Genomic DNA, 135063 nt, shown 5'->3' with positions numbered 1-135063 from the left:
GACTATAGACTAGACTATAGACTATACTAAAGACTAGACTAAAGACTAGACTAAAGACTAGACTATAGACTAGACTATAGACTAGACTATAGACTAGACTATAGACTATGCTATAGACTAGACTATAGACTAGACTGTAGACTAGACTATAGACTAGATAATAGACTAGATTATAGACTAGATTATAGACTAGACTATAGACTAGACTATAGACTAGACTATAGACTAGACTATAGACTAGACTATAGACTAGACTATAGACTAGACTATAGACTAGACTATAGACTAGACTATAGACTAGACTATAGACTAGACTATAGACTAGACTATAGACTAGACTATAGACTAGACTATAGACTAGACTATAGACTAGACTGTAGACTATAGATATAGACTAGATATAGACTAGACTATAGACTAGACTATAGACTATAGACTAGACTATAGACTAGACTATAGACTACACTATAGACTAGACTATAGACTAAATTATAGACTAGACTATAGACTAGACTATAGACTATAGACTAGACTATACTAGACTATAGACTAGACTATAGACTAGACTATAGACTAGACTATAGACTAGACTATATACTAGACTATAGACTAGACTATAGACTAGACTATAGACTAGACTATAGACTAGACTATAGACTAGACTATAGACTAGACTATAGACTAGACTATAGACTAGACTATAGACTAGACTATAGACTAGACTATAAACTAGACTATAGACTAGACTATAGACTAGACTATAAACTAGACTATATACTAGACTATAGACTAGACTATAGACTAGATTATAGACTAGACTATAGACTAGACTATAGACTAGACTATAGACTAGACTATAGACTAGACTATAGACTAGACTATAGACTAGACTATAGACTAGACTATAGACTAGACTATAGACTAGACTATAGACTAGACTATAGACTAGACTATAGACTAGACTATAGACTAGACTATAGACTAGACTATAGACTAGACTATAGTCTAGTCTATAGTCTGGACCGAAGAGTTTAAATGACTAGGTCATTTAATAGAATTAATCGAAAAGATACTTTTTTTAAATTATTAACTACATTTTTATATAGATGTTAAAAACTTAAACACACTGAAGTAGGGTGCAATGATACATTTAAATAAATTTCCCCAAATCAATGTATTTATATAAAATATACACATACATGAACACTTAAGTATTTTAGACATAAAATTATATGTGTTTAAAAATAAATACACATCCGAACATATATATTACATACATATTAACTTAAAGCGTCGTCCTTTTATAAATGATTATATGTTCGTAAAAATGTGTGAACTTTAACACATATGTATGTAGTGAATTAGGATGCCCAACTAGAATTATAGTTGAATTCATTCTAAGATACCATTTCTCAAAATTTTTGTTCTGACGTCAATATTTGCTGAGCTGGATCAAAGGATAAAAGGTACTTTTTTGAGGTTTTTATGAATTCATGTCTTTTTTTTTTGGAAGAAATATGATAAATAACATTAAAAAGGACCTTCATATCCTTAGATCCGGCTCACTAAGTATTGACGTCAGGACAAGGATTTTCAGAAATGAACTAAATTTTCATTTTCGATGGGAACATCAGCAACTTCCATTTTGGGGCCACCCTAATGTTTATACAAAATTATACATTTACGAAAATTTGTAACCAGCAGTTTTACGAGTAGTCAAAGTATCCCGTTTAGATTGTATTATTTTCCAAATGTCTATGAAATTAGATTTGATTAGAGGGCAGCAATTTTTCATAAATATTTTCTTACTTTTTGGTATTGAAAATGGGCAAAATCCGTTCCCATGAATCTGACTGAATGACAGAGAAGAGACAGTTACATATTATTGTGTTTAACCCTTAACTCTAGCAGTATTAGTAATATACATATACTACAAAATCACATCCCAGCAGTTTGTTAAAGGGCCAATGCATACAAAATTTATAGTCATTTCCACTAATGTCTAACCAACGGGTTGCAACTAATTAGTGTTCACTGTAGTGTCGCTTTTGTAAGCGAGAATGCAGACAGTCTCCATTTTTGCTATCCCCAATTAATCTAGAGAATAGACACTCAAAACAAATAACTTACTGAAGGTCCTTCTTTGGACTAGCTTTCTAACTGTCTCTTTGTAGTCTATGAACCGATGATTGACTTTCTCTTAGGACAAGCACATGTTAAATTACAAAATTACTTCTCAGCAGTTGAACAAAAGGTTAAGGCAATCGAAAATGACAGTAATTTCCACTGACGTCTAATCACTTGATTGGAGCTAATTAGTCTTTGGTCTCGAGTATACTCTTTATAAACGATAGTGAAGACAATCGACAGTTTTGTGTCCCTTTTGTAAGCGAGTGCGGATATGGTTGTCACTTTACTGTTCCTAATTAACCGAGAGAGCAAAATTGTTCTTTGCCCTGTATTGACTTCATTGGACTAGCTCTCTGACTGTCTCTTTGTAGTCTATAGAGTGATGATTGACTTCCACCAATCTCATGTTAAAGTAGCTTGCCACCTAAGTGATAGTTTACATAGCTAATTCGGGACTACCTCACCGAACTACTGGAATGCTAATCATATTTTGCTGATTGTATAATTTAAATGTTATTTCAACGAAAAGCACAACATGTCGCCATTTTTGATCAGATTAAATATTTATAATGTGAAATACAAATAAATATTTTTAATGAGAAAAACAAAATTTAAATCAAGATTAAATATCTAACAAAATTAGAATAATGGTGTTAATAATAGTTTTTAGGGAATCGTATAACTAAAGATATTAATTTAAACAAATAATTTTACATTATATTCGGTTAAACCTGACGGACACATTCGTCACAATGAATCAGTTATATAAATAATCAATAGAGGTCAAATGGTCAGGTCAAGTCCCTATTTGCAATATCAAAGCCAAGGTTTTCGGAAATTCTCAGCCTCTTATTTAGATGTTGTTGCATCATTTACTAAACGAGCAATTTTGAATATCCTTGATTATTAAAAAAATGTATGACGTATGTATTATTGAAATGTGTTCGTAATATCAAAATTATACTAATTATTCCTTTAGCTTATCTTTATTAAAGATTAGCTAATAACAAATGTTTGAAGACTCTCATAAACTGAACAATCTTTTAGAATTATGATAAAAAAATTAAAATGACAAAAAAGTCATCAATTGTCAAATCAAACATTTACATAAAAAAATCACTTGTTTGTACTTAGTTTTGCCATTTTTTTCTGTTTTTTCTGCACACTATGCAAATTTGATATAAAATGAAATTCAAATTAAAACAATAATAACTACAGCAACAACAACAACAACGACAAATGTGAATACAAATTGTTATTGTCTGATTAAAAACACTTACTTTAATGTTTAGACAATAATAACAAGTGTCATTAGTGTCCATTATCGCATTTTCAATTTGAAAAAAAAACAACAACATGAATTGGTAGTATAAAAAATTGCAATAACAATGTGCAGAAAAAAAAAATGACAACAGCAACAACATTATTAATACAGATATCAAACACAATGAAGCCCACAAAATGTTATAGAATCATTATAGTTGAGAGAATCCTTTTATACTCGTGTATTACTTAAAGTGTTCAATGTTAAAGAAAATATCCAAAGAACATCATGGACATAAGAAGCCGGATGACATACATACAAATTTATACGCATTAAGTACAATTTAATACAACACCCTACAGTAGGCATGGAAAATTGAAATCTTGAAATATGTAGTACTAAGTTAGACTATAGACTAGAATATCGCCTCGCCACGCCTATAGACTAGACTAAAGACTAGACTAAAGACAGACTAAAGACAGACTAAAGACTACACTAAAGACTAGACTTTAGACTAAACTAGACTATAGACTAGACTATAGACTAGACTATAGACTAGACTATAGACTAGACTATAGACAAGACTATAGACTAGACTATAGACTAGACTATAGACTAGACTATAGACTAGACTATAGACTAGACTATAGACTAGACTATAGACTAGACTATACAAGACTATACACTAGACTATAGACTAGACTATAGACTCGACTATAGACTAGACTATACACTAGACTATACACTAGACTATAGACTAGACTATAGACTAGACTATACACTAGACTATAGACTAGACTATAGACTAGACTATAGACTAGACTATAGACTAGACTATAGACTAGACTATAGACTAGACTATAGACTAGACTATAGACTAGACTATAGACTAGACTATAGACTAGACTATAGACTAGACTATAGACTAGACTATAGACTAGACTATAGACTAGACTATAGACTAGACTATAGACTAGACTATAGACTAGACTATAGACTAGACTATAGACTAGACTATAAACTAGACTATAGACTAGACTATAGACTAGACTAGACTAGACTATAGACTAGACTATAGACTAGACTATAGACTAGACTATAGACTAGACTATAGACTAGACTATAGACTAGATTATAGACTAGACTATAGACTAGACTATAGACTAGACTATAGACTAGACTATAGACTAGACTATAGACTAGACTATAGACTAGACTATAGACTAGACTATAGACTAGACTATAGACTAGACTATAGACTAGACTATAGACTAGACTATAGACTAGACTATAGACTAGACTATAGACTAGACTATAGACTAGACTATAGACTAGACTATAGACTAGACTATAGACTAGACTATAGACTAGACTATAGACTAGACTATAGACTAGACTATAGACTAGACTATAGACTAGACTATAGACTAGACTATAGACTAGACTATAGACTAGACTATAGACTAGACTATAGACTAGACTATAGACTAGACTATAGACTAGACTATAGACTAGACTATAGACTAGACTATAGACTAGACTATAGACTAGACTATAGACTAGACTATAGACTAGACTATAGACTAGACTATAGACTAGACTATAGACTAGACTATAGACTAGACTATAGACTAGACTATAGACTAGACTATAGACTAGACTATAGACTAGACTATAGACTAGACTATAGACTAGACTATAGACTAGACTATAGACTAGACTATAGACTTAGACTATGAGACTAGACTATAGACTAGACTATAGACTAGACTATAGACTAGACTATAGACTAGACTATAGACCTAGACTATAGACTAGACTATAGACTAGACTATAGACTAGACTATAGACTAGACTATAGACTAGACTATAGACTAGACTATAGACTAGACTATAGACTAGACTATAGACTAGACTATAGACTAGACTATAGACTAGACTATAGACTAGACTATAGACTAGACTATAGACTAGACTATAGACTAGACTATAGACTAGACTATAGACTAGACTATAGACTAGACTATAGACTAGACTATAGACTAGACTATGACTAGACTATAGACTAGACTATAGACTAGACTATAGACTAGACTTTTGTGCAAGACTGAGCCTACTAAAACTGGTTAAAATCGTTCCATATTTCGTCTAGCCCCATATTAGTATTTTTTCTCGAAAATTTCACATTAATAACAAAAGTTATTTGTAGAAAATTTTGGGATTATGTTTGTATGGGAGATATCACGCCCCAATTACAAGGTTATTTTTGTCCTAAGTATTCATTTGCCGGTGTATGACTAAGTGGACCTCATCTAAGATACCTCAATGTTAAAGGGAGCATGCCTGTTTCAAATATTTGGTTTATTTGTTCAATTTTCCTTAACTTGAGCACACAGGTCTGTCGACTTTGATCTTTTATGATATTTTAATATTTCCTAAATCATTTTAAACTAATCATGGAACTTAGGGAGGACAAAAAGTTTTAAGACCAGAACTACTCAAGCAGTAATTTTCTAGCAGTAGGATTCATCCACTAGTACCATACGAACTGACGACTTGAGGCGATCTTTTAGTTCTGAATCCTGTTTATTAAGATCTGCTGATATCTGGCCAAAACATTACATGAAACCTCTGCCGAAATCAGCCTTTGAAGTGAGCATTTACCGAAAAAAATGCTTAGAATAAACGAACAAATATAAAAGCGTAACATTCCATTATGGTAATACAAGTTAAAAACTATTTAGAAAGAAGTGCTTGAAAAGTTTTGCCTCACCTGACTTATATGTAGTTCAGGCATTATCTCGTCCGACTACTATTTGTTTCGATCGTTGCAGAACGGTCTCTCTCTCTCTCTCTCTGGAATAAGCATCACTTCTCATATAAACTATGGCAAAGGAGTCTATGCACTTTAAAGAATATTTTAGCTTAGGTTTTTAAAAGTTTCTACTCGGTAGATTACTTGGGGACAGTAAAGTGACAAAGTCTTTACTCTCGTTTACAAAGAGTACATTCATGACGAATGATAAAATAGAGCCAATTAATCATTTTCGAAGTGCCTAATATGTCACATATTTCTACAAACGTCTTACCACCTGGTTCGCTCTTTCTACGTGAGAGTGAAGATAGTCGTGATTTTAGGGTCCCTTTTGTAAGCTAGAGCGTAGACAATTGTCAGTTTAACGTCCTCAAGTTATGAAGAGAGTAGACACAAACTTAAGCGACAATGTTCATTTCCTTTTAACTACTCCTTCAGACAAACTTTCCGACCGACAGTCTGTAATCTATAAAGTGATGATTGATTTTCTTATAGGAATATAGCAAGTCACCTGGACAGTCGCTGGCTAGGGGTAAGTTTTAATTGATAGTTCAGAACTATTCTCCAAACTGCTGCAATATTTACAAAGGGACAACAGAAATAACAAAAACATAATAATGTAAACAAGTAAGAGTTCTATATTCGGCTGTGCCGAATCTTATATACCCTTCACCATGATTTTATTACAAAAAATCAAAAAATACCAATTGTAAAACGGTAAGGTACCAAAAAGTCGCCTTTTATGGGTTCTCACTTAATCCGGGCTCTACATGCATAATTTAATATTTCTAGGTTCAATTCAAAAAGTATAACGAAAAGTACCAAACGAAAAAGTACCAAAAAGTACCCTTGTGTAAGTTCTCACATAATTCAGGATTTACATGCAATTTTATGTTTCTGGGTTCAATATTATAGAAATTTCAAAAAGCACCTTTTGTAAAACGGTTTTATAGGTTCTAACCTAGTCAAGGCCCTACATGCTAAATTTCATGTTTCTTATATGTGTTCTGACCTAATCCGGGCTCTACATGCTAAATTTCATGTTTCTAGGTTCAATATTATAGAAAATTCAGAAAGTATCTTTTGTAGAACGAAAAAGTACCTAAAAGTCCCTTTTTATAGGTTCTTACCTAGTCAAGGCCCTACATGCTAAATTTCTAGATTCAATAATATAGAAATTCAAAAAGTACCTTTTGTAGAGCGAAAAAGTACCAAAAAGTCCCCTTTTATGTGCTCTGGCCTAATCCGGGCTCTACATACTTAATTTCATGTTTCTAGGTTCAATATTATAGAAAATTCAAAAAGAACCTTTTGTTGAACGAAAAAGTACCAAAAAGTCACTTTTTATAGGTTCTTACCTAGTCAAGGCCCTACATGCTAAATTTCATGTTTCTAGGTTCAATATTATAGAAAATTCAAAAAGTACCTTTTGTAGAACGGTTTTATAGGTTCTAACCTAGTCAAGGCCCTACATGCTAAATTTCATGTCTCTAGGTTCAATATTATAGGAAATTCAAAAAGTACCTTTTGTAGAACGAAGAAGTACCAAAAAGTCCCTTATATGTGCTCTGACCTAATCCGGGCTCTACATACATAATTTCATGTTTCTAGGTTCAATATTATAGAAAATTCAGAAAGTATCTTTTGTAGAACGAAAAAGTACCTAAAAGTCCCTTTTTATAGGTTATTACCTAGTCAAGTCCCAACATGCTAAATTTTATGTTTCTAGATTCGATATTATAGAAAATTCAAAAAGTACCTTTTGTAGAGCGAAAAAGTACCAAAAAGTCCCCTTTTATGTGCTCTGGCCTAATCCGGGCTCTACATACTTAATTTCATGTTTCTAGGTTCAATATTATAGAAAATTCAAAAAGAACCTTTTGTTGAACGAAAAAGTACCAAAAAGTCCCCTTTTATAGGTTCTTACCTAGTCAAGGCCGTACATGCTAAATTTCATGTGTCTAGGTTCAATATTAAGAAAATTAAAAAAGTGCCTTTTGTAGAACGAAAAAGTACCAAAAAGTCCCCTTTAATCATGTTTCTAGCCAATAACAACACAGATATCTGGGTCTTCTGAAAACTGATTTCAACATACACACAGACAGACAGACATGGCTAAATCGACTCCGCTATCTATAAGGTTCAAGAATATATATACTTTATAGGAACGGAAAATTATATTATAGAAATTACAAACGGAATGACAAACTTATATATACCCTTCTCACGAAGGTGAAGGGTATAAAAAAGTTACGTGCAACATGTCGCGTGCGAAAATAATTTAAATTAAATTTAAAAAAGTGTAAACAAATGTTGGTGTAAAGTTGAAACTATTGCAAAGAGACTTCAATTAACGACAATTTTATGGTTTCCTGGGAACTCGTCATCACGTGTCTCTGTAATCGTAATGTAATAGCATCTACTTTTGTCCCGTGCGAATGCTAAAAGTAAAACCTATTGCAAGAACAAAAATTGGTTTTATTATCACATTTTGATCACTTTAAGTGTATGTATTTGAAATGCCCAAGGTATTTATATTTTGTCACAAAACTCCTATCTGGATTTTAAATTATAAACAAGCACCCCAGTGAATACATATGTCTGAGTATATATGGATTAAAAAAAAATATAAAAAAATGCATACAAATAGACACGCACACTTTGCACATATTTACATTTTATTTTTAAATAAATGATTTTCTTTTTATTAGTAGGCCAAGAGTAATTTTCTATGACGTACGAATCTAAACGTATTGACCCAGTCAGTACTGACTAGAACGACCTTACAAATAATTTTATGGTTTTGTTACTTTTACTATGGTACAAGTATATATTTGTTTTATATGTATTTTTTTTAGTTAATTGAATTCTTAATTACAGTTATATTTAGTAACTAATTTTATATACATATGTGTTAAATACAATGACAGGACGTGTGATAGAAATGTGTTCGGAAAAATAGTTTGCAGGATGTTTTTAATGATCATTTAACAAATGGTCAAAGCTACAATATAGACAACTTTCGATCATTATATATACATATGTCGGGTTTGACCGATGATATTTTATTACTGCTTTTCAATGGATTCTTATCTTAATTTATAAATGTTGTGGGCGTGTAAAGGCCAAAATCAAATCTTTAAATATCCTTCAAAATAACAACGAAAACAAGACTATAGGAGTAATCAAAGATCAATAATTTTAAAAAATATTAAATAGTTGAGTATTGTATGTATACTTATACATACATATGTATATGTATATGTAAGAAATAATTGTACAAATGTTAAATTTTTATTGTTAAAAGTGTTTATGACATAATTCCATTGTATTCGAACAAATAAAAACTGTCATACTGATAAACAGACAAAAAAGAAAAACATTTATTGAACATGTGGAGAGCACTGTTGGTTTTATTATTATTATTTCTTTATTTCTATATACACTTAAATATATATGTATATCAATTATATTGTATGAACATTAGACGTGCTCTTAAAAAAATGGGTTTTCTTCAGACCCAACTTTTTTGCAAAACTAAAAGTTTATATAGAGGCCAATCAATTTTTAACCCAAAAAGTAAATTTCTCTATCAAACCAAGTTTTCGAGATATCATGTCATAAATATTGAAACCGCCTATTTTGGCCATGACACGATATCTCGAAAACTTGATGTTATAGAAAAATTCTGAAATTTATAGGTCAGTTCTAGAACATTTAGAAAAGAAAACTAACTAATGCTTTGTAATTCTCAACTTGTTTATATTAAAATGTAAGAAGTCACAGTTTTGTGATAAGAGCCAGATACTAAGGTACCGACCGAATCTAACCCAATACAGTCAATCCAGCCCATAATGTCGCCGCAGACATACAACTACACCGTTCAACAATCGTCTCCCGAATATCATCAGCACTCTGCACGGAAACCCTACGTTCGACAATATGTATCCCGATTAACATCGTAAATTAGTTTAAGGCTTTTCTTACATACAACTTTGTTCCGAATTCCACATCACTTTTAAAATACTTGTGTGTTTTCATTAAGATTAAACCTAGGCAGGCTAAGCCATACCTCAGTTGAAAAAACTGCATTGCAAGCAATATTTTGGACGCAAGAGTATCGGAATTTCACATCTTTTCAGATCATCGGTACATAAGGTTCAACACAAACAAATCTAAGGCTAACTGCTTAACTCTTTAGACTCTTCTGTGAACAGCTAGAAAGCGTGAATAACCATAAGCAATGGAAGATATGAAAAATATAAATGAGACCATTAATGGATTCTCATTTTCAGCTGTAAGACACTTGTTCAAAATAATCTATATGATCAGATGGTTTATTGAAACCACCTGTCTAACTTCGAGGTTAACTTGGCCTCTATATGATGCCCCTAAGTCTAGCATATTGTTAAGCTTTCGTGGCTATTGGCAATCATGCCAGAATAGGCCTCCAATACAATAACTACTGCAGAAGTTGTCACAATGAGGAGGAGACTACATCTCATTTCCTCTGTTATTGTCCGAGATTTACTGGGAACAGAGAACCCTATTTTGGATCTGCTGTTCTTTCTTGTGTGGAGAATATATCTGGGATAAATCTTAAAAATATCCATCTTAAATCGAACCGGTTAGTTTAACTCTGGAAGTAGTGAGTAGAGTTTTTATAGACAAATAGGGCATCACAACGGGACCGAAATCATAGGTGGTGGTGCTGCGCGATGTACCCTTTTCTTAATGAACCCTTATTATGAAAAGGTTAATGCGTGGTATACCTCATGCGCCCTAACCTAAGAACTTGTTGTTGTTGTAACAGTTCGACTGTGGCCGATAGTTCTTTCCTGGGGAAAAAACTTTCGGTTGATACAGCTGTCGCTGGGTTGACAATCTTTAGCCGAGTATGACTCGGGTCGTTCCGGAGTGAAGATCCAATTGTCGTGGGAACGCCTAACCAACCTAAGAACTTAGACCTGTCTGCTATACAGATGATATCGTCATACTTCCGAGGGGTACGGAACCAAATTATTTATGTAGAAGATCCGGGAAAGCAGAACACGTCTTAAGCTGGGGTTCAAAGGAGAGAGAGCTGAATGTTAACCGGTTAAAACTAAACTCTGATTATCACAAGATATCCAGAGCATATTGAAACCTAGGCAGAAGGATACTGATGACAGAGTAAATAGAATTTAAAAGGTTTGAAATATGATCAATATCAACTTACGGTACTATAATCAAGTGGATTTTTTGTACAAAAAGTGTTCTCCCCAGGGGCATGTTACCTTAATGATCTTCCCCATTTTGGTGTTATTGCATTCTTGGCGAAAAAGGGGCGCTACCAATGCCTCTAGTCTGACGGAACTGTAAACAGGTGATGATCAAATGTATCCGCGGCGTTTTATTGGATTGATTTCGTCTAGGGTTCGAACTAGGGAGCCTTATAATCTGGTACCACGGGAACCAGTAGAGCACAGGGCAGAGCTTCGGACTTTGTTTTGTGTCGGTTATTGGAGAAGTCCCTTCCGCGTGAACATGATGGCTGTGGTTAAAACCCAAACTCATGGGAAGAGAATGTTGGTTAAAATATAGGTTCACGGTCAATTCTGCAATTCGAAATAAGTTCGGTGCTGTTGTCGAGACAACAGATAACCCGCAGAGGAGTTACTGTGGGACTATGCGTTGGAAATGAGTCAAGAGTATATTATACAAGATGGATGTAGGGGTATACGTAGAGTGAGTGTATCGGGTGTTTTTCTGAATGATTCGAAATGTTTTTCAAATAATTCGAAATAATTTCGGTGCTGTTGCCGAGACAACAGATAACCCGCAGAGGAGTGACTGTGGAACTAAGCGTTGGAAATGAGTCAAGAGTATATGATACGAAATAGATGTAGGGGTATACGTAGAGTGTATCGGATGTTTTTCTCAATGAGTGTGTCGGATGAAGAAGAAGTGTGCATGATGGAATGGTGATGTATGTAAGGTATCTTATACAAGTGACACCATTGAATTTTCCTTCCTTGTATGTTCAGGATTTACTCTGTTCATACCGACTTCGTCTCTAGGTGTTGTTGCCGAATCAACAGAGGCTGTCCAATCTTCATAGTTATAAGCAGAAGGGGTGTTTTTGCATAGCGGAAGCAAAGTGCTTGTACATGGACCAACAGATCCATGTACAAAAGAAAAGTACAAAAGGGCGATGGTGAGTCATCTATCACACTGGAAAATACAGCAACCAAAGCCCTAAAATGTTTGCCGGATACTACTCCAATCGAAACATATAAAAGGTACGAGGGGCATTCAGAATACTCGGAGATAATAGTATATAAAAGATCGACTGGTACCTACTATAAAGAGTAGAGAACTCGAGTGAGTCAAAGGGAGCAATACCATAGAACCCAATGGAGGCTGAGTGAAAAAGATGAGAGAGTGCATCTAAGGCGGCCACTTGAAAAGGCGATTAGAAGCAGAAAGGTCTCATGGAGTGATCCAAATGAAAGGAGTTCTATGAGGATACTTTTTCTGATAGGACAAAGGATTATGGGTGAGACAAGTGTAAAGCATACATAGAGAACAGTGAAACACTGAAGCACTTCCACTATCATTTTCATACTTTTGCCAAAACTAGATTGAAATATCTTGGAAGCAATGTTATACCAGGTTCTAAAGGAACTACGCCTGGAAACTAAATTTCTAAACATCAGATGATAAATTTCTTTTATAGTTTACCGTTAAGATAATCCAATTTCAAACCAAATTTTATTAGTTACATAATACAAAAAACTCAACTGATCTCCGCACATTGTAAACATTCCAGATAAATTAAAATCTTAACGGAAACATTGTTCTTTGTATTTTAAATATCCGCAGTTCATGTTATTTAAACAATATTAAAATTCTAGGAAATTTAAACTTTTTTTTTTCATTTTAATTTTATTTTATGTCAGCAAAATGTATATGCACTTTTCTGATACTACGCCGCAATATGCAGTACTCGCCTGTCATTGAAGATGGAAATGAATATAAAAATATAAAAAATAATAAATACATTTTTCCAGTAACGATTCAAGACACCATTTGCTGTGACATGTACTTTAAATATTGATTTTAAGCCATGATGATGGAATAACCGACGACCATTCTAGATATTTTTTAGAATGACTTCATTTTGCTGAAAACTATGAGAGCTAAATACAACGACAAGGAAGTAAATAATTTTAAATTTAATTTTAAAAACAAAACTTTATTAAAATTTGTTGTATAAGATTATTTTTTTTCTTAAAAGTTCAAGCACTTTGTAAGTTATAGCAACAATTTCGTGGTTTAAGTTTTTTTCTTTAAATTTGTAATAAATTTGAAAAGGTGTGTGTGTATTTTTATTGTCCCGTTGTGTAAAGATAATTTATAACAAAATTAACCTGTGCGTTAAAGTCCCATATAAGCTGCTTAATAGAAACTTGTTTATGTTTAACGTACTTTTCCTCTAGGGACAAAATCGGTTTACTTTACTCTTTTTTAAGTGGTCATATAAAAGTTGGTGGTAAGTAAAGAGTGAAAAGGGGACGTATGAGTAATATTTGTTATAACAAATTCATAAATATTGCTCATACGATACGAGCACTAATATGAAAGTATATCGAGGGACTATATTCAATAGTCGCTATCTGTCATTTTTATGAAAATGAGATTTTGATGGCAAAATATTCAGCAAACTATCGCGCATCAGTGATATAAATTTCAAAGAAAAAAAAATATTTTTTGGCAATTTTATAGCATTTTTTAAATTTCTCTATCTTAAAAAAGGAAAAATTCTGAATGCAAAACTCTCTATCTTATCCAAAAATTGCTTCAAACTCGATCCCTTTGGATAATTTTCTGTTGCAAAACAAGTCTTCTTAATAATTTGGACATGCTGAACACAAATCCGTCAAAATATTTAAAATCGGTCTAATAGTTTTTGAGATATCGCTCATTATGATACTAATTAAATCAATTTTATTGTCGTGTTTAACCATATAACATTGATTTTGGACCAAAACATTATAATCTGTTGCTTTTTCAACAATTTGGTTTCTTTTCCTCCATTAAATTGTACAAAATATAATATTTATTGATTTTAATTCAAATAAAAATTTTATGTTTCCATGAAAAACTCTCTATCTGTTGGTTGAATGAACATTTTCGTAGAAAAATAAGCTCTATCTGATATAAATTTGTGAATAATTTTGTAAATAATGCAAAAATTAAAATTCTTTTTATATAATGGTTTAGAATATGGTCGTAAAAATATATTGTAAAAGAAAAAATTAAAAAATCTTCACGAACTAGCGAAATAAACAGTTTTTTTGCTCTCCTGAAAACTTGTATTATTTTAGACAGAGACTATTGAATATAGTCCCTCGATATCGATTTAAGGAATACGGCATTTACTGAGGAATTAGGTTTTCAGAACTTAAAAGAGTGATTGTTTTTTTTTTTTTAATAAATATTTTTTGGAAAATTTAAAGTGGATCCAGTATGGAAACTGGAAATATAGATTATAGTTTATGCCGAATTTCATTGTTATTTTTGTATTTTGAAGCCAATTATGGGCTTTCAAATCATTTTCTGAAGGGTACCTTATATAAAAGAACGATTCTCATATAGTTTAATACAAATCATCAGAACAACAGGCCCGATTGCTGCCAGATTGTCCACCTGGCAGCAATCGGGCCCTTTGTGCGCCCCTTTGGATAAAGTTAGTGGATAACCATTATATATAAATCTATAGAAAAATGTATCCCTTGTTTCAAAAACTCAGTAGATCCTTAGAATTCTCCAATTAGTGTTCCTGGGGGATGTAATATCTGGAATAACATCGCCTTAAGATTATAGTGAAATTTCGACAAAAGCTTGGCATGACAAAGCGACTGTTACAGCGTTTCCGCCCGTCTAATTTTGTATAGTTGTGCTCGTAAAAAGTGTTCTAGCATTTCATTATACTCTCCGCATGCTCTACTTTCTTCTGAATCTGATCGTCCAGGTTTGTATAGTTGTGTCCGTAATACTTTGTATCCAGTCACAAAACCTACTTTTACACTAAACTCGAACGTACTTTTTCGAGATCTCTTAACGTTTGGGATACTACATGACACCTTTGTGGTTTTTCAGCTTTACACTCTTCCAAGTGGCTGCAATTCCCCAAATGCTTTGCATTTCTCTGAATCTGATAGTCCAGTTTTGTATACGTAATACTGTGTATCCAGTCACCTACCATTACACTTAACTCGAACGTACTTCTTCGAGATCTCTTTACGTTTTGGATACTCCGTGAGACCTTTGTAGTTTTCCAGCTTTTCACTCTTCCAAGTGGCTGAATTTTTCTGAATCTGATCGTCCAGTTTTGTATCCGTAATACTGTGTATGCAGTCACGAAACCTACCATTACACTAAACTTGGACTTACTTCTTCAAGATCTCTTTTCGTTTGGTATACTCCATGGGACCTTTGCGGTTTTTCCCATTTCAAATGACTACCATTCTCTCGTCTAAGTTTTAAATTTGGCTCTCGTTGCGTCGAACGATTTTGCGTTCATCAGGTTAACTTCCTCAAGTTCATTTCCCTCTATAGCAAAAATAAATTTTCTCTATAATTTCGAATTCCGAGTTGCCTGGTATCCAAATAAAGCAGAGTTTACCGCTGGAAGAGTATTCGGTTATAACTCTCTTACAGTCCAATACGGTCATAGATTTAACCTTATCAGCTGATATCGTCCTAATTTCCCTCTGGCAGTTAGAAAATAGGTTAACACATACTTCAGTTTATTGGTTTTCAATATATTTCCAGACAAGTTTAGAGCCATTTTTATAACAATAGATACCATCAGGATACCATCCTAATGGTCCTCTTAACCGCAATTTCCAATGTGTAATAGTTAATGAAAATACAACATTTTCACCATTCAGTTATGGTCATGTCGGTTATGATTAATTCATATAAAGATATGAACCACTCAATTGTGAATGCCGCCTCATATCTTACATGTGTTTCGATCGAATTAATTCTTCTAAAGCTTTAGTTGGCGCAGTGATCATGACCCCACGTATACACAAGACAATACCCTTCGGGGTATGTTAACATGATGATCTTTCCCTATCTTGATGTTATTGCAATCCGAGGGAAAAGAGGTGCTACCAATAACTAACTCCAATGTTTCGTGACAATGGTATCATTGGCTATTTTATGGAATGATTTGACCTGGACCTTGAACCAGAGAGTCTTATATCTGGTACCACAGCAACCTCTCGCCCACAGGGCAAAGTTTCGAACTTTGTCTTGTTGTGGTTGTAGTTTAAACTGAAATTCGCGGGAGGATATTGTCATTTAAACGACAGATACCCCATGAGCATGTTTCCTTGATGAAAAACCCTTATCTTGGTGTATTGCAGTCTCAAGGTAAAGAGGTGCTACCAGTACCTCTAGTCTACCAGGACTATAAACTGGTGATGTCACTTTACTCCCCGGTTAGTCCTTGGTATGATTTGACATGGGGTCGAACCAAAGCAACACATAATCTGGTACTACTGGTTGCCAGTTGCTCGCAGAACTTGTCTGTCTGGTCAGTTGATTGAGGTTCCTTCGGGATCCACGTAGTGGCTGTGGTTTAAACCCAAATTCGCGGGAAGAGGATTCTTGGTTAAAAGATTGATACACGGTGAAATATAAGTTTATGGGATAAGTTTCTGTTACCGCTCCTAATTTCTTAGAGCGGTACAAACCACAGGGCAAGGCTGTGCATTAATAAAATGTTGGAATTGAGCTGATAATGCAAGGTTATATGATGAAGTGGCATGTAGCATTCGGATACTTGTATCTGGTGGACGAGAGGAAGTTGTATCTGTGGAGATGTCGAAATGACAGAAGGAGTGACGGTTGAAATGTTGGTGAAATTGGTTGAGACGTTGTGGAGCTGTAATACCTTAATCTTTAATTTATCGGCGATTTTCCTTCATGGTTGAGTGTCTTGGAGGTCCTTGTGGCCACTGAAATAAGTCTGGTTAATGAAATATAGATCAGTATTTTCGAACCTCCAATTACATCCTCTAGGTGTTGTTGCCGAATCAACAGAAGCCATCATAGTAGTGTGGTTGGGCGATTTTATGAGGTCCAGGAATGCACTGGGGTGAGTCTTTAGATGATGAGAATGTTTGTGGGGACAATGGCATTCCTCATAGCAATAATATCTATCGACTCTAACCAGTGATTTCCCCTTTCTTTGTCGGGTTTAGATTGAGCTTGATTCATGCCACCTATCATTCCCCAACGGGACTACTATGGCAAGAGATTAGATAGTTGAAGTACTTGAGCAACGTGCACATATACTGGACCGAAAATTTCATATACGTAAATTGCCATCTGAATGTAAGAAGCACAATGGGGCGGTAGTGAGTTGTTGCATAAGCTCATCTAGTGGTTGAAAAAGAGCACCGTAAAATAGGCAAATACTGTAGGTTAAAGCACTTCGACATTAACCCCACAGAGGAATGAATGTGGAACTATGCGTTGAAAATGAGTTGGTGTCAAGTATATATGATGCGGGTTGGATGTAGGCCTCAGCCATTCGTATATCTAGAGTGAGTGTGTTGGATGTCAAGTGTATGTGATATGCGGGATGGATGTAGGCTACAGCCATTCATAAATCTAGAGTGAGTGTGTCAAATGAATGAGATGTATGCTGGGTTGAATGGTAATGGATGTAAGGTATCTTATACAAGTGATACCATTAAATTTTCCTTACTTGCATGGCTATGTTTCAGGATTTACTCTGTTCATACCAGATGTACCACAATGTGTTCTTTAAGAGTAAGAACACTTTCTCGGCTTATTTGATGGATTCCTGTTTCGGTCATCGGCCATCGCATCTGCGTGATTGTTAACTGAAGTGATGTTCTTGCATCGCGGAATTTGAGCAACGAGGCAGTAATGGTCAGAGATTAGTCGATCAGTCGAGTACTTGAGCAAAGTGCCTGTACATGGAACGCCAAAACCATGTACAAAAATTGCCACCAGCGTTTAAGGTGGTGAGTCGTCTAATCAGCTCACCCTATGGTTGGAAAAGTACCACCGTCAAATAAGGCCAACACTTCGACTTCTTGTCTCTTTATCTAAGTAGGTGCTCTTCAATAGACAGATATCGTTTAAGTAATCAATATCGTTCAGGTGATCACTGCAATTCCCAGAATAACCCCTTGTCGTTATCAAGGGCTCTACCAATGACCGTGGACACATTTCTGTTGGACACCTGTTGCGACTCTTACCGTCCCACTCAGTGATTCGCCATGTTTTATCCAACAAAAGATATTACGTTGTAGGTTCTTAATATGGATGTAAGGATAAATAGAGTTTTGAGCGTTACTCTACATATTGTAACACATCGATCACTGGTATATCTTCTTGCCCAGGAATTAGGATATAATGAGACTGAAATCTTAGCCGGGTTAACCTTTCTCGCCTTCCTAAGATCGTTCTAAGGACCTTCTTGTCCATTCAACTTATGTAATTTGAATCCTTGCTCCATTAAACGTGTTACACACAGTTCTAGATAATTTTTCGATCAAGAAGCTATTAATCGTGATTGTCCAGAGTTAAAGGGATAAAATCCTACCCTGAGGTGTACCAAGTAAACCCACTTTTAACTTATATTTCACATGTGTATTATCCATCTGTTCCTTAGCATGTGGTTGATCCAAACACGGAGCATACATATGCTCCTTATTCTCACTGTCTACAAGAATATTGTAACTTTTGAATTTATGATTTCGACGATAATAATAACGTCAATGACAAAAATGTTTGATTTGGCCATTTTACTTACTCTTTATAATCTTGTCTAACCATTTCAATGGAGTGAGCAAAAAAACTAAGTAAAATAACCTTGCCCTTGTGAATATTAAAATTGAATTAAAAGCCTTTTTTTTCATTACATACAAACAGAAAATTGAACGAAAACTGTAATGTTAAAGTATTTTTAGTTTGTCTTTGCAAACATGTATTTATCCAACTTTATACTATTCTGCGGTTTAAGGTTTCAATGAAAGTTCGTTTGTTTTTTTTGTATTCCATTTGCTACAGATGTGGCATTCTTTACAATAGTACTACTACTATTACAAACAGACAAAGTTGTTAGTATTTAAAAGTTTAGGCTGGTGGAATATATATAAATTCTGTTATTTATTTTTTTTTTTTTTTTTCTTATAACCAAAATAGCCATATTATAAATTTCAACAATTCCTTTGCTTGACTATACTAGACAACAGAAAACATTCTGTAGAAATCATTTTAAAGAAAAGACCTTGATTTCACACCATGTTGTTTTTTTGAGAATGACGTCTAAAGAAAAACGTATACACAGTATCAATGTATACACACGTACACATGTCTCAAATTTGATCTCTTAAGCCGTTGAGGCAAATTAAATTATGAACATTATGAAAAAATACATTCTTCCGGCAGTTACTCAAATATATGTATGTGTGAGTGTATAGATAAGCGGAAACTTTTTACCAATATATGTTTGCAATTACATACTTTTCTTTTTGGAGAAATTCGATGCCATCGAACATATTGAATGATAGAAAAAAAAGTTGGGTGTTTTAAAACAATATATTTAGTTAGTACGACAGACTCATCCGTAGCTATTCTTTATATTAATAAAAGTAGAATCATGTTCACGAAATGGGGTCTTAGTTTTAGTATGAAATAGTCATCTGTTGGACTAGTTTCGCCAAAAAGTGCAATGATACAACTAAAAGGATTATACACAAGTGAGAAGAGCCACTTAAAAACTCTATTTAAAATTCTTCTACTCTAATTAAATATATGGTAAATGATTTTTTTTTTTTTTTAAAGAAATGTATCGCTGCGTAAAAATGCTAGTAGATAAACTGCGAAAGTGTGCTTAAATTTACGACCAAGTGAAAAGAGTGCTCAAATACAACTGAATGAGCAACATATTTGCAATTTATCTTAGTTTTGTAACAGTTTTTTTTCAAACATTTAAAAAAGCTTGTTTAAAAATTTTTACCACATATGGACACATAGAATTAATAAAAGTTAAATAACTGTTAAAAACTATTTTAACTAAATTTCTGTTTGTCTGCACACGACTTAAATTGTTCGCCATTTAGCAGATTGCTATAAAACAAGTAAAAGTTCTGTGTTGAATCTTAGTTTGAACATAAAACATTAAAAAAGTACCAGAAAGTCCCTTTTTATACATTTTCATTCAATCAGAGTACTGCGTATATTCATCAAAGTCAAAAAGTACCAGTCAAAAAGTACCAGAAATTCCATTTTTATACATTTTCATTCGATCAGAGTACTGCGTATGTTCATAAAAGTCAAAAAGTACCAGTCATAAAGCGAAAATGTGCCAAAAATACTTTCCTACAAAATTTTCATTAACTTAGGTCTTTTAAATTTTAATTTTATGTTTTTTGGTTCAATTTTATAAACAAATTCAAAAAGTACTTTTCGAGGAACGAAATAGTACCAAGATATCCCCTTTTATATGTTCTCACTTACTCCCTATTCTATATGCTTAATCTTATGTTACTAAGTTAAATATTAAAGAAAATTCAATAAAGTACCTTTTGAAAAAGGAAAAAATACCAAAAAGTCCCTTTTTATAAGTTCTCATTTACTTCGGACTTTCCATATTTAATTTTATGTTTCTAGGTTCAATATTATAGAATATTCTAAAAAAGTACTTTTTTACAAACAAAAAAATACAAAAAAGTCCCATTTTATAGGTTTTCATTTACTCGGACTCTATATGCTTAAGGCTTATCTTTCTCGGTTCAATATTATAGAAAATTCAAAAAGTACCAGTTAATAAATGAAAAAGTACCGAAAAGTCACCTTTTTATAGGTTCTTAATTACTCCGGGCTGTACATGCTTATTTGCTTGTTTCTAAGTTCAACAAGGTATATCGGTGCTGGACGATATGTAGATGAGCTATAGGCATGAAATGGGGTCTTAGTCCTACTATGACCCATTTGGCTTTATAAAAGTGCCATTAGACTAATCCTAAGTTATGCTTCAATAATCTGGTGGGGTCCTTAGACAGAAAAGTTTAATATCAAACTACTGCAGGGAGTTCATCGTACATGCTGCTTGAGTATAAGTGGTGCCATGTGTACTAATTCAATCAAGGCTCTGAAAACATTGCTAGATATTCCACCCATTAAAACACATTTAAGATATCAGGCGGCACTTACAGCCGAACGGTTCATAACATTAGGCGAACTGGCCATAAGTGGTTATATTACACGTCATCAATGTATACTGGAAGCCTATACACGATCACCAGACGTGCCTGAACATAAATGTCGGAAACTTTAAAAGGCTTATCCCAGATAGAATGTCTTGGTCAAGTGGGACATTAGAGCGAATACCCGTTGTTGTTGCTATACGGATGGCTCTAAATTAAGGGACAAAGTAGGCCTGGGGTTCTGAATATATACAAAAATATACTACTATTTACCTAATCACAACACAAGCTTCCATCCAGATGATAAACTTAAATCTAAAACCGTATTGAATTGTAAAATAGCTCTAATCAAATACTCTCCCAGTGGTAAGGTTTACATCATATGGGTACCAGTCCAATCGGAAGTAGTCGTCAATGAAAGGGCGAATGTAATAGCTTTAAAGTGAAGGGAGCTAGAGGTAGTTAACCTGATGAACTCAAAACCATTTGACGCAACGAGGGCAGAATTAAAAATATGGATGAGATAAACCCATAAGGCCTTTTGGAATAATGAAAGGGTAGATAAAACCAAAATGATTCTATAAAATGACCTTAACAAGAGCAGAACGAGAGGCCTGCTGAAAATAAGCATGTCTGAGGTTAGTATGATGTTACGTATTCCGAATGGACACCCAGGATTACAGGCACAGCAATACAAAATTAGATATGCGGATTCGGACGAATATAGAGCATATAGAGAGTACAGTGAAACTCTGATGCATTTTCTTTGCCATTGTGAGGCTTCCATCGAAATAAGATCCAAATATCTTGGGAGTGAAACTATTCAAGATACATATAATATCCCTCACGAACACTGATTGGAAAATTCTTAGGAATTATGTGCATGTCTATACATTCAATATGTAATATCTATGGTTTTTGATTTTAATAGTAAACATGAAAAGGAGAGGACAGGCCTGATAGTGGCCTAAATATACTTATTCAAAAATGAAGAACAAAAAAGTCCCTTTTATAGGTTCTCAATTACATAGGGCTCTACTTGCTAAATTTCATGTTTCTAGGTTCAATATTAAAGTAATCTCAAAAAGTAACTGTTAACTATTTCACGTATACGGAACACCGGTGTCCCAAGATTTTTAAATTTTTTCTTGATTTAGAGCGTAATTTTGAGTTCACAGCTACAGTAAATGATTATTTCTAATAAAAATGAAGTCATTTTTTAGAATTTGATGTCACTACATGCTAAAAATCCTGGGGTATCCTTCGAAAACACATTTTTCATCAAAAATTATCAATATATGTCAAAATAAAGTGTGTAGAAAAGTCATAAAAAGTCCAGTGGTTTAGTTTTGTGCGAGCAAGGGTTAAAGATCAAAAAAGTACCAAAAGTTACAATTGACACCCCATTAGCTTTGTAATTTTTCATATTTTTATATTATTTTCCATCCCTGCTTAATTTCCCACGTAAAATTTTCCATGCCTGATTTTGTCGTAATTCCACTATGGGGCAAGATTTAAATTATTTATGCCACAGAGAGCTAAGGAGTCCTTTCATTTGGATTTCGGGTGGACTAAACATTAATACAAATAACATTTAAATCTGTTTTTTTACAAGAAAGATGAACATTCCTGCATATATTTATTCCTGTTTCTTGAACATGACAATTGGCCATGTGTGAGGTCATAAGTGGTAACCAAAACTTTAGAAACATTACTGTATGCATGCAATGTAATTCGGCAATCACAGCCGAGCGTCTCTTGTCTTAAGGCGCATTAACAAATGTCGGTTATACGGACGGTTAAACATAAACAATAGATGTGCCTAATCGTATACAGGAAATAGGCATTATAGAGAACTACGAATCAATGGCCCGAGATTGATGATCGTGATCAATCACAACATTAGACGTTTCCACGACAATTGAATCTTTGCTCCGAAATGATCGGAGTCATACTCGGTCAAAGATTGTCAACTCAGCAACAGCTATATCAACCGAAAATTGTTTTCCCAGGAAATAACCATCAGCCAGAGTCTAACTATTACAACAACAACTGAACAACCGCAATATGTTGTTATACAAAAGGCTCTAAACTGAAAATCCGAAAATAGAAATATACTACCTCCTTCCCGCTTTCAGGCGGGGGGTCTTGAATAGTTCTTGCTATCATGGAATATATAAGATGGCTTCGATTGAATATGGCGCAATTAGAGGTAAACATGTTTTGCAACAGCCAAAAAGCAATTACAGCGATATCAGATGATAAGATAATATCTAAGACCGTCTTGGACTGTAAGAGAGCAATAAACGAATACTCTTCCAGGGATCAGCTCTGCTTCATTTAGGTACCAAGCTGTACGAACATAATTACAATGAAAGAGCGAATATACTTGTAATAAAGTGAAGAGAGCTGGAGAAATCTACTACTGTTACTTTCAGTAATGGAAGAATGGGTAAGACCATTAAAATCGTATTTGACGATACCAACAAGACCTGGACGAAAAGTCTTCTTACAATGAATAAGCACGAGTTTAGTATTAAAAAAAAGGTTACTCCCAAACAAAAATTGGATAAACGGATTTAGAAAAATGTTAAGTATGAGGAAAGGACAGTGAAATGCTGGAACACTTACTCTATCAGTGCCAAACTTGCAACGAAATTAGATTCAACTAACTGGCCAGCAAATGTCATTTCATATGACATCTCTCAGGAACACTCATTAAAGACGAATGTAGAGCATGAAAAGAGGACATTGAAACTCTGGAGCACTCTGTTTGCCATTGTCAGGCTTTAGCCGAAATTAGATCCAAATATCTTAGAAGTGATATTATTCCGAATATAATATCCCACACAAACACTGATTGGATAATTCTTAGGAATTATGTCCAAAAAACTGAGTTTCTGAACATCGAACGATAATACATTTAGTGAATACTATATAAGGGTTTTTTGTTTTTACCAACAAACATTTTCCATTAAAAGGAGCGCACAATAGGCCCGATGGTGGCCTAGGTGTATTACTTCGGATTTGATGTAGATACGTCCTCCTATCAACCTAACCCTAAGTAACCCAAGTAACTTCATCCAAGAAACTGAGTTTCTAACCACTTAAAGTTTCACCAACATTTCCCCTTAAAAGTATTACCTGCTAGACCCAATAAGGGCCTAAGTGTATTTAGTTTGTGTATCTGGTGTGATATTTATACTCCTTTCAAACCTAACCTAACTATTTATAAAGAAACAATAAAGATATAAAAAAGCGTTTGCAAAAAAACACAGATTCTTGTGACCTTTGACCTCTAATATTTTGCCTAACGCTTACACCATTTATGGCATTCTTTAATTACTTACTGATAAAGTTAAATGTGGGATTTGTGATGATTTGTGTCAATTTGTATTTAGCTGTCTAACGTGTTATAACAAAACCCTGGACTATGAACAAATATTTAGATTTTAGTTTATATAAAATTTTCCCAATGAAAATTATGACACTTTCAATTAAAAAACTATAAACAAATGTACAATATTTGATAAACGATTTTGAATATAAAGCAAAATTTAGTTTAAATTTATCTTTTAACTAAATAAAAGTATTCCATGGACATTATGACATGCCATCAACATAAATGAATGTAACAGATATACAAACTCTCTTTTTATACACACACTTACATATAGCTACTACTCGTGCATAATTGTATGTATGTTTTAAATATTAGAGAAAGTTACAAAAAAAAGAAACGAGTGAGTAAATGAAAAGAGTGTGTAAAAGAGAGAGAGAGAAAGTTGTTGTTTTTATTAGTTCATTTATTGCTTTTGACCAAATCAAAAAAAAAACAAAATTGAAAATTTATAACACAAACACACGTTTGCCAAATACACAGCTATACAAAAAAATGTGACCCCCTAGGCGTATGAGCACGATGTTAAGGAAATATATTACACATACGCCTAAGTGTTATACAAATACTTTATGTTGTGTTTATTTCAAATCAAGTAAATTTGTATCTAAATGTTGTTATTAAAAGGTTAAAAGACACATACATATATACATATGTAAATACAAAATTTATAATTTATTTTATATATTTTAAACTAATTACTACTAATTGGTCTTCTGTTTTTTTTTTTTTTTAAATTTTGCTGCAGCTTGCAACTGCCACTTTACATTAAGGGTTTTTTTGTTCTTCTTTTATACAACTACTTATATTTGTATTAAAGTATATACTACAACGTTTAAATGTTTGTTTGTTTGTATGTATGTATATATTATATTTTAGAATTGTATTTAAGTATTATTTTATATGCCAAGTGGTGTGGGTGTGTGCATTTTATATTATTGTTGTTGCTATTAGTAGTTTATACTATAATACCTATACATGCACGTACGACCATACGTACGTAGTAGCTACATACGTATATAGAGTATATGTATGCATGTATGTATGTATGTATGTATGTATGTATGTATGTATGTTAGTATAAGTAAGTTTTGATATGTATAAGCTTAAGTTAAAGAGTGTATATTGCTGATAAAAAAACAACAACAACATTTACCTTATTTTTTCGCAAAAAAAAAAGAAAAAATGTGGGTTACAGCAAATACATAGAGTTTTCTGCTTTTCTTTTTTTTTGCTGTGCAAACTTTTTCTTTTGCTAATACCAAAAGTTGATTAGAAAATTGCCTGAATAACGGTTGTTATAAAAACACAAAAAAACTAAAAATCACTGTATTTGCAAGTTTAAACTTATTACACAATAAATTTCATTTAATATTTTAACTAATAACTCTTAAGATTATTTAAATTTTCAAAGCATTCGGCTTAATTTTTTTCACTTTAACTATAAATTTTGCACAGTTATACACACATTTTTCAAATTCTTTTTTTTTTTTTGCTTTTCTTTATATTAGTTATACTAAGTTATATTTTTTTAAACATTTAACAAAATTTTCTTTGTATTTGACTTTTTTATTCCTTTTTTTAATTTTTAAATTAAATTTTTCCTTTTTTTCAGTTAATTTTTTTTTTTAATCTAAATAAATAATTTTTTTAACCGTTTTATTTTACTGAAAGTTCATTTGTTAACGTTGTTTGTAGTTTCATTTTCAATTTTATACTGTAACACTAGTTTCGCAATTTGTATGCAATTGTCGCAGGTTCATTTGAATTCTCTTTGTCTTAACATTTACCTCTCTCTCTCTCTCCTTCTCTTTTGTTTGTTTTACGCTTCCTTTATTAATTTATCTTCATTTATTGTATACTACATACATACATGCGCATTGTTAGATTCGTTATTTGGCCATAGTTGTTAGTTGACAAGTGGAAAGCTCTTTCGTTTTCGTTTTTATTCAAATAATAGAAAACCGTTATTGAACGGAAGCTGTATTTATTGATGTATGCCTAAAAATAGGCAATTGTTTTAAAGTAAATATTTTGCTATACAGTGGTTAAAGTGTAGAAAAATTGCTATTTAGCTAAACAAATGTAACAAACTTTAAATTTTTTTGCCATAAAGCTGATTAAATTTTTGGGAAAATATAGAATTCAGCTATTCAGCTAAACAAATTTAATAAAATAAAGAAAATTATGCAATTCAGCTGTGAATTTTTGTATTCAGCTAACATTTGTTTCAATTCAGCTGGTTAAATTTCAACATAAACAAATTAATTTTGAAAATTTTACAATTCAGCTAAAATTTTTCTTAATTCAGCTAACTAAAAAGCCTTAAAGACAACAAAATTTTAAATAAATTCCTTAAAAATTAAAGAAAATTACATTTAAAAACAATTCAGCTAATAATTTATTCAATTCAGCTCAATTCAGCTAATGATTTAAGCTATTCAGCTAAACAAACTTAACAAAATATTGAAAATTGTGCAATTCAGCTATAGATTTTTATTTGAAACTGAACATTTTTCCAATTCAGCTAAAATTTTTCTTAATTCAGCTAGCTGAAAAGCCTTAAAGATAACAAAATTTTAAATAAATTCTTTAAAAATTAAAGAAATTTACTTTTAAAACAAATTCAGCTAAGAATTTATGCAATTCAGCTCAATTCAACTAATGATTTAAACTATTCAGCTTAACAAATTCAACAAAATATTAAAAATTGTGCAATTCAGCTATATATTTTTATTTAAAACTTAACATTTTTTCAATTCAGCTACAATATTTCTTAATTCAGCTGGCTGCAAAGCCTTGAAGACAAAAAAATTTAAAATAAATTCCCTAAAACTTAAAGAAATTTAAATTTAAAACCAATTCAGCTAAGAATTTATGCAATTCAGCCGACAATATTATAAGAAAATAGAATTCAACTAAATATTTAAGCTATTCAGCTATAGATTTTGTTTACAACTGAACATTTTTAAAATTCTGCTATTAAAATTTTAAGCTACACACAAAATAAACAAATTAGTTTGGAAAAATCACTATTCAGCTAAATTTTTTTTAATTCAGCTAGCTGAAACTCTTAAAAAACACCAAAATATAAAATGAATTCTTTCAAAATTAAAGAAATTTACATTTAAGATCAATTCAGCTAAGAATTTTTGCAATTCAGCTCATTCATTTTTTAGCAAAACTTTAAGAATAGGCTTTTGCTATAAGAAAATGAAATTCAGCTAGTGATTTCAGCTATTCATCTAAACAAATATAACGAAGTATTTTAAATTTTGTAATTCAGCTATAGATTATTATTTACTTTTGAAAATGTTTCACATCAGCTATTTCAATTTTAAGCTAAACAGAAAATAAACAAATAATTTTTGAAAATTTCACAATTCAGCTAAAATTTTTCTTAATTCAGCTAACTGAAATTCTTTAAAAAACACATTTAAACCCAATTCAGCAAAACATTTTTGCAATTCAGCTCATTAATTCTTGAAAAAAAACTTTAGGAATAGGCTTTTTCTATAAGAAAATGGAATTTAGCTAATGATTTAAGCTATTCAGCTAATGATCTAAGCTATTCAGCTCAACAAATTTAACAAAATATTAAACATTTTGCAATCAGCTAATAATTTAGGCTATTTAGCTAAACAAATTTAATAAAATATTAAAAATTTTGTTATTCAGCTGTAGATTTTCATTTAAGGCTGCACATTTTTACAATTCAGCTGTTTAAATTTTTTCTGAACATTTTTTTCTAATTCTGCTATCCGAAAATCTTTAAAAACGAGAAGCTTTTAAAACAAATTGGTTCAAATTAAAGACATTTATATTTAAATTCTATTCAGCTAACAATTTTTGCAATTCAGCTATCAAAATTTCATGAAGAACTTGAAATATTATTATTATTAAAGAATTGCGTTAACTAAATCCTTATTCAGCTAACATTTCTTATAATTCAGCTAACAAATTTTTATGAAGAACCTATTTTCTTTCAATTTAGTTAATAAAATTATTATTCAGCTAACAATTTTCGCAATTCAGGAGTCAAAATTTCTTGACAAATTTGAAACACTAACATTTTCTATAGTTTTAGTTAATAAAATCCTTATTCAGCTAAGTTTTAATGCTATTCAGCTAACAAATTTTTAAACTAAATTTGCAAAAAAAAACTTTTATATGACAATACAAACACAAATTATATTCTAAATTAATTAACTAATCAGGGTGACGATTGTATTAAAATAGATCACAGTTTCTGTGTTGAATCGAACCCATACCCACCAGATAGAACTTGCATACTAATAATCATCCCACGGAGTGTCTGGTTATTTTGAACTGAAAAACATTAAACTGATATTAACCATTAAAAATACATTTTAGTTAATTGCAAGGGGTCCTATAAATGAACCACTTGCAACCATTTTCAGTAGGCTTCGTCCTTGGGTCAAAAGATATGTATGTGCCAAATTCATAAAATTATCTTTAACATTGAATACACAGATGGACAGACAGGCAGATAGTCATAGCGACTCAGAAAGCTATTCTAAGCCGATTGATATACTTTAAGGTGGCTGTATAACCAGTACATTAGGGTGTTACAAATATCTGCACAAATTTAAAAAAAAACTCGATTTTGGAGACGCTATAACAGTGCCAAGATAACTTTATTTGTGAAATGTTATATGCCATCTAAAAGTCCATTCTATCAACCTTAAAATTAAGGCATAACATCTTCCTTTGGTATATTCGTGGTATTTATACTCTCTTCTACTATAATGCGAGCAAAAATATAGGATCCACACCTATCTGATTGACTCAAAATCAAATGTCTGTCGGTCAACTTCAACGGATGATATTTCTGCAACAATTATTGTTATATCAAGCTTTAGGAGAAGATATCTCGAAGAGGAAAGAAGATATGTATGACAGATGTTAAGCCTTTATTTTAAAGCTGGCAGAATGCCCTTTTAGATGGCTTACAACTTTACAAATAAAGTTGCCTTCGAGCAGTTATAAAGTCTCCAAAAGAACACTATATCTCAAATTCCAGATGTGATGAAGAAATTCGGAGGCCAGATTCGGATTCAGCGCAGCACATAGATCCTTTAGAAAAATATACTATGGTCTCTGGGTTAAAAATTTGTCGGCCTGTGTTTTCTTTAGACTCCAAATAAAACAATGCAAGTTAAATTTTGTATTTAAAATCAATCCGCATTAGATCATTGTTAAAAATATCCAACTATAAATTCCATAGCTAAGCACACAATATAGACTTAATACTTCCCATAAAGACCTTGATATGAATACATTTTTGCGGTAAAGTACCGTTTGTTTGTGTGTGTGTGTTTTATTTTTTTTTTTTTTTTTCTTCGTAACAGAGATGATAAATTATAATTTAATTTAAATAAGTTAGAGTGCTATATTCGGCTGAGCCGAATCTTAAATACCCTCCACCAGCTACTTTTATATTAATACTTTTCTAATTGATCAAATATTTGTAGAAATAAGTTTTCTCATATCTTAAATAGAAAAAATCCCTAGATTCAAACAGCTCAAATCTATTACAATTCCAAAATTTATTGAACATTACCAACGCTTGGCGATTTTTATTAATTTGCATGTATGCATGTGTTTGAAAGATTTAAGGATTTTCAAAATACATATATATAATTTTGTTCTACACAAATTGATAATGCAACTAGTTAAATACGGTTTTAGGGGCAGGACTTAGTATGGGAAATATGACCAATTATAGACCGATCGTAAAAAATTCTTTAAGCAAAACTTCTGGACATGAAAGCTATATTTCAGTAAAATTTTGTATCTATATCGTAATTTAGTAATAAGTAATGTGTGTTATGAACCGATCGTGCAAAAAATCTTGAAATAGAATTTGTGTATCAATAGCTTTATTTGGTAATGAGTAATGTGCATTTAAGGGATTTTCGAAAGAGGACCTTGTATGGGAGCTATGACCAATTGTGTATATAAAATCAAAATTTCAAAATTTTGTATCTGTATCATTATTTGGTAATGAATATTGTACATTTAAGTAATTTCTGGAGGGGGCCTAGTATGAGAGCTATGACCAAGTATGTACCGATCGTAAAACAATTTTATAGTGTAATTTATGTATATAAGAGCAATATTTGTGCTAAATGTATGGATATCAATATTTTGTAATGAGTTATGTGCGTTTATGTGATTTTCGGGAGGGAACCTTGCATGGGAGCTATGACCAAGGATGGACCGATAGGAAAAAAAATTTACAGTAATATTTTTGTGCATATGAACAATACTTGTACCAAATTTTATATAGATATCTTAATTTGTTAATGAGTTATGTGCGTTAAAGTGATTTTCTGGAAGGGACCTTGTATGGGAGCTATGACCAATTATGGACCGATCGGAAAAAAATTTCACAGTAATATTTCTGTTCATTTGAGCAATACTTGTACCAAATTCTATATGGATATTTTAATTTAGTAATGAGTTATGCGCGTTTAAGTGATTTTCTGGAAGGGACCTTGTATGGAAGCTATGACCATTTATGGACCGATCGGAAAAAAATTCCACAGTAATATTTCTGTATATGTGAGCAATACCTGTACCAAATTTTATATAGATATCTTAATTTGTTAATGAGTTATGTACGTTTAAGTGATTTTCGGGAGAGGACTGTGTATGGGAGCTATGACCAATTATGGACCGATCAGAAAAAAATTGCACAGTAATATTTCTGTATGTAAGAGTAATACATGTACCAAATTTTATATGGATATCTTAATTTTGTAATGAGTTATGCGCGTTTAAGTGATTTTAGGGATGGGACCTTGTATGGGAGCTATGACCAATAATGGACCGATCGGAAAAAAATTTCACAATAATATTTCTGTGCACATGAGTAATACTTGTACCAAATTTTATGGATGTCTTATGTTAGTAATGAGTTATGCGCGTTTAAGTGATTTTCGGGAGGGGACCTTGTATGGGAGCTATGACCAATTATGGACCGATGGAAAAAAAATTTCACAGTAATACTTCTGTATGTGAGGGCAATACTTGTACCAAATTTTATATAGATAACTTGATTTAGAAATGAATTATTTGCGTTTAAGTTATTTTCGGGAGGGGACCTTGTATGGGAGCTATGTCCAATTATGGACCGATCCAGAAAATTTTTTCTCTGAATGAACTCTATTGACATAAGATTTTAATTTGTAAAATTTTGTAAAGATTTCGACATTGTGTTGGAAGTTATTAACAAAAAACCTATTTTCCGGGAATATGTACTTTTGTATGGGAGGTATATGAAATTGTGGACCGTTTCTGCCAATTTTCAGCAGGACTCAAGCTCTTGTGTAGAAACGAATGTGTGCTGATTTTCATGGAATTATCTTTCATAGTTTTCGAGAAAATTACATCAGAATGTGTAAAAAATGCTTATTTTTTTCGAGGTTGTTTCAAATTTTGATTCATAACTTTTCCCGGTGTAAACCGATTTTGCTCATTTTCAATACCAAACTGCCTAGGACAATAATAAATATTTTGGATGAATTTCGTTAATTTTTATTGCTTCGTGTTAACGTGAGAATCTTTTATACAGACAGACAGACAGACGGACGGACGGACGGACGGACAGACGGACATAGCTAAATCGACTCAGAATTTCATAAGGTCCAAGAATATATATACTTTGTTGGGTCTCAGATGAATATTTCTTGGTGTTACACACGGAATGACAAAGTTATATATACCCTCTATCACCACTGATGGTGGTGCAGGGTATAAAAAGAAATGGTACTTTTCAAACACAAATTAAAAATGGGGCGATTTTAGATACAATCATCTCTGTTAAGTATTCGTTGAGAAATTTCTCTTATCAAAAGCAGGGAAATCAATGTGTTCATTCAGTATTCAAGAAATTTTTGTTTTAAAAGCTAGTCTTTCAATTTATTCGCTTTAATATAGTGTGATTTGTTATAATAATTGTATTTTGAACCCAATTGATCTAAATTTAGAACTCCATTACTTAGTGGATTGCATTCCCATATCAGTCTCAAAATTAAATATGTAGGTAAAATGAATTAATACCTTTTAATATCATTCCGCAGTAAGTATTTATATTCCTATTTTTTTCATTCAACATTCCAGTTGCATTTTAAAGTTCAATCTAAAATGATAATTTCGAAATTAATTAAAATATTTTTACTACTGCTTCTGATGGCAACAGCATCTAATTGTCGTCGTTTCCACCAAACGAGAGTCAGTAGAACAAAGTTTAATTGTGGAAAATATGGTTGTGGGAAAAGAATGGCGTAAAACAGCAGAAGCATACACCGTTAGAAAAGTTCTTGCGAAAAAAAGGAAAAATGTAATTCCAAAGATTTACAAAGATCAAAATTTATTGTTTTATTTGAAAAACATTTTTAATAAAAATTTTGTCTAAACGTATTGTATGTTTTGCTTAATTGTTTTTAATGGTTTGTAACTAAGTATTTAATTATTTTTTAGGCTAAATAAGAAAATATAGTATGCTAAATAAGAAAATGGGTAGTTAGTTAGTTAGTTAATTAGTTAGTTAGTTAGATAGATAGATAGATAGATAGATAGATAGATAGATAGATAGATAGATAGATAGATAGATAGATAGATAGATAGATAGATAGATAGATAGATAGATAGATAGATAGATAGATAGATAGATAGATAGATAGATAGATAGATAGATAGATAGATAGCTATATATATAGATAGATAGATAGATAGATAGATAGATCGATAGATATATATAATGATAGAATCGCTCGCTCGCTCGCTCGCTCTGCTCGCTCTCTCGCTCGCTCGCTCGCTCGCTCGCTCGCTCGCTCTCTCGCTCGTCTCGCTCGCTCGCTCCTCGCTCGCTCGCTCGCTCGCTCGCTCGCTCCTCGCTCGCTCGCTCGCTCGCTCGCTCGCTCGCTCGCTCGCTCGCTCGCTCGCTCGCTCGCTCGCTCGCTCGCTCGCTCGCTACGCTCTCGCTCGCTCTCTCGCTCGCTCGCTCGCTCGCTCGCTCTCGCTCGCTCGCTCGCTCGCTCGCTCGCTCTCGCTCTCTCGCTCGCTCGCTCGCTCGCTCGCTCGCTCGCTCGCTCTCGCTCGCTCGCTCGCTCGCTCGCTCTCTCTCTCGCTCGCTCGCTCGCTCGCTCGCTCGCTCGCTCGCTCGCTCTCGCGCTCGCTCGTCGCTCTCTCGCTCGCTCGCTCGCTCGCTCCTCGCTCGCTCCTCGCTCGCTCGCTCGCTCGCTCGCTCCTCGCTCGCTCGCTCGCTCGCTCGCTCTCTCGCTCGCTCTCTCGCTCGCTCGCTCGCTCGCTCGCTCGCTCGCTGCTCGCTCGCTCGCTCGCCGCTCGCTCGCTCGCTCGCTCGCTGCTCGCTCGCTCGCTCGCTCGCTCGCTCGCTCGCTCGCTCGCTCGCTCGCTCCTCGCTCGTCCGCTCGCTCGCTCGCTCTGCTCGCTCTTCGCTCGCTCGCTCGCTCGCTCGCTCGCTCTCTCGCTCGCTCGCTCGCTCGCTCGCTCTCGCTCTTCGCTCGCTCGCTCGCTCGCTCGCTCGCTCGCTCGCTCGCTCGCTCCGCTCGCTCGCTCGCTCGCTCGCTCGCTCGCTCGCTCGCTCGCTCGCTGCTCGCTCTCGCTCGCTCGCTCGCTCGCTCGCTCGCTCGCTCGCTCTCTCGCTCGCTGCTCGCTCGCTCGCTCGCTCGCTCGCTCGCTCGCTGCTCGCTCGCTCGCTCGCTCGCTCGCTCGCTCGCTCGCTCGCTCGCTCTCGCTCGCTCGCTCGCTCGCTCGCTCGTCGCTCGCTCGCTCGCTCGCTCGCGCTCGCTCGCTCGCTCGCTCGCTCGCTCGCTGCTCGCTCGCTCGCTCGCTCGCTCCGCTCGCCTCGCTCGCTCGCTCGCTCGCTCGCTCGCTCGCTCGCTCGCTCGTTCGCTCCTGTTTTCGATCCTTTCCTAGTTGTCGTGGATGTAGATAGCCCTTAGTCTAGAAGAGAGATAGATGTTGTAGAAATTTCGTTAGCCATGTGGTCGCTCCATTTCCTGTGTCGCTGATGGGAACGAAACGACCTAACACCACTAGGACACTAAATAATGTAATTAGAAATTTACATTCCTACATTTTGAAGGCTTCAACTAGAAACAATAGTGGATCTATCCGGGAAAAATTCAAGAGGTAGTTACAAATCATTTAATTATGGGTCCATCCAAAAAATTTACGCTGAATAATTTGCGTATGTTCATAACACATTCGTGTTGAATTTTGTTTCCCCATGCGTTGATTAGTTAATGAATTATATTCTTTTGATTTGCGGAAGTGGGGCTTATATAAACTGATCCACGTTTTAGTTGGAAGTGCGATTTCTATTGATATTAGGTTTATATGTGTAAAATTTTCTGAATATAACCATATTCTAGAGGAACTTATTAATAATAAATCAAATTTCCGGGAGTATGTATGGGAGCTACATATATGAAATTTAGAACCGATTCTAAAAGACTTCAACCATGTTAATTCCTGGACGAACAAAAGGACTTGTTACAATGTTTGTTCAAAAATCTGCTATAGTTTCTCAAAAATTCGATTTTAATGATTTTAACTAAACTCATATCTAATTGAATTATTGAAGATTTTTACCGAGCAGATGTCTGAGTTCTTTAGAAAAAAATTCAAATAAATTTTATATTTAGAAATTACAGACATTCATCAAACATCTCTGCAAGTTCTTGTTAAGATATTTCTCTTACTTTTGCGGCTATTTCTCAAAATGCAGTCATGTCAAAAACTTCATTCATTCAATTAAAAAATTCGTTGCTCTGAAACCAACCGTTCAAATTGCTACTTCGTTGCTGTGTTCCAGTGGAAATCTACTGTAAATTAAGGCATTTCCCATAGCTTAAAATTCTATATGCTTTCATTAAAGTCTCCTTAAATGATTATGTTCAAATTTCATTTACCAAACTAAAAGCTATTAATTAATACCTTTAAATACCTTTCTTTAATAAACATTTAAAATCACATTTTTAGCATTCCGCCCTCAGTTTATTTTAAAGTTGAATATAAAATGTTGCTCGTGCAAATAATCAAATTAATATTTTTACTTTTTCTGATGTCAACAGCATCTAATTGTCAACCAATAATCTTTAAAAAAATCACTAGAACAAGACTTAATTGCGGAACATATAAATGTGGAAAGAAATAGTATAAAACAGAAACAGATACATTACAAGGGTCCTTGGGAGAAACATAAAGAGTCCTTGGGAACGTTATCAAAGGAGCCGGCTATCATCATTTCAGATTCAAATCATAAGTAAATTAATTTGTTTGTAGATATTTAAAATGTTTTTAGTATAAATTTAATCTTAATAAAACAGTTTGTTATGAAAATAATTTTAAATCGTATTGTATATTTTATTGAATTGTGGTTTAGAACAAAGTATAACGTTTAGAATATGAGTCAAGGTGATCTCATTTTGCCATTTGATTCCAAAAACCAGAAGTTGAGATAACAGCCGAGTCATTCGATAACATTCTTGTACAGCGGACCACAAGAATGTCAAAGTGTGGTCAAACGGTGGTCTTTTTCATCGATAGGGTAGACCTGAGATCGGTCTACCACGCGCCCCTGAATCCTTCTATAAAGAACTCAGGTAGCAATTTTTGTACATGGCTGTGCCGGTCCATGAACAAGTACTTTGCTTAAGTACTCCTGCTATCTTATCTCTTGCCATAGTAGCCCCGTTGCGGAAAGACAGGCAGCATGGAATCAATCCCAATGCAAACCCTGACAAGGAAACAACAATCACCGGTCTAAAGTCAATACAAGAGGAGACAACCCCAACATCAGGTGAAATCAATCTTCCGGTATACCGGAAGGTGACCACCCTTTAGATGTCATGAAAGATTGCATTATTTAAAATACAATCCCCATCAACTAATGACCCATTCTAGTACATTCCTTAACCTTTTAAAGCCCGCGTAACCACATAACTAAAATGGCCCTGTTGATTTGGCAACAGCACCTAGAGAAGTATTTGGTAGACCGAAATACGTAACAATAAATCAGGATTCATCTGTATGTCAGATCGAATCTAATAATTGCCCCCACAAGTTGAGTGGAGAACCTCAGCCGTAAGTAGCGTAGCATGAAACAATATGCATCCTGTTGAGATGGCAATAGCACCGTGAAAATGTCTAAATCAGTACTAATCTCCTGTCGGGAAAAGGAGTCTTTGCCGATCGTTCAGCACATCGGGAAAGACATCACCCGGTGAAATATTTGGAGACGGCAACAGCACCGGAGAGAGAATCCAGACATAAATATATGGCATAAGATATTTCGGTCCTTAAACCAACATTCGCGAATTTGGGTTTAAAGCACAGCCACTACGTCGATCCCAAAGGAGCCTCAACCAACTAACCAACTGGGATAAGTCCTGCTTCCCGAAGTGCGAGATTATATGGTGCTCTGGTACCCCATGTCAAATCATTCCAAGGAAAGGTCGAGGATACATTTGATCATCACCAGTTTATAGTCCCGCCAGACTAGAGCCATTGCTAGCATCTCTTTTCCCCGTGATATTACAATAACACCAAGGTGGAGATTTCACCAAGGTAACATGCCCCCGGGGGGAGGGGAGGTCCGCTGCACAGTGTGGCAGAATCATTTTTTTGGAAATAACGCTGGCATTTCTAAAAGGCTGGTACGATATGGTTTAAGTTTTGAAAGTGCAGCCCACAATTGCTCCAGAAGCTATAGAGGATCAAAGTAGGGCACTTTTTCGTTATCCATCCGATTTGAAAGATTTACCAATCTGCTCAGAATAAATTTACACGCTATATGTAGGTCGCAATTTTCAAAATAATTTAATGAAATTTGACTTGATCCAAAGACGAAAAGAGCTCTTGAGCTCATAATTATGTTAAATGTTAAAGTATCGTAATTATCGAGCCTCATTTTACACTAGCCCCCTTCAGAAAATGACTTGAATGTCAATTATTCATTTATTATTTGTCCAACTAGTTATTGATTTGGAGCCACAGTGCTGTAATGTGATTAGATCACAATTGGAATTTTTTTAGAGTAAATCCCCTAAATACTTAGTAACAAAAAAATACAAAATGTATATGGTTTTTTATATTTTCCATTCAAATTGCTGTCATTGATAAGAATATAATTTTGCGGTAAAATATATATAAGTTTTTTAATTGTCAGAGATGATAAATCATACTTTCAACATTGTTTTAATACTTATCAACTCAAAAAAAGTACTTTTCTTCAAGTAATGAAAGTAAGAAATGAGGTAATTAATACGTTATTATATAGTACGTCACTATATACTGTGAGGACGGTACTACAATTTGTTCTGATCTCCGAAAGGTTTAATTTTTTTAAAAAGATCATATTAGACGGCCGGCTGCATATTAAAAGTTTTAAAACAATTAAGTACCTTTAAGAAAAATTTTAAACTTTAAAATAATCTACAGATCACTAAATTGTTCTAAAAGGTACAATTGTACTGTTTCAATCATCACTTACAAGTACTTCTTGAGAAATTTCTCTTATCGTTATTTCTGCAGAGAAGTCAATGAATAAATTCTTTGTAAGAATGTATTCAAACCCTTAATTTTTATGCTCATTCTGACAACACTGATGACCACATAGAAACCGTCGAGAGATATCGGAAGGGTTTTCAGCACTGAGAGTACTTTTAGCGGTCAATTTTAAGTTTCAAGCGAAACTCCCTCGTTCCTGACTAAATAAAATAACAAAAACGTTTAAATGAAATGAATTAATACTTCGAAATATTATTTTTTTAATAAATATTTATACTCGTATTTGTAAATATTTAAGCTCAGTTTAATTTCAAAGTTCAAACTAAAATGTTGCTCATGAAAATAATACAATTAATATTTTTATTTCTTTTGACGACAACAGCAGTTAATTGTGTGCGAATAAACTGGAAAAGAGTCACTAGAACAAAACTTAATTGTGGAAAATATGGTTGTGGAAAAAATTAGTGTCAATGTCAACATCCAGGCAGAATTATAAAGAAATCTTGTGAATGATCTAAATCTAAATAAAAAAGCTGTAGAGGCAAGGTTGCCAAGAGGGAGAAAGAGAGGAACACTTTGTTCATTATCACCACAAAACAGCTTAAAGTGATCGCGAAATCTTCATTAAACAGCTTTAAACTAAACAGTGTGTTTTTTTACTTTGAAAATGTTTAAAAAATATTTCAAATGTTTCTTGATTTTATTACTGATCATTTTGTGTAATTGCAATAAGCTACCGCCTAAAAAACATGAGAGAATTACAATTGTCAGAAATAATTGTGGTAAATTTCACTGTGGTAAAAATTGAAAGGCCGTATAGTGGTTTTATGAGTTAATCACATTTTGAGAAATGAATTAACAAAATTATTAGTTAACAAAATGTACCAATTTAAATAAAAAATTATCCCAAATCGAATTGTGTTTCATTATCTTACTAGTGGTACCCAGCCCGCGTTGCATGCCTTAAATTAGAAATGTCGATTCTATACATAAACGTCTTTATAGCCCTCAAGTTTAAGGTAGGTAGGAAGATTGATAGATAGATAGATAGATAGATAGATAGATAGATAGATAGATAGATAGATAGATAGATAGATAGATAGATAGATAGACAGATAGATAGATAGATAGATAGATAGATAGACAGATAGATAGATAGATAGATAGATAGATAGATAGATAGATAGATAGATAGATAGAATAGATAGATAGATAGATAGATAGATAGATAGATAGATAGATAGATAGATAGATAGATAGATAGATAGATAGATAGATAGATAGATAGATAGATAGATAGATAGATAGATAGATAGATAGATAGATAGATAGATAGATAGATAGATAGATAGATAGATAGATAGATAGATAGATAGATAGATAGATAGATAGATAGATAGATAGATAGATAGATAGATAGATAGATAGATAGATAGATAGATAGATAGATAGATAGATAGATAGATAGATAGATAGATAGATAGATAGATAGATAGATAGATAGATAGATAGATAGATAGATAGATAGATAGATAGATAGTAGATAGATAGATAGATAGATAGATAGATAGATAGATAGATAGATAGATAGATAGATAGATAGATAGATAGATAGATAGATAGATAGATAGATAGATAGATAGATAGATAGATAGATAGATAGATAGATAGATAGATAGATAGATAGATAGATAGATAGATAGACTCGCTAGATGATAGAGATAGATAGTAGAGATAGATAGTAGATAGATAGCTAGATAGATAGAGAGATAGATAGAGAGATAGATAGTGCTACTAGATAGTAGATCGCGTCGATTTGATAGTTCGCTAGTAGTTAGTTTTGTTTTTAGTTGTTAGTTTATTTAGTTATTTAGTAGTTATTAAGTTAGTAGGTAGTTTAGTAGTTAGTTAGTAGTTAGTTAGTTAGTTAGTTAGTTAGTTAGTTAGTTTAGTTAGTTAGGTAGTTAGTTAGTTGTTAGTAGTTAGTTAGTTAGTTAGTTAGTGAGTTAGTTAGTTAGTTAGTTAGTTATTGACTTTTTCAAGTATAACTTATTAATCAAAGGTGGATTTTTATATTTATGCTTATTATTATTTCCAGTATGAATCCCTGATAATTTTGCAATTAGTAAATGATTAGGGTGTGATACAGGTTATAATGCTTTATAAATTTATATATATTAATGCGTATTTGATATTTAATATTTCACAATCAGTTTCATTCATAAATCCAATACAACAAGATGTTGTACGTGCATTTCATTAAAATTATTTTACTATTTTTGCTATTGACAGCTACCGCATGTAACTGTAAAAAAATTAAAGTTAAAGAGAGAATTACTACGACAAAATCAAATTGTGGAAAATTTAGTTGCGGTGGTAAATAATTAGTTGATGTGCACCTATTCATTGTTAATCACAACGCAAACTGAAGTCCATATTATACCAGAGATTTGATGAAATATACGATAACAAGCTGTCAAAATTGGAAAGGTTATCAACAAAATAAATACGTTATTTAAGCATGCAGAGAATAAATTTAGCTCTAATTTAAATATTTTGTTTTTATTTTAAAATAAATTTGATTTTAATATTTACATAAATACTTATACATACATACCTTCCATATGAATTAAATTTTTATCAATTCTATAACAGGTTCCACTAGAACCTTAGCTATCGTACTTTTAATGTGTTTACTATGGCATTGAAATGTTAACAAAACAATTGCCTCTTGGTCGATGAAATTAATATCAGAGACACCGTTTGCCGACTAAAGAAATGGCAAAGGTTTTCCCGTAAAATGTAAATATGAAAAATCGTAAAGAATTTTTATTTATGTCATTATGTAGCGACGCACATTGGGTGTAGCTAGTTAAAAATAAAATTATATTTACTCATGGTTGTATTTTCGCTAGAGTTGTTTCATGTTAAGGCTTGAACATTAACATTAGTGGTGGCGGCGACGTTTAATGCCATTGAGAGAATTTTACATTTAATAGGGTCGTCGATGTTTTTTATTATTTTTTAAAACAAATTAAATCTAAAATAAAATTTAATTATAAACTAAATGTTAAAGTTATTCAAATGTTTTTTATTTACAAAAATATAAAAAATATTTTAAAATCAGGGCAACACTAAAGAGAAAATATAAGAGAAATTAAAAAAAAAGTAGAGAAAATAAAATAAATTTTATTTTTAAACGCTTAGTTATATTCAAGCCTTTATTGTTTTATAAAATCAGTTTATTTTTCACTTTCATAATGATTTCATTCAATTTAAAATATTTGCTTTTATTATCAATGATAAATTTGTGCAAATTAGTATATGGCCTGTCACCAACGCTTGATCGAGACTATAGACTTTCAGCAGTAACAAATAACTGCAGAAGTTTTTCCTGTGGCAGAAAATAGTTAAAATATATATTAACCTCCTTATTCACAAACAAAATTTTTATTTTATAAACAGTTTATAAATTAGATTATGTATGGAAATTTTGTTTTATAAACCTTTTATAAAATAAAATTGTTGTTTGTGAATGAGGGGGTATGTATATAAAAATAAAATATAAACAAGTTAAAGTGCTATATTCGGCAGTGCCGAATCTTAAATACCCTCCACCAAAAGTTACTTATCTCTCTAACCTACATAATTAAAAATGCGCAGAATTTTATTGTCCAATATATTTGGACCTTTTTACAGGTACATATTACATATTTAAGGTATAAAATGTATATACGTAAAAATTGTTGCAAAGTTAAAAAATAGTTACCTGGTGAAAGGTTAACGGTTCCACTGACTCTTGCGAAAGTGAGACTTTATTTAAGTGTATGCAAATACAGGTAATTTATCTAAGTAATAAAAATAGGTAAGAGAAAATATGTTTTACCTGTAAAATGTAACTTCTACATTTACATTTTACATTTGTATATAAACAAAAGGGAAATCTAATTATGGTTTAGTCGAATATATAATTTCGAGATAATAACAAGTGATAAATTACTTAAAAGAGTTTTGAACTAAATTTAATATATCAAAACAAATATCAATACCTATATAAAATACAAATTGGTAAGTATATAATCCACTTTTCTAAACCTTTATAACAGGAGTAATATTAAAACAGACTTTTAATTCATATTTAATTATCTTTTTAGCATTATATCAATAAAAATGCCAAAACTACGAAAACAGTCTTCTGAACAACGTAGACAACGTGCACGCGAGGCAGTCAGCAACTATTATGAAAGGAATAGAGAAAGTCACAATCTGAGAACGTCTCAAAGGAGATCTATGTTACGTCAAAACGAGGAATATCGTCAAAATGAACGACAAAGGGACCGACTATTAAGATCCATAAGAAGGTCAGGATCATCCTTTAGGAATAGTGAACGGGAACGAGATTCTCAAGAGCATTCCTCCCGTCGAGAAAATGAGAATGTTCGTGCGGCTGAAAGATATCGAGATGCTTTGGCACATTCGTCGTGAAGATGAGAACTTTCGAGAGTCTGAAAGGCACCGGGATACTATAGCACATTCAACCCGTCGAGAAAATGAAAGTTTTCGTGAAAGTGAAAGGCTACGGGATGCGGTTGCACATTCTACTCGTCGTATATATCCGATTTATCATGCCATGGAGCAGCAGAGGAATACATTGGAACATTCCATACACCGGGAAAAGGAACAGTATCGTGCAGTGGAGCGTGTACGTGATGCGACTGCACATTCTACTCGTCGCATGGATTCGACCTATCATGCCATTGAACAGCAGAGGAATACATTGGAACATGTTATACACCGGGAAAATGAACAATATCGTGAAATAGAACGTGCACTCGATGCGATTGCGCATTTTTCTCGTCGCATGGATCCGACGTATCGTACTATGGAGCAGCAGAGGAATACTTTGGAACATTCTATTCATCGAGAAAATCAAGAGTATCGTGAAATTGAACGGAAAAGGGACGCCATCGCACATACTTCCAGAAGATCTTATCCCATTTTGCGCGCTGCAGAACAGAGACGTAATACTATTACTAAGCGAAAATCAAGGATGTTATCGCATATTGGTTTGGAAATCTCTAATCAAATGCGAAATGTTCGAGTAAGATTACACCGTATAAATCCAGTAAATCGAACAATGCTGAATGAAAGGCGGGCGCTGAGAAATAGGGAAAGTAGGCAACGTCTCTCACCTGAATCAAGATTGGAAATATTATCAACAGATGTTCATCGTCATACGAGCAGAATGTTAGCAGAATTTAACAATAACGTGAAAAAAGGGCCGACGGAGGTGTGCGTTTGCTGTGGAGGATTGTGGTTCCAGAATCAGGTAAGTTCCCTTAATATTTTAAATTATATTAACCTACGGCAGGTATTTTTCTTGTCCGAAATATTTCCGTCTGAAAACAATAACTACAAATTTTGCAACACATGCGTCAAAGTGAAAGGTGGAAAAGTTCCCACTATATGCTTAAGCAACGGTTTGCAATTTCCAGAAATTCCCGAACAATTGAAAAACTTAACTGCTTTGGAAGAAAGGTTTGTGGCACCCACAATCCCATTTATGAGAATCGTTTCATTGGGATATAATCGTCAGTGTGCTGTCAGAGGCGCAGTTGTTAATGTCCCTATTCAAGTCGACAGTATAGTAAATGTCCTTCCGAGAACAAGATGTCGAAGTGCTTTACGTGAGTACCTGGCGTGTAGCCCTACCCCACGGTGGTACTTTTTCAACCACTGGGTGAGTATCAAGTAAACAACTCACCACTGCCCCTTTGTGTTTGTTACACGCAGGTCGCAATTTTTGTACATGGATATGCCGGTCCATGTACAAGCACTTTGCTCAAGTACTCGAGCTATCTAATCTCTTGCCAAAGTAGTCACGTTGAGGAAAAACAGGTATCATGAGCAAGCTCAATCTACCCCGACATAATGTCGCCCAACCACACTACTAAGGCTCTGTTGATTCGGCAACAGCACCTAGGGGACGTAATTGGTAGTCCGAAAAACACAGATTATATTAATTGACAAGACTTTATTTCAGTGGTCACAGACACCCACTGTGATAAGTTGAGCATACACTCAACCATGTTGGAAAATCGCTTCAAAATTAAAGAAAGGGCAGTGACGACTTCGCACTCCATTGGCTAGATAGACCGTAGTCTAACTCTCATTCATCATTCATCGTTCATCTTACATCTGTACCCATTTATCACACATCCGTCAAATCCATCAATCACTCCATTCTCTTTATAGAATTCAAAGTAGACATCAGAAACATCGTCCATCTTCGTTTACCAATTCTTCGCATTATCAGCTCAATTCCAACATTTTATTAATCCACAGTCATGCTCTGTAATTTGTACCGCTCCTTGCATCTAGGAACGATAACAGAAATGTATCTTGAAAATTTATATTTCACCGTGTATCAGTCTTTTAACCAAGCACCCCCTTCCTGCGATTTAGGTTTAAACCACAGCCACTACGTGGATCCCGAAGGAACCTCAACCAACTGACCAGCCAGGACAAGTCCTGTGGGCAACTGGCCACCCGTAGTACCAGATTATGTGGTGCTCTGGTTAGACCTCTTTTCAATTTATGCAAGGACTAGGCCAGGCAGTAAATTGTCAACACCAATTTATAGTCCCGGAAGACTACAGGTATTGGTAGCACCTATCTACCCCCGGATTGCAATACACCAAGATGCGGTCTGAACATCAAGGAAACATGCCCGGGGGGGCGTCCTTCCGAGAACATTTGATCAAACGGAAGTTATACAGGTTCACCTAAAACGTCGATTGCAGTATAATCATAGCTTTATGACGGAAACAATTCGTCCCACCAAAGTTTTTGAAGCAATTCGTTATTTAGTAAATACAGAATTGTATCAAAAACACAAAATTTCCATAGCTGAAGAATGGTTACAAAATGTGGGATTATCTGAAGAAGTTGAATTTTTAGCAAATATAGAGGATCGGGAACTAGTGCAAATAGATGTAGTTGAAGAATGTAATCCTCAAGAAACACTGCTGGATAATATTCCCATGGAAAATATTCCATTAAGCAGAATTTCTATTGCTCCAGGTGAAGGAAAGCGACCACTAGATATGCTCATGGATGAAGATGCCGAAGAGTTATCATTTCCAACTATATATTGTGGTATTAAAAGAGTGTGTGAAGCTTCAGTGGCCAAAGTTATAAGGTCTGAAATTCGTCGCTATGACAGGAGATGCGCTCGAGTTGATAAGGTACTATATTTTTACAAAAAACTTGAATTATATAAAATTAAGAATAGTATCTCAACGTGTTTACGCAAAAAGGTTGGATCCAATCGTCACACAGCCAGGGATATGTTGGACGATAACTACATACATAACCTGGTACAACACGACGAAGGATACCATATACTTAAAGGTATTAGGTCTTCTCCAGCTCATTGGGAAGGGGAGAAAAAGAAAGTAATGCAATGATTCGACAATTTGCACTTCCAACCTTTTTTATAACACTTTCCGCAGCAGAATCTCATTGGCCTGAGTTATTAGTAATTTTGGCAAAAGTAGTCGAAGGCAAAGACATTACCGAAGAAGAGGCTATGCTTTATACCACTCAACAAAAATACAACCTTATCCGCACAGATCCCATAACATGTTCTCGTTATTTTGATCAAAGAATTCGCCATCTTTTTAAACGCTTCAAAGCTAACGGTGGAGTTTTTGGGGACCATAAAGTTATTAAATTTTATTGGAGGATTGAGTTTCAGCAAAGAGGATCACCACACGTTCATGGGATATATTGGCTTCAAAACGCACCATCGGTTAATTTGGCAGATGAAAATACTTTTCCATCCGTTGTAAGCTTTATTGATAAATATATTTCAACAGATTCGAATATACCTGAAGTTTCACCTTACATTCAATTCCAGGAGCATCACCATAGCAGAAGTTGTCAAAGGGAGATAAGAGGTCAATCAGTTTGCAGATTTAATATACCATATCCACCTATGTCTGAAACGAAGATACTTTTACCACTTCCTGAAAACATAGATGAAATGGAATTGAAAACACATAGACAATTTTAATAAAATTAAAATTCTTCTTAATGCCAAATTATCAGAGGCGGAGGTAAATGATCTACAAACATTTGAACAATTTTTAAATGACAACAGAATAAATTTAAATGTTGAAGATTTTATTTTAGCTATCAGATCATCACTAAAAAAAACCCCAAATATTTCTAAAGAGATCTTTCAAAGATCGCTCAATTAATGCCTTCAATCCTAATATTTTAGCAATGCAAAGAGCTAATATAGATATACAATTTATATTGGATGCCTATGTGTGCGTATCTTATATTGTTAATTACATTAACAAGTCGCACAGAGGAGTTTCGAGATTATTAAATGAGGCAATGGATGAAATAAGGTCTGGGAATTTTACGGTTAAGCAGCGACTTCAACATATTGGCAACAAATTTATTTCTGCTTCAGAAGTTTCCAGCCAAGAAGCATCGTACAATATTTTGGGAATGCATCTTTCACAATGTAGTAGTTCCGAAGTGTATATTAATACATTACATCCAGACAAACGTGTTAGAATATTAAAGTCTAGGAGAGAATTGGAAAATATTCCTGGAAAATCCACAGACGTTTTTCAAAAAAATCTCTTTGACCATTATATTGCACGTCCCAACGAAATGCAAGATTATTGTCTTGCTCATTTCGAGGCTTATTATAAGTTTTCAAAATCAAGGCCATCAAGAAATCGCCGAAATCAAGAAGAAGAAGATGACTATAATGAAAATAACGATTTCACTGAAGAAAATAATGATGAAAAGTACATTAAACTAAATGATGGGTCGGGATATGTCTACAAAAAAGAAACCCCTGCAATAATTCGATTTCCTACATTTAATGCTGATTTAAGCAGGGAAAATTATTTCCGAGCTCTTGCAATGCTCTACTTGCCTTGGAAAGATGAACATAATGACATCTTGAATAAAGACAATGAAGAAACTTGCAGACTTAACATGGAAATTATTGAAAGAAATAGATCGGATTTTGAAAAGTATAAGGAAGGTGAGCTCGAAGAAATTCTTCAGCTAATTCAAAATGAGAACAATGTAGACAATAACAACCAACAAGATAACAGAGCTGTAACCCAACTGCTAGATGACGAATTTAGAGCCCTAGCTGTTCCTGAATTAAATGAAAATATCAACATTATTGATAATAATGATGATTATATTAATGCTGATGAGAACAATGAAGGTGTTAGGCTGATCAGACTTCCACCTTTAATAAGTGCTGATAGTTTATTATCCTCAGTAAGGACTTTAAATACAAAACAACGTAAATACCTCCATCATATTTTACTAAATGTTGTGGAAAACGTAAAGTTTTGTGAGTATGTGGGAGGAGGAGCTGGAGTTAGAAAGAGTAGATTGATAAAAACGATTTACCAATCTATTACTTATAGATATAATTCCATTCCTGGATCTAATCCCGATTTACCCAAAGTCTTGCTTAGTGCTCCTACTGGAAAAGCTGCTTTTGGAATTGGTGGAGGGACTCTTCATTCACTATTTTCATTACCAGTCAATCAGTACTCAGGAGAAATTCGTCCTCTTAGTAATGATACAGTTAACTCACTTTCATCATTACTATTGGAGTTGAAATTATTGATAATTGACGAAATTTCAATGGTTGGAGCAAGAATGTTGGGTTATCTTGATGCTCGATTAAAACAAATTTTTAAAAGTGCAGAGCGATTTGGTGGAATTTCCATTTTAGTTTTTGGAGATTTAAAGCCATTACCTCCTGTTGGAGATAAGTGGATATTCAGCTCCAACTCATCAAATCCATATGGAGTTATTGTTGGAGATCTACTTTGGAATGAATTTAAATTTTATGAACTCACTGAAATTATGAGGCAAAGGGAAGATCGAAAATTTGCCGAAGCTTTAAATTCAATGTCAATGGGTGAAATGAGCGACGAATAAGTGCGACTAATAAAATCAAGAGTTGTAGATTCTAATTTTATATTTCCCAGTGAAGCTATTCACTTATTTTGGTCAAATTCGGAAGTTGATCAATTCAACGCATTAAAATTAGGCCAAATTTTAAAAGAGGAATATGAATCAAGAGCTTTTGATTTAATTAAAACGGAATCTTTGTCGTCGGAGGAAAAGGCTCGTATTAGAAACGTGGTTATCAAAATGAAAACATCAGAGACACAAGTATTGTGTACGGAGCTGAAATTGAAATGTTCAGCTAAATACATGATGACCATTAATATTAATACAAGCGATGGTCTTGTAAACGGAGCTACCGGCATCTTAATGGAAATAGAGTTTCATAAAGAAACAAATAAACCCATTACTCTTTGGATGCTATTCTCCGATGAAAATGTAGGAATGGAAGCAAGAAGGATAAAACCACATCCAAGTGAATCACTTTGGACACCTATTGAAAAATGTGTTCGAAGTTTCCAATTCAGACGTAATGATCAAATTTCAATTGAGCGAAAGCAATTTCCATTGGTTTTAGCGGAAGGAATTACTATCCATAAAAGCCAAGGTGCAACATATTCAAAAGTGGTTGTTCATACTCGTAATCGAATGAGCATGGCTGCATTATATGTAGCGTGTAGTAGAGCTACCAGTATTTCTGGATTGTATATTGTAGGGAATTTTATTCCTCCAAAACCATTTGAAAAGACTGATCCAGTAAAAATTGAGTTAGAAAGAGTACAGTTAGAACGAGCACTTACACTCCAGCATAATTTTGTACATGATGATGAATATAATGTAAAATTATTTTATCAAAATATTTAGAGTTTTAATGCACACTATAAGGATTTATCTTCTGATCCGACAATAATGGAGGCATATATTTTATGTTTAGTAGAAACTTGGGCATTTCCGGAAGAAATTCAATCATTGGAAGGATATTCATTGCTTGGCAAATTAGACTGTTTCAATGCTGAACATGAAGAGAGATCCAGAAATAAGAAAGGAATATCAGTTTATGTAAAACTGATAAAATCTTTAATGTAAACTTATTGTTTAAAGAAGATCATGTTCTTGGATACTCATTTCAATACATAGCATTCCGGTATCAAAATATTAACATAATTAATTTATATAGGAGCCCTTCGTTTGCTGAAGGCCTCTTTAGATTGTTCTTGAAGCAAGCTATTGATCAATTGCAGACTCATATTAGAACAGAAATTGACAAAATTCTTATTGTAGGAGATTTTAATAAGTGTCGCAAAACGGATCCAGATAGTATTACTGAGAGAATATTGACAGAAAGAGGACTTGTATCGATCTTAAATCCGACAACTTCAACCACAAAACATGGAACACAAATTGATTGGGTTTTTTCAAACATACCATTGAACCATGTAAATGCAAAAATTTATCCAACAATTCATAGTCATCATGATGGCATATTAATTGCCACATAGTGGTTTATAATATATATAGTTAGATAATTATGATTGTTTACAAATATATGTATTTTCTTAAAATAATATTAATTTTATTTAGTTTTTTAATTAGATTTAGATTATAAAAATCGGACTATGAATATGTGAAATATCATATTTACCCTCTCATGGAATAAGCCTTGACGTGGCGGGAGGGCTGAGTACTTCTTAATATTTAATTAAAACTAGGAAGGAAACTAATTATTCCGCGAAATATAAAACAATCGTATTCATGTTAATGAAAATGTCACCCTGTATGCATCCAATTATGACCCGATTGTAAAAGAATAAATATTCAAAACTCGTGAAATTCTATTTAGTACTTACTTACAAGAAATAAGATAAATTTTGTATCGATATCATTATTTGATAAGGATCAATATGCATCTATATAATTTTCGCAAGGGGACTTTATACTGAAGTTATTATTGATCCCTACTGAAAAAGTTTACTTATATAATTTTTGTATGTAACGACAATCATACATTTTGTGGCAATATCTTCAGTTATTAGTTATTTATATGTGTTTAATAGATTCTCGGAATTCTGTACCAAATTTTAAGTAGATATCGTAATTTGTTAATGAGTAATGAGCATTAAGGGGATTTTGGAAGGGGACCTTATATGGGAGCTATGACTAATGACGGGCTGATCGCGAAAATATTTTACGGTATAAATTATGTGAGTTTAATTCAATTTTGGAAGGAGACCTTATATGGCAGCCATAACCAATTGTGGTCCTATCGTAAAAAAAGTTTACTGTATGATTTCTGTGAGTCCATATCAAATTCTGTATCCATATCACAATTTATTTACGAGTAATAAGCATTTACCTTATTTCCGAAGGGAGTTATGGCCAATTATGAACCGATCGTAAAAAATTTTTACCGTATGATTTCTGTGGGGCCAAGAAATATTTTTGTCAAATGCTGTGACGATATCATCGTTTGGTATAGAGTTATATGAAATTAAGTTAATTTCGGAAGGGCACCTTATATGGGAGCTATGACCAATTATGGAGCTATCGTAAAAAAATATCCTCCGATCAACAATATTAATATTGGACTTAGACTCGCGAAATTTTGTAAAGATTGCAACTTTATGAAGGAAGCTATTAGCCATAAATTAATTTTCCGGAAATATGGACGTTTGTATGGGAGGTATAGGAAATTGTGGACTGATACCCAGAATTTTCAACAGAAATAAAGTTTTTGTAGAAAAAAAAGTTTGATAAATTTTATGTCAATATCTACAACAGTTTTTGTGAAAATTACTCGAGAATATGTAAAAAGACTTAATTTTTGTGAGTTTTTTCATATTTTGATTTATAACTTTTTAGGTATTTAGCCGATTTTAATTTAAAATAGCTTGCTGGTGGAGGGTATTAGGAATATAGCACTCTAACTCGTTTTTAGATAACTTGGCAAAATTGTTGTTTCTCTAATTTTAATTTTAATTAAGTCCAGAAAAATTTATATTAATAGGCCAGCTCGAAAATATTTAAATATAATGATTTATCTATACACAGAACATATTCATCTCGAATTTTATCCGGATATAATCATTTAATAACGAATTATGTGGTATTAAGTAATTTTTAGAAGTAAACCTTATATGGGAGCTAAGACAACTTGTGGACCGATCCGGAAAAAATTCCGTATAATGATTTATATGCTCACAAAACATATTCAAGTCGTACTTTATCCCGATTGCTTTATTATTCAAAGAAATATATGCGTTTAAGTGATTTTCGTAAGTGGACCTTATATGGGCCTATCCCGAAAAAATTTCGTAGAGTGATTCATATAACGACAAAACATATTTGTGTCGAATTTTATCATGATAACTTTATTTGACAATGAAATATGTGCATTTAAGTGATTTTCGGAAATGGGCCTTATATGGAAGCTATGACCAATAATTTACCGATCCGGGAAAAAAGTGGTAGAATGATTTATATGTACACAAAACATATTCAAGTCGAATTTTATCCTAATAGCTTTAGAATTTTATGAAACATATGCGTTTAAGTGATTTTCGGAAGTGGACCTTATATGGGAGCTATGACCAATTATGGGCCTATCCGGAAAAAAATTCGTAGAGTGATTTATATTTAGACAAAACATATTTCTGTCGAATTTTATCATGATAACTTTATTTGACAATGAAATATGTGCCTTTAAGTGATTTTTGGAAGTGGGCCTTATACGGGAGCTATAACCAATAATGGACCGATCCGTAAAAAATTTGGTGGAATGATTTGTATGTACACAAAACATATTTGTGTCGAATTTTATCCCAATAGCTTTTGAATTCAGTGAAATATATGCGTTTAAGTGATTTTCGGAAGTGGACCTTATATGGAATCTATGACCAATTATGAGCCTATCCGGAAAAAATGTTGTAGAGTGATTCATATTTAGACAAAACTTATTTGTGTCGAATTTTATTAAGATAGCTTTATTTGACAATGAAATATACCCAATAAGCACTCAAAAAATTAAAATTCAAGTGCTTGTGTTTTAATTGGAATTCAACTTAAATTCCAGCTTATTTTTCAAATATTTTTCAAGTAAAAAAATTTTGAAAAATATTTAAAGTTTTATTCAAACTTAATTTTTATTGTCATAAAAAATTATTAATTTTGTGATTTTCCAAGATTAAACCGTGAAAGCAAAAAACAATTAATAAAATAAAGTAAAAAATATAGATTAAAAAATACACCGTCGAAAGTTTCAATCAAAAATTATAGTAAGTGTCATAGTAAGATGAAATAAATTAAATGCAGAAAAAATTGTTAATTTTTGCTCAACGCTCGCAAGACAACGACTCGATTCAAAATTAGCAAGTTAATCAAAATGTAAGTAATCTACCTCAAAATGAAACGCTTTTTCAAAACAACACCATCAACGAAGTAATGAATTGAAAATTAATTTAGCTAAAACTTCATATGCAATAAAAGAAGATTTTATTAAGATTGAGGCAAAAATTCAAGATTCAGAAGAAAATTTTGAGAAACTAGTATACCAGAATCAGTAGAAGATGATGTTACTAAACAGTTTTGTTGGCAAGGTTCCAAAGATAAATCGAGATAAAAAATGTTTCAACTATGTTAGCAGTTAAAGGTACCTATTTATTTAAATTTGATATTTTGGATGTGGGATTTTCGACTAAATTTACAAATATTTCAGTTGCGTACCGCCAAAAATTTGCCGATCACAGCGAATCACAATTTGAAAAAGTAGTTATAACGTTTTTCCAGCAAGCAAAAAATCGACACGGCAAAAAACAAAGAAAACATTTTAATTTGTTGTAATATATTCTAAATGTTTATAAACTTTACATTTTTACTTATAATTAATATTTGCAAACAATTAAAAGGCTTGTTTACATACATATACACATGTATGTATATCATTGCATTATTTTAAGTAAATTTACTAAAAATTTTAATATTTAAATTTACATATTTTTTTTAGTAATATTTTGTTGTTAACATAATTTTGTGTTACATAAATATATGAAATAATTTAAATATTAAAAAATCTAGTTAATTTTATTTAGGAGTTTAGTAGAGTGGCATTAAAAATGCTTGAATAGCACTGTTTTTTTTTACTTGAATTACCTTATACTTCAAAGTTTTGAATTAAGCTGTATTTCAAAGATGGAATTCAAGCATTTTTTCTATTTGAATTATAATTTAATTCAAGCCTTGAATTAAAGTGTAATAATACTAGAATGTTCGACTTGAATTCAAGTTTCCTTTTCATTGGAGAATGCTATTGAATTAAAGTGTAATGCAAGTGTATTTCAACCCTTGAAAATTGAATGTTTGACTGGAATTAAATTTGATTTACACTTTAATTCCAGCAAAAATGCTTATTGGGTATGCTTTTAAGTGAGTTTTGGAAGTGGGCCTTATATGGGAGCTATGACCAATAATGGTCCGATCGGTAAAAAAAATTGGTAGAATGATTTGTATGTACACAAAACATATCTGAATCGAATTTTATCATAATAGCTTTATTTATCAATGAAATATGTTCGTTTAGGTGATTTTCAGAGGTGGACCTTATATGGGAGCTATGACCAATTGTGGACCGACTGAGATCTACGTTGATAGTATGATTTCTGTTCATATTATATTTGCATGTACAAAATTTTGTGTTAATATCGATATAATTGAGGGAGTTATTAACGATAAACTAATTTCCGGGAATATATACCTTTGTATGGGGGCTATGGGAAATATTGGATCGATTGTAAATATTTTGAACATAATTAATCACTGCTTTGAAAAAATAACGTGTGGCAAAATTCATCGAAATATCTTTGGTAGTTTCTGAGAAAACTTGTTAAGAAATAACAATAACAGACTAGACTATAGACTAGACTATAGACTAGACTATAGACTAGACTATAGACTAGACTATAGACTAGACTATAGACTAGACTATAGACTAGACTATAGACTAGACTATAGACTAGACTATAGACTAGACTATAGACTAGACTATAGGCTAGACTATAGACTAGACTATAGACTAGAGTATAGACTAGACTATAGACTAGACTATAGACTAGACTATAGACTAGACTATAGACTAGACTATAGACTAGACTATAGACTAGACTATAGACTAGACTATAGACTAGACTATAGACTAGACTATAGACTAGACTATAGACTAGACTAGACTATAGACTAGACTATAGACTAGACTATAGACTAGACTATAGACTAGACTATAGACTAGACTATAGACTAGACTAGACTAGACTATAGACTAGACTATAGACTAGACTATAGACTAGACTATAGACCAGACTATAGACTAGACTATAGACTAGACTAGACTAGACTAGACTATAGACTAGACTATAGACCAGACTATAGACTAGACTATAGACTAGACTATAGACAAGACTGTAGACTAGACTGTAGACTAGACTATAGACTAGACTATAGACTAGACTATAGACTAGACTATAGACTAGACTATAGTCTAGACTATAGACTAGACTATAGACTAGACTATAAACTAGACTATGTTTAGATGTTTAAAATTTAGAAAGCATCCAATTAAAGAAAGCTTGGAAAAAGTTAAGAAGTTTAAATTGTGATGCATAGATAATGGTCATACTTCAAAACCGGTGATAACAAATGGGTAGATTGCCGGGTTTTATTAGACAGTGGTTCTCAATTTAACATTATTACTGAAGATTTTAATAACAAATTAAAATTTAATGTTAAAAATGTAAATGTCAATTAGAATATTGATGGTTTGGAAATGAAAAAATCATTAGTATATGAAAAAGTTGGAACGTTTATTTTAAAACCAACAAATACGGAAGATCTAGAACATTAGTAATACGATTAAAATTATAACAATAACAGTATCTGCGGTTTTTGTGATAGTATAAAAAAATATATTTCTATAATATATGTAATGTAACATGATCAGTTTCATTCTAAATTTCATCCAATAAGATGCATATAAATTTAGTTAAATGCATTTTAATGCTACTGCTGCTGATAATACCAGAATATAATTCCAAGCCAATTTTTTATCACAAAAAGAAAATAACTTTAACTACACGCAATTACAGAAGATATGGTTGTGGTTAATATCCAAATTAAGTTAAAAGTGAATAATAATAATAAATAAATAAAAATAATAGTACAATTAATTAATACCCCGTTTACACGATGCAATTCTTCATCATTCACGCTCACATTCTTCATTCAACCCCCAATTAGCTGCGAATTACACAAGCTGTACGTAATTCAGTTTAAATTACCTACGAATTATAAATTCGTTTAAATTACCTACGAATTAATAATTTTTATCGAGTGTTTATCATAATCAGCTGTTTGTTAATTTGTTAAAATATTATAACAAACGTATTTTTGAATCATACATGTATCACATACATGAATTCCAAAAAAATTAACAAAATAATAAATGAAAAAAAAAAACAACATGGCGATAAACTGTCAAAACGAATTTCGAATGTGTCGTGGAAACGGGTTAATTGGCTATTGTAATTCAGAGGCCGAATTAAGTAATTCAACTGTCCGTGTGAACTTGTTATAATAAATAATAACTAATTTCTGTACAATTAACAGTAAATATCACTAAAATGATCTATCAAAAAATCGTTTTATAAAGTATTTTTAATTAAAAAATAAAATTAAAGAATTTTTGTACAATAATTATCATTATATGGAAATTAATAAAAACAAGTTAAAGTAAAAATTCTCCTATATTAAATCCTATATATCCACCATCAAAGAAAGTGTTGCAATTTTCAAGTTAATTTCGGAAGGTTGTCCTATAAAAGGTGTTAGGAATTTAAGGAGGGCTTCAATCAATAGAACTTGAAATAGTGAAGAATAAATACCAAAAAAGTATTTTTTCTTAAACTGACAATTTAGGATTATTGTTCCTGAGAGTGAACACAAATCGTGAAGATACTCCCAAGATTGTAATCCAAAAAACTAATTGTATTAAGAAATTCATTAAATAGCAACTGTAATCCGATGTAATCTGTTGAGATTTCATTTATATCTGTTGGTTTTCAGAATGTTCGTGGTATGATTTTATATTGAAAGCTTTGAGAAAATATCAGAGAATTAAATAATAAATACAATGAGAAGAGGATCAATAATCACGAAATTATTCCAAAATGAATATGGTGATCGATAATCAAATATGTATTTGTATATTCTACCAGCATTGCAAATATCTACTTCAGCAAATCTATTTTAACTCGACGATATGATTATATATTATTAGTTTTTAATATTCCTCCAGTTAGTTAGTTAGTTAGTTAGTTAGTAGTTTGTTAGTTTAGTTGTTAGTAGTTAGTTAGTTAGTTAGTTAGTTAGTTAGTAGTTAGTTAGTTAGTTAGTTAGTTAGTTAGTTAGTTAGTTAGTAGTTAGTTAGTTAGTTAGTTAGTTAGTTAGTTAGTTAGTTAGTTAGTTAGTTAGTTAGTTAGTTAGTTAGTTAGTAGTTAGTTAGGTTAGTTAGTTAGTTAGTTAGTTAGTAGTTAGTTAGTTAGTTAGTTAGTTAGTTAGTTAGTTAGTTAGTTAGTTAGTTAGTTAGTTAGTTAGTTAGTTAGTTAGTTAGTTAGTTAGTTAGTTAGTTAGTTAGTTAGTTAGTTAGTTAGTTAGTAGTTAGTTAGTTAGTTAGTTAGTTAGTTAGTTAGTTAGTTAGTTAGTTAGTTAGTTAGTTAGTTAGTTAGTTAGTTAGTTAGTTAGTTAGTTAGTTAGTTAGTTAGTTAGTTAGTTAGTTAGTTAGTTAGTTAGTTAGTTAGTTAGTTAGTTAGTTAGTTAGTTAGTTAGTAGTTAGTTAGTTAGTTAGTTAGTTAGTTAGTTAGTTAGTTAGTTAGTTAGTTAGTTAGTTAGTTAGTTAGTTAGTTAGTTAGTTAGTTAGTTAGTTAGTTAGTTAGTTAGTTAGTTAGTTAGTTAGTTAGTTAGTTAGTTAGTTAGTTAGTTAGTTAGTTAGTTAGTTAGTTAGTTAGTTAGTTAGTTAGTTAGTTAGTTAGTTAGTTAGTTAGTTAGTTAGTTAGTTAGTAGTTAGTTAGTTAGTTAGTTAGTTAGTTAGTTAGTTAGTTAGTTAGTTAGTTAGTTAGTTAGTTAGTTAGTTAGTTAGTTAGTTAGTTAGTTAGTTAGTTAGTTAGTTAGTTAGTTAGTTAGTTAGTTAGTTAGTTAGTTAGTTAGTTAGTTAGTTAGTTAGTTAGTTAGTTAGTTAGTTAGTAGTTAGTTAGTTAGTTAGTTAGTTAGTTAGTTAGTTAGTTAGTTAGTTAGTTAGTTAGTTAGTTAGTAGTTAGTTAGTTAGTTAGTTAGTTAGTTAGTAGTTAGTTAGTTAGTAGTTAGTTAGTTAGTTAGTTAGTAGTTAGTTAGTTAGTTAGTTAGTTAGTTAGTTAGTTAGTTAGTTAGTTAGTTAGTTAGTTAGTTAGTTAGTTAGTTAGTTAGTTAGTTAGTTAGTTAGTTAGTAGTTAGTTAGTTAGTTAGTTAGTTAGTTAGTTAGTTAGTTAGTTAGTTAGTTAGTTAGTAGTTAGTTAGTTAGTTAGTTAGTTAGTTAGTAGTTAGTTAGTTAGTTAGTTAGTTAGTTAGTTAGTTAGTTAGTTAGTTAGTTAGTTAGTTAGTTAGTTAGTTAGTTAGTTAGTTAGTTAGTTAGTTAGTTAGTTAGTTAGTTAGTTAGTTAGTTAGTTAGTTAGTTAGTTAGTTAGTTAGTTAGTTAGTTAGTTAGTTAGTTAGTTAGTAGTTAGTTAGTTAGTTAGTTAGTTATTTAGTTATTAGTTAATTAGTTAATTAGTTAGTTAGTTTAATCAGCTCTTCTGTTAATCAGCTCTTCTGTTATAGGAATCGATTCTATCTAATAGTCATTTCTTGACAACACTAGGGCATTTTGAACGAGTTGAAATCTTGACATCTCAATATTTTACTTTCGAGTTCTTTTCGGGACCGTATAGATGATGTGAATTTTAGTCCCAAAAACGAAACAAGCATTAGCAAACATATAGTAAGAGCCTAATTAAGTAATGTCCATTTTTGTATATACATGCATTTGTAGATCAGCATATTTATTTTATTCTTAACTATGAAATATCTGATTCACAACATGACAGCTGCATCTAATTTTATTATAAAATTCTGCATTCTGTAAAATACAACCTATACAATTCCTCATTTTGTGGTTATTCACTGAATAAATGTGAATAAAATATAACACATTTATTCAATATCTGCTAGCATTGTGGATCGAACAACTGGAAAAATGCTACGGCAATTAAATAAATATTTGATTTTAACCTTTTTAATTGTGTTGATTTTTGAATTTTTAACTAATCCGGACAATCTCAAAGTAAATTTATTAACGAAAAGCGCTATTAATTGTGGACGTTTTTCGTGTGGAAAAAAATAAATAAATTTCTATAAAATATGTATACAACAAATTATTTTGTTATAAATAAACTTTTATAAATTATTAAATAAAATTGTTTTCATTTTTTAACGATTTCTTTGTTCATACCCCAAGTACTACCTGTTAACGCTATGAGGACTTTGTTTCTATTTTGCAATCTATGCGTAATTTTAGTGGCTTGAACTGAGCCTCATGTTGTCCTCACCAAAATTTGAGTGGTTCACAGTCGGTATTTGGACTTCATTGGTTTCAAGAAGCGGGAATCGTTATAATTATTAGTTTGGTTTTATACAGGCTTTTTATGTTTAATACTTTAAGTGTTTTGGCGATTTTGTTTATTGTTTGATTTGCTAGTGTGTTGATGTTTGTGCTGGTGTTTATGATTGTGTTGTGTTTGTTTGTGCGCTGTGTTGCTTAACAAATTGCTAACGGTTGTTGATGCGTTTTCATGGTTGCTCGTTGTACCATATATTGGCGTTGTTCCTATTTGCTGGTTGTAATAGAATTTTTACTTTAGCGTTACTTTGTTTAGTTGTTTTTGCATTAAATCACGATCGCTTTCGATGTTTTTATGTGTAACTATAATCGCTATATCATCTGCATAAGCAAAAGCAGAACATTCGGTTAGTATGTCGATCATTTCGTTTGATTACATATGGTATAATATAGCATCTAGTTTTGATCCTCGAGGGACACTATTTTTTTAATATGTTTCAGTGCTTAATGTATTGCCTATTTTAACGTAGTATGTTCTAAACTCGAGGTAATTTTGGAACCATAACAGACAATTATTACCTCTAATGCCGTTTCGTTCGAATATTTGCAATAAATTTGTATGTGAAAGTGTATCGAAGGCTTTACTGAAATCAATAAAAAGGGCAATAATTTATTTATGTGCGAAGCAAAGTTTCCCAAAAGTTTGTTAATATTCTTCCCCTTTTGGAACCCGTATTGGTTTGAGTTTATTAATTGATATTTTTTTAAGAAATCATTCAGCCTTCGTACTAATAGTTCTTCTAGGACTTTTTCTATCATCGGTAAATTGTGTTATTACAGGAGTAACTACACTGGCATTATAGTTTAAGTCTTTCGGTCTTATTCCGTCAAACAGTATGGGGATTAGTACATCGCCCTGTGGTAATGCTTATTAAACTCCACGGGTGTTCAAAACTTGTCCTCGATAATTCCAGCGTCACTAGGAATTTCTTTTCACAAATGCTCTGCTGATTTAATCCCTGTGAGATCTGAGTGGTTATGACGGTTAATGCTGTGGGAGTTCTGTGCTTTTCACAGGATCCATATTAGTTAATCTGCTGTTAATAGAATCATAAGAAAGCTGTAGATCTCCAGAAGTGCTATGTCTCCCCATATAGAGCCATTCGTTTAACAACAGAGCCCCGCTTGACTACGATCTACTATCCTTTTAGCAGTTCTTGAGAAATTTAAGTTCAAAGTAGCAGGTCAATAAAAAATAAGAGAAATCCAATTATTCATTTAACTAACTAGACTATCTACAGATACCTGAGTATATCAGAGACTTAACTTCTATTGAAGAACGGCTGGTAACAGCTAGACTTCTATTCATGATAATAGTAGTTCTTGGTTTCGAAAGACAGAGTGCAATAAGGGCAGCTTTAATAAATGTCCCTATTTCAGTCAATAAAACAGTTACAGCACTTCCTAGAACATATGATCGAGCTCAATTAATACAAGGGTGGTAACAGCTGGACTTCCATTCATGATAATAGTAGCTCTTGGTTTCGAAAGAAAGAGTGCAATAAGGGCAGCATTAGTAAATGTCCCTGTTTCAGTCAATAAAACAGTTACAGTACTTCATAGAACATTTGATCAAGCTCAAGTAATTCAGTTTCATCTAAGACGACCCCTGGAGTACTAGCATGACTATATGACCGAAACAATTAGACCAGCAAGAGCTATTGAGTTATTTGATTACGTATAACGATGATAATTGGTTTAGAAATTTTGAATCTCAAAAATGTTGTATCATTTGTTACAGACCGACAGAATGATAATATTAGTACAAATATTTTCAACAAGATACTGGCAATAATGCTAACAATATTGAAGAATTTGATATGGAAATCCTTACTCCTGGTGGCCAACTAATACTACTTAATAATGTTCCTGTAGAAAACATTCCTCTGTAGAGAGTAATTATGGCTTCTGGAGAAAGACAACGTCCTCTTGATATGATAATGGATGAAGATTCCGAGAAACTTGCATTCGTTACTATTTATGAAGGAAAGTAAAGAATGTGTCCAGAAACATATAGTAAATATTGTGCGATCTGAATTACATTTACAAAAAACTGCAGCTTTTATCAATAAAAAGCGCTATGACCATCGCTTTGCGTAAGCATATTAGATCGACAAATGTCACAGCGGGTAATTCCCGTAATGGGATGAAGGAAAGTAAAGAATGTGTCCAGAAACATATAGTAAATATTGTGCAGTCTGAATTACGTAGATATGACTGGCAAGTTTATAGAATAGATAAGCTACTCTACAGTTAAAAAAAAAACTGGAGCTTTTAGCAATAAAAAGCGCTATGACCTTACCTTTGCGCTAGCATATTAGATCGACAAATGTCACAGCGGGTAATGCCCTTAATGGGATGAATTTCGAATTTTAAAAGTTCGATCTTCTCCAGCTCTCTGGGAACCTGAAAAGAACAAAGCAGTAGCAATGATTAGACAATTTGGCCTTCCTAACTTTTTTATTTCGCTTTCTGCATCAGAAACAAAATCCCTTGAACTTTGGGTTATTTCATCAAAAACGTTTGATAATGTAGAAATAACTGAAGATGATGCTAATAACTTAAGTTTTTCAGAAAAAGCCAGACTTATACGCAGTGATTCCATAACTTGTGGTCGTTATTTTGATTTTAGTTTTCGACAACTTTTTGCCCTTTTCAAGATGAGTAATGGAATTTTTAATATCCATCCTATGGAAAAAATATTACTGGGGAATTGAGTTTCAACAGAGGGAATTTCCTTATACAACCACTGTTGGTCTCAGAAACATTCATCTGGAATTTTTATATTTTTATTTTAGTAAAATTTTTACAGTTTGCTCAACTAGAGAGAAGTCAGCATTTGGCATTGGTGGAGCTACACTTCATTCAATGTTTTCACTGTCAATAAATCCGTAAACTCCGACAATCGTGCAAGGAAAAAGGCTTGATAGGCTGCTACAAATAGAGAATTTCGCTATAATATGTCCCCTGAATCAAGACTTTAACTTTTTACATTAGATTCCCAATGACATATGTTCAGAATTATGTAGGATTTCAACAATATTAAAAAACTAGAACTGGAAATTTTTCAATAAAACAAAGACTTCAAAATGTCAGAAATAAAATTATTTCCGCATCAGAAATTTTAGCACAAGAAGCTTCTTATAATATTTTGGGTATGCATTTATGTCAGTGCAGTAGTTTAGAGGTTTACTTATACTTCAATATTTTTGTTCCAGAAAAAAGAGTCCGAATATTAAAATCAAGACAAGAAGTTGAAAGAATTTCTTCCGAATCTACAGATATTTTCTAAGTAAAAATTCTTGATCATTATGTTCAACGACCAGATGTACTTAATGATATTTCGGTTGAGAAATAATTAAGGGTACGTATGAGAACGATTTCTATCGTTTAATATCGACATGATAAATCAGATTATTTTCGATCATTGGCAATGCTCTTACATAACTGTAAATGCTCTTAAATGTTATTATAATTGACGAAATATCAATGGTTGGTTCAAGAATGTTAGGATCTTTTGATTCAAGATGGAAACAATCATTTGGCGGTATTTCCTATTTAGAATTCGGAGATCTTAAGCAACTTCCAGCTGAATATAGAATTTTCTGAATTAATATTAAAACAATTATTGGTTCAGGCGATTGATGAGTTAAAAAGTAGATTTTGTGCTGAGAATAATAAAATAATTGTGATTGGAGATTTCAAACTTTATCGTAAAACTTCTGATAATGAAACTGAAAATATCCTTAACACGATGGGATTTATATCTCTTTTAGATAAAAGAAGCACAACAACAAATCCCGGAACTCAGATTGATGGGGCATTTTGCAAAATTCGATCACAACTGCAAAAATTTATGCAGCAAGAAGTAGTTATTGATAATACATAGATTATGCCATCCATATTCTCCATCACTATCAAAAACTTTTAAAGCACATATTAATATCGAAATTTGCAAATCGATAAAGACCATCAAATGTATTTAATAAAAGCCATAAATATATATGCTGGAACGTGACAAGATTGTCGCGAGGAATGAGGTTCCAGCTTACCAAGCGGGACGTTATATAAGTAGCAATGAGGCAACATGACGTTTATTATTTCATTTAGAAAATGGCGAAAGAATTTATTTTAATGAACCCAATTTTCAACAACGAATATCAAGACCTAAAAAAACATTCGAACGATACTCAGTAGGACTTGGCAATGCAAGAAGCAGCGTTATGTTCATCTTCATCCAAAATGCTTCAAAAATCAACTGTGTAGCTCAAATTAACCATGAGATTCTGAACAAAGTTATAGCCGATGGAATCGCCAATACTTGTTCACCTATTACAAAAACGATGTTTTTCGTTCGTAGCGAAAATAATTGATATTTTATACTTTCCAGCTGTACAGTACATGCTAAGGAAACACTGTCGGAACGTAATGAGTCAGCGAAATCGTACGATAGCATTAAGAGTACCATAAACAAAGTCACAACTAGAAGAAGGCCAGCGAATGGAACCTCGTAAAGAAGAGTAGCTGAGATGATAAATGGATCAACAAGAAAAAAAGTGATTGCATTGGATTTCTATGAATACAGAATAATGATTCGCCAGAATTCCATTAATCATAATTTAAATTGCTGTGAATTATTTCATCAATATATTGTCGATATGTATGCCAAAATTGACAAATGCATAAAACAGTCATAATGACATCAATCCCAATAAAATTAGCCATCAATCCCAATGAAATTAGCCAGAAACATTCACGAGCATCCCACTTCATCTATAGCAATACTGCTAAAATACAATGACATATGTTCTATCATATGATACCCCAGATCTTTTTATTACATCTACATGTAATCCAAAGTGGAAAGAAATTAGATCTGAATTTCTCACTTGTTAAGTGTCAATACATCGACATGACATAACTGCAAAAGATTTTAAACGATAATAAAATTTCGTATGGATTTTATTATAAGAAAAAACATGGATTGCCACATGCTCATATTCTTATTTTGATGGTTCAACTTTACCCAGTCACACCCATATTGAGCGGCTAGTGGTTGCTGGCAATAGGTTAAAAATGCAAACAGTCCATTAGGGTAAATGTTCCACGTATCCGGTACGGGGCTTCATAATCTCCGGGGACCCTACTACCACAGCGTAGGTAATAGACTGCAATAAGTAGATATCAAGAATAGTTGTCCTTAACACAATCCTTGTGGAGGATTGTGGTTTCCAAATCAGGTAAATTCTCGTAACTATTACAAGTTTTTTTCTTGTTTGACTCCTTTTCTTTAAAAAAATCCAATTATATGTCTAAATAAGGGATTACATTTTCCAGAAATTCCTAATCAATTGAAAACTTTAAGCGATTAATAGAACTGCATATGAAAGACTCATCACATATCAACCTTCAATAAGTACTGATATTATTTTGTCTTCTCTAAGGACTTGAATCATAAATGTAGTAATTAAAATGATAATATCGAATACTTAAGAGTTGTGTTTAGAACCAAAATTGAAATGTTCTGCAAAATACATGATAATATTAATACTAAGACGCGTGAAGGACAGGTCAAATGATATACTTATTTGTTATTACGTTTTGAATGATAATATAACCTCTTAAGATTTCAAATGAGATACAAATAACTGTCGTAGCTTGAAAACTGTCAAAGTTATTTGCAATAGGAAAATTATATACTCAATTCTGTTGCGGTTGTACATAGGTAGAACCATAGGAAAACTGAAAGTTTCTCAGTGAGGTTTATTAAATTTTTAAAAAACCTTAACTAGCTGAATTTAAAAAAATATATATTTTATAGATTCCCAACGTAAGGTGTGATATCTTCCATGTTATAATATGTACTGATGAATTAATATTATTTGGACCGCGTTTTATAGAATTTTAAATTAATTTACTTATTACTAATTTTTGTCTTCATAATTTTATTAGTCACTTATTACCATTATTATCTATACAATTTAAGATAAAAAAGGTAAAGCAAGCTCTTCCTAGAACTTTTGATCAACCACGTCTATTTGAGAACTCCTTTTAACAGTGACAATCGTAGCTCTTGGTTTCGAAAGACAGAGAGAGCGCAACTAGGGGAGCTGTTAAAGATTTTCTAATTTATTTAAGGAAACAGTTCTTTTTAGAAAGCAAAGAATTGACGTCTATTATAGAACAACTTATAAGATTTTGAATTCTTTTTATACTAATCATAACTCTTGGTTTCGAAAGATAGGGGAACTGTTAGAAATTTTAGTTTATGAAACAGTTACAGCTCTTCCTAGAACTTTCGATCAAGCCAAGAATTGACGTCTTTCAGTTAATGAAATACATAATTATTATTGGAGCGTTTCAACAGAGCAGCACTTCACAGTTACCACAATAGGATCCAAGTAAGTCCTCATTAACCTAACCTAATCTAATCTATGGGCAAAAAATATGGTGTGAAAATAAAAGCGGCTTTGGACCTAATATAACCTAATCTATGGGGAAAAATGGTTCTAAAGTAAATTCGGCTTAGAACCTAATCTATGGACCAAAAATAAGGTCCGAAAATAAAAGCGGCTTTGAACCTAATTTAAACTAATCTATGGGTAAAAAAGATGGTCCGAAAATTAAAACGGTTTACCAAATAATTATTACTGGAGAGTTTCAACAGAGGAGCGCTTCACAGTTATCATAATAGGATCAGCAATTTAAAGGATCCAAGTAAGCTCCTCATTAACCTAACCTAACCTAACCTAACCTAATCTATGGGCAAAAAATAGAGTCGGAAAATAAAAGCGGCTTTGGACCTAATATAATCTAATCTATGGGGAAAAAATGGTCCTAAAATAAAAGTGGCTTAGAACCTAATCTATGGACAAAAAATAATGTCCGAAAATAAATGTGGCTTTGAACCTAATTTAAACTAATCTATGTGTAAAAAAGATGGTCCGAAAATAAAAACGGTTTACCTAATAATTATTATTGGAGCGTTTCAACAGAGGGGCGCTCCACAGTTATCTCAATAGGATCAGCAAATTAAAGGATCCAAGTAAGTTCTCATTAACCTAACGTAACCTAATCTATGGGCAGAAAGTATGGTGCGAAAATAAAAGCGGCTTTGGACCTAATATAACCTAATCTATGGGGAAAAATGGTTCTAAAATAAAAGCGGCTTAGAACCTAATCTATGAACAAAAAATACGGCCCGAAAATAAAAGCGGCTTTGAACGTTATTTAACCTAATCTGTGGATAAAAAAGATGGTCCGAAAATTAAAACGGTTTACCTAATAATTATTATTAGAGAGTTTCAACAGAGGAGCTCTCCACAGTTATCACAATAGGATCGGCAATTTAGAGGATCCAAGTAAGCTACTCATTAACCTAACCTAATATATGGGCAAAAAATATAGACTAAAAATAAAAAAGGATGTCTGAAAAATCAACTTCCCGATTCTGCTAATTAAGTATAAATTTTGAAATATATATATGTATTACAAATAGTGAGGTAACAATGATAATTTTCCAAAAATAACCTATTACTAATCTTATAAATGTAAGCCCTTAACACGTTCAATTTAGATTTATAACGTCATGATTTGCTGATATAAAGATGAAATGAGAACGGACATTTAAACACAGTAATACTTCGTGTACTCTTGGTGTCAGTTCTTTTCATGAATATGGTGTTATAGATTAGGTCAGGTTAGGTTACGTGGGTTGCTCGCTAGTTCTCTTGGAGGCCTTGTGGCCCATTGTGATACCTTTAGAATTGCCATTGAATTATAAAAATTTCAGTCGCATATTCCCCTAATTGATTTGAATTAATTTTATATTTACTATTTAGTGTCATTAGGATAGTGTTAACACCGAGGCAACTCTTTATCGATACCAGCTATTTTCGAAGTAGTTTCAAAATCGCGAAGAAAAAATCTTCACACTGTATTGCCATCATTTAAAATTCCGAAACCTTTAAAGAGCTATAGAGCGACCTACTATAATGAACTCCTTGTTGGAATAAATTTCCACTCGAAGCCTTGAATAACAGAAATAGATACATATATATGTATGTCCCTTGAAAATTGTTCTAAAAAACATATTCGACTGGTAATGCTTTTGTCACATATTAAATAAGAACGAACTGCTATCATGAACTCCTGTTCAAGCATAACAGATTTACTCTTTAATGAACACAAAAAGACATTTGGCTCTATTCAACCTGAATCCATGTGACAGAAGGAATTCGCTCGTTATATTTAGCAATTTTTGAAGAACTAGCGGATTGTAAGCCCCCCAACAAAAACGACAATATTGGTCATTGGAAATCCTATCCTGCATCCGAGTTAAACGGGGAGTTTACGGATTAGTCTGTCCTGAAGACAAACGGTCTACTTGTTTTATCCCTAAGCCGGGTAAAACTAATTGATCCGATTCACAAGTATCCCCCGCAAACATGATGTCGGATGTTCCATACAAATAGCCTATATAGTCGTCCAGCTTCTGCGGCAGGCCATACGATTCGAAAGTCCCCAAAATAGCATTTTGGGAAAATGTGTCAAATGCTTTGCTGACGTCAAGAACCGCTATGCAAAATTCTGATGGTGTTACCAGAGAAGTAGGTCAATCATGGTCGTGTTATCGGCACATCTATCCGTGGTCATAAAACCTTCGGGTTCGAAACTGGTTTGCCTCATCAAAGTAACCCGACAGTTTGTCATATATCTTTCTTATTAACGCTACGATCAATAGAGTTCAGATATTGAGCACAATAGCTATTCCTTAAGTCTTTACCATCGAGTCTCAAGTTTCTCCTTCAGTCCTCGGAGATAATGGATGGTAATATAGAACGTCTTCAATCTTAACTAAAAATTAAGTTTTTGATTCCCTACAACCCTGCAAAAGTGAAGCTTGAAGCTTTTAACTCCAGCTTCCCATATGCAGAGCAGTAAGGGGGTATAAATTTTCACTCAAAGCCGTGAATAGTAGAAATAGATATGTACAAAGTCTGTACCATTGTCAAATATTAAACGTTTTCGACGATTTTGTCAAATTTGACAAAGAAAGTTTCGACTAAAAGATTAAAAACCGAGCTGAACTTTTAACGCAGTACAAACAGTAATCAAGGCGAACCCCAACACCGATTTTCTTTTTATTTTCTGATAAATAAAATTATGTTACATATTAAATGACGTGATTTCTCCTTAAAATATTTTTGCTACTTATTACAAATCTTTTTAGAAAAATAAATTTTAGTTTTTATACGATCAATATAAATAGGTCTCACTAAAATTTTAGCTTCAGTTTTATGAAGACTGTTGAATAGATAACATCTAAAAATATTTTAACTGAAAAAAATACTAGCTTTGTTCTGAATTTCAAGTGTATTTAAGATATTCGAAATTATTATATTACTACTAATTTAGAGTATCGGAATATCGGACGTAGATTTTATTTTTGAAATAAATAAATTTTATAATAAAATTTCATTCTGAAATGCTGAAAAAAATCTTGAAATAACTTCCCTTCGGCTGGGTAACAATCTTGACGCGATGCGAGGGCTTGAGTGTTTTCTGTGGTTCTGGTTTCAGGTGTACGATTACTATAAGTAAACGTACACAGGAATTCTAAACTATAAAGGAACTCACAACCAAAGGTTACTCATATTGTCTTGAATCCTAGGAGTGGCAACTAATTTAATTTTGCCTATTCCCTACAGCAAGACATAGATGAAGGCGATCAAAGTATATTAATTATAGGGTAATTTCGAAGGTAAATTACACAAAACCGGGAAAAGTCACTAGATTTTTAAATGGATTTTGAACTCCATATAAAAAATATAATGAATTCTCCCGGTTTAGCTGACTTAACTATCGGCACTATCTTGTAATTAATATACCTTGATCCTTACTTGGAAGCCATCTCAAATCGTCGAACGGGAATAGCACTGGAATTTCTCTAGTTGAGAGAAATTCTACGCTATTCATGGAGGGGACTATTTTTAGAAAGCACAGGCAAAGTGCCAGGGAATTCGTAAGAATTTAGGCTACTATTAGTGTTTTTTTAAGAATATCCTCTACAGGAGAACATCATGTGAAAGTGGTCGTTAGCCCAAATGGTACTCTAATGAGTACTATGGGATAACCACCTCGATCACATGATGTTTAGCACCAAGAGATTTTGTTACGTCTGCCAAAGTACCTGTGGCGGCTAACAATATTTCTTAAAAGAGAATGGCAGGGGAATTTCTGATTCTTCGCTATTCAAGACAAGGAAGTGGAATATTTTTAGAACGCGCAGATAGAATGCCAGGGAATTCAAAAGAATTTAAGGCACAATTAGCGTATTTCTGAAAATATTCGCTACCGGAGAGCAGCATATGAATGTTGTCGTTACCCCAAATAGTGCTCAACATAGTATGGGGTCATCGATGTCATTCACATGATGTTTAGAACAGATGATTATTATATATGATTATTTCTTTAGGTTATTGAAATAAAATGGCTCTAAGAGATTCTACGCTATTCAGGACAACGAAGTGGAATATTTTCAGAATGCTTAGGCAGAGTGCCAGGGAATTCGAGAGAATTTAAGGCACTATTAACGCATTTCTAAAAATATCCACTACCGTAGAGCAGCATGTGAAGGATGTCGTTGTTCCATAGAGTACGGGATATAGACCTCATTCACATGATGTTTAGAACAGAGAGATGATTATTTGTTAGGCAAAACACTCATGTCTTCGGAACGAGTCGTAGCGGCCAACAATTAATCATAAAAAGTAGCAGGGAATTTTCATTGGGTTATTCAAATAAAATGGCTCAAAAATATTCTACGCTATTCATGACAAAAAAGTGGAATATTTTCAGAATGCACAGGTAGAGTGCCAGGGAATTCGTAAGAATTTTAGGCACTACTAGGGCATTTATGAAAATATTCGCTAACGGGAACAGCATTTAATAATAGTTAGACGATTTCACACATTAAGCCAATGCGAGAGTGATACAATAAATTTTCCGCTGTAAAATTTTACTAAATTTATATATTCATTAAAAAACTGTTGATTGATATATATATATATAAACAATTTAAGAATTAACATTAATCTGAATTAATGAGAAAACTATGCCAAATTTTTCATCAACATTTTGAAAATTAAATTAATTTCTAATTATATTTCAGTACGTTTGAATTGTATTCCAAAACTTTCTAAATGTATTCTAGTTCAGTTCTAATTCAGTTCTAGTTCAGTTCTAGCCTAGTTCTAATTCAGTTCTAGTTCAGTTCAAGTCCAGTTCTAATTCAGTTCTAGTTTAGTTCTAGTTCAGTTCAGTTCTAGTTCAGTTCTTGTTCAATTCTAGTTCAGTTCTGGTTCAGTTCTAGTTCAGTTCTAGTTTAGTTCTAGTTCAGTTCTAGTTTAGTTCTAGTTCTGTTCTAGTTCTGTTCTAGTTCAGTTCTAGTTCACTTCTAGTTCAGTTCTAGTTCAGTTCTTGTTCAGTTCTAGTTCAGTTCTATTTCAGAACTTTCTATATTCCACAATTTTCAACTCAATTTACAATTTCTAATACTAGATCATAAGCGTAAGAAGTAAATTAGACACAAGAACACCCCGAGATTTCATTAAAGAGATATCTTGTTCAAAAAATGTTCCGCTAACCGTATAATAATACTATTTTTGATTCTACAACTAATTTTTCATCTAATGCGGTCCAAGCTGCGGAAGACTGATTTTTTGGTAGTGGTGGATATACAAAATCGTTGTCCCTATTTTATATTATGTAACAAATAGGTCAAATAAGTCTTTTGCTTATTATACTATGATCTGACCATTGTAAATAACTCGTTTCTGCTTTATTAAACGAATACAATGTTCTTAAAATTCTTCAGTTCGTATTCAGATTTATTAAGTTCATTAATGTCTGCATTAATTTTAGGTACTTTAAGAAATCGAAACTCATTATCTATAGCATTATCATATTTATTGCTTTCTTTCTTCGAAACATCGTTCCATTTTTTATTCTTTCTTTCTCTCATCATATGTATTCCTTTGTACAGAATCGATTATGGTTGTGTTTTTTATAGTCAATATATTGAGCAACATTTGGATCATCTGTTTGTATTTATACTTATATATTTATTTATCAATGGGTCCTATACATATATCCATATTTACTCTCTGCATCTCTAATCTTTTGATATTGAAAGCATTAATGAATTTATCTTTGAAAAATCTCTTTAAAACTATTTCTTTATGTGAAATGGTTATTCCTATCAGATAAAAATATTTCAAAATAATTTGCTAAAACATTTGCTGTTTTGCCCAACGAAATTGGAACATTATCAACAGCTCCTCTTATAGCACATTGATGATTGTACCAAAATGATGATTGTAAAAAAACTATTCTCATAAATGGTATTCTCGAAGTAGTTTAATCTTTTATCTCTTCGCTATGGATTGTTATTAGAAGTGTTATAAATATTACTTTCGAACGGAAATTCTTCAGACAAAAAGAATATCGCGATTAAATTTGAATAACTTTTTAAAAGAACATCTTGGTTGTATGAGTTAATTTGGTTAACTCCAATATAATAAACTAGATCTACCATTGTATATCTTAAGTACTTCTATTATATGTTCCAAAATGTTTCGTTCCTTTTCACTAAGTCTGTGTTTGCGTCTCGCTCTCTTTCACTTCGCCTACAGTCTAAATACAGACTGCAAGCTTTGTTTAACCCAGTGGTCTTTAATCGACTGCAAGAAATTGAGTTGCTTGCTCTAAACTATAAGCAAATTCCTTTTGATCTTTGCGATATTTCTCACTTTGTCTTCTGGAGACCAAAAGCTGGGGATTTCGAAGTCTGTCAGAATCAAGATTATCCTCTCGATACCTCAGGGAGTTACTTTCCAATCCGGTTCGAAAGGACCAAATGTTTCGGAACCCTCTTTAGGAATACTCCATGGTCAGCATATAAAATGTCTGTGATTGACATCTTCACCATCGATCACTCCATACTACTCATTTTCGTTCATCATCTGTCTCCTGAAATTCCTACATTTTAAACCGTTTCATGAATCCTTGGTCTGTTTAAGCACTACGATGAACTACTCGTTACAGGATAAATCTGCCACAACTGGTAATTGTTTCACTACATTAAATAAACATCCACTGTCGTAAGTTTACTTTAGAAACTCGTCGTCCTTGGAAATATGTTGATTTAGATTTTAACCTTGTTAATGGATTATCAAAGTTGTACATTTTTTAATGAATTCGGCGACAAGCCATCTTACTCGCAATACTTCTTAAAAAAATTAAAATTAGGACGTGTTTGGAAACCATCAATCGAGGTCGGAAGGGGGTCGTCGAAGTCGATAAAATCGTCATGGAGATTGATCAAATCAAATCGTCCATCGTCTCTAGCTTCTCTGCATCTAAATCTAAACTCACACTGCTAAATAGGATTCCAATAGAAGAGGTCAGAAAACTATCAGTAAATATTGCTCCCAAACCATTCTTCCAGAGAAACGTTCTATTAGTCTTTCTGTGTATACGAGTGACTCTAAATGTGAAGAGGGAGTACAGTCGTATTTGTTAAGCAAATTTATCCAGTAATCCCCCTTATTCTGGAGAAATTGCGTCACCTCAGTCGGTCTTAACCATAGATTCTCCGTATCGCAAGGACTTTGATGACATGCAAGGCAACAGTTTGAAGAGCCAGGAACGATTCGTTCGAGGTAGTCGTTGAGGAAACTGCACTAACCGGCTCTTAATTGTTCTCGAATGTCGGGGTAATTGTCTCTCACAATCCGAGATCGTGTTCATTTAGGACTTTATTGCACATGTAGCAGTTAATGGTGCATTAAATACCTGTCATTGAATTGTCCATACTGGGGCAGCATAATTGAGAAGAGAGCGACCAATTGCCTATATGTCGCTACAATCGTCTTCTTATCCATCCATATCCATAGTTTCGGGTTTTGAACCGTGGGGATAATTCGTCCTTCGAAGGGAATGCCGTCCTTACTTCTTTGGTACAAGATGTGAAAAGTGATACCGAGGATTTTGAAGCAGATAACCAGAGTTTGCGTTCCTGAAAAAAGGCTGTGATGGTGACCGAGTATTGGGTGATTTTGGCGCTTATATCGTCGATTTTGACACCTGATGAAATGAAGGTGCAATTATTTGCCTACGGTACCAAAGAGACCAAACCGATTTAAGACCCTTTTAGCGCTATGCGCTTCTCTGAATCCACGCTTGTTTTACAGGGTTGGTAGTAGTAGTGATTCTAAAATCTTTGTTGCAGGTGATAACAAGGAATAGGGTAGCGGGTTTTTCTGGTTTTAGAACAAGGATTACCCCAGTAATCAGGATTGGTATATGATCGGAGTTCAGCTTTGCTTGTGCCTACCAGGTAGTCTGGGTAAGCAGCGACATACAAAAGGATAGAAATGCCTGTGGAACTTGAATAGATAAGTCGGATCCGTTTATCTGGTCTAGACTAGACTATAAACTAGACTATATACTAGACTATAGACTAGACTATATACTAGACTATAGACTAGACTATAGACTAGACTATAGACTAGACTATAGACTAGACTATAGACTAGACTATAGACTATACTATATACTAACTATAGACTAGACTATAGACTAGACTATAGACTAGACTATAGACTAGACTATAGACTAGACTATAGACTAGACTATAGACTAGACTATAGACTAGACTATAGACTAGACTATAGACTAGACTATAGACTAGACTATAGACTAGACTATAGACTAGACTATAGACTAGACTATAGACTAGACTATAGACTAGACTATAGACTAGACTATAGACTAGACTATAGACTAGACTATAGACTAGACTATATAGACTAGACTATAGACTAGACTATAGACTAGACTATAGACTAGACTATGACTAGACTATAGACTAGACTATAGACTAGACTAGACTAGACTATAGACTAGACTATAGACTAGACTATAGACTAGACTATAGACTAGACTTTAGACTAGACTAGACTAGACTATAGACTAGACTATAGACTAGACTTTAGACTAGACTATAGACTAGACTATAGACTAGACTATACTAGACTATACTAGACTAGACTATAGACTAGACTATAGATAGACTATAGACTAGACTATAGACTAGACTATAGACTAGACTATAGACTAGACTATAGACTAGACTATAGACTAGACTAGACTAGACTATAGACTAGACTAGACTAGACTATAGACTAGACTATAGACTAGACTATAGACTAGACTATAGACTAGACTATAGACTAGACTATAGACTAGACTATAGACTAGACTATAGACTAGACTAGACTAGACTATAGACTAGACTATAGACTAGACTATAGACTAGACTATAGACTAGACTATAGACTAGACTATAGACTAGACTATAGACTAGACTATAGACTAGACTATAGACTAGACTATAGACTAGACTATAGACTAGACTAGACTAGACTATAGACTAGACTATAGACTAGACTATAGACTAGACTATAGACTAGACTATAGACTAGACTATAGACTATAGACTAGACTATAGACTAGACTATAGACTAGACTATAGACTAGACTATAGACTAGACTATAGACTAGACTATAGACTAGACTATAGACTAGACTAGACTAGACTATAGACTAGACTATAGACTAGACTAGACTATAGTCTAAACTCAACAATCGCATGTCTTCCACAAAGATAGTTTGACATCGTTGGTGAGTGTTGAATTAGTGATGTCGTTTATCAGCATCGAGTGATCGACCGTATCGAAGGCCTTGAATAAATCCAGGGCGGCGACGATGGTACGCTGACACGATCGTTGCTGATTGAGGCCATTGGCCTATGCGCTTTCCTGAATCCATGCTGGTGATTGGCGAGGGGGAAATGCTCTTTCAGGGTTGGTAGCAGTAGTGATTCTAAAATCTATGTTCTCAGCCATAGAGTCTCGGGTGAGATTCTTATTTCTCCGAACTATAACTCTTTTGGTCCGGCAGAATTGTGTTGCGCATTTTTTGGCATCTGTATGCTGCAAATTGTTAAACGCAATAGCAGCGAGGTTTTGATTTCTATTGTTGCCAGATAGACTTTTGATAGTAGACCATAGCAATTTAGAGTCAATTGAGCAATGGTTTTGATGAACTAACCATTTGTTGCGGCGATATTCGTCGACGATAGAGTCAATTTGCGCGGTCAACAATATGCTCGTCGGCAGGATTGCACGCACGTAGGTGATCGCGTTGTTTTGCCAAACGTGCTGCCTGAGATGGAAAGTTTGATCTAATATTCGGGATTCTTCCTGCGTGGATAAAGCGCCATGCCGCCTGAAGGACAGTTTTCCTAAATATTGCTTCACCCCTTCTGGCACTTGTGGGAGTGGCATGTGACATAATGAATCGTCTATGTAGTTCGTAAATGCTTTGTTGTAGTTTACGAACGTGCGCTTATCTGGTTCCACAAGGTCGCTAGGCTTCTCTACCGTGATCAAGATTGGTATGTGATCGGAGTTTAGTGCTGTTTGAGCTTGCGAGGTGGTCTGGGCAAGAAGCGACATACAGACTATAGAAATGTCCGGGGAGCTTGAACATCGAGGAGTCTGGAAGTCTGGTCAGTAATAGAATTATCGCGTGGATCGTTTGGTAGCTGTGAGTACCAACTCTCGTCATGAGCATTAAAATCACCAAGTATTATTCTGTTATCTCCTTGCAAAAGATGGAATATGCTGGGATGAAAACTAGCCCCAGTGCTGTTAACGGGCAGAATATATACATTGATGATTTCTAACTCAATATATGCAGTTTTTATTGAGATGCTCATTGCTTTCAGGAAGGGGTGCTGGTGGATATGTTATGATGAAAGCTAGATCACCACCATGATCACGTTCTCTGTTTCTCCTTATGATGTTGCTGGTTAGCTTCGTTTCTTGAATGGAGGAAGATGTTATTAATATGCATAAAATTGGTGATTTCCACTTATTCCTAAGACCATTTACAGTAAGACCATTACAGATTGTTGGGAAACCCCGAATTGAGGGGATTGATTGTGCCGTTGTTGTGGTATATTTAATATACTTGGCATTTGTGATTGTGTTCGTGCCGGGAATTATTGTAGTAGTTGGGGAAGATTCAGGTGAGTATGCACAGCCCTGCGCGGGGTATTTTACACAGGTGTGACTGGGGTGGCAACTGTCGTTTTTGAAGACATTGCACTGAACTGATGTCATGTTCCTACCAATTACATACTGACAGAAAGAACATCTCCTATGTAATGGTTGTGATCTGCTGTGTTCGACAATATTTGGTCTGGGGGATGTTGTTTGGACAATATTCAGTCCGGGTGGTGGAGTTTGGACACGGGATTGTGGATCGTTATTGTAGTAGAAGTAGTGCGGGTGTTTTATGGCTGTGAACTACAACATGTTCCAATGAAGCTAGGGGACCAGTCGCGGTGGCTGGTGAGTCCTGAGCACCTTTTCAGGTGACACCAGTTGTTATAAACGGTGCATAGGACTGAGGTGGTGTTACGCTTTATGGGTTCACGACATATTGAACAAAATCAGATATCAGGTCCTGAATTTTGTTCAACGCCAGCTATAATTAAGAGGAGTTTGAGCAAAACTGCCGACATGTTTTGCTCACCTGGGGAAAAAACTTTCGGTTGATACAGCTGTCGCTGGGTTGACAATCTTTGGCCGAGTATGACTCTGGTCGTTCCGGAGCGAAGATCCAATTGTCGTAGGAACGTTGTGAGATTGTAGTTGTAGGCTCCCCCCGGGCATGTTTCCTTGATGATAGATCCCAACTTGGTGTATTGCAATCCGGGGGTGAAGTACCTCTAGTCTGCCGGGACTATGAACTGGTGATGTCGCTTAACTCCTCGACTAGTCCTTGGTATGATTTGACATGGGGTCTAACCAGAGAACCATATAATCTGGTACTATGGGTGGCCAGTTTCACGCAGGACTATGTCCTGCCTGGTCAGTTGGTTGAGGTTCCTTCGGAATCCACGTAGTAGCTGTGATTTAAACCCAAATTGGCGGGAAGAGTAAGTGGCGGTTGAAAGACTGTTGTTAGGTAAAGTCAATATTTCGGGATAAGTTCGGTCCTCACAGAGGAGTGACTAAGCGTTAATTGTATATGATACGGGATGAATGTAGAGATAGGTATGCGGGACTCGTCCACCCGTATACCTAGAATAAGTGTGTCGTATGTTGTTCTCTTATAAGTGTGTCGGATGAATGAGAAGTGTGCTGGGTTGAATGATGATGGATGGAAGGTATCTTATACAAGTGATACCATTGAATTTTCCTTCCTTGTCCAGGTATGTCCGGAGTAAACTCTGTTTAATTACCACAGTGTGTCACTGTGAGAACAAAGTCTCGGCTTATTTGACAGATTCGTACTTCGGTCTGCCGGTTACGTCTCTAGGTGCTGTTGCCGACTCAACAGAGGCCATCCCATCTGTGTGGTCACAGGGTATACAGAGGCGTCACTAGCAAAAAACTATCTATATATCTTTCAACACAAGTTTCCCACTTTTTTTTTAGCTGTAGCTTATATATCTCTTCATGCACAAGTTTCACATAAGCTAGACAACATCTGATATTAGACTTTTTTTAAACGTCAAAGGTGACACTGTATACTTTGTGGCGTGGTTGTAAACGGAAATGACGGGGCATCAATGGTCAGAGATTAGATAGCTCAAGTACTTGAGCATAGTGCGCGTATATTGGACCGGAACATTCATATACGTAAATAGCCACCTGCTATTTCAACAAACACAATGGGGCGGTGGTGAGTCGTCACAAAGCTCACCCAATGGTTGAAATATGCCAAAATGACAGGTGTTCACGTAAAGCACTTTTACATTCGTGTAGTTGTAGGTGGTGTAGAGCTGGAGTTTTGAGGCTGTGAACTGCAACAGACTTCTATGAAGCTAGTGTACCGGTCGAGGTGACCCTTTTTCAGGTGACACCAGTTAACACAAACGGTGCATGTAAACACTATATGCGTTCACAACATATTGAACAAAACCAGATATCAGGACCTGAATTTTGTTCAACTCCAGCTATAATTTAGAGGATTTTAAGAAAAAATTGGAGAAAAAACTTTCGTTTGATAGAGCTGTCGACAATCGACAATCTTTGGCCGAGTATGACTCGGGTGGTGCGGCAGCGAGAACGAAATTTATTTTATATTTATTCGGAACATAAGTTTTTCTAACCCCCCATACTATTAATAAATAAAACAACATATTTTTTTCAAAATTATTTTCTTCATTCATTATAATATTTTTTTTGTTTATTTTTTTTTCTTTATTTTTAAACAAGTAGTTGTTTTTTTTTTTTTTTCTTTTAACTTTTCTTCCGAGCTTAATGTTAAAAAATAAAAACATAATTCAAATACATGTTTATTTTTCTTGGGTGTTTTGTTTTCTTCAATCATTATCAACTAATTATGTATAATATACTTTTTTTAATGATTAATATTTAATAATAGAATAAGATTAATTTATACAACGGTGTTTTTCTTTTTGTATTATTATTGTTAGTTGTTTTTATTATTTTTAAAAGTATATTTTAATTTCTGGAGTTTTTTAGGTTTTTTTTTCTAATAATAAAAAAAATTGTTTAAAACTTGGTTTTGAACAGAAAATGTTAAGTTTTTAAAAGTGTCTTGGTTAGGGGGAGGGGGTAGGTAGTTAAAAGAGTAAATAGTGTTAGGTTAGGGGGGGGGGTTAGATAATAAAAATAATTTAAAATTAGGTTTGTTGTAGTAAAGTAGTTTAAGTTTTCTTTTTTTTTGTTTTTGTTTTGTTTACTTATTAATATAATAAAAACACACTTATTAGCTAAATATGTATGTATGTATGTATATGTTTGTATATAATATTTGTTTATTTTTCTGTTTAATTTTAACTTATGCCTAATATTGGTTGATTTTTTTGTTTTTTTTTTTTAAGTTTTATTTTAAAATGAAAGCCAAATTTTATGTAAAAAGAGCAGCAAGTATTAAAAAAATTGTTGTTGTTTTCTTTTATTATGTTTATTGTTGTAGACTTATATAGATTTTAGTTGTTGTTTTTTGTTAATAGTTTATGTTTTGTACTATTTTTAAGTTATTTAAAAATATTTATTTATTTATAAGGGTTTATTTACAAATTATGTTGTTGTTGTAGGGGGAGTGTAAGAAAAGGGGGTTTTTAAAGTTATAGTTTTATATACATTTTGGGTAGAGGGCGGGGGGGTTGTATGGGTGTAATAAATTATGTCTTAATTTTTTAAGATTTATATACAAAAATGTAGAAAAATAGCTAAACTTAAAAAAGGTTTAAAGGAGTCGAGGTGTTGTGTAGGGAGGGGGTGTATTAAGTTTGAAAGTTTAGTTTTGGTTTGTGGTTGTAGTGTTGTCTAGGTTTTGAGTAAAACTAAAAAAAAATGGTTATTTCTTTTTCTTTACTTTTAAATTGTGGTTTTATTAATTTTATTGCTTTTGTTAAGTTTAAAAATTTTTTATATTTTTTCTTGTTTTTTATATATATATATTTTAAAAATATATAATTGTATTTTTTTAGGTTTTTCTTTGTTATTTTTATAAATATAAAATTAATATTAAAGTTATTTTTGTATATAATGTACAGAGTTTGGGGGTTTTGGGTTTCTTTTTTTTTCTTTTATAATACACATTTAAATTATAAATTCATTTTGGTTTTTATACATATATTTTATTATTATTTATATATATATTATTGTTATTAAAAGGTATGTATTTTTTTTAATTCATAAAATAATAAGTAAAGTTTTTTATATATATAATATTAAAATTATAAGTAAAATATTTGAAAATTGTAAGCTTTAGGCTTTAGATAATAAAAAGAAAAATGGTAAAAAAAGAACTTACAATAACTTAAAATGAAATTAAAATATAAAAAAAAATTAAAAAAAGCCAAGGAAAATATTAAGAGTTAAAATAATAATTCTTAAGTTGTTAGAAGCTATTTTTCATAAAAAAAATTAATTTACACATTTTTTCCAATAAAATCTAAAAAAAAACATAAAATGAAATTAAAAAAAAAAAGAAAAATTTATATAATAAATGAAAATTAAAATAAAACTGATAAAAGTAAATGAGTTAAACCTGACTGGCTACAACATTTTAAAGAATGCAAACAAAAATCTAACAAATTTTTAAAATACCAACTTTTGTCCACACCAAAGCATAACATCTTTAATGTTGTTAATCAAAAAGACGCATATTTAATCATATTTTAAAAAAAAAACATTTTTTAAGCATATGTTAAGGATAAGTTAATATTAAATAATTAGTGCCCTAAAATATGCTTAACAATTCTAACTTGTAAATTGTAGCCAGTCACATTGTTGTATAATTTAAATAAAAGTGAAATTATTAATGAGTGTATGAAATGAAAAGAAAAAAGTAAAGTAAAGAAAATGTTTCTTTATAAATAGTTTATAAAACTAGTTTAACAACTATTCTATTTAAAAAAAATAGTAATTACAATATTCTTTTGTTTCTTTTCTTTTTTTCTCTTTAAATTTACGCATAAAATTATAAACTTTGTTTTTGTTTTTCTTTTGTGTGTAAGTAATTTAAGTGTAAATTTATGTAATTTATATAAAACTTTTTACAGATAAACAAATAATAAAAAAAAATAATGTTCTTTCAAATATACATTATTTATAATGTACATTTCTTTTTTTAAAACTTAATGTCTGTACGTTGTACGTATCTGTGTGTGTATGTTTAACTATACAAGTTTTTTTTTTATATAAAAAAAGAAGTCCTTTGTGACTTTCTCACTAAGATTCATATTCGTTTCTATAGGAATTTTCTTTTTTTTTTTTCTACTATAATTCCTCTATTCTTTTTAAGAAAAACAATCCCTGTAACCTTTTTGTTTCTTATAATTGATCCTTAAGAATCTGTGTAACGTTACCATCGTACACGAAAAGGAAAAATGCAAAACTCTCCATTTGCTTATTTTTCCACGTCTTAAGCTTAAGCTATGTCAACACTTCTTTTACGTTCCAGACCAGTCATTTCATTTTTATCACAATTTATATGTTGTTGTTGTTGTTGGTAATGATGTGTCGTATGCGTTTGATGATGTTGATGCTGCTGTTGTTGCTGCTGCTGATGATGTCTGGCGTTTTGTCCATTGTTGCTGTGACTTGTTACATTAGCATTTGTCATTGTTGTGGTCGCCGATGCTGTTAGAATTTTATGATGAGTAGTCGTCGTGGTATAACAACGCTCTGGACTTGGTTCTCGTGAGGAGGACATTGATGTGGATGTTGAGGAAATTTCCTCTAGGCAATTGTCTAGCAAATCACCGCCTCCAATACTGCTCGATATACTGAGATTACGATTGCGTATAATGTCCATATCATCGTCATCTGAAAATATATGAAAAATGTTTTGGTTTACATTTCGTTATGTAATCTAGTGAAAGCGACTCCTTCCTACAGCCATACAGTTCTTGAACTGAACTAGAAATGAATTAGAACTGAACTATAACTGAACTAGAACTGAAATAGAACTGAACCAGAACTGAACTAGAACTGAACTAGAACTGAACTAAAACTGAACTTGAACTGAACTAGAACTAGAACTGAACTAGAACTGAACTAGAACTGAACTAGAACTGAACTAGAACTGAACTAGAACTGAACTAGAACTGAACTAGAACTGAACTAGAACTGAACTAGAACTGAACTAGAACTGAACTAGAACTGAACTAGAACTGAACTAGAACTAACTAGAACTGAACTAGAACTGAACTAGAACTGAACTAGAACTGAACTAGAACTGAACTAGAACTGAACTAGAACTGAACTAGAACTGAACTAGAACTGAACTAGAACTGAACTAGAACTGAACTAGAACTGAACTAGAACTGAACTAGAACTGAACTAGAACTGAACTAGAACTGAACTAGAACTGAACTAGAACTGAACTAGAACTGAACTAGTACTGAACTAGAACTGAACTAGAACTGAACTAGAACTGAACTAGAACTGAACTAGAACTGAACTAGAACTGAACTAGAACTGAACTAGAACTGAACTAGAACTGAACTAGAAATGAACTAGAACTGAACTAGAACTGAACTAGAACTGAACTAGAACTGAACTAAAACTGAACTAAAACTGAACTAAAACTGAACTAAACTGAACTAGAACTGAACTAGAACTGAACTAGAACTGAACTAGAACTGAACTAGAACTGAACTAGAACTGAACTAGAACTGAACTAGAACTGAACTAGAACTGAACTAGAACTGAACTAGAACTGAACTAGAACTGAACTAGAACTGAACTAGAACTGAACTAGAACTGTACTAGAACTGAACTAGAACTGAACTAGAACTGAACTAGGAATGGAACTACAACCACAATAAAACCTATGGTCCTCCGAATGGACTCAACCCTAAATGAAACTAAAATTATTTTCTTGTGAACACTCAAGATTTAGAAATTATTTAAACGAAGATTTTATTGAGAAAACTATTTCGAACATAAGTTCAAATTAAAAAAAAAAATCTCAAGATCTATAGATCTTTTTAAAAGTTTAAACACCTTGGCCAAATAGCAAAAACTTGTAACTTTTTCAAATAACCTATTTTGTATTTGAAATTAAAAAAAAATATTTTTTTTATATAAGTTTTCCATTCTATTTTCCTTTAACTGCTCAGCACAATAACAAAAAATCCAACAAAAAATCTTTAAAATTAACAATAAAACTTACCTTTTCTCAAACCAAAATCACTGCTAGCAACACTTTCACTAAACGATGAAAAGCGTGAACGATTGCCACTGCCAACGCTAAACGCGGTACCCAAACTTTGTTTTTCCTTTAATGATTTCAAACGGGCACAAAGACTCTCTTGTTGTTTTTCCAGGAGAGTGGGGGCGGCATTAAATTGTCCTATAAATATATGAAAAAAAAATGGGAAATTAAAGTTATGCATTTCTTTTTTCTTTCTCTTTTCTATTAACATACCTTTTGTAGAATCCTCTTCAACGAAGGAGGAAGATTTCAAAAGAGTATCGTTTAAACTATTACTGCTAGTTGAACTGTTACTGCTGTTAAGAGAATCTAATGACGATGACGAAGTCACCGCTGTGTTGGAGGACATAATTTCCTTTTGTATCTGTGAATCTACTGATTGCGTTAAGCGATCAGGGGAATTTAGAGTACATTTGTTAGTTACGGGTGGCACTGCGGTGGGCGCTAAGAGCGTGGACGACGACGACAACAAAGTCGTCTCCAAGGGTGTCGGAGGAGTGGTTGGCGTTGTTGTTAAACTACTACCACCGCTATTCGAATCATTGGACGAAGATTGTTGCATACGTTTGCGATATTCATTAATAGACAGTTTACGCTTAGGTTGTGGTGGTGGTTCTGGTGCTGTTAGCTGGGGATTCAAACGCGGATCATGGCTAGCAGTTTTAGTGTGTATTTTTAAAGGCGTACTTGTAGCAGCAATGTTACCAGAAGTAGAGCAAGACGGTGTTAAAGTTATGGTACCTCCGCTTACTGGTGGAGGAGGTAACGGGGCAGGCATTTCTGTGGACGTCTCCTTAAGGGGTACAGCATTTGTTAAGGCAGCAACTGATGCACTTGCAATGGTTGTTGAACTGACTACAGCTGCACTAGGCGATGAATCTTTGATATTAGCGGCATTATTTAAACCAAATAAGGCGGTGTGCGACACATAACCTCCCAATGTGCTGTAGCTTTTCAATTTTGTATCTAAATACTCTGACAGAACTCCTCCTGCAGTTGGAGCACTTGTATTTGCTGTTATGGGAGGTGGTGTTGTTCCAGTCGCCGCCAAACTAATCGTGGGTGTCATAGGTGTTGGTAGACTAGGGGGCGGTGTAGGATTGTCCAAGAGCTTGCCATAAATGGTATTGTAAAACGGCAAATGATTTGTTGCATTAACACTAGGGGTAGTAGACAACGGAGAGGATATGCCTCCAGCAGAGGGAGGTGTTGGTGGTAAAGGTGGGTGCTGCAGTTGCTGATTATGTTGATTGCTTTGGACCGTAGGTATATAACTGGGACTATTCACATGGTTTGGAATGTTTTGTGGTAGTACAGGCGGTGGAGGTTGATGTTGTACTGGTGGTAGCGGTGGTTGCTGATGGCTGGTTAAAGTACTATTTGTTGCTATAACAACATTATTAAAATGTGGTAAAGTTGGATGTTCCCTTAAGACTGGAATTGGGGTTTGTGGTGGTTGAGATACAATTGTGGGTATATGTTTAGGCGGCTCTTCTAAAGGCGTAGGTGTGGTTGCTGTTACAGGGGGTATAGCCGTTGCATTTAAAACTTGGCCACTTGTAGTAACTGTTGCCGCTGTTGTTTTTAGGGCATTACTAGCAGCAGTTGTGGTTGAAAACTTTTTATCTATTTGTTTTTCATTTTTGACCAGCTGCTTGTTGGTGCCATTTTTAAGTTCATCCTTTTGTGTCGACACCGTATCTTTTCTCGACTTTTTGGCTACTACATGACCTTGTTCATCAGCTGCTAACTTGGACGCCTCTCTCTTGTGTTTGCTACTAGCTGAAACGTTACTGTTAAGTAAATGCATGTCCTTCGTTAGTTCCAACTCAAAATTGAGTTGACGCTTTTTGCTGGAAGGATATGGCGTCGTTGTGGGAGTGGCATGTACATTACTGCTACTACCAATATTGTTATTATTACTTGATGAGGAGGAGGAGGTTGTTCTTTGTCTCTGTTGTTTCTCTTTGTCCGCACTAGGTGTTGTAGAAGATGGAGTTGGATAACAGTTTTGTAAAGCTGTGTTTGAAGAAGCATAAGAGCTGGATGAAGTACTCGATGAGGTAGAAGATCCTGAAGAGGACTTCTTGAGAGATTTTAATTTCTTTGAAGAACCAGTGGAGTTAATGGTGGAGTTTATAACAGCATTTTTGCTTAACAGAGACGATGAGGAAGATGATATTTGAGGCGTTGAGCAGGAGGAGGAAGAGTTTTTATGACTATTTGAACTGCTAGAACTAGTTGTTCTTTCACGTTTGTGCAATTTTTGTTTCTTCGAAGAACCACTCGATGTAGTTGATGATGATTTGTGATGTTTTGAACTAGATTTATCGGACTTTTCTTTTCCCTCTTGATGATGATGATGGTGGTGGTGATGATTGTGGTGTTGCTGATTATTAGACGACGAAGAGGACGAAGATGTTGTTCTATTTTTGTGATGCTCACTGTTAGTAGTTAGGCAATTATTAGAAGTTGAATTGCTATTCGAGTTTGTCGCTGCAGAGGAGGAGGATGACTTTGTTTTCTTATTGCGAGACTGTAGAATGAGTATATTTTCTTTGTGGAAATTATGTAAACGTGCTTGTATATCATCATCGCTTAATGATTTGTGACGTTGTATGGGCGCCGCTGTGCCACCTACAACAGTCGTTGTAGGAGGAGGTGGAGGTGTAGAAGCGTCCACGTCCGCAAAGGTGGTATCCGCAGCAACAGTTCGAACAGCCAGTAATGTGGACGAAGATGATGATGTTACTTCAGCAGTGTCATCACCACCTACCAAGACCTGCTTTTCCATTTTAGTCGTTTCTAATTTTAACACATTTTCGACTTTTTCAATTTCTTTGTTGTTTGTGGTAGAATGAGGTACTACTAGCTCCTGCTTCTGTCCCACTTTTGAGTGTATTTCAGTTTTTGTCTTCATTTCTTGTTTTACATTCACTTCCTCACTAACGAGAGTTTCTGGTTTTGTTTGCTCTTTTTTAACAGTAACTGGCTTTTGTTCTTCAACTTCCGTTCTCTCTAATTTAAGTCTCTTCGGTTTGGGCTCTTCAACTTGTGCCTGAGATTCCTCCTCAGTTTTTATTTCTAAATGTGTTTGAATATCTGCTTTAGTTTCAGCAATTTCCATTTCTCGGTTCGTATTTGGTAGTTCTTCTTCTTGTGCAATCGGCTCCTCTTTAGCAATTTCCATTTTAACCTCTTGTTTGATTTCAATACTTTCCGTAATTAACGGAGTAGGAGTATTTACTCGTTCCTCTTCTTTGAAAACTTGAGTTGTTACAATTTCCTTTCTTTCATTGTGTTGTGTAACTACATCATCATCGGCTGCCATACTTTCTTCGCGTTCAACATCGATTTTAACATCTTCAGTTCCGCTAGTATCTTCGGGCTCAATTTTAACCAAATTATCCTCAGCTTTAATCATTTCTCTGCCTGGACTGGGAGATCTTAAAATGTCTACATCATCTTCTTGATCGTTAAACTCAGCAGGACCGGTCTGTTGATCTGTCTGTTGAACAGTTGCTACTGTAGATTCTTCTTTTACCTCGGTTTGCAGCATTAGATCATCCTCATGTTTAATAACAGTTTCCATTTTGATTTGTTCCTCTAAAAGAGGGCCATCTTCCTGAGGAGGTGAAGTTGTCACATCAACATCTTGTTCTTGATCCATTTCTATTTTTGGATATTGTGGCTCATGATGGAGTGGATGTTCATGTGGTGGCTGTTGAATTTGTGCTTCATTCATCTCACATTTTTCTACATCTACATCAACATCTTCTTGCATATCCTGAGAGGGAAGATCTTGTGTTCCATCTTTGTGTTCATATTCTTCCAAAACAGGCTGAGCTTCTTTCAATGGAGAAAATTGCATTTGATTGGGAAGCTGCAGTTGCTGTGCTGGTACTGGTGCAGGTGGTGGAGATGGAGTAGCATTCGCGCTTAAATCCCCACAACTTTGCGATAGATTTTCTTCCGTTTCATCTTTGCCTGTTAGCAACAAACGCCTCTTTTTCAGTGGCGTTGTAAAACCGTTCGTAACTGAGCTAGCTGAAGTGCTAGCAGTGGCTGGCTGTTGGGGTTGTTGTTGTGTTTGGTTTTGCACAAAGTTATTATTGACTACGGCAATAGTGGGTGAGGGAGTCATAGAGAATGAATTTTGAAACTCCTCGTGGGTTTCCTCACTGATTGCTTGCCGCAGCCAACGTTTTTTAACTGAGGAATTATTACTGCATGTACTGACTTGTAAAGGTAAATGAAAATTACGGTTAGTAGTAGAGACTTCGGATGTTGGAGGAGGATTCGGCATTGGTCCTATTGTTAAAGGCGTTTTAAGTGTTAAATCTACCGCCGGTATGGGCATATTTGCATATTGTCTCTGCTGATCGTATTCATAGGAATGTTTGACTGTTGTCGGCGTTGACACACTTCCGGCAGATGCCTCCGTTTGTTGTATAAATTCCTCAACTTTCTGTGCGGCAATACTCAAATTTTGCGGCTGTTCTGTTTCGTCTTGTGATTGTTTAAGATCACTCATGGCAGCCTGAAGTAATGAGTCCAAACCAGATGCGGAAACGCTGGGTAAGCCACTGCATGTCACCGAAGTCATGGGAGCTTGTGGTAATTGTGGTGTTGGCTCCGTCAGAGTGCCATTATTATCGGCGGGCATATTTTCTTCCGCCTGATGTAGCCAATTATTCATCAAATGTTTTTTAGTTTTCGCCTGCAGAGGATACTTGAATTCTGAATTATGCATTTCTGCATGTTGGCCATCTAAATTGGTTTCTAAAGGACCGACGGCAGCTTCTATTAATAAGCAAGCACTGCTAACATGAGATGGTGGAGTGGGCGGTGATGAAGCAGCTGCTTCCGCGTACTGAGTTGAACGTATGGGCGATTGTGGAACATTCTGCTCTACAGCTGTTGGTATGGAGGCGGAAGATGAATTCAGAGATGGAGAAATTGTAGGATTAGCAAATGCCATAAGAAGCCCAGCTGCCTGATCTACATTATTTGCTATTGCCTCATTGGAAGGCGGAGGCCTTGTCGAGGCGACAGCACTACTTGCCGCCGCACTTGAGGTTGTAGGTAGAGAGGAGCACTGTGGCTGCTGTCTTTGTGAGGCCATTGTTTGTATGGGAGGCGAGTGCATGGCCGTACAGCCATCTGATTCGGATGTAACCGCCTCGTGATCATGCGCACTACTCTCATCAACCGATTCTTGACTATCTTTGCGACTCTGTCTTCGTTTGCGCTGGTTATTATGGGCACCACCTTGGCCACCCTTTCCTGCCTTACGTTTTTTCTTCGACCTTCCTCCCGTTCCAGTGTGATTGTTGGTACGTTTTGTTCCTCCCGAGTTTTCTACCGAATCGAAAGATTTATTCGGTGATGTAGGAGTTGTATTATGACTACTGCCAGCATTTTGACGTTTGGTTTGTTTCTGCTCTTGTTTTCTTTGTTGATTGCGTTCCATTTTTTCTATAGCTCTTAAAATGGCCTCCATTTTACGATCTTCTCGAGATAACTTCGGTTTCTCTTTAGGTGTGGAAGCAGAGGTTGGTGTTGATGTTACAGAATTGTCTTCATTATGATGTTCATTATCTTCAGAAACACTAGTAGTACGGCCCTGTTTGCCAGGAGTTTTACGGCCTGGATGCGTACTATTGTGTTGGGAATGATTGTTTTTCTGTGGAGATTTTGTTTGGTGGTGTTGTGGTTGCTGCTGTTGTTGTTGTTGTGGAGATGAAGTTAGAGACGGAGAAGCGGCCGATGTATTTGGCATCAAATTTTCACAACTTTGATTTTGCTGAAGAGTTTGTTGTGGTTCCGCTATTGTATCCGCAGCTGGTACTATAACAAATTGTTGATGCTGCAGTTGCGTTGGCTCAACATTTGCACAGAGAACTGGAGATGGAGCTGCTACTGCTACATTCGGAGAATGTGAGGCATTTAGAGACTGTAAGGCAACGGCGGCTATTGTTGCTTCTGGCGATACTGTCTCCAATAGACCAGTAGATGCTGCCGCCACCATAGTGGTGGTATGTTGAGATGCTGGCGCTTGCATTTGAACTTGATTGTGTTCTTGCAACAATAATTGTTGCTGCATATGATGCGGTTGTGTTTGTGCTTGAGGCTGCGGCGCTGGTTGCACTGTTGCCGGTTGCGCTGGCAGGCAAAGCGCCGCTTGCGCTTGCGGTGTTTGTTCAGTTGCGGTAAGAGCATCATGGCCAGTGTTATGGGAAGTCGTTGCTTGAGCTATTACACTTAGAGGCTGCTGTTGTATAATCATGGCAGGTTGTTGTAATACTAACGGCGTCTGCTGATGTTGTTGCTGCTGCTGGTGGAGGTGCGGATGATGCGGCTGCTGCATGTCTGGAGGCGTCGTTACCATTAATGGTGTAGGCAATGATTGCATCAACTGCTGTTGCTGTTGTTGTGGCAATAATTGAACTGACGTCGTCGTCGATCTCATCTGCGGGTTATGCAACAATTGCTGTTGTTGTTGCTGAACTTGCTGCTGCTGCTGTTGCTGTATGGGTGAATGCATATGTTGTGTTGGTGATGGTATCGATACTGATGGCGATGATGACGACGTACATACACCAGAATCATGCATTATACTAGTTAAAGTTGAGGATGTGGATGAAGCATTACTCAAGTTACTATTGCAGGACGCTGTTAGAGGCATTAGAGTATTACAATTGACCATTTTATTTGTAGCTGCAGTCTTGCCCACATTGTTGGGACTATTTAAGCCCATGGCTACAGTGTTTGTCGTTGTCGTCGCTGTGGTGCCCATATTACTGTCACCACTGGCACTGGATGAGATCGATCGGTTACGATTCAAATTCTGTTGATTTGCTTTGCGCTGTTTCGCTGTTAAATTACCGGTATTTGCAGTTCCTGCACCACCATGCGCCAGAGATTTACGGCCGGCATTTGATTTGGCCGCCGGCGGCAGCTGTGGCAAAGGTGGTCCAAAAATACAATCCTTCGTTAAACCACAAGCACATGGCGTACTAGTGGGCTGTATGATCATTGTGGATGATTTCTTATTATCAACAGCCAACAGATCGTGTGGTTCATGACGTATGGTTATTTCGGTACTGGCTCGGATGTCTGTCAAAGCCACTATAAATAAATGGATGGTACCTTTTTCGAATAGATGTTGTATTTCGGCATTTGGACGGCATGACCTTCGTACAAATCTTGCTTCGTTGCCATATGTTCGGGTGTCAACACAAATTTCGGGACCTTTGAGGAAAGTTGGCGGCGGGCTTTGCTGAGCTGGTAACGTGGTCGTAGTGGTGGTATAAGTTCCATCTGCGTTTAACGTCGTTGTTGTTGTCGTTTGCGGCACTAAGTGCTGCGTGGACGTCACCTCAGTGCCTGGCAACTGATAGAAAAATATAAAGGGGCCGGGAGTTTTGTGAGCCTTGTAGCTAGCCAAATGATAGTTATTCGGAGGCGGGCTATTCATATTCATTGATGTGTTTTGCGTTTTGTATTGGGTGGTGAGCATATATTTACCCCTCAGTTCACAGATGGGAGAATTGGGTGATATATCCAAGTTACTAATGAGTATTTTACCACCGGCATGCGGTACAGTTGTGGCACGATTCTCCAAGCTGCCATTGCTGAACTCTTTTAGTATGGGATTTTCTGTATTCAGAATACTTTGCAGTAGAGAAGGTTGCTTGGTAATGGCGTGTAGACGGGCTCTCAACTCTGGCGAATAGTGATTAGTAACCGCCAGTTCATAGTTTTCGATCCATTGTCTTAAGTTGGCAGCATGCTTTTCAGCTGCTGTCATGCCAACTGTACTACCACTACCATCGTGGGCACCTGCTTTTTTGCGTTTTGTATTCTTTTTGGTTTCTTTGCGCGCAGGTTTACCAGTGGGTGTCAAACCGGCGGCAGCAGCAGCGGCCAACTTTTCGGCTTTCTTTGATCTTTTACCAGTAACACCATCCTTGACTTTCTTCAACATTTTGGCTCCTTTCTTTAGATTTGTACCACCAGCCGTAAATAATTGGAGGGCGGCATTATCAGTTGCCGTATTGCCGGTAAGATTAAAACCAGCCGCTGTGGATCCCGCCAAACGTTGTTGAGGTCCTAAGACATCGTTGGGCAGAAGATTTGCTACGCCACCTGCACCACTACCACCACTTGCAGAACCAGCTGCTCCCATGGTACCAGCGGAGGTGACAGCTTGTGCTTGAGCCGTCAACATAAGCTGCTGTTGTTGTTCTTTACGTTTCAATAGCTGCAGAGAACGTGCGCGCACTTTGTCCACATCACGAGGTTGACATAATTCACACAAATACTCGTCGGGTATATTCTGACGATCGATACCCATACAGTCAACATGTTGCCAAGCACTAGAAGGAGAAAATTAAAGGAAACAAATTGTTAAATTAGATAAAGGAAATTCATCTCTCGAATAAAGGAATCAAAAATAAAAAATAGTTAAACAGTTTAGTGTACTTACCAACATTTATCACAACATATCATGTAGCCATCATCGTGTGTTAAATCACAAATACAGCGTGTAATTGAATCATCTTCAAGTTCTGCTTCAGGAGCTGTCTCCGTTTCTTCGCCAGGATCTATATCACCGACAGCTAGTCTGGAACTAGTACTAATAGCTGAATAAGAGTCTTCATCTTGCTGCAGGCGGGTTACTGCAAACAATTAAAAAAACAAAACATTTTAAATACATACTATTTCATTCGTTGAAAACTCAGCAATTACTTACATTGTGTACTATAAAGTGCATAATTTTGTTGAGCTACACCACCAGCTGCGGCCGTAGCAGCTACAGCTCCTATACCACCCAAAGACCACTGCTGACTATGGCCTGTTACACCACTTGATGATGTTGCCGAAGTTGATGACGAAGCATTCGAATTTGATGCCGGTGCCAACTGTATAGCAAACGAAGTAGGCAACTCCAAAGGCATTGGATTAACATAGGTGTGATCGAGTAGAACTGCATGTAGGATGCGCAAACGTATATCTTCAGTTTCCACGGGAGCTGGTCTTATTTCTTCACCAATTATGTCATCATCATCATCGTTGGATGAATTATTAGCACCCGGTAAAGTTTTAGTAGCTTGCAAATGTATCACCTGAGCCTGAGGTTCCATAATTAAAGCTGCTGGTGGTATAGATGGTGGTCGTGGCATTGGTGAAGGCGGCATTGCTGTTGACACCACTCCTCCTACTCCTCCCATTAGATTCGTAGCGGAAGCTGATGCCATAGCTAAGCTCCCGCTACTTTGGGCCACAGCGGCTGGTGTAGTCACTAAATTACTGTGATGACTGCTGCTGCTGCCACGTAGGGAATTATGATTGCTAATATTGTTATTGATTTGGTTAAGGTTTTGGTGGTGGTTGTGATTGTGGTTGTAGGAAGAATTTGTTATTATTGTGGTCATGGTAGCACAATTTGTTGTTGTTGTACAAGTTGTTATATTGTTGGTAGTGGTAGTTGTTATAGTGGTACATGAAGGTAAAGGAATAATAAAATCGATTAGTGATGTTGCACTAGGGGATGATGATGATGTATTATTGTTAGTTGCATATATAGTGGCCGTTGTTGGTACCACAAATGCACAACCAGAGTGATAATCTTTAATACTATAGACATTACATTGTTCGTTTTTTCAATAATGCAGATCATAAATGAGTAAAACAATTTTGAAAGTTTGAATTTTTTATGTTTTGGTGAAAGGATTGGGGTAGAGGATATTAAATATTTAGTTTGAAGAAATAAATTAAATAAAAAAATAAAATAAAAAAATAAAATAATAAATTTACAAATAATATTGTTTAAAAATCTGTTAATAAACTAAGAAAAGGGTGAAATGATAAAATATCGGTTACCTAAAGTTAATAAAAAAATTGCAGAAAAAATTCAGTTATAAACCTTTGATAAATTATTATGAACTAGAACAGAACGAACATTGAAATAGAACTGAACTAGAACAGAACTAAAACAGATCTAGAACAGAACTAGAACTGAACTAGAACTGAACTAGAACTAAACTAGAACTGAACTAGAACTGAACTAGAACTGAACTAGAACTGAACTAGAACTGAACTAGAACTGAACTAGAACTGAACTAGAACTGAACTAGAACTGAACTAGAACTGAACTAGAACTGAACTAGAACTGAACTAGAACTGAACTAGAACTGAACTAGAACAACTAGAACTGAACTAGAACTGAACTAGAACTGAACTAGAACTGAACTAGAACTGAACTAGAACTGAACTAGAACTGAACTAGAACTGAACTAGAACTGAACTAGAACTGAACTAGAACTGAACTAGAACTGAACTAGAACTGATCTAGAACTGAACTAGAACTGAATTAGAACTGAACTAGAGCTGAACTAGAACTGAACTAGAACTGAACTAGAACTGAACTAGAACTGAACTAGAACTGAACTAGAACTGAACTTGAACTGAACTAGAACTGAACTAGAACTGAACTAGAACTGAACTAGAACAGAACTAGAACTGAACTAGAACTGAACTAGAACTGAACTAGAACTGAACTAGAACTGAACAAGAACTGAACTAGAACTGAACTAGAACTGAACTAGAACTGAACTAGAACTGAACTAGAACTGCACTAGAACTGAACTAGAACTGAACTAGAACTGAACTAGAACTGAACTAGAACTGAACTATAACTGAACTAGAACTGAACTAGAACTGAACTGAACTAGAACTGAACTAGAACTGAACTAGAACTGAACTAGAACTGAACTAGAACTGAACTAGAACTGAACTAGAACTGAACTAGAACTGAACTAGAACTGAACTAGAACTGAACTAGAACTGAACTAGAACTGAACTAGAACTGAACTAGAACTGAACTAGAACTGAACTAGAACTGAACTAGAACTGAACTAGAACTGAACTAGAACTGACTAGAACTGAACTAGAACTGAACTAGAACTGAACTAGAACTGAACTAGAACTGAACTAGAACTGAACTAGAACTGAACTAGAACTGAACTAGAACTGAACTAGAACTGAACTAGAACTGAACTAGAACTGAACTAGAACTGAACTAGAACTGAACTAGAACTGAACTAGAACTGAACTAGAACTGAACTAGAACTGAACTAGAACTGAACTAGAACTGAACTAGAACTGAACTAGAACTGAACTAGAACTGAACTAGACTGAACTAGAACTGAACTAGAACTGAACTAGAACTGAACTAGAACTGAACTAGAACTGAACTAGAACTGAACTAGAACTGAACTAGAAACTGAACTAGAACTGAACTAGAACTGAACTAGAACTGAACTAGAACTGAACTAGAACTGAACTAGAACTGAACTAGAACTGAACTAGAACTGAACTAGAACTGAACTAGAACTGAACTAGAACTGAACTAGAACTGAACTAGAACTGAACTAGAACTGAACTAGAACTGAACTAGAACTGAACTAGAACTGAACTAGAACTGAACTATGAACTAGAACTGAACTAGAACTAGAACTGAACTAGAACTAGAACTGAACTAGAACTAGAACTGAACTAGAACTGAACTAGAACTGAACTAGAACTGAACTAGAACTGAACTAGAACTGAACTAGAACTGAACTAGAACTGAACTAGAACTGAACTAGAACTGAACTAGAACTGAACTAGAACTGAACTAGAACTGAAATAGAACTGAACTCGAACTGAACTAAACTGAACTAGAACTGAACTAGAACTGAACTAGAACTGAACTAAAACTGAACTAAAACTGAACTAGAACTGAACTAGAACTGAAATAGAACTGAAATAGAACTGAAATAGAACTGAACTAGAACTGAACTAAACTGAACTAGAACTGAACTAGAACTGAACTAGAACTGAACTAGAACTGAACTAAAACTGAACTAGAACTGAACTAGAACTGAACTAGAACTGAACTAAAACTGAACTAGAACTGAACTAGAACTGAACTAGAACTGAACTAGAACTGAACTAGAACTGAACTAGAACTGAACTAGAACTGAACTAAAACTGAACTAGAACTGAACTAGAACTGAACTAGAACTGAACTAGAACTGAACTAGAACTGAACTAGAACTGAACTAGAACTGAACTAGAACTGAACTAGAACTGAACTAGAACTGAACTAGAACTGAACTTGAACTGAACTTGAACTGAACTAGAACTGAACTAGAACTGAACTTGAACTGAAATAGAACTTTCAGACTCTGAGCCCGATTATAAAACCGAAATACTTTCTACACAAAAGTTCTGGAATCCATTTTATAATCAATTAATTTTATTCGAAATTGTTATCCTTAAAACAATTTCTAGTAAAGCTGTATAATGAAACAGTTGAGGAATTTGTTACTTTATTTGGTTCATTTAATAGAACATTTAATCTCTCGAATTAAAAATGACTAGACCTTCTCTCAAATGATAAAATACTACACTTTCATCAACTAGTGATTTTAACGATTTTCTTTAATTCCAAATTTAAAGAACTCAAATTGATCAAGCATGATGAGCTAACTCAAAAATATTAAAGATTCCAACTTAAAAATGTATAAGTATGTATGTAATAAAAAAGCACTTACTTGACTTTATAATACTCCGTTGATTTGCGCGACATTGAAGATTCATGTAATTTACGTTCCATTGACTGGGAACGAGAATTAGGAGCACTTTGAGCTTGTCGTACTGCCGAACCGCTTAAACTGCCACTCGTTGAATTGTTCGTCAACGTACTGTTTGCAACTGCTGAAGTTCCGCCGGTCGTGTGTGGCGTAATAGTAGTCATACTATTACTATTATTAGAAACTGTAATATAATTGTTGGATGAAAAGGAACCAGCCGTTATATTTGAGGAAGCTGTTGCCGCCAACGCCGTTGGGTTAGTCGCATTACTGTAATGATTAGGAGAAGACTGTTGCTGCTGTTGATGATGACTTGCGGGAACTACAGCAATATTTGCTGCTGCCGCTGTCGTTGGATACAGTGTATATTCTCGTGGGGATAATAAAATATTTGAATTATTATTGTTGCTGTTGTTTGTTTGCATAATGGTATTTTGTGGAGCAGATGAAGTTGGAGGTGGCAACATATTATTGTTGTTAGTATTACTGTTGGAACTCAGCGATGGTGAGGATGCTGCTGATGGTGTTGTCGTTGATGATTTTGTTTGAAAAACATGCTGCTGTTGTTGCTGTTGATATCGCTGATTACTGAATGATTTCTGGGACATACTTTGCAATATTCGAGCAGATAGTTCATCTGTCATTTGTGTACCATTTACCATCATTATATCATCAGTTAATAAAGATGAAGTTGAAGCTGCTGTTGCAGGCGTCAATGATGTTGTTCCAGTTGACGTAGATGTTGAAGAAGTTGCACCAACAGCTGCACTAGCCGTTGTTGGGCTATAAAGATGATTACCATCTACTATATCATAATTTTGTAAATTTTGATATTGTTGCTGCTGCTGTTGTTGTTGTTGCTGATGATGGTGTTTATTATTGAATTTCTGAGGCTGCTGCTGTTGTTGTATAATGGTACCTTGAGCATTTACAAATTTAATATTACTATTGCTGCTAGCTGTTTGAAATTGTTGCTGCTGCTGTTGTTGTGTTTGTTGATTAATACTTTTTTGGTGCAATTGAGTACCAGGCGGTAATTGAGCTGCCACATTTACCGATTGTGCATACTTTGAATTGATCTTATTAATTTTCGTCGATCCCCCGCCACCGCTATTCTTATGATGATTTATATAGGTGGTTTGTGGCTGTAACTGTTGATGTTGTAGCTGCTGCTGCTGTTGAATTTGCAAATTATTTTGGCTATTTGACTGTTGATGTGGTAACGTTGCTATTGTTACAGCGCCAGCGCTGTTGAGTATAGCATTATTATACTGTTTAACAAATTTCGATTTGCCGCCACTGCCCTTTGTTGTATGATGCTGTAAAGTCAATTGATTGATATTTTGCGTTTGCTGTTGCTGTAGACTGGGAGTTTGTGTTATAAATGTTTTGACTCCTTGCGTCGTTTGCAAATTGTTCATTAATTTCGTAGTAGCCGTTGTATTGTTACTGTTATTCATACGTAATGTTCCAGTTGTTGTTGACTTCTTAATAATATTGCCACCACCAGAACCTAAAGCAGTTGTTGTTGTCTTAGTTCCAACCGTGTTGTTGGTAATAAATTTCTGAGGATGTTGTTGCAGTACCATTGTTTGTGCCGTTGCTGTATTATTCGTTAAAAGAGCAACATTGCTGCTGTTGGTATTTGAGTTGGCATTTCCACTTTGTACTCGTGTTGTGGTCAACATTTGCATATTACGATTACCAGCAGTCATATTGATTTTCTGTTGTCCCATAGCATTGGTCTGTTGCAAATATTGGGTACCAGCTACTGAGGATGTTTGTTTGAGGGTCGATCCCTTGTAGTTACCCACATTTGCTGTGGCCACTGTAAACTTTTGCTGTTTACCGCCCGTAGCAATGCTACCACCAGTCGCTGAAGTTGTATACAAGTTTTTGGCATTGACAAAATTGATTGTTTGTCCTGCTGCTGGGGACTGTTGATGACTGCTAGCAATAATTTGACCCTGTGCAGTAGTTTGCTGTTTGGACAATACAGTCAAATTACTTAATAGAACTTTAGAGGTGGTTGTTGTAGTGTTTGCATTTTGATTAGTTGCATCAATGATCATGTTACCGGTGGTGCCATCAGTGCTGACAATTTTGAATATTTGCTGTTGGTTGATAACCTCGCCTGTGGTGGAAATCATCATATTGCCTGTGTTGTGATTGTTGGCAGCTTGTTCTAGAAATTCTTCAGAAACTTGGATCATATGGGCCGTCGGCGTAGGCTGTTGTTGTTGCTGCTGCTGCTGTTGGTTATGATGGTGTTGCGTTTGATGATGTTGTATAGATGAAGCAGCCAAATTGATCTGCTGCACATGTTGCGGTTGTTGATGCAGATGATGTTGATGCTGATGATGTTGCGGATTTGTGGTGGTGGCTGTGGCGGTGTTTGTATGAGAGGTATGCTGTATTATTTGTTGCTGTTGAGAATATTGTTTAGTTTGCGGCATGGGCACGGTTTTTAAGGTTTGTATGTGTAAATTTGGTTTATTTAACGAAGTCGTTGATGACGACGACGTAGACGAGGACGAAGACGAAGACGTCGAGGATGTGGACGATGTAGAGGACGAATTATGAATTTTACGCCCGATTACTACACTGCCTGATCCTGCTCCTAATTGCAATTGTTGTTGGTGCTGTTGTAGTTGCTGATGATGGTATACTGTACCATCCACCACAATTGTTGAATGTTGTTGCTGCTGCTGCTGTTGTTGTTGATGATGATATTGTTGCTGTTGTCGTTGCTGCTGTTGATTTTCATTAACATCATAATATTCATAATATTGTATTTGAGTTTGTTGTTTTGGTTGTGCCTGTTGGGTCTGTTCTTGTGGTGGATGAAGTGAAGAATTATTAACTGTATTAATAGTTGTTGAGGAATTGTTGATTATTGTACTAGATGCTGAAGATGGTTTCTCAACTACAATTATACCCGAAGATGGCAAGGGCATTATTTATTTAAGAAAAATTACCTAAACTTGGTCTTTTTTTGTATTTTTTATTAGTTTTGGATTATGAAGTTTTCTTTGATATGATTTATCAAAAAATACTTCTCCAGAATAAGTATTATTTCTGACAGAGGTTGGTTATTCTGATTTGTAAGTGTTTTTCTTTTAATGTTTTTTATTTATTTACAAAAATTAAAAACTCAACAAAAATTGTAGTAAAAAGGTTTTAATTTGAAAATAAAACGTAACAAACAACAAAATTCTAGCAAAACTTTTTTTGTTTTTGTTTTTACTCACTTTACTTATCTTCTGATGAGGAGAATGTGACCGACCTACTGCTAGTTGAGGCTGGGTTTTTTTGCTTTCTATCTATCCTCTTTACAGTATTTTGGTATTTATTTTCTTTTTTTGTTTTTTTTTTACAATAAATTTTTTAAATGAAAAACTGTTATTTTGTTATTAATTTTTCTTCTTGTTCATTCATTCGAAAATGTTAACATGTTTTTTTTTTCTGTTTGTGTTTTTCTTTTTTTTTTTTTTTTGTTTCTTTTTTGCTGTTTATTATCACTTAACTGTTATCATCATTTTTTGTAATTGTTATCGAAGTATTTGTTGCAATTGTATTAAATTGTTTCTTATTCTGATTTTGTTGGCGGCCAATATTTTGTTGTATTGTCGTTTTTTCGTTAGTTTCCTCCAGTTGATGTTGTTGTACATAAAGTGGTGGCGGGCCCCCAAAATCATGGGGGCTTAATTCAAAACAATAGTCCGTGATATTTAGAGCTTTTAAATTATGTATTAAAAGTTTTGATCGTTGAATATTCTTGGACAACATTACATTATTAGCCATTACATTAATCAACATTACTTTGGTATTCAGAATTTTTAATAGTTGTTGTCGTCTACTAATATTACGATTTTTATTATAATTTTTATTTTCTTTATTATTTTTATATTTAATAATATTTATTGTGTTATTTCGATAACAATAATAACGATAATTGCGGCGTTTGTTATAGTTTAAGGGCCGTTTACGTTTCTTAGGTTTCCTTTGGAAACGTTTAAAACAGCTATTGTTATTTGTTGATTCCACGATCGTTGTTTGCTTTAACGTTTTCTCACTCAAAATTATCGTGAAGATGTTTTGATTTTCGTTTTTTACTTTTATTTTTATATAATTTTTTTCTAATAATTTTATATTTTTAATTATATATTTCGATTTATATCGTTGTTTTAATCACAAACTGTAAAGAGAAGAGAGTGAAATGTAAATTAATAATTAATACAATATTTATTGTTATATTGAAATCTTAAACTATTCACCTTAATCTTATGACATTAAAACTGTGTAAGAAAACTTTATCAAGGGAAGAATTAAAAAATTATATATTAATCTCTAATTTTTGAAGATATATTAACGATTTTTAGAAATATTCACTTCGGATATGTGAAAAACTGAAAAAAATATCCCAATTTTTCTCTTGAAACGTTAAGTTCTTTTGTACCACATTCGAGCCGTTGTAACAAAGCGAACACAACTTCCTTTACAAAAAATTTAATGTCGTTTGAAAGCTATAGATAATGGCTTAAAAATTAAACGATATAGCGAATCGATTCAGATTTGAATCACGATAACTGTCCAAATATTTTCATTGAATCATTAAATTAAAGATATAAGAAAAAATTCAAATAAAAGCGCCAAAGTTAATTTGTTTACTCTAAAATTTGTATTACAGCTGTGGGCTTTTTTTTCTAATTTTCGTGAAAATCTAAGATAGAGTGTTATGGATATAGTCACTCGATATAGAGTATTGAAAGAAACTATTATAATATTGTAAAAAAGAACATACATAAAAATTTATTGATTCCAGGTATTTAATATATAAGTAAAAAACAAGAAGACAACAATAAATGAACAATTGTTAAAAACAAAACATAAATAAAACAAGTACCTATATTGTAATAAAAGAAGAAATAAAAAAACAAGATTAAAAATAAAGCAATTTATTGACAATCCAAGTTTTTAAAAAACACAAATAACAAAGAAATAATCAGATAATTTTTGCACAAAACAAACTCGTAAAAAAACATATACATTTCAAAGGAGAAGGTGGAACATATAATAAAAACAAAAAAATGCCAAATTTCAGAGATTACATAACAAACAACCCAACCGAGCGAAACAACTACCAACATCTTCCATATAGTAGATTGTACCAACGAATGAATAGTGTAAGTACCAAAAAAAACGAATGGAAAAAACAACAACAACAAATATAAATACCAAACTACAGGAACATACAAAAGACTAACTGACTCTTGTGACTATATAAAAGTCCCTGTAGCAGAGTTAGAGTAGATACAAGATACTTGTACGACGTATAAGTTAACAAATTTTTTGGTTGATGCCGCCGCCATATTATATACAATTTTTATTGCAATTTTCAATACTAACCAAAAGTTCTGCATACAAGAAGAAGAAAAAAAACAAGAATTGCCAAAAGAATTAATAAAATGATCGAAAAATTATTACTTTTAAAAGTTTACACAATATATGGAAATATTTTTTACTTTTGAAAAATATTAATCTTTTAATTATTTTTTTCTTGTATATTATTTTTTTTATTTTTTTCTCGGGAACTTCAATCAATATGTAACTACACAAAAAAATATCTGTATGTACTTGATTTACAATTTTTCTTTACATTTAGTTCGTGCATTGTATGATTTGCTATTTTCTTTTTATTTCAAATAAAAAGCGCATACTCAATACAAAAACAAAAAAATGTAATATAAGAAAACAAATAGAATAGAAGTAAAAGTACAAAGCTCGAGAGAAAGAGAGAGAGGGAGAGTAAGAATCAAGTGAATGAAAGAATTGGTGGTTAAGCTTCAGACACTAACAGAATCTAGGAATACTAAACAGAAAATCAACAAAAAAGAACCAAAAGGTATTTTGCAAGTGGAACAAGAAGAAGCATATACAAGTAGGGAAAGAAACAAATAATTTTACCAAATACAACTCTGACAAGTCTGTGTAATTGCAGAAAAGAAAAAATTACAAAAAAAAAATACTTAAAATATTACCAATGTGTGACCAAGATGTTTAATCAATTTTACTTTTATTAGGATTGACAGTTATTATAATTAGTAGATTTCAAAATGTTTAACATACCTTGGCATAATGTACAAATGTTTTCTACTTTTGGTTTTCCTGTTTACAATTTCCATTGCAAATTTTATAATAAATTAAGGAAATATTCATTCAAAATTTAAAAAAAATCTTTGTAACAAGACAAAAAAATGTTCTAGGAAAGGTTCAGAGGCAATGGGATAGATTTCAAAATGTTTAACATAATATTGCCAAAAGTTATACAATGAAGAACTAATGGGTTTGGAAAATTAATCTTTCTATTGATAACTATTAATTTCCAAGTTAATATCTAAATCAACCCTAGAATGCTAATTCTAGGTAGAAATTGTCAGTTGTGCCACTACCATGGCATTTTTTTACATGATTCTGCCAGTCCAAGCACTTTAATCAAGTACCCAAAGCTTTCTAATCTTTGAAACATTCCGAAATACAAAAACACCACTTCTGTTTACAACCAATCACAGAGTCTAACACAAATAATTAAATATTTTCTTATTATAATTTAAGGCCACCGTTGAAATAAAATAACAAAAACACACGTTTCAACGACTATTAGATCTTCGCTCCGAAACGACTCTATTCTGAATCCACCAAAGATTGTCAACTCATCTCAAGGCACATGAAATGTATATGGGAAATGTAAAAATGTCGAAAAGTGAATTATAATCTGTTAATAACTCCGGTTCCCGACAGACTCAATTTTTAACTATATTATTTGGTAAAAGATAAAAAGGAATATCTTTATTATTTTCACTAATTCTCTTTCCAAATTAAACCATACTAAGATATAATCCGAAAAAGCCAAAACAAATCTTGTTAAAATTATTCGCCAATAATATTTTCTTTATTTTTGTAACAGAAATATATATAGTTTTTCTAAAATTATTACATTCACATTACAGATGTACAACATCTGCGTCATAAACATTTGTCGTTCTAATTATCTAATTATAAACTTATTATGAATAATCGTTTTTAATTTGATTTCAGTTGCTAAAATCAATAATGATTCCACTTCTCTATGCAATTAATATATAAAACCCATATAAGCAAATAAATAGTTACACGTTGCAAAGGAAATACTTCATTGAGATGATTTTTTTAGATTTTGTTTGCAAGCTTCTTACTTAATCAATGGATGTTTTGAACAATATTTCTAAGCAAACATTAGCGCTAACTGGTATAGGGTTAAATCATATATTTGTCTTTTATTGTCATAAAATTTAAGATCCACTGCGTCTACAAAATAGAAAAAAAATGTACTTTTTTGTTGTACTAAATATAAACGCCATCATTCTATATTGACAATTTTTCATGGTAATTTAATTTTGTATTGAAAAGAATATTATTTGTTTTTTACATTCATTTACTTGTCTCTATTCCCAATTTGTATATGCCATTTTGTTTGTTTTTAATTTTACCTTGTTTTGTGGTCAATAATTTCGAAAATTCTTTAATAAACTATTTGTTTGACAGAAATAAAGTTCTCTCCCAAATATAAAAAAAAAGAAAACTCAACCAATAAGAGAGTAGTATTTCTTTTTTTTTTTATTAGAATAAAAGAATATTCTCGTCTATTAATCTCCCAAACGTTAGAAATGAAATGTACACAAATATAATATAGTAAAAAAATTAAGTATAATGCATTTTTTTACATTTTTTATAACGTATTGATGTTTTTCTGTACTTTGTTTATATACGTTTTTCTTCTTTTTTCTTATTATTGATGTAAAAAAAATACAAACGTTAAGCTCTCTTGGCAAACGTGAATTGTTTAACGGCGGGACATTGAGTGGGGGACGTAACAATGATGACTGGGTTGATAAATTCGCATATACATGTAGTTGTTTTATTCTTTTCATCGTTGTTGCAACCAATAGATAGATACACAGAGATTGCACTTTTTGCTGTTTATTTTTCTGTTTTTCTAGATTGTACGTTAGTAGTGTGAATAGTTTCAATTATTTTATTTTCTTTTTTTTTTTTTGCAAATTTTATTTTGTGCTCGATATTCTTTTAATTTTCTTCTTTTGATTTGCAATATGTATTTTGGCATATTTACAAAGTTTACTTAGACAACACTATATACCCCCGATGCCAAAGAAAATGCCTCAAATTTGGTGTAATGAAAAGACCGGGTTTTTATACTAGTCAAAATATACATTCTGTTTTTATAAATAGGGGATTTATAAACATTCTTACTAAAAAATGTAAAAGTCGATTGTCTAGTCTAAAGACTAGTCTATTGTCTAGTTTATAGACTATCTAGTCTATGGGCTAATACATATGAATATTGTTTTAAAACTGGTCCATTTTAAAATCTGTTACGGATGGAGTAAATACTATTTGATGGGATCATTTAATAATCAAGGTAATAAATAAAATAGTTAATATATTGATTAGTTTACTGACAGTTTTAATATGAAAGAGACAGTTTTCTTCGTAGTTTTATAAATTAGCAAGAAAAAATATGAAGATTTGGTACAATGCGAATCAAAAAGTACAACTTTTCATGCTGTTTTGTACAATTTCAATATTGCCATACCAAACAACAGAAAATGTCACTATTTGCTATCAAAACAATGAATGTTTTATAAAAAAGAAGAAGACAGCTTTGAGTGTAATATGTAAATAAATTGAACAGTTTTAGAAAAACTAAATTAAAACCAAAAATTTGATGATCTACCCCCAATTTCGCCACCTCCAGTTATCGTTTAACTGGTAGTTATTCTTCAAGTTAAAACAATTTTTGTATGAGAACTGTCAATATATTTTAAAGTTAAAAAATAACTATACATTGTGAAAATGGGAGTTAAGGTCTCAATATTTGTATAGTAAATTAAAAATAAATTAATTTAATGTTTATTTTCTTAAAAATTGTATATATGTTTTGCATCAACTATTCTCTCCCTCGTTCTTGTCCAAGTTTAATCCACCTTCTTTGGCTGCTTAAACTAGCAAACAAAATTAACAAATCAAGTACTCAAAAAAACAACTTTCGATGATTAATTTTAATTTAAAGCTTAAACTATTTGACAAATTTGCTAGCCCTTGCAAATATACTACAAAAATTTTATCGCTACTAAAACTCTAAAAATTTACTTTTAAAATGATATAACTTTTTGCAAATGAAGTCTTAGCTTTTTCGCATATATGCCAATCGCCTTGCAAATATACTACAAGAATTGATATCCGCTCAATTTAAATCACAAATTTTTTAAACTTATCTTCATATTTCCTTTGCATTCTAATACGAAAACTATTTTATTTTTGTCGTTGTATGTATTATTTTGTTAAATTTTTATTTTACTCTATGATAATTTTTCTTGTTTGCATTTATTTATTATTCTTTCTTTTGCAATTTTCTTCTGTATCCCTCTTTGTATACGTAAAATACAGTTTTTTTTTCAATATTTCATAGCGACACTAGAGTCTGCTTGCTCTGTCTTGGATTGTTTAGTTGTTTGATTGTTTGAATAGTTGGGTCTTTTGATCGGTCGGTCGGTTGGTTGGTCGTACGGTCGGCAGTTTGGTCTTATAGTTCGTAGCACCCAAAAAGTGAATGCACTAATTTTGCCTTGGCACTCGTCATCTATTCAACGGCAGCAGCAGCAAATAACAAACAACACTGCAACAATAATAATATTTTCAGTTGAACGTCGTCTATTTCATTTATGTTATGGTGGTATTTTATACAAAAAAAAAAAAAAACTGTATACGTGATTTTTTTTATAAAAAAAAATACACAAATTTGCCTACATTTCTATTAAATATATAATCATATCATTTAATACAAATACAATTGCAAATTGCAATTACAATAACAATACATTGCTTTTCATTGCAGTTGCACCGCAACAAAGTGTAATGCAGACAACAATACACAATACTAGTAGTTAGTACTTGCTAAGCTGCAGCAAAGCAAATAATAAAGTAAAAAGTGAAATAAATCTATTTTTGCTTAAGTAGTTGTAATAAAATACCACCTTATTTTCTGCCATTTTATTGTTGTTATGATTTTATAAATCTACATATCGGCGGCGAGGGCAGTTATATAGTTAATTTAAATTTAAATTATTTTGAACTTTAAGGGTTATTTGTATGGTATTTATATTTTAAAACATGTTTACATACTAATTTGTTAATTTATAACTAATTTTATAAAAATAATGAAAAAAATATATATAAAAAACATAAATAATTTACCAATTTTACTAGTTTATTTTATTTTTGTGTTATATAATCTAGATATACTTATAAACAAACAAATTTACTATATTTATATATAATTTCTAGTCTACTAAGTTTATTTTTCTATTCATATTTCTAAGAAACTAACTATTTTTCTAGTTAGTTATTTACTCCTCTAGCTATTAGCTTCACAACGTTGACTTTTTTCCTTCCTTTTTTGTTGTTAATATTTTTCAATAACAGCCCCACCATACAGACCAACCTTGTAAGTTTCTTATCCTTTTTTCATATTTATAGTGTATATTGTACTTACAGTTTGTACTGTTGGTTCTCTTGCACAGTTTAAGGTGGTCATGTCATTTATTGATTGTTTACAAAATACTAACATAGAGAGACGACTGCACATCCACATGAAGAACGCAGGTTTTTTTTTATTTTTATACATGTAAATATTGTTAGCCTAATACTATATCTTGATAATAAAATGTCTGGGTAAAATGTCAGTAAAAGTTTTGCATTTGCGTCACTCATATAATAGTTGTTAATATCACCTTTTGTTCTGAAAGAATGTTTACATTTTGTTTTTGTGTAATTATTTTTCTTTTCAATTTGAGTGAAATTGTTCTTATAACAAAAGTAAGTAAAAAAAATCAATGTTTTAAATTATGTATGTATATTTAAAAGAAAAACTATTTTCGATAGTATATCTTTTCTCATATGGAACTTTTATTAACTTAGGGCGGGTTTTTGTGTCGAATACTAAACTTGAATTAATAATTAGATTAGTTATTCTAAAAATAAATTTAATCTAATATTAATCCAATATGATGTTTTTGAGTACAGTATTGTCAAACTTAAATGACAGAAAATGTTTACAATTGCTATCAAAATAATGAATGTTTTATAAATAAGAAGAAGACAACTGTGAGTGTAATATAAAAATAGAAAAATTATAGAAAATTTTGAATTTAAACTAAAAAATTGATAATTTAAAGCTTCAACTCTTAATTTTTTGACAAAGTTTAATCTGCCTTCTTTAACAGATTAATCTAACAAACAAAATTAATTAATCTAGTACTCAAAAACAACATTCTTAGATGAATTTTCATTTTCGTCGCTAATTGTTAACCCGAAAAATAGCTCTTAAAACGCCTAAGTTCTAAACAAAGTAGAGTTAGATGCTAAGGAAGTATGTACTTGCTCAATCAATATTATCAATTCAGGGAGTACTTCCAAATCCAAACTCAAGTTGCATTAAAAATATTTTCAAATCATGAAAATAATAAATATTTTCTTATAAATATCTTTAAAATAATGAATTGTAGAAAAGTCTTAAAGTATTAAAACACTTTTTAAGAGCTTTTCTATTAATTTAATTTTGCTTCAAGGTTTTCTTTGCCTTAGGTCAGTTAATATTATAAAAATATGATAAGAATATTTAAAAAAAGATTTTCTAAACACTTAAAATTATAAAAATACATACATACAATTGAAAATAAAACTGATTGGAATGTAACGACAATATTCAGATTAGCAGGATAATGACAAAACTAATAGAAGAACAATTTATATTATGACCAGCCAATTGTCGTAATTTAAAAAAAAAAAACTTATTTATATAGTAAACCCAAAAATTAAATATTTATTATGATAAATTCATTAATCCTTATTTTTCAATAAATTCTGAAAATGTTGTAATCAATTAATATTCCACTACAAAACTGTAGTTACATCAAATGCAAAAAAAAAAAATATTCAAAATCGTAAATAAATTAGACGCAATTAAACAAATGTCAGCCAATACAAAATGTGTATAGAGTATAAAAGTTTTAACACAAATGAAAAACAGGGTGCAGCCTAGTTTACTAAAAACAAATGCAAAAAAAAGTATTAAAAAACTATAGTTGTATGTACATATTTGTAAATGTTTATAAAAAACATCTATTTGCTTATAGTAAAAAAATCACAACTCTTCATATGCAGGTAATATAATTATAATAAAAAAAAACAAAATAAATATATAAATATGTACTATAATACTGATATATAGTATTGTGAATTATAAATTTCTTTAAATGAAAATCAAATATATAGAATGTTCTGCAACATTGCGCCATCAAACAAATTAAAAGCAAATTTCAAAAAGTTAATTTTATTCTCTATTCATTAATTAATATTAATAATTTTTTTTAATGGATTAGTTGTCAAATTTGCAAACAGTAATTTAGAATTCAAAATTGTACAGACTGTTATATCGAAAACAATAACAAATACTTTTATTTGCTTTTTTTAATAAAACACATTTAGAAAAATAGGCCCTCAAGGTTGGGAGAGTGACAGAAAGATAAAGCATCGATTATATTTTTTACAGTATTTAAAACTATTCTCTTTTTAAATACTTGCTATAGTAAAGATCTTCAAATGATTGCTAAAAATATTGGACACACTTTTATGAGCGAATTATTGCCATGTGTGATTGCTTTAAAAATTGTTTCTAATGGGCAGGTCTAAATACAATATAAATTAATGTAGTGTTCATTAGGGGCATAACTTTTATTTTGATTTTAAAAATATGGTAAAAGGCATAAGAAATTATAACAAACCTACACAAATTGAAGGCTACCACGTGAGGAGTCCCCTTTTTGGTTATGCCCCTAATGTATACAAAAATATATAATTTTATTTTTACTCTTTTGTTTTGCAATTTCTAGTTCTTGATCTTTTTGTTTTTGTTTAGTGAGGTAGGGTAGTAGTACATGAATGTATATAAAATACGTCAAGCATCAAAAAGTCTATTTGTTTATACAAAATGTGGTTGCCGGGTTTTATGTATTAAAAGAAATCACTCAAACATTTGCAAAAGAAATGTCATTTGTAAAAGAAATACGTATATAATTAATTAAACAAAAATACAAATTTATAAATTCATACAAATTAAAGAATATTAGCCTCTAATGTTGAAATTTTATATTTTTTAGTAACTGCAAATGTTTACAGTATATAGATAAATAAATAGATAATTGTTGCCACCACTTGGTTTTTAGTGGTTTATTATTTTTTTTTTATTATTTATACTACACAACTATTTTCTCTTGTATTTTACTATGGAATGCGGTATTATTGTATATTGATTGTACTAATAGTTTAGTTTACAGAGTTGAATTTTGCTGTTTCTTATTGCTGTTCAGCTTATTTGTTCATGTTTTTTATATCATTGATTGTTGTTTATTAGTGATATTTGTGTAAAAATACCCAGCAGTATTGGAAGACTGGGACAAATTCTTAAATTTACTTAACGTTTATGATCGAAAACCACTGTTGTAAGAAATTTTCAGTTGTTTTTGATTAATTAGTTTACTGGTTTAGGAGACCAATGAAGGTGGATTTAACTTAAATAGGAAATGCCAAGATGTCATTGCTGATACAACAACAAACACAAAAATAAATTAAATAGTTTTTTTTTATTATTTATATATAATTTTGGTCAATTGTAATATTTTTGTTATAAATAAATTTTTTTTCTTAAGTTTTTTCGGTTTATTTTTATTTTACTCTCACAGCTGTCATCTTCTTGTTTTATAAAAATATCCATTGTTTTGATAGCAAATACTGACATTATTTATTGTTGTGTATGGCAACACTGCAAAGTTTAGACTAGTACTCCAAAACAGCAAAAATATTTACTTTAGATTATATTACTTTTTTGATTAATATGATAATTAGCAGTTGCAAACACTGGAACTAGTAATGTGACAAACATTTTAGAAACCCATTCTGTGATAAGTAGGTATTAATGCTGCCAACTATTTCTCAATAAAATTCCAAACCAGAAATGGCTGAAAAATAAACCTATTCCACAACTGTTTTAAATAAAGGGAACGTTTTTTAAAGCTTTTCTATAAAGGAACTCGTAACATAACAGATTCATAGATGGAGGATCTACTGTATAACGCTTCCACAGAATTAGCTTTAAATTATCAAATATAAGAACTAGTACAGACTATAATCATATACATATCTAGAACTAGTAGTGGTACTATGTAATACAATTTTTCCCGTATTCAATACAAATTATACTTTTATATGATTTATTTTCCATTACTTTTATTTAAGACATGTAAAATCTTTTACGAGTTTTGGATATCAAATCCCATCACTTTAAGGACTTTCTATTTAGATTCTCAATTTTAGAGCAATAATTTGAAATAACTACTAGTAATATAATCAAATTCTAAAGAAAACGTTACATATTTTAAAGGAAATTTAGTTGTCTGTACAATCTGAAATCCTGCTACCATATCTTCTCACACAAATTATCAAACCATAACAAGTCTACACAAAATACTTGGCCATACAAATGTAGCTAGGTACTAGATTATATCTCACTTTTAATCAACATTGTAGAATCTATTATGAGATCGAAAGGAGAGGATTGAGTCTTTTCTCTACGTTTTCAATGTTTTTATGAGGAAGTCTATTATTACACATACGAGACTGCTTTTTACAAGCTTCATGGTTTGATTATTAATCGGAAATTGACATACCCCTCCTGTGAGGTGGGTCAATATATTATTTGTTTGGTTAATTTAAAGATTTTAATCTATGGATCCTAGTAAATAGAACCTTCTATAAATTTAGTCTAAAAAAATCAATGATGTAAAAGAAACCTCTAGCATATGAACGACAAATTTAAGTAATTAACGGCGATAAGGTCTAATCGTATAAGACTTTATTAAACCTGTACTAGTTAGGTATATAAAATATCTAACGCTAACATAATCCACTCGTTAGTTGAAAAATATCGAAAGTCGAGAAAAAAATCTACTCTAAGGTACATACTATATACTACACATACAGAAAAACGTAACATCCATATATACTGTACGTACATGAATGCATATAATAAAAAAAAAATAAATGCAAAAAAAATTGCACCAGCAAAATGGCAAGCTTCTTGATTTAACATTTATAGGATTGGCAACTCATAAACGAGGAGACATAAAAAGAACGAACGAACGAACAAACACATAGGAAAGAACAAAATGAAAAGCAAAGCAAAGAAAAAATAATCAAAGCACATACACACAAAGAAAAAGTAACCAGTTTTACAACTTTTGCTTTCGATTCAAAAGAAAATATAAAAAAATAATAAGAAGAAGTACTAACACATAATAATCGCTAAGCTTATATTCTATTCTTCTTTTAAAGCATAGAAAGAGAAAACTATACTAATGAAATAAATGAAAATTTAAGCAAAAGCCCAACTTTTTTACAGGTTAAAACGAAACAGCTATATTATCAGTGTGAAGCTTTTTTCTGCATATTATACGTATGTATATAAACACAAAATAGAGATTTGTGCGACAGACAAACTTAATCATAGAGGAAACAAAGAAAAATAGAAAATAAAATTTTATATTAAAACAAGAGAAGAATATACCAAGTATTTGGTAGAAAACTTTTTTAATTATAAATAACCTTAATTATATATAATAAAAAAACACTACATATTTATTTTAAATACAACAACAAAAATTTAAAGAAAACCTGCTAAAAATAACCTCAATATTATATATTTTAGAAAAAATGCAATATTTTGATGTATTATTCTTATGACTCATGACATTATATTAGATACTATATACATATGTATCTATTTTTATCAGTTTTTCAATTAAAATATAATTTTCTGTTATTTTGATTGAAAAAAGAATAAAAATTGAATAAAATTTGCAAAAATACAACACTGCGCAAGTCACCAAAAACAGTAAACACGTTAATTAATATGTATGCATGAATGTATTTTACAAATGTAGAGGTAAAAGAAAACAGAAAGAAAAAATCTAATGTTGCCATACTTTACTAAAAGAAAAAAATCGATAAGGAACAAAATATCAAATAAAATTATATTAATATTATATTAACGGTATATTATAAATTTATTTAAATTTATATAGTTTATAAAACTCTATCAAACGGTATGGAATTTGTTAAGCAAAATCGCCAGACACGCGTTTCACATACATTTACATATTGTACATATTCATGAAAGACGCCATTTTTACGAATCAAATAAAAGGCATGTTGACCAATAAGTTTAAGAAAGAGACAACTAATTTAAGCGCAATGAAAATTTCGTTAGATGGAAAGAGACAAATATAGAAAAAATGGCTACTCGATGATTTAAAACGTAGTAAAAAAATATTTCGCAAAATTTTGTATTTAAAAGTTAATTTTGTTAAAGAAATATTAAAATATTTCATAAAAAATTTATCTCCAAGTATAGTTGAACTTTATAATTGTCATTTATATAAAAATTATTTAATATTTTTAAAGAAATTCTGTATAAATTAAGGATTCTTTAAAGTGAATATTGGGAAGAAGAAGAAGCATATATATTTTTATTCAATATGGCGGCCTGAACTTTGACAAGTCAAATTGGGAAAAAAAAGGAAAATTACATATAAGAACATTTAAATTATATTAAACTTACGGAAATATTAAAGGAAATTGTTAATTCTTAAATTTCTCTTAATTTAGCATTAATTTACAACTAAACTTATTTAACAATTATGATTTTTAACCTATATTCGCCAGAAATTACTGCAAAATCTGCGAGAAGAGTTAAGAATAAGTGTAAAAACTTACCATTTTTGTTTGTTTTGATAATGTTGTTATTTTAAGCCATTTGTTTAAATTTTTTAGCAAATTTTATTTGCTAACGTGTTATTAGTTAAATATTTTTCACACACACTCAATTCTGTTACAACTTAAGACGTAATTGCGAACAATTAATATTTTATTTTTTTATTTTTGTATGTATTTCTTCTTCACTTGTCACTTGCTTTCAAATAGTTTTTCAGTTTTTGAAAACTATATACATGGAACTCCTCTTCACACAAAATTAATCCTTTCACTTTTTTAAAGTTAGCTTATGTTTTTTCTTAATTTTTTCCATTGAATTCACTAGAAAATTTAATTATTATTTATTTAATGAGGAAGAAAAAATTGTTGGCGCGACAAAGGTATAATAAAATAATAATGTACTCCACACAGATCTATTTGGTGGAAGTGGTAGTGTTGTATAGTAGTTTCCTTTTTTCTCTCATGTCGTCTTCTTTTTCTACTGCATACACACTACTTTTTGACAGCCAGAGTTGTATTTTAACCTAACTTTTCACATTCCCTTTGGTGGTTTAAATCTGCAGCGTGTTGCCATATCGATAAAAGTGTTTGAAAGAAGAAGCAGTAATAGAAGTATAAAAAAGTAGAATGAAAACAAAAACAAAATAAAATTGAAAATTTTCAATTTTTTGCTTTGATATTTTATTCGTATTCGTTTTTCCTCTTAAACATTTTTTTAATAAATTCACCTAGGACAGCCATCAACCCAACTAACGAGCGAAGCAGCCATCTCTTATGGTCTGCTGCTGCTGATGTCTATCCTTGTGTATGCCCCTCCCCCCCTTCGCGTTTTTTTATATTTTCTGTTTTTTACAACAAACACAAAATATTTAAATGTAAATACATATATCATATATGTACGAATGTAGGTACGTACATGTACCTATTCGTATGTAATTGAGTATATACACAGAAATATCAAGATTTTTTATATAGAATTTTTCAGGGCTTGATTGAATTGAATGTGTGCAAGTGTAAGACGAAAATATTAACGTGTACTAATATATTATTAATTCTAGTTTTTAGAAGAAAACTTTCTAATTTTTATGCATTTGACGTCGTCGTTTTAATCTGCTCCCTCATCGGGTAGAAGTAGAGGAAAATGCACTAAATTTGCAATTGGTTTTTGTACATTCAGCAGACGACAAAACAATATATAATAGATTTAATAAAAATGCCCACGTACATACAAAAATATTTTGTCATTTCAATTACACTTTATAGAACCAACACCGAACAACAACCAATAATCAAAATGTTTAAAACAAAAATCTGTCATTTCTTCTCATCCTCATTTCTATATGTATTAAAAAATATACACAAATTTATATATGTATATATATAGTATGTATGCCTGTATATATTACATATATTTGATTTCATTTCTATAAAACACTATAATTATTAGAGTCGCTCGACCGCCCCCCCTTTCCTGTGCCCCATCCGTAAAATACTTTGTATTATTATATTATTTTTCTTCTTTGCACAACACCTTTTTAAAATAATTTTGTACTTCTTTATCAACCAACAACATACACACACTATCACATCGACTTACATTTTGTAGTTTTTTTTATTTTTTGTAAGTTTTTTTGTTAAATATTTTTTTCACTTTGTTTTTATTATTTCTTTTCGTTTAATTTGTTTAAAATTCATTTATTTTTTTGTGGTTTTAATAGTTTTTTTATTCACTTACATTTTTTCCATTTTTGGAGCAAAATGTGTGTACAAGTTTTTCACGTACGTTCATTCGAAGACTGCAAAATTCAATAAATGGCGGCTCTTCGTTGAGTTTGTTTTTTTCTTTTGCTGTTGCTTTCATCGTTAATTTTGCATATTTCTCTTCGCCTGCCTATTCGTCGTTAGGTTTTGGCGTTTAAATCCAATTAACTTGTAGAGCTGCATTTTTTGGGAGTGCCAAGCTTACCACTAGCTGTATTTGTTAATTTACTGTTAAACAAATAAAGACAACTTTATCGAAAGGAGTAGTTAAAAAAATAAAAGATTTTCACTAACTAACTAACTAACTAACTAACTAACTAACGAACGACTAACTAACTAACTAACTAACGAACTAAATACTAACTAACTAACTACCTAACTAAACGAACTAACTAACTAACTAACTAACGAACTAACTAACTAACTAACGAACTACTAACTAACTAACTAACTAACTAACTAACTAACTAACTAACTAACTAACTAACTAACTAACTAACTAACTAACTAACTAACTAACTAACTAACTAACTAACTAACTAACTAACTAACTAACTAACTAACTAACTAACTAACTAACTAACTAACTACTAACTAACTAACTAACTAACTAACTAACTAACTAACTAACTAACTAACTAACTAACTAACTAACTAACTAACTAACTAACTAACTAACTAACTAACTAACTAACTAACTAACTAACTAACTAACTAACTAACTAACTAACTAACTAACTAACTAACTAACTAACTAACTAACTAACTAACTAACTAACTAACTAACTAACTAACTAACTAACTAACTAACTAACTAACTAACTAACTAACTAACTAACTAACTAACTAACTAACTAACTAACTAACTAACTAACTAACTAACTAACTAACTACTAACTAACTAACTAACTAACTAACTAACTAACTAACTAACTAACTAACTAACTAACTAACTAACTAACTAACTAACTAACTAACTAACTAACTAACTAACTAACTAACTAACTAACTAACTAACTAACTAACTAACTAACTAACTAACTAACTAACTAACTAACTAACTACTAACTAACTAACTAACTAACTAACTAACTAACTAACTAACAAACTAACTAACTAACTAACTAACTAACTAACTAACTAACTAACTAACTAACTAACTAACTAACTAACTAACTAACTAACTAACTAACTACCTAACTAACTAACTAACTAACTATGTATTAAAGATGGCCAATACTCCGATATAGTGTATTTTGGCAAAATTCATACATTTATGAATTGACTTCATTTCGTTCTTAGTGGGATTTTAATTTCAAGATATCAAAGTTTATATAAAATTACATAATTGCGAGTTTCGATATGAATGATGAAACAGAACACGAATGTAACTTCAAGCAAAAGCGTTGTCAAAACGACATAGACCCATAATTAAAGCTACGGCAGTAACTACAAATTCTCTCATATTTCTATTTATTTTTTTTTGTTCTTATTTTTTGTTGCCTATTTACATGGTTTTGTTTATAAAATGTATGAAAATTTTTTGAATTTATGGTAATGCTGTTGAGAGAATGAGTACCTAAGAATGTGAGCATAAAAATAAACGGTCTCAAAATAAAATAAAATCTATTTTTACAAGCGCATTCTACGACTTCAAAAAATGCCAATTTGTATGGAAAAAAGCGCTATGCCCCAAAAAATAATTTTTGTGATCGTTGCGTTATTTGTTAGTTATTGCAAGAATTTCAACCGAATAAAAATAAATACAAAATTAAGGTCGTTTTCAATATAAATAGCTGATAAATTAAAAATTATAACTCAATAACCTAAACAGCAGCCTTTAGAGAAAGCCTTTGATTTCATATCGCAAATATATGGCTCTTTTTCAAAATATGTTTGATAAAGTCGAAATGCTATATTTTGATGAATTTTGACCCCAAAGTCTAAGTTTCTATGAGGTTAATTTTTATGACTTAAACACTTTCTTTTCTCTTAACGTGTATCATTTTTTTTAATTAAGCGAAAAATTTAGAAATTTAAGTCCGTTCAAAATTCCCTTTATGTATGACTTCAAAATATTTCGATTTATACAACTTATCCTTAAAATGAAAAATTAATTATAAAATGAACTTTTTGAATTGCAACTCTGTAAAAATTCATTCATTAGAAAATTCGTTCGCTTACCAACACTATGTTTTAATTTATCAACACAAAACAGCTGCTCTAAATAAAAAAAAATATTTTCTTTTTCTTTTGTAGTGATATTGTAGAACTTTGATTTGATTTTCTTAATGTCCATAATTATTCTTTGCCATAATGGAAGTAAATCCTATGGCAATAATTCTTGTTTATTTGGATAGTAAAGGAGATAGACTGTTGTATCGTTATCCCTATCAATTGCAAAATGGAGAAAAATCATCACTAGCTGTGCCGGTTGCTCCACCTATTGTTCCACATGTGGATAGTAGTAGCAGCATAGTGAGTACCGGTTCCAAAACGGGAAATGACTTGATTCACAAGAAGCGCAGTCGTTTCGCTCTACAAAATTCCGATGATCTACTGCAACCAGCTGCTCCTAATAGTGGTAATAATATTGCTGTCACCAAAGCTGGACAGTTATATGGTTTTGCTGATGAAGTACTGGCTCCTTTGTTTGCTGTTAAACCACAATTGTGCAATCAAAAATTTGAGCTTAAAGTTAATGATGTACGTTTTGTTAGTCACCCGACTTTAGTGTCCAAAAAAGAGCATCGTTCAAGCCAGCTTACTAACTTGAGTGCTTCCACTAATAATCAAACACTAATGTGTACACCACAAATTTTAATGCCAGCACAAAATAACCAAAATACACAAAAATCACAGCCTCATCAAATGCTGGTCAATATTGTGTTTGCTTTACATGCCCAGGCAAGTTATTCCATAGTGAAATGCTATTATGATTTAAGTAAACGTCTTGGATTAGCCCTCAAAGTAGAGGAGCAGAGGGTAGGTTATCTTACCGAAGAGACTGTTCTGATGGCACGTACACACGATGAAGTTTCCTCGAAACAGCAGCCTTTAGAGAAAGCTTTCGATTTGATATCTGAAAGATGTAGTTTAGCGCAATCGTTAAAATCCATTTATCATGATTTGTGCACAACGGGCTTGCTGAATAGCACTATTAATCAAAATCTCACCTTGAGCTTTTGTTTACCGGCTAAGGCACATCAGTTGCATAAAAAAGGCAGCATGGTGGATCCGGAAACAATCGATCACTGTTTAAAGTCTTTAAAACCCTACCATGGCATGTTACTACTAGTGGATTTTGCAGAACTTTTGGATTGTGTTCCTCCAGCTGGGGCTAGAATGCTATTGCAACTTATAGAAGTATATACTCCCCTAATGAGTTTACAAAGTATGGCATCTGAAGCGGATCTTAGCATAGAACATGTTAATAAATTGGTCTCCCATTTAGTTTATTGGGCCAAGGCCACAATCATTTATCCTTTATGTGAAACAAATGTTTATGTTATTGCACCAGATGCACCCCTGCACACAAAATCTCATTTGGTGGAAAAATTCTCCGTACGATTTCCTGGCATGTCATTATTTGAAGTAATCTCTGATTTTTCTTTGCCCACTTCGATTGGTCATTTAACCACCCCCCTGCAACAGTCTGCCCGCCAGGGTATTCTGGCACAAATGGTTTTGTGGATGCTGCAACATCATTTACTTATGCAATTGCATACTTATGTACAATTTATGCCGAGTGATTTGACCGATTTGGATAGTGATGACGACGATGACGGTGGTTGTGAGTTAGAATCGGCTTCATTAATGGATTTAGCTGGTTCTATTTTGGGTCAAGATGATATAATATTACCAGGACGCAGTAGTAATGTCAGTGATGATGATTTGTATGTATTATTTGTGTGTTGATGATTTAATTCTTTATCATGATATGAGAGATATTTACAATAGAGTGTCATACATCCTGAATTAAGAATTAATAGTGTATAGTATTCATGAGATAGAAGTAAAATATCTAAAGTTGACACCCTAATGTATATATTGTTTATGTTTGTATTTAAAAAAAAATCTCTTTATTACTTTTTTATTAGAGGAGCAGGTTCATTGTTGAGTATGTCTAGTCAACCATTACCTGTACCACATACTAGTCGACGTTCCATAACGGAGGACCGATTTTCCGGTGGCGGTTCCACAACATCGGATAATATTGCCGCCCAGCCTTCTTCAAGTCATAAATCGAATTTTAGGTAAGTTTGAAGAAATTTTGTTCTCACGAAAGTTTTTAAGCTTTATAAGTTGGATCAAGTTCTGGTCAGATCTGGCCATATACAGTTTATGTTTTAGGATATGTCAAGGTTTCTCTTGATATGATTATAGTATTTCTTACATGGAAAGCTTTTTTCAGTTGATACCATGTATGATTAAGGCAGAGGATTTCTTCCGGGAAAAGAGTTCTCTAATCTATACCAAGTACATATAGTACCATATCCTAACAGTTTTATAATTGACTATATGTTATAAATTTCTTCAATATATACCATTTACATTATAATATCCTATATGGTTTGCATTTTGGAACTGACCAAGATCTATGAAATCCAGTGTTTCATTGACCATTTATTAGAAATTTACTTTTCTTCGGATCTCGGCATTTTATGTGTTTTCTTGATTTATGTTACTGACCTGTATTAATCATTAAGGAATCTACCATTCTACTTCTCCAATACTGCCGTTATGATGTAAGTACAGATGCCTGGAATTCTTGCTATATAAGGTCACTATTGAACTAAATGGCAGTTCGAAAGATTTTAGCTGTTATCAATCCTTGTCACTGGATTAAAGTCATTTGTATAACTTAACAAGTCCAAGAAGAATACATCCTCCATATTGCCACTTAAGGCGGCGATTTCGTCAATGATCTACCTTAAATTGGCTGCCATAGAATGGTGCCGATCCTCCCATTCCAATCGATGACAGCCACCTGTAGACATTCATTCAGGTTGACCGTTTTCTTAACCATCTTGTTGGATGAAGAGGGTTAATCATACCCAGATCTGTTTCTCTTAAGTATCTCCTTACGGGGACCTTTATGAATACCAACTGTATTTCTACATCACCGGTTAGAAGACTCCTCATTGCAGAATGTCCTCCCTTAATGATGTCCTTACGAAGACCACGAGTTATCTGGTTGTTTATTAGGCTACTTTACCATACCTGCAGTTTTGGTCACCTTGAAAGTCTTTGTCATTGGTGCAATACCGTCTCCGCACTGTCCAATCCATCGTTCTTTTGAGAGTTAGACGATTTAGACATGTGGATGTGTACCCACGACAATTTGATATACGATCTAGCACAATCCGTGTCACCCAGCAACAGCTGTATCAACCTTAAGTTAATTTCCTCTAGATAGAACTATAGGCCACAGTCAAACCGTATACAAGCCAGTTTGTACTCACAAGAGTAATGGGTGGGCGACAATATCATTCTGTCTGAGACCGTGTAGAGAGGGAATGGACCATCCCGAGCAAATTCTTTAGCTTATCCCTTGATGAAAACATCGATAAAAGTCAAGAGATTATTGCGTCCCTAGCCTTGCCTTAACCTCCTTGTTTAGATCAACCTTAAAAAACTCTTATAACTTACGAAATCATTTTTCGCTATAACTTCACTCACTATCAAACTCATCATTTTAATATCTTTTCCAGCATGACAGCTTCCTTAAGTACTGATAATTGTGATAGTATAGCATCCATTGAAGATGAGGAAAAAATCAAAGAACTTATACAAGTTTTTGAGGAATCCGATCGACCTGCCATAAGACGTATACCAGCCTCAGCAAATCTTGATGATTTATCATTAATGGTTAAACTTTATCAGGCTGGTTACTTTAAAAGTGAACATCATTTAGAGGAAATTATGTATTTTGAAAACTTGAGACGTTCCCAGCTATTACAACTGCTCGATAAGTTTCGAGAGGTATTGATCATATACGAAACTGAAGATCCCGCTATAGCATCAATGTATAATAATAAAATACCAGGAGAATGGTAAAAGAATTTAAATATTTAAAAAGTAATTGGAATGAAAGAAAATAATTACTTTGTAAAACCCCAACCAAACCCTAAAAAAAAGATTGTAAATAAAACTGCAAATATTTTCTTTTTTTTTTAATATAAATTTAAAATAATTGTGGTATTTTTAGTATATATATTTTTTTATTGTTGTTGTAATTATTATAATGCTTTGCTTACTTAATAATTAATCAATTGTTGTTGTTGTTTTTATCAAAAATTAAAGAAACACATTTAATTATTAGTTTTTGTTGTTGTTATAATTTAGATATTTAAAAGTGTGTAGATGTTTTTGTGTTTTTTTCTTAATGTTTCAACTACTTTAATATTATACTCTTTTTTTTTAAAGGTTTTACAATTTTTTTGTTAAATATTTTTATTTTACGATTTTTTTTTTTATATTTTTTTAAGTTTAAATTTTATTTTTGTTTTTTTCTACAAACATAGATTGTTTTTGAAGACATGCATGCTATATATTGTTGAAGCTGTTGTTTTTTTATTAAGTTAGATAATTTTGTTTAACGAAATTAAGTTTGTTTTTTGCTGCTTTTAAAATATTTTTTTTTCTTAATTGTTTTTATTATATTTGCTTGATGTTTGTTCTTAATGTGCTGTGTTGCTGTTTTTAACTCTTCTTTTTTTATTAACGCAGTTGTTGTGGTTGTTATTTGTTAATTATTTTATATTGTTCTGTTTCATGTTGTTGGATTGTTGGCAAATATATTTTGCGTACGTTCTATTTCAATTATGAATCACGTTGCGTTTGCATTCTCACCATTGCTCTCGTGGAAATTAGCACCATTTACTATGAATGAGGTACCCAAACCATATAAATGTCCACAATATTTGGCATTATCAATATTATCCTCAAAGAACATCTATAAAGAAAAGTTTTATATAGAAGATTTATTAAACAAAAATTATATTAACAACAAATTGGCGATTTTTGTTATAATAAAAATATCATCAATAGGTTATTTTACTATTTTTATGTCATAAGATTTTGATTTAGATTCTGAATTGCGCTGAAATATATTGCATTAATACCTTTTCTAAAGTTCAGCTAATTTTACTAATTCGTTACGTTTTAAATGTTATATATTCTGGTCATTAGAATCTAATCTAGGCGATCTAGCCATGTCTGTCCGTCTGTTCCGAAAATTGGTTCATATAAAGTCCCCTTAAGAAAATGACTTTATCGATCATAACTGGCTTAGAAATACAAGTAGAGTGATAAAATTTATCATCAAACAAGCTTATAAACCAAAATCTATATACCACATTTCGTAAGAATCTGTCCATAATTGGCCCTAGTCGTCATATAATCCCTCATATAGAAAATCATTTTAATATCAACAACTGCAGAGTCCAAAAATCTCGCTTATGGTCAAATCACGAATGACTTCTTCTAAGCCAAGTACATACATAACCTATTATAGGCGTTGAGATGATCTAGCCTAATGTCCGGAAAAGTCTTCAAAGAATCGTTGTCCCATGGTCTAAGAACAAATATTCTGTAATATGGGACAGTGATATAAGAGGTAGTCTTCTTTCTCACTGTAGCAACTTCTGCAGAAGTCATTACGGGCTATTGCAAGTATTTCTGCATGGATACTAGAAGTGTTATGATTGCAATTGTTCTTGTTGCTGGGGTTGACAGCCCTTGGCCGTATAATTCGGGTCATTCTGGTACGTAGAACCGGCTGTCGGGGAATGTATGATTGCAATCATGTTGTCCAGGAACTAGTTAGTTTTAGAAGTTATGCCGTTCGTTGTCTACCCAATTTAGGTCATAACTTTCTAGTTAGAATAAAAGATAGTTCATTTTCACATCTTGTCTTGATGTATATACATCCTCCTTTCAAACTAACTTGTCCGTTTTGCGGATGTAATTTAAATTCTGAGACAACCCTGTGTGTTCATAGATCTTTGATTATACAGTATTGTTCCAGAGTATACGTTTATTAGGGAAAGAGCTGCATCGGATTATGCCCCATTACATCAGGTTCTCGCGCTGGTGTAAGCATTTCTAAAGTTCAAAATCGGATTAACGCAGTCCGTGCCCTTTATGAACTTCTTTCGAGTTGTATGTTGATTTTTATTTCAATGGAATATTTTTAGTATAATTGGAAATAAACAACATAATAAATAAACAAAACTATCCAGCTTCATGGAATATCGTAAAAAATTCCATGTTTTACACTATTTCCAAACCTATTCGATACCGAATTAATATGCCATTGTCTAGCATACTTGGGTTATTGATTGTTATTCGATTTTAAACAATTTCTTGTTTATTATATTGATTATAAACTGGGCACGTTCAACTTTGCCGTTGAGATCAAATGATTTGGTTTGAAATTGTCACCTTCGGAGGTAGTTCTTTCAAGTCTTTATGCAGTCAAACGGATCTGAAACCATCGGCCGAATTTCAATATCCAAATTAAGCTAAAATATACTAGATTTCTTGTTCGATGTCGAATTTTGTTCGCATTTATCACACTTTTCTCTGTGATTTTTGTTTGAAGTGGCTATTTTCTGTTATAAGATTTCAATGGCAAAATAACTAGTTCTATGGATGATTATAATTCCTTCTAATGTAATCAAACAAGTAATTGTTGTTTCATTTCTGCAACATTTTATGATATTTTGTTCTAATACATTATTTTCTATCCCCTAGTAACGTTGAGGTCAAAAAGGTTAAGCAAAGTTATTCTAAAATGTATAATTGCCAAAGGTCACACAAACCCACATCATCACTATTCTAACTAACATTATGGTAACATGTACATTACATGTACCTGTACACGAAAGGCCAACATTATGTTATTTACGAAAATACTTTTTCGCTCGGTACCTAAAATCAACCAAAAAATATGAAATTTATTTGTTTATATCTAAATTGCTGAAACATTTAGTATTAACACCTTTTTATTAAGATTTTGAATAAAAATTTAAATTGTATTACACAGGCCGACAAATTTTTAACCCAGAGAGCAAAGTATACTTTTCTAAAGGAGTGAGCTGAATCCGAATCTAGATATCATGAAAATGAAAGAAGATATGTCAGATGTTGAGCCTTTAGCCTAGCCTAGATGACATAAAGTCTGATTCATAATTGGCGCTGTTATAACGTCTCAAAAAGCACCAAAAATTGCATTTTTTTCAAATTTCAGGATACGATATCTCAAATCCCCGATGTGTTGTAGACAGTCTGAGGTCATATTCGAATTCAACGCGTCTCAGGTTTTAGAAGGTTTTGTCCTAGATAGGATGTTATTATGGAGTACGAATCTTTTCTCAATATCTTTAAAAGTCCTGATGGTTTATATGTTCGTAGAAGTGTGAATAACGTAATTATGTTGTAACTAATTATGTTGTAAGACGTAGTTGTCTGGAGGAACTCACTATAAAAGGCCTCAAATGGATTACTTCTTGAAAAGATTTTTGAGATTTTCTCATTATCGGAGCTTTGAAAACTATTCTAAATGTGCTTAACTACAAGTGGACCTATTACCCATGCAACTGGCTATGTGTTGTGCTATTAGATTAAGGACTTCTGTTCCATAGGTTCTTGAAAGGATAGTTGAAACTCTTCCTAATCCTTATATTATTGATTATTACATGGCGGAACCATTTATCAATAGAAATTTACGGTTTCTTATCTCAATGTAGTTTTCTTTTTCCCTAGTTTTCGATTGTCTACATGTTTATACCGATGGTGTTGTTGGTGGCATATTCATGGAAGAATTTTGGATTAAAATCTCTTTTAGACTTAATGATGTTTGTAGTATTCTGCGTGCTGAAATATAAGCGTTTAAAAGGGCAACTGATTGGGATATTAGAACTCTTACTGATAGCCATGCTGCTATTAAATCTCTGAATGGTCACAAGGGATAACTATTGCAATAACCATTTTCATTAGTTTAGTTTAGTTTAAAAGGGTTGTATGCCAATGTATACATCCACTCGAAGACCCAAAGGTCCATTGTGAATCCCTTTAATAAAGAACAAGGAGAAATTAAAAGACACAAGAAAAGAGAGAAGAGTGAGAGTTCCCTCCAAAAAGATAACAAAGAATGAAAGTGGTCATGGAAGGGAAATTCTTAATTGTCTGTTATCTGAAAATCCAAAATATTCCCCTAATGAAGCCCATAATGTCGCCTAGGTTTCACCTTTGCTACATCTCCTAGTTCATCGTGGAATCCTTTACCTAGCCATTTCAGTCTCAGACTCTGTATTTTGGGACAGTGGCATAAAATATGCCCTAATGTCTCCAGTTCCTCTTCGTCCTCATACAACCTGCAAAAATCCTGTGTGTTACCGACCCCTAAAGGCTCCAATTAACCAGTGTCCGGTTATTACCCTACTAAAATCCTGTTCATTGTCATTAATTCTTCTTAGATCTCAGTTAGCTGTCTATTATAAGTCATTACATGTCAATATAGATGTGAAAAGTATGCTAGACGCATTGGTTTGCCATATAATGACTTGTTATTATTGAAGATGAGGAAGTGATGGTAGCTATCTTCTATGTCTGCTCTGGAAATTGTAAGTTTACAGATACTGGCAAGGGCTTATTTCTGTGATATATCCAACAATTTAATGCATTATTTAGTTTGTCAAATCTACTACTAGGTCTTCGCAGATTTCAGCTAAACTGTCCATTATCGGTTATTAATGATAATTGTAGATCTGGAAATTGTGAAAAACGCATCTGATCTTCTATATAATAATTTCCGTAAATCATCTTCTATTTTATTGTCTAACTCTGGAATCTTTAGGTATTCTGTATTCTGAGAAGTTCATATTTTTATGATCTATCTGATCTTAAACAAATTTCATTTGCTGTCATTTGTTTGGTTTAGTTTAAGGCTGCTGACGCTGTTGTTGTTCACAAAAGCTGTCATGATCATTAAGTTGATTGACAGTACGTCAAGTTTTGATACCTGTCAATCTTCTTAAGCGTCTTTCATAATAATGTGAATGACCTCAAGCGTAGCAAGCGGGAGGAACACTATTTTAACAGAGACTTTATGAGACGTATGCTGGGCCTCAACAGATCTATCTATTGTTCGATAAGAACACACCTTTGGTTTGTTAAATTGGGTTTGATTATAAAGTCTTTCTATTCAGGGATATAGTACTCCTAATATTTGTTGTTTTATCTTATTAAAGGTTACTAGTCGCTACTTTATTATCTCCTCTGTATTTCTCTATCTTTGTCATCCTTCACTCCTTATCTTATTACAAGTCAGGCTGCTATTATATTTCTGTTATAAAAGGATCGTATGGTCCCAAGTTAAGAAACCTAACCTATTGATTGCGATAGATAGATATTTTAAAAATTATCGAAAATATGAATTAAAATTTAAACTTTTGTTCATTATATTTTAAATTAATGAAACCTTTTCCGATATATATATTCCTGGTTTATTTAAAATTAGAATTTCAATATAAAAACGTCATATCATGAAAACAAAATCAATCCAATTTCAAACGTTTTATTCTGTGCGATATATATTCTTTGTTTTTAATTAAAGTTTTTTTTGGGAAACTTTTCAACAATTATTTGAATTTTTGTCTATTTTAAGAAAGCCTAGTTTAGTAGTTTATCATGTATATATAAATTTAATTAATGATAACTAAGAGTTATTTACTTTGAAAGTTATGGTTTAAATAAATAATTTATGTAACGTATACTTACAAAATTGAAACTGAAAGATTCAATATAAGCAAAATATGAACTTGTTCATTATTTAACCAATGAGTTGCAATTAATTTGAAGTTATTAATTATGGGGAATAAAAGAATTATTAACAAATTAGCTTGTTATATGAAGGAATATGTTAATGAAGTTTCATTGGCTTAAATGAACAAGTTCATATAGAGCATGTGGAAATGGTTTGGGGAAAAAAGAAATTACATAACAAATGAAAAACCAATGAGTTTTTTTTGTTTTAAATTTTGTTTTAATCAACAAAATCATTTTTTTTAATTCAAATTTATATTTGATAACAAAACCAATTATTTTTTTGTGGTAAGAAAATAATATTCAGAGAAAGAAAACAATAAAAAATAACTTCATTAACAATTCATACATAGAAGCAAATTTTGTGGAAATAATAAAAGAAAATTAACATTTTGTTGTAATATAGTTTGGTTCAAAAACAAAAAAAAAAAAAACAACTTAAAAACTACAAATTATATAATATAGTTAAAGTTCAGTTTAATGCAATTCAGTTAAGTAATATAAGTTAATAAGTTTTGTGGTTTAGATTTTTGTTTAACATAAAACCTTGTTTGAGGTAGAAGAGATCGTTTTGAGATTTCAACAGGGAAATATTTAAAGTAGAAATAATATTGTATAAAGAAATAAAGATAATTTTAATTATCTTAACTGAAAAAAGGGGTTCAAAATAGTTTTCATGTAATCGAGTTTATAAAAAACATGTTACGGTAAGTATTTACCTTTTAAACAATAAATAACAAACTAAAATATTAAATATTTAGTCCAGATTTGTTGTTTTGCTCATAGCAATTTAACGACCACAAGATTAAAGTCCATAAAGTCGTATACATATTGAAAAATAGTTGAAACTATTAAATGAAAATTATTAATTAAAAATAAAATGAACCATTTCGAATGGGACTTAAGATATCCCATCTATACATTTCAATAATATTGAAATATTACAAATATTTGATATTTGTAGGCCTGCAAAAAAAAGTATTGTATAGAAAGATAGAGAGAAAAAACAGTAAATTAATGTCCTTAAAAACTAATAAGCGAATGTATGTGAAAGGAGTAAGTAATATGTTGCGTTAGTGTAAACAATTATCGTTTAGATGTGAAATATTAATTACAACATTTGTTAGTAGGTAAGTTTAACGTATGTTTAGTTAAGATGACCCTTGACTAGTGAGTTTAGAACAACTCTATACATGATGAGAAATATGATTTGTAACCTTATTTTCACTTTCGATTATTCGATTATTAAATGTTATTGTTGTTAAACTCAACGGCATAATCTAAAAATGTGGATGTGGTTCCTATATTAATATTATTATCATTCAGTACCTCACGCATTTTGAAGAAGGCCATGCCGGTTAGCAGGGCATCGGAACCCGCCTGATGCTGTGGTCCCACACGTCGCAACTCCAATTGATCGGCCACCTCTTGTAGACCACCCTTTAGATTTTTGCATGATTTCATTAGATATTTAATGTCATATATATTGGGAAAATAAATGTGCAGTAAATCGAAAAATTCACTCTCATCAGCTGGTAGATTTTGATCGGTTAAAAGCTTAAGCAAATAACCGAAATCATAGCCAGAATGAAAGCAAAGCCATTTAATATTATCCATCAAAACAATGCCAGATGACATTAAAAGTTCGGCAAAATCTAAAGGATCAATGCCATCATCTTCATGTTTGCGAAATTGTATGCCAGAATTGGTCAGCAAATCAATTGAGTCCTGGGCATACATGTCTTCACTGCAAACAAAAAAAAAAAAAAAGAAAAATTCGTATTAAAACTAATAACATATTAATAACCTAGCCACAACATACCTCAAATTGAATTTAAAATTAAATTGCCAAGTACTATAGCCGGGTGGTGTTTTACCCTCATCATCCATAAATGTCAAACCCAATTGTATGATGCGCAACAAGTCTACATTGCAACGCAATAGCTGATAATGATAATCGGCTGTTGAACGAAATTCACCCACCGGACGTGCTACAACACCGGGAAATTCCGTATCCATTGCTACATAGTGATATTTTTGCACCACTTTTCGTATGGTACGAAATTCTTCTTCCAAATTATGTTTCCACACATCACGTATGCCGCACTCCTCGTTACTGGGTATACTCGAGTTATGACCGGCTGAGCCGTGTCCACCGGAACCACTTACTGCAGAAGGCATTGGCTGGAATATTTGTGAAAACTTTAAAATGTATTTTAATTTACTTTGGTACTTATGAAGTGGGGGGTATTAGGGTGTGTGTATATGATATGGTTGTGTTTGTTATTAAATAAAAATAAAAGTTAATTTTTATTTAACAAATGAGGAGGGGGAAAAATTATAAATAAATAAATTTAATATTAACTTTTAGCACCTGCAATTGATAAGTTTATATTATTGAATCCCACAGTTTTCTTTTAAATAGAATTGTAAACTCATCTACAACACTTTATACCGAGCAATTCAACAAAGAGTCAATGTTCGACTCTTGCTGTAGTAGCAAGACTTGTAATGTCTGTGTTGCTGAGTTTACAATCTTTGGTCATTGTCGTGGAATGTATGGCATGGATTGGAAAACTTGAATCAGGTTTTTCGTTGGAAAATATGACAATTGGTTAAAGGAGTCAGTGGATGCATGAGTCTAGAAGGGAATTAGATTTGCAGTTTATCATGCGAGGTCTTACGTACACATCGGGTTTATGGTATCCTGTGCTTAAACGCCGTTTTGTTGTCTTTATTCCTAGGTAATCATTGTTATAGAGATGTGTCCAACTAAATGTTACTTATCTTGTCAAGATAATGTTTTTCAATAACATCCGTTGTCAAAGTATATACATACGTACGACAACACTATGTAATGTTTACAACGCAACATTGTCAACATTGCAACAATTCGTTGTCGAAATTTAAATTTTATACACATCCGTTGTCTAAATGCTAACAAACGTGGTAAGATCACTATTGGCAACGGATTGTTGTCATACGTATGTATGTACTTTGACAACGGATGTTATTGAAAAAGTTTGGTGTCAGTTTGGTACCAGGCGTGTATATTTCTTTTTCCCTCTGTGTAGATAATACGTATCAGCCAATCGAGGTTCGCTTTTTGTGTATTAAAAGCTTTACCTTCAAGGTGCTTGGAAGCAGTGTTGAGAGTCTAAATGGCTAGCCTATCAGTGTCTAGGGCGAACAGTCCATACTTAGACATAGTTAGGAACAAACACGATTGGAAAAAAGGAGTTGGATAAAACGTGGAAATCGGATATAATGGATGAAGGGCTAGTACTGACAGACCTAAATGTAAATGGTCTTGTGGAATTGTCAATCAGAAGTTTGTTCTACTCTCTGACGTGAAGCATGACATCACACCTATGTATATGGAAAACCTTGAAGCTAAGTCTAAAGAACTGGACTGAATCTCTAACATGCTTTATGATGGATCTTTTAAAGGACTTCAAACAGAAGGTTACAAAGAGAGGTTGATAAAGACATCTCAGGGATTACGTTTAAGAAATCTGCGAAACTAGATGATTAAGTGTCAATCGTAGATTGGAATGATCTGACACTGTCCACAACTTGTTCGGTAGATTGTAGTGGAGAGATACCAAGATATAAAGGAGGTAAAGGCAATGACCAAGATTAAGAAATATTATAAAGATCTGGATAAGATCGCAGAAGATAGAACCCTTATCGTTCAATATAAGGAAGAGACATATTCTTAGTAAACATTGACAGGACGTAGTAAAGTTCGAATGAATATTTTAAGAGAGGAGTCTCACTTGGGAAACTGCAGGTCAACTCAAAGGAGTATTAAGATGACGAAAGCACCCCGCTGTTTTTCAAGAGAGAAGGAGCAGAGTGTTGCACCAAAGATCAAAACACTTAAGTCTTTTAATTGCACTACGACCTCAATGGTGATGAAAAGGGCCTGTAAACTTCCAACCGGATCTCTCTCGGAGGCCATTAAGAGAGTCTGATGGGGTTATTTTCAACATTATTCATAGTCCAAGAATATATAAAAAATCATCTGCAAGCAGCTGTCATCGATCAGAAAGTATAATTTTAGACCATAGAAGTTTTAAGAGTGGGTTAAAAATTGAGAAGACCTTGGTTTTAGCGGACAAATGTTGACCTAAATGGAAGGGAGAGAATGGTCTCTGATAGATTTCCAGATAAAACTAACCACAAATAACATATTAGCAAAAGCAAACTCATGGGACTGGATAGATGTGGTCTAAGGAATCTAATAGGGGTGTTAACGGCTGGAGGCTACAGTGAAGATTCAGAGTACTGAATGCAACGAAGGAAATGGACGAATTTTCATGGTAAGGAAATCCGTTAGAAGTTTATTAAAAAGCTATTTTGCAGATTAGAGAGTATAGATTGCAAATCATCTACAGCAGATGGGAATGGCCATTGGTAGGTTTTGCAATGGTCCATTGGTTTCGATTTTTATATCTTTCCGACATTCAAGTTATTATTCGGATCGACGTACATCAATTGACAATTGCAGGTACTCAAACAACGTTGCATTAAGTGTCTAGAGATTCGACAGAGTCTAACATTAGGGCCAACTGCGATTTTGGAATTCAAGAACTATATTACAACAATTAAGATCAGGATTGCGCAATTTCCTAGAACTTTAACTCGTTGTGTCGCCTGAGACTGAGCAGCCAGACATTTGCGTGCCATATATCTGTAGTTAAGACCGTAAAGTGGCGCCATTATATACATTACCCCTACCTCGTACATATACACAATTAAATAAATCTCTTCTATCGGCCACAAGCAAAATGTGGAAGCTACACAAGGGCACATCAATTGTATCATTAGTTATATCGATTTAAGAACGCAAACTGGCAATTTTAGTTCAGAAGCGATGCTTTGGGGGATACAATCATTTGATGAACTATAAAGAACAATCGTGTTCGTCAAAACAAATCTGTTTTAGTATAACAAGAATCTGGTAATATTTTGGAATAATTTTAAAGAATAGCGACACAATTTTAAATTCTGTGTTAGTTTCTTTTTGCGAATTTTGTACTTGATTTGCTTGTTTCGAAAATTGTTTAATGCTTTTGACTTTCAAATCTTAACATTTTAAAGATTATTTTTATTTACTAAATTTTGTTATAACTATTTTCATCATAACGTTGAACGTGTTTAATAACAACAAATATTAAATATAACAAAATGAAAATGATTTAAACAAACAACATAAAAAAGTAAAATAAATAATAAAAGAACAAAAATTAAGGAACAATTAAAGGAAAATTAAAATGAAATTAAACTGTAATGATTCAACTTAAAAGAAAACAATTTTTGAAAATTCAAAATGAATATTTATTTTATAATATTGTTTTCTACTTACATCAATTGTTGTTGGCTTTGTTGCTGTTTCAGCCACGATTTCTTGAAATAATCGCAATGTCGAAATTATTTTCGCAAATGCACACAAAAGTGTTGCTATAAATTTACTTTTTTTGGTTTGTTTATTTCGATTTCAATTATTGACAATCGTTTTAATAATATTATATTATTATTTTGTTTTGTTTGTTTACTGTTTATCAATTAGCTGTGTAGTGTTTAATGGCAAAATAAGCAGAAACTGTGAGAGAAATTTAGAAAATAAATAAAAATAAAAGCTTAAAAATTCGTAATATTTCTAATAATTTTTGAATATTTTTTTAAAACTGTTGTGTTGTTTTTTGTTTTGCTTGAATCAATAAACTGTTGCAACTCGGCGCAATAAATGCCTGTAAGTAAGATAAAAAGATAGATATACATGAAGAGAGAAATTCATTTATTTAAATGCTTCAACTAACTATGAATTGTGAGTAATTTGTACTAAATTATGAAAATATTTTTCAAATGTTTGTAGTAATTTTGAAATACTTTTGTTTTGCGGTTGAGATGATGTATACGAAACAGTTTTCTTTTTTTGCAAACTTTATTAATTTTTATACAAATTGCGAATTTTAGAAAATGTATTCAAAGTTACAAAACCTACTGAAATTTTTAATATGAGGTTGATAGAGAAAAGTTGCGCTATTTGAAAAGCCAGTGGACAAAAATAACTAACAAATATTCTAAAATTGACTATTATACAAAAAGTAGGCGTAAAAAAGGCATGGTATTCTGTATGAATGACGTTCAAATCTTCCGTATACGACGTACGTTTCAAAGAATACTGGACATATCATCGTATTTTCTTCTCATACATACAATGCTCTTTTCCAACATGCTTCGGTAGAGAATCTAACTGAGTAATGTTGAAAATGGGATATCAACTCTTATAATATCCCAGGAGGAACTGTTTCGTCAGCAATAGTTCCGTCATCGTTACTATCGTACGTAGACAATTACAAGCTGCCGAGAAATTTTGAATCAAATGGAAGTATCTAAATTATTGAGTCCAGATGTAAAAGAGTCCTAAATGAACACAAAATGGTAAATTTTCTCAACTTGTACTGCGAACCGATCGCTCCAATAAGTCTACAATGGGTAAGACTGACTGAGTTGCCACAGTTTCTTTAGCTACACCTTCCACCCACAGGCAGTACTAATGCAATTGATAAAGTTATCCTTATTCTATTTTCAGGAAAGAACCTTCATCCACAGTCGAACTTTTGCAACAACAACTGTTATTAGATTCCACGAAAATTGTGTCTACACTCTGGAACGCTCCCAAACAATCAAACAACAGCTTTATCAACCAGAAGTTTTTCACCAGAGAAAGCTTCCAACAAAAGCAAAACTGTTAAAACACTAGAATCTTTGAAAGTAATGATGTTAGGAACAGATTAATTAATATCGAAAAAAGAAAAGTTAATCAATAAGAAAATGTAAACAACAGGGAACTCTAATCCTGTCCCAAAGATAGAGGCTTACGAAAGTGAAGCGAGTAACAAGATGAACTAGACTACTTATAGTATTGAAGATTCTATAGACCAGGCTACTGTCTACTCTATGGACAATACTATTGACTAGTCATTTGACTGACCTACTGACTAGTTAGTCTATTGACTAATCCATAAACTAGTCTATTGACTAATCCATAAAGTAGTCTACTGACTACTTCATAAACTGGTCTATTGATAAGTCTATGAAATAGTCTACATACTAACCCAGAGATTGTTCTACAGTCTAGTCAATATTGTCCATTAACTAATCATTAGACTAATCCTTGGGCTAGTTTATTGCATAATCTATTAACAATATTCTATCGACAAGATTGTGGTTTAGCCTGGATCTTCGCTCCGGAACGATCCTATTCCCAATCGGCCAAAGATTGTTAAACCCAGCAGCTAGTTTACTGCATAATCTATTAACAATAATCTATCGACACGATTGTGGTTTAGCCTGGATCTTCGCTCCGGAACGATCCTGTTCCCAATCGGCCAAAGATTGTTAAACCCAGCAACAGCTGTATCAACCAGAAGTTTTTTCCCCATGGAAGAACATTCAGTCATAGCCAATCTATTACAACAACAGCCAATTGGGAAATATCTTAAACCAAAACCAAGTACAATATGAAATAGATAACAAAAATGTTTTCCTGTGAGTCTGTATAATACACATTCAGTGCATTTGCTAGATAAGCATTACAACTCAAAAAGTTTGTATCAAGTAAAACTACTTCAAAAGTTTAGTTATTTTGAGAAGTTGTAATTTTAAATAAATTTTTTCAAAATCTTTGTTTTAGACGAATTTAATCCGATGGAGTTAGATTATAATACTTTCTTTCTTATGTCAGTATAATAAAAGCCCTAATTATAAGTTATAACACATTACAAGCAAATGATCGATATGTATTTATAGTATAAATATTATAATAAACATCCTTTCACTATTGCGGCAGCCTGCAGTAGCTAGTATTTTGTTGCAACATATTATTGTGCGTATTATTATTGATTTATTAACTGTTCAACATGAAGGTTGACGCATAAATCAATTTTTGTGAAATTTTACACTATTGCATCTGTAAAATTACTTTTATATAAATTTAAAATCATCAATGATGATTCAAATATGTTCACCCATTATAATTATAATAATTATGCATTATACTACAACCCATATAGGATAGCAACATAAAATAATCGAATGTATTCTTCATTTCTTACCCATTTCATATTTTTGTGTCTCGGTGTATGCAAATTTTTGTGTGAAAGCTAAACGTCTCTGTTGTTGATTTTTATATTTTTTTTGTTTGTTTGCACAAGATTTATATTAATCAGCCAATTTGTTTTTTTGTTTCTCTTTTCCTCAGAAAATTTGTGCAGCAAAATTTATTAATTTAGAAATTTTATTTGTTAAACACCTATGAGATGAAATTTTATGATTTACGCTTTCAGATTTTTTTGTCAAGACAATATTTTTTCTTTAAAGTGTTTAATCTACTGCAGTGTTTTGTTTTTACTATATTTCGTTTAGTTTATAAGAACTTTTTAGGATTTTATAGGCTTTACTTTCGCAATTAATAAATAAAAAATTAACAAAAATGTTTTATCCTCGGTTTATTCGCGAACAGAGCCCTGCGACGACAAATATTAACGACGGCGGCGGGTGACGCTAAAAATGTCGGCGGCGGCTTAAAATCGACTTTAAAACGGCTAAGTTATCAATTGTGTTTAGTTTTTAAATTTTCAAAGATTTTAAATAAAAACGGAATTCGAGAGATTAAAAGGTGGAATTTTGTAAGCAAATATTTTAAAATCGGGATTGTCGTCACCTTCATGCGAAAGGTATATATTAGGGTGATAGATTGAACAGTTATTCCAAATTGGAATTTCCAATCAATTTTACAAAAAAAGATCGATTCTACACTAATATAAATCAAACGTTGAGCAAAGTTTTGAACCGGCCAAATTTCAATGAGCGGCTTATTATTAGATGAAAGAAAACTAGCTTAAATGAAAACAAATTAATT

At 32.8% G+C, this 135063-nt stretch overlaps 3 protein-coding genes across 12 annotated transcripts; 1 reads left to right on the top strand and 2 right to left on the bottom strand.

Moving 5' to 3' along the window:
- Nucleotides 1-80903: 80903 nt before the first annotated feature.
- Nucleotides 80904-114346, bottom strand: LOC119606171 (serine-rich adhesin for platelets). 5 transcript variants are annotated; one of them, XM_037959576.1, is made up of 9 exons: nt 114070-114346; nt 112542-112859; nt 98846-99792; nt 95556-98422; nt 91709-92307; nt 91442-91634; nt 83164-91331; nt 82909-83088; nt 80904-81557 (listed from the first exon to the last, which is right to left on the bottom strand). In XM_037959576.1, the coding sequence occupies exons 4-9, from the start codon at nt 98048-98050 to the stop codon at nt 81160-81162; spliced, it is 12033 nt and encodes a 4010-aa protein (XP_037815504.1). In that variant the 5' UTR covers nt 98051-98422; nt 98846-99792; nt 112542-112859; nt 114070-114346; the 3' UTR covers nt 80904-81159. The 5 variants fall into 5 exon arrangements, with proteins under 5 accessions (XP_037815504.1, XP_037815500.1, XP_037815502.1 ...); XM_037959572.1 differs by having other exon boundaries at nt 95556-99792; XM_037959574.1 differs by having other exon boundaries at nt 95556-99792; nt 114114-114346.
- Nucleotides 114347-116482: 2136 nt separating this feature from the next.
- On the top strand, nt 116483-120697 carry LOC119606172 (GATOR complex protein NPRL3). The gene is made up of 3 exons (XM_037959577.1): nt 116483-118195; nt 118400-118555; nt 120014-120697. Exons 1-3 carry the CDS (start codon nt 116616-116618, stop codon nt 120357-120359), a joined length of 2082 nt encoding a protein of 693 aa, XP_037815505.1. The 5' UTR covers nt 116483-116615; the 3' UTR covers nt 120360-120697.
- Nucleotides 120698-120870: 173 nt separating this feature from the next.
- On the bottom strand, nt 120871-134692 carry LOC119606173 (CCR4-NOT transcription complex subunit 7). 6 transcript variants are annotated; one of them, XM_037959581.1, is made up of 5 exons: nt 134258-134692; nt 131503-131887; nt 127954-128333; nt 127461-127878; nt 120871-121257 (listed from the first exon to the last, which is right to left on the bottom strand). In XM_037959581.1, exons 3-5 carry the CDS (start codon nt 128310-128312, stop codon nt 121132-121134), a joined length of 903 nt encoding a protein of 300 aa, XP_037815509.1. In that variant the 5' UTR covers nt 128313-128333; nt 131503-131887; nt 134258-134692; the 3' UTR covers nt 120871-121131. The 6 variants fall into 6 exon arrangements, with proteins under 6 accessions (XP_037815509.1, XP_037815508.1, XP_037815511.1 ...); XM_037959580.1 differs by having other exon boundaries at nt 127954-128315; XM_037959583.1 differs by having other exon boundaries at nt 131503-131739.
- Nucleotides 134693-135063: the final 371 nt, after the last annotated feature.

This window comes from Lucilia sericata, unplaced genomic scaffold (genome assembly GCF_015586225.1).
Source record: "Lucilia sericata isolate MDLA Ls3-8-SP2 unplaced genomic scaffold, ASM1558622v1 Contig000556F_arrow, whole genome shotgun sequence".
Lineage (NCBI taxonomy): Eukaryota > Metazoa > Arthropoda > Insecta > Diptera > Calliphoridae > Lucilia > Lucilia sericata.
This window is presented reverse-complemented; position numbering and strand designations above follow the sequence as displayed.

Bases quoted from the DNA above. Each gene is read 5' to 3' on its own strand.
- LOC119606171 (XM_037959572.1), bottom strand. From the start codon at position 98,551: ATGCCCTTGCCATCTTCGGGTATAATTGTAGTTGAGAAACCATCTTCA. The intron at 92,308-95,555 runs GTAAGTGCTTTT...TAACAATATTAG, and splicing joins ACGGAGTATTATAAAGTCAA to CAATCATAATTCCCTACGTG. The intron at 91,332-91,441 runs GTAAGTACACTA...TTCTCCTTCTAG, and splicing joins ATATGTTGTGATAAATGTTG to TGCTTGGCAACATGTTGACT.
- LOC119606172 (XM_037959577.1), top strand. From the start codon at position 116,616: ATGGAAGTAAATCCTATGGCAATAATTCTTGTTTATTTGGATAGTAAA. The intron at 118,196-118,399 runs GTATGTATTATT...CTTTTTTATTAG, and splicing joins AATGTCAGTGATGATGATTT to AGGAGCAGGTTCATTGTTGA. The intron at 118,556-120,013 runs GTAAGTTTGAAG...TATCTTTTCCAG, and splicing joins AGTCATAAATCGAATTTTAG to CATGACAGCTTCCTTAAGTA.
- LOC119606173 (XM_037959578.1), bottom strand. The intron at 127,879-127,953 runs GTATGTTGTGGC...TTTTGTTTGCAG, and splicing joins AATTTTAAATTCAATTTGAG to TGAAGACATGTATGCCCAGG. The intron at 121,258-127,460 runs GTACTGAATGAT...TTTTCTTTATAG, and splicing joins CCTTCTTCAAAATGCGTGAG to ATGTTCTTTGAGGATAATAT.